General features: G+C 38.1%; 8 protein-coding genes across 8 annotated transcripts; 3 read left to right on the top strand and 5 right to left on the bottom strand.

Annotated features, from left to right (window-relative positions):
- Positions 1 to 17,010: 17,010 nt before the first annotated feature.
- Positions 17,011 to 17,961, bottom strand: LOC100719290 (olfactory receptor 51H1-like). Its single transcript, XM_013145273.1, has one exon. It carries the CDS (start codon positions 17,959 to 17,961, stop codon positions 17,011 to 17,013), a length of 951 nt encoding a protein of 316 aa, XP_013000727.1.
- A 16,242-nt stretch (positions 17,962 to 34,203) lies between these two features.
- Positions 34,204 to 35,157, bottom strand: LOC100719011 (olfactory receptor 52M1). The gene has a single exon (XM_003463422.2). The coding sequence runs from the start codon at positions 35,155 to 35,157 to the stop codon at positions 34,204 to 34,206; it is 954 nt and encodes a 317-aa protein (XP_003463470.2).
- A 16,146-nt stretch (positions 35,158 to 51,303) lies between these two features.
- Positions 51,304 to 52,257, top strand: LOC100718735 (olfactory receptor 52M1-like). The gene has a single exon (XM_003463421.1). It carries the CDS (start codon positions 51,304 to 51,306, stop codon positions 52,255 to 52,257), a length of 954 nt encoding a protein of 317 aa, XP_003463469.1.
- A 17,803-nt stretch (positions 52,258 to 70,060) lies between these two features.
- Positions 70,061 to 71,005, bottom strand: LOC100729872 (olfactory receptor 52K1-like). The gene is given in 1 exon segment (XM_013145280.1): positions 70,061 to 71,005. A coding segment is annotated over 1 exon segment (945 nt).
- An 8,769-nt stretch (positions 71,006 to 79,774) lies between these two features.
- On the bottom strand, positions 79,775 to 80,728 carry LOC100729601 (olfactory receptor 52K1-like). The gene has a single exon (XM_003463386.1). The coding sequence runs from the start codon at positions 80,726 to 80,728 to the stop codon at positions 79,775 to 79,777; it is 954 nt and encodes a 317-aa protein (XP_003463434.1).
- Positions 80,729 to 97,610: 16,882 nt separating this feature from the next.
- Positions 97,611 to 98,558, top strand: LOC100718455 (olfactory receptor 52P1-like). Its single transcript, XM_003463420.2, has one exon. The coding sequence runs from the start codon at positions 97,611 to 97,613 to the stop codon at positions 98,556 to 98,558; it is 948 nt and encodes a 315-aa protein (XP_003463468.2).
- A 12,092-nt stretch (positions 98,559 to 110,650) lies between these two features.
- On the bottom strand, positions 110,651 to 129,789 carry LOC100718175 (olfactory receptor 51G2-like). Its single transcript, XM_063255611.1, has 4 exons — positions 129,450 to 129,789; positions 129,182 to 129,367; positions 112,945 to 113,006; positions 110,651 to 111,631 (listed from the first exon to the last, which is right to left on the bottom strand). The coding sequence occupies exons 1-4, from the start codon at positions 129,787 to 129,789 to the stop codon at positions 110,651 to 110,653; spliced, it is 1,569 nt and encodes a 522-aa protein (XP_063111681.1).
- Trim21 (tripartite motif containing 21) lies at positions 129,342 to 137,684 on the top strand. Its single transcript, XM_003463385.5, has 7 exons — positions 129,342 to 129,466; positions 130,632 to 131,089; positions 131,557 to 131,652; positions 133,450 to 133,680; positions 135,523 to 135,545; positions 136,201 to 136,301; positions 136,615 to 137,684. The coding sequence occupies exons 2-7, from the start codon at positions 130,682 to 130,684 to the stop codon at positions 137,157 to 137,159; spliced, it is 1,404 nt and encodes a 467-aa protein (XP_003463433.1). The 5' UTR covers positions 129,342 to 129,466; positions 130,632 to 130,681; the 3' UTR covers positions 137,160 to 137,684.
- Positions 137,685 to 141,711: the final 4,027 nt, after the last annotated feature.

The raw sequence follows: 141,711 nt of genomic DNA, 5'->3' as shown, positions 1-141,711 counted from the left end.
TATGTGGTAATCATGATTCCCCATTATGTGGCCTTGAAGCCTTATAAAGTTTTCACTTATTAATTGGAATGGCTTTATTCTGGGCTGCTTGATATTATTGCCTGTGATGAAATGAACAGCTATTTTGAAGAAAAAAGTCATCATGATAGCTAGTGCTGATTTAGTATCATCTTGTTTTGAAGCCCCACCAAAATATGGCTCTTCTGTCTCCATTGGTTTTATCATGATGTATCTTGCTGGATTTTATTATATGTGATAGTATAAACAAAAATGTTATAGGCAAAGAGATAATATAGAAATCATTGTTCGTTTTCTGTTAGCTGGTTCTAAATACCCTACCATGCTTTCATCCACTTGAATGATTTTACACTGACTTGATATATTTGAAGCTATAGTATATGAAGTTATATTCAAATATTTCAAGGAAAAAGACACTATGGTAACTACTATTAAGTTGGGTTATTTGGTGGTGAAGCACTAGGTTACTGAAACTGTCATGCTTTGACCTGTTTTGTTATATGTCCTCTTTTATCTCAATCTCTCCCTTATTCATTAAAAAAATTATTTAGTTATTTTTTATGATTTTTAATTAAGGGGAAAAATAAAAAATTAGCATGATATATTATAGTAACTTTTTTTATTTCCTAATAACTTGATTTGAAGTCCTGTAATACTCCCACTATCTTGTTTTGACTGATTAGACTGTGTTCCATTCTGTATGATAGTATCAAGTTTGAGGGTGTAGGCAACTATTTTGAAGGCAATAAGATTCACTAAGATGCCCATTCTGGTTTGACTATTATCTTATTTGGAAGTCCTGCTATGTTTACAATGCTTAGGTTTTATTGGTCTTGTTCTCTACTGTTTTGTTCAACTTTATAATACCTAATGAGATAGACAATTCTTTTTAAGGAATCAAGAGGCATTATGGTAACCATTATTGGTAACCTTGTACTCTGTTTTTACATCATGTGCTATGTCTATCCTTGGTTTTGACTGACAGCTTTGTTTTGCCATATTTGACTTTATTCTCTTCCAAAAAAAAGTAATAAGAACTAAGGAGTAATAAAACCCAAAATGTGTAAATTGTGTTCCAAAAAAGAGAGGGGAAAAGAAGTGCTCTAAAGGATACAACTACAAGTGTGTTTATGGGTGTTAAATAGATGACCATATTAATGTTTTTGGTTGGATCACTGAACACAACTGTTTACAGTCTCACTGTTTGAATGTCCACTCTGTATGCTTTGATACTGTGACTTTAGCAACTATCTATAAGATGATAATGTATAATCTATTAACTGGTGATTTCTTACTGTTTTTTTTTTTTGTAGTTCTGTATTACTTGTACCCTTACACTGCTTTGTTTTGTTTTGTTTTTTCTCTTTTTCCTTTTAATAAAATTTTTAAAAGTGATCCATAGAAAGAAAGAAGGTCACTGCACACTAGTTAGGGGAAATCTTCAAGAAGAAGAGATAACAAGCTTAAATATATATGCACCAAATTCAGGATCACCAGCTATCCAAATCAAATATTAATAGAAATGAAAAATCAAATAAGCAATAACACAATTAGAATGGGAGACCTTAACATGCCATTGACCCAAAGAGACAGATTAACTAGTCAAAAAATCAACAAAGAACAGAACTGAATGACACCTGTGTACAAATGGACTTGTGGACATATACAGAGTGTTCCATCCAACAAATCAGAATATACATTCTTCTCAGCAGCACATGCGGCATTCCCTAAAATAGGCCATATACTAGCCCACAGAACATGCTTAAGTAAATGCAAAAGAAGTGAAATTATCCCATGCATGTTATCAGATCAGAATGCCATGAAACTGAAAATTAATAACAAAAGAAACTGCAAAACCCCATAAACACATGGAAAGTAAACAATACACTCTTGAGCAATCAGTGGATCACAGAAGAAATTAAACAATATCTACAAGCAAACTAAAATACAAATACAACTTATCAGAACCTGTGAGATGCAATGAAAGTGGTCCTCAGAGGAAAATTTATTGTGGTGAATTACCACATCAGGAAAACCAAACCAACACAAGTAAACACCTGATGCTATACCTCAAACATCTAGAAAAAGAAGAGCAAGTCAAGCCCAAAGACAAAAGAAGGGAGGAAATTATAAAAATCAGAGCAGAAATCAATGCAATAGAGACTAAGAAAACAATCCAAAGAATCAACGAATCAAAGAGTTGGTTCTTTCAAAGAATAAATAAAATCGATAAGCCCCTAGCCAACCTTATTAAAAAAGGGAAGAAAAAGCTCAAATTTATGCATAAGAAATGAGTTGGTTCTTTGAAAGAGTAAATAAAAGTGATAAACACATAGCTAACCTTATTTTAAAAGAAGGAAAAAAACTCCAATTCATGGAATAAGGAATCAAAAGGGTGAAATCACTTCAGGCCCCGTGGAAATACAGAAAATCATCAATACCTATTTCTAAAACCTATACTCTCATAGGCTTGATAACACAAAGGTGGACAATCCTAGAAATATATGAACCAACAAACCTCGGTCAAGAATATGTAAAACTGCTGAATAACCCAATTTCAACTAACAAAATTGAAAAAGAAATCAAATCCTTACCAAAAAAGAAAAGCCCAGTTCTGGACACATTCACTGTGGGATTCTATCAGAAATTCAAAGACCTAATGCTGACACTCCTCTTCAGTGAATTTGAAAGGGAAGCAATTCTCCCTATCTCATTCCTGGAAGCAAGTATTGCTCTAATACCAAAACCTGAGAAACACCCAACCATAAAAGAGAACTACAGGCCAATCTCCCTAATGCACATAGATGCAAAAATTCTCAATAAATTTTTGGTAAACAGAATGCAGCAAATCATCGAGAAGATTACACACAACTACCAAGTGGGATTCATCCTAGGAATGCAGGGATGGTTCAACATATACAAATCAATAAATGTAATCCACCATATCAATAGAGCCAAAACTAAGAATCACATGATCATTTCTATAGATGCAGAAAAAGCATTTGATAAGCTCCAACACTTATTCATGATAAAAAAAAACCTTAGAGAAAATTAGAATATATGGTCTTTGCCTCAATATGATAAAAGCCATCTACGACGAACCAACAGTCAGCATCATATTAAACAGACAAAAATGGAAAGCCTTTACCATAAAAGCAGCAACAAGACAAGGATGTCCATTATCACTATTCCTATTCAATATAGTGTTGGAAGTACTAGAAAGAGCAATTAGACAAGAGAGAGAGAAATAAAAGGAGTAAGGATAGGAAAAAAAGAAGCTAAATTAGCATTATTTGCAGATGGCATGGTACTCTACATAGAAGAACTCCAAAACTCCATTGAAAGACTCCTAGTTATATAAACAAACTCAGTAATATAGCTAGATACAAAGTCAGCACTCAAAAATCAACAGCATTCCTGTATAGTAATAACAAAATCACTGAGAGAGAAATAAGAGAAGCCACACCCTTTACAATAGCATCCAAAAAATGAAATACTTAGGAATCAATCTATTGAAAGAAGTAAAAGATCTATTCAAGGAAAATTATAATGCCCTGAAAAAGAAATCAAAGAGGATCTCTGAAAATGGAAAGACATCACTTGTTCAAGGATAGGAAGAAAAAATGTTGTGCAAATGGCCATTCTCCCAAAATTGTTACACAGATTTAATGCAATGCCAATCAAAATACCATTAGCATACATCACAGATCTAGAGAAATCACTCCTAAAATTCATCTGCAAGCAGAAGAGTCCTAAAATAGCAAAGGCAATTCTGAGCAATAAAAACAAGACAGGAGAAATCACAATCCTGACTGGAAGTTATACTACAAAGCTACTGTAATAAAATCAGCATGGTGCTGGAATAAAAACAGACCTGAAGATCAATGGAATAGATTAGAAGATACAACTACAACTACAAATACATTCACCCATCTTTGACAAATGGGCCAAAAACGTTCACTAGAAGAAAGATAGTGTCCTTAACAAGTGACGCTGGAAAAATTGGCTCTCCATATGCTGAAAACTAAAACTTGACCCATATCTATCACCATGTACTAAACTAAAGTCTAAATGGATTAAAGATCTAAATATTAAAATAGAAATGCTAAATCTGTTGGAAGACAAAGTAGGTACAAATCTTGAAGACATAGGGGTAGATACAGAATTCATGAACAAGAATCAATCCACACATGAAATACGTCACAGAATCAGTAACTGAGGTCACATCTTATTAAAGTTTTTGCGTGTAGAAATAAATCTCTAGCATGAAAAGTGAAATCACAAATTGGGGAAAGAAAAACCACAAATTGTTAAAAGTCTTAATGAACTGCCCCTCAGACAAAGGACTTCTGTCTAGAACATATAAAGAATTTTTTAAAAAATCAGACCCCAAAATTCAGAGACCCAATGCAAAAATGGTTATCTGAGATGAATACACAGTTCAGATGAAGAAATACAAATGACAAATAAATACATGAAAAAATATTCAGCATCATTTGTCATTAGAGAAATGCAAATTAAAATCACACTGAGATTTCATCTCACTTCAGAAAAAATAGTCAGAACAAAGAAAACTACCAACAACAAATGCTGGAGAGGCTGTGGGGTAAAAGGAACTCTTCTGCACTGTTGGTGGGGCTACAGATTGGTACAATCACTATAGAGGTCAGTCTAGAGGTTCCTCAAAAAGCTAAGATTGGAAGTCCCATTTGACTCTGCTATTCCACTTCTGGGGATATTCCCAGAAGACCTGAAAACATCATATCACAGTGACATATGTGCATCCATGTTTATAGCAACACAATTTGTAATAGCCAGATCTTGGAAACAATTTAAATACTCATCAACTGAGGAATGGATAAAAAAGATGTGGTATGCTTACACAATGTTTACTCAGCTATAAATAATAATCATATGGAGATATTTATAAGTAAGTGGATACAACTTGAGACCATACTCATAAATGAAATAAATCAAACTTACATGTATAAATACCATATAGTCTCCCTAATGTAAGAAGTGATAAGAGTGCATAAGATACAAAAACCTCAATAAATACAATAACAAGATAAGAATTTGCTCAAAGGGGAAATACAATATCTCGGGGAAATGCAGGAAAAAGAAAAAAGAAGGGAAAATGAAAAATATCTAAAATCATATAAACACACAGGATAGCTAAGATGATTACACTACAAATTCTATAAGGTCTTAGAAGAAAACAGTTAACATTCATAGGTTTGGAACAATTGTACATGTTAGTGTCTGGTGACCTGAGGAATTCTTGAAGATCATTATGTAAAATAACAACACTAGTTATGCTCCTACCACCTTTTTTTGAAGGCCTATAATGTCAGTGTTTTGGGCTCTTTGCTACTGTTATTTGTCTTTTTTGTTTCATGTTTTCCTAGTAATTTGTTTTGCTTTGTTCTGTCTTTCCCTCTAATACATGTAGAGACTTATACATGTATAGAACTTCTCCTAAAGAATTGATTATATAATGCATGATAAAATGAACAGCTACTTCAAAGAAAAAGAGACATTGTGTTATCCATTGCTGATTCCATATCATCATGCTGTGAAATCCAGTAATGCCATTATTCTTTGTCAGAGGGATTTTAGTCTGTTTTGTATTATTTAATTTCAACATATATGAAGGTACAGACAGCTATTTTGAAGAGAAAGAGAGACATTATGGCAGCCATTGTTGATTTCCCTATTGTCTGGTTTTGAAGGCCTGTGGTACGTTCAACAGTCTGTTCTGATCAGTTTAATACTATTTTTTTGTATGAATTCATTGTGTGTGAAGATATGGACAACTATTATTTAGAAGAAAACAAGAAACATTATGGTAGCCAGTGATGATGTCCTGTTGTCTTGCTTTGAAATCTGTTATCATTTATACTGTTTTCTTCTGATCGACTTTATTGTTTGTTATGTTTATTTTTATGCTCTTCAAAATAAATTTTTTTAAAAAGACCAAAAAAAGTGCATTAACAATCTCAGAGGAAGAATTCAATCAGTGATGAATGGAGTATCTAGTTAATACCCTGGCAACCTTCCCCAGTTTGGACAGGGTCTAGCCAAAGATTTGTCTTCCCTTCAAAACCCCTCCAGGACGAATCCCCTGCAACATTAACATGATCTAGTCTTCCATAGTGCTGATAAGCCTATCTCTAACCACAACACTGTCTTGACCTTCCAGAAGTTGGCCTCTATAGATATAAAGTTTCCCCGTCAAAGGCACAAGAATCTTTACAGAAATTTTAATTTTCAATTTTTTAGGACTTTTACTGACCACAAGCTTTCTCTAACTATCACAGAGGTCTTATTTTAAATATGGTGGGGGGGAAACCACAGAACACTAGCTCAGCATTTTTTAAATTTTTGTTTAAAGAGAAAAAATCAAAACAGAAAAAAGGGTAGAAATAATACAGAATTTCAAAAACAAAGAAATTACTCTTTGATAAATTACATATTGTCCTCTTAGAAATAGTTCCTTAAGTTACAAAATTAAAGCATACAAAGTTGACATTCAAGCAGTGAGACTGCAAACAGTTCTGTTCAATGATCCAAAAAAGTAATATGATTATCAATCCTACACATGTAGTTATATCTGTTAGAGCACTTTCTTTTCCTCTCTTTTTTATGATAGTACTTACACATTTTGAGTTTCACTACTCCTACAGTTCTTATTGCTTTTTACACTAGAGACACAATGTGATACTTATAAATATGATTCTTATTTATTTCATTTATGAGATTATGAGGATAATCTCAAGTTTGTCTCCATTTACCTATAAAGGCCTCAAGACCATCCTTTTTATAGCTAAGTAATATTGTATAAAAATACCATAATTATTTCATCACTCTGTTGATGGGCATTTTGTTTGTTTTCAAGATTTAGCTATTACAAATTGTGCTGTTATGAACATTGGTGCACATATTGCTGTGACATGACCTTTTCAGTTCTTCTAGGAAAATACCCAGGAGGATAGCTGGATTGAATGGAGCCTTCAATTCTAGTCTTCTGAGAATTCTCCATGCTGATTTCCATAATGACTGCACCAGTCTACCCACCAACAGTAGAGCAGTGTTCCTTTTCCCCACAGCCTCACCAACATTTGTCAACAGTTAATTTCTTGATGGCAGCTATTCTTTCAGGAATTAGATGAAATCTCAATGCTGTTTTAATTTGCATTTCTTGAATGATCAGTGATGGTGAACATTTCTTCATCTATTTATTTGCCATTAGAATATCTTCATCTGTGAACTGTGTGTTCCTTTCCGATGCCCATTTTTGAAGAGAGTCTTTGAATTGGGGGGGGGGGCTTGATGTTTTTCATTTCTCTATATGTTCTGGATATAAATCCTTTGTCTGAGTGATTGCTGGCTAAAATACTTTCCCATTCTGTGGGTTTTCTTTTCACTCTGTTGGTGATTTCTTTTGAAGCACAAAAATTTTTCAATAATATGAGAGCCCAGATGTTGATTCTTGGAAGTGTTGCCCATGCAATTTGCATTTTGTTCATGAACTCTCTGCTTGCCCCTGTGTCTCCAAGACTTCTACCTACCTTGTCTTTCAGTAGATTTAGTGTTTATGTTTTAATACTCAGATCTTTATTCATTTAGACTTTAGTTTTGTGCAGTGACAGGCATGGGTCTAGTTTCAGTCTTTGGCATGTGGAATGCCAGTTTTTCCAACACCATTTCTTAAAGAGGCTATCCTTTCAGTGAGCATATTTAGCCCCTTTGTCAAATATCAGGTGACTGAGTCTCTTTGTAGTGGGGTTTGCATCTTCTAATCTGTTCCATTAATCATCAGGTCTATTTCTTTACCAGTACCATGCTTATTTTATCACAGTAGCTTTGTAGTATAGTTTCAAGTCAAAAATTAAGATGCCTCCTGCCTTGCCTTAGTTGCCCAGAATTGCTTTATACTATTCTAGGCTTCTTCTGTTTCCAAGTGAATTTTAGGTGTGTTTTCTCTAGATCTCTAAGGGATATTAATGATATTTTGATTGGGGTTACATTAAATCTGTGTAACAGTTTTGGGAGTATGGCCATTTTCACAATGTTGGCTCTTTCTAGCCAAGATCAAGGAATATCCTTCCATTTTCTAATGTCTTCTTCAATTTCCTTTTTTAGGGTAGCATAATTTTCAGCATATAGGTCTTTCACATTCTTGGTTAGGTTGATTCCTAAGTATTTCATTTTTTTAGATGCTATTGTGAAGAGCTATACTTCCATAATTTCTTTCTCAGGGAGTTTTTTTGGTTTATGTACAAGAATGTTAATGATTTTTGAGCATTGACTTTGTATCAATATACACTGCTAAATTTGTTTATTACCTCTAGTAGACTTTTTTTTATTTAAGAGGAAAAAGAGAAAAACACAAAACAAAACAAAGCGGTGTAAGGGTACACATAATACAGAACTACAAAAAAAAATAACAGTAAGAAATCACCTGTTAACAGATTACATATTATCATCTTGAAAATAGTTGCTCAAATCACAGTATCAAAGAATACAAAGTGGACATTCAAACGACTGCAAACAGCTATGTTTAATGATCCAAAAACATTGATATAGTCAGCTATTTAACACCCCTAAACACACTTGCTGTTATATCCATTAGAGCTCTTTTTTTTCCCCTCTCTTTTTTGCAACAAAATTTACACATTTTGGATTTTATTACTCCTTAGTTCTTATTACTTTTTTTGGAAGAGAATAAAGTCAAATATGGCAAAACAAAGCTGTCAGTCAAAACCAAGCATAGACATAGTGCATGATGTAAAAACAGAGTACAAGGTTATCAACAATGGTTACCATAATGCCTCTTGCTTCCTTAAGAAGAATTGTCTATCTCATTAGGTATTATAAAGTTGAACAAAACGGTAGAGAACAAGACCAATAAAACCTAAACCTTGTAAACATTACAGGATTTCAAAAGAGGATAATAGTCAAATGAGAATGGGCATCATAGTGAATCTTATTGCCTTCAAAGTAGTTGCCTATACCCTCAAACTTGATACTATCATACAGAATGGAACAGAGTCTAATCAGTCAAAATAAGATAGTGCAAATATTACAGGACTTCAAATCAAGTTAATAGGAAATTAAAAAGTTACTATAATATATCCTGCGAATTCTTTTGATTTTTCCCCTTAATTAAAAAAGTAATAAAAAATAATTAAATAAATTTTTTAATGAATAAGGGAAAGATTGAGATAAAAGAGGACATAACAACATAACAATACAGGTCAAAGCATGACTGTTTCAGCAGCCTAGTGCTTTACCACCAAATAACTCAACTTAATAGTAGTTACCATAGTGTCTGTCTTTTTCATTGAAATATTTGAATATAACTTCATATACTATAGCTTCAAATATTTCCATATCAAGAAGCCCAGAATAAAGCCTTAACCCTTGACTTTTAATCCATGAGTTTCTTCATGGGTCAAATGTGTTTCTTGTATACATCATACTGTGTGATCATGTTTGTTGATCCATTCTGTCAACCTATTTCTTTTGATAGGTGAATTGAGGCCATTTACATTTATGGATAGCACTGATACGTACTGGCTTGACTTTGCCATGTTATGTTCCAGTTATTTGCTTTCTGCTTTTCCCTCTTGTTTAATTGCTTCTACAGCCTGGTGGTTTTTTTCTGTTGTTGTTCTGGAAATTGTGGCCATTTTTCGCTGTCAAATACGTCTTTCAATATTCTTTCTAGGGTTGGTTTAGTGGAAGTGAATTTCTTCAGTTGTTCTTTGTAATGGAAGTATATTGTTTCTCCATTAAATATGAATGAAAGTTTTTCTGGGTACATCAGTCTGGGTTGAAACTTGTTTTCTTTCAGGGCTTGAAATGCCTTACTCCAAGCTCATCTTGACTTGAGGGTTTGTGCTGAAAATCTGCTGTGATTCTAATGGACTTTCCTTGATAACTGAGTTGTGTCTTTTCTCTAACAGCTTTTTGTATTCTGTTTTTATATTGCATGTCTGGGATTTTAATTATTACATGTGTAGGTATAGATTTATGTTGGTTGTGCTTGCTTGGAGTTCTATATGCCTCACATATCTGCATATCAGATATTTTCCCCATGTTTGGGAAATTTACTGCTATTACTCTTGTGAATAGTTTAGTTACATCATTTGCATTGACTCTTGCATCTTCACTGATGTCTATTAGTCTTATATTTTTTCCATTGGCACCATCTTGAAGCTGCTGGATTGTCATTTCATGCTGCTTTATTGTATTTAAAAGTTCTATCCTTTCATGATTGCTAATTGCAGTCCTGTCCTCAAGGTCCAAAAGTCCATCCTCAGCTTCATTTAAACAGTTTTGCCAAATTTCAATAGAATTTTTTGTTTCTTGGATGTCTCTTTGAGTTTGTTTCATGAATTCTGCTGGTTTTCTATATTGTTCATTCAAGGTTTCAATCCATATCCCATGTTCCTGTACTTTTCTATTTCTTCCCTAGGTGCCCCGAACAACTCCTTTACTAAGGTTGTTATTTGTGTTTTTACACGAGAGATTATTTCTAATTTTATTTCCTCTATAGCCTCATGGATTTGTTTTTTTTTTCACTTGCTATCTTTTCAGAGATTTCCAGTGTGTTACTTTTGAAGTCCTCTATTTCAGTGTCTTCTGTACTTGCTCCTGATGGACTAGAGCTTTGAGACTGCATTTTGATTTTTCATTTTGCCGTTTTCCCCCTTCAAGTTAATATTTGGTCCTTCAATCCCACTAGTGTCAATTGTTGGTAGTGTGTATCTTAGGGTCCTACTATAAAGTTGATGTTTGACCAATTGCTGGGTTCCACAATGAAGAGGTAGGCCATTCACCTGAATTCTCCCTGCAGGGCTTGTTGGGTGAGTCTTATATTCTTGCTAGGCTGACAAGCCTAGGAGTATTGATGGAAATCAACCAAGTTGTTCAGGGTATCAGATCTCCCTTGTTTATAGTGTTTGTCTTGAGTGGGACCCTACTGCGTCTCTGGGTGTCTCATAGGCCCTTTTAATTTTCTCCAGGTTGGGGGAGGCCTTATTTGCACCCTCTTCAACCTGCCTGATAGTCTCTGTGTGAAGGAAGGACTCACTCACTGTCATGGTTTATGTCTGTGTCTCCCAGGCCTCATGAGTTTGAATTGTGCATTTGTGATTGTTTCATTGTATAGTGCTTGGATTGATGGTGTTAGTGCTACACCCACTTAGGGGTGGAGCCCGGATGTGATATAATGGCAGGAAGAAGGTGTGTCTTGCTCATTGCTGGTTCCTGTTTGCTGTTTACAGCTGCCATGAACTGTGGCCCAGCCATGACCACCTGCCTTGGAGCCAACTGAGTGTGGACTGAAACCTCCAAAACCTGCAAGAAATAAACCTTTCCTTTCCCAACTTTGGGCTTCAGGTATTTTGTCTCAGCAATGAGTGAAAAGTAACTAAGACACTCACCCTCCTGCCAAGCTCACCGATGGCCTGCTTCTGAAGGGGGCTTTGCTATTGCTCCTGTTTACCCACTTAAGGTGGTAAACTCTATTCCTATTTTAAGGACAAACTTACCTCACTGATGGAAGCCTGTTGAGTTCTTCTGTTTGGATGAGGGGTTACTGAGTCTCCCCTCAATACACCATGATTAATCCACTGCAGCCCAAGGTTCTGAAGGGAAGTGTGGGAGCCAAAGATCAACAGCAATAGTAGGTACAGGATGTGGGGGTAGTCTCCAATCCAATGGCAGCGGTGGGACTGTGGGGCTGCATGCCACTGGCTGGAGTTCCTGGATCCCATGAGGTGGTCTGCTGGGACAGTGGGGGTGGTGGAAAGGACCAGGTCTGGCCCAGCCACACTCACACCACTGGCTGGAGTTCCTGGGTCCCAAGAGGTAGTCTGCTGGGAGGTCAGGGGTCACAGGAAGGGCCTGGGTCTGGCCTGGCCCCACATGCCACTGGATGGAGTTTCTGGGTCTCATGAGGTGCTCTGACAGGATGCCAGGGGTCGCAGGAGGGGCCTGGGTCTGGCTCAGACCACACACACCACTGGTTGGAGTTCCTAGGTCCCTGGAATTTTCTTGATAATGACAGGATTTGATGAATTTGGATTCCGCAGTTCAGTCTAATAACCAGAACTATGAGCCCTTAAAGGAGCTAGAAACACTAAGAGTTAATGCCTAAAACGTAACAGATCTCTCAAAACATGCATTTGCTTCAGTCCCTGCCTTGTATTTCTTAGATTATAACCAAAACCCTTCTCATTATATGTACATGAAAGCAAAGGTATAGACCTGGAAATCTTAACCCAGAGCCTCAGCCCTCCCATTGTCTAGCAGCTTATTTTCAGTCACTGAACCTGGTGGCATGGGGCTAATCCCCTTGTTTTGGGACATTGGCAGCAGTGGTCTACTACTCAAAGAAGTCTCCCGATCAACCTTAAATGAAGGATGATAGCTTACATTGATCATAGGACCATTGACATGTTCAGTTCAATGACCTTTCATTGGATTTTCAAAAGCAGAATTAATAAGTAGCAGACTTTTCCTTCTCCCAGAACTTACTGTAACAATGTCACACTCTTGACCCAGCCACTTTGTTACCACACTCACTTACAACACTTGTATATAGAGGTAATTTACCCTACTTTGGCCAAACCTACAAGACACTCCCTTCCTGATCCTACTGTTGACCTAAATGAAATCCACCTTTCATCACTGACCTAGATGAACTCCACCTTAAAAAATCTTGCACTCTGAGGAGCAGTCAAGATTCTTCATCTCATATTTTGAAGTTTTATAATACAACCCTATAAGTTCATAAGTTCTTCCTTTCTATTCCCTTAATGCCCTACAGGACCCAACTTAATGCAAGACATTTGTCCTAAACTTATTTCTCAAAAGGATTCTTTCAGACTATTTGTGGACTGAGGTTGTCTCTAACCTTGAATTATAATACCTGTCTTTACTCCACTACAGCATACCATTAGTCCTGCACTGTGCTTAGTATTTCTTCTCATTTTAAAGACCTCTTTTGTACTCTTTACCTGTCTTTCCAAATTTACCCTGTGGTGTCACTCTGTAAATGATCTGAATTACTTTGATTAAGATAACATACAAGTAATAGAGTATTTTCTCTATGGCTGATTTCCCTTCTGATAAAACTGGTATTTAACTAAATTGCTATCCCTGTCCTTATTCCTCTACCTTAACATTCTTAGATAAGTCTCCTCTAAGGTAGACAATATGGTGCTTGTAGTATGCAGGGACCTGTGTCTTGTTATTCAATTTATATTCCTTTACCACTGTAAACCAACTTTTTAGCCTTGATGAGTCTAAACTGCCCTAAACAAGCTGTTTCAGCTCCAAGAAGGCAAGGGTCCCAGGCCAGCCAGGCAAACAAGTTGCTATGCAACAGGGTTGAAATCTGCATCATCTTTCTCAGTGTATAAATAAACATGCTACAGTGGTTGAGCAGTTCTTTTCCTCCCATCAGGAGAACAAGGGTTCCACCTGACCCCAGGTTTGTCTCTTCTTTATTTTCTCACCCTCTTGAAGTCCTTCACCCCAGGAACCTCAACAGCCACATAGGTCACTACACTTGTTTTATAGTCATTGCTTTAGTCGTGGCTTTTACTTCTTTTCTTCATCACCCTGCTCATGAGTTTCACACATGGCCAACAGAATGGAAATTCTCCAGTTAGCTTTTCTTAGATTATTACTATAGGAAACAATGTCTTCTAATGCTGGATTTGTCACTCTTTCTCCTAATTAACTAGACCTAATGAGATGTTCTTGTTGCTCTTACCAATAAAACAATTTAAACTTTTCCCTAAGCCAGGGCTCAAAATAGTCTGAACTCTCCTTTCTGCTCTCTCCCATAAAGTCCTTCACTCCCTTGTTTAGATCTTACACTCCACTTCAACCACTCAGCACATAGGAAGTATTCCCTCTCTTGTATTTCACATCAAATCAATCTACTGCCCTTGCCTTTACCCTCACCATGCCACTTCAAAGTCAGCAGCACTCCCACTAGGTCCAATACCTCCTGCTAACTCTTATATTTGACACTTCCACATGTCTCTAACCTTACACATTGTACCTCAGTGAAATATATAATATGCCAGATACTCAAAATATGTGTATGTATTATTGGTCACAAAAGACATGTGTTAAGTAGTTACTGTTAATTACAAGTTGTCTTCTGTTGTAATTAAGCAACTTAATTACAAGTTGCTTACATTGTTCTGTTCTGATCTGCTTTGTTATGTTATGTTTTGTCTTAATCTCTTTAAAATAAAAAAATTTTTAAAAGACATGTGTTATCTAGAAAGTAGTTTGTAAGTCTCCAAGGCTTGAGAAAAGGCCACAATTCCTCAACCTCCAGTCTACCCATGGCATCAAGGTGGTGCCTAATGCAACCTTTTGCTGAGCCCCCTTGAGGTCTTTCATTAATTTCCTGGTTTAACTCCACTGCATCTCATAAATCTCGTGCTCCATAGCGAACCTGTTTCTTTGATACCTCAAATCACATTCATTACCGTATAAACAGCCCTAATACCTTTTGTCATATTGAGATATTGCCTACCTTTGTGTAGACAAATACTCAATTCAAGGGCCACTGGACAGACTAAGGCCTCAAGGAATAACAGTATCATTTGTGTGCACTCAGAAGGTCATTGGACTAATTCTAATTGAAATTGGAGCAACTATCAGGAGAAACACAGATTGAATTTACTTACCATGAAACCACCTTTAAAAACCTGTAACTTTCACCACTGAAGGCCTGCCTATCACTAATGGAGAAGCCCTTCAAAACCTCTGAGAGTCATTAGATTATTGGACAGATGTTGTCTTATCCAGCTGGTTGATTGTAGACTACCTCCCAACAGATCAAAGAGGAGTTCTATAAACATCAGTAAAATATACAACACGTATGTAAACAACATATGTAAATAAATATCCAAAAGGTTTACAAACAGGCACTAACTAAACAGGACACTGACCTCAACACCATCTGGTCAATGATAAAATTAGCCATACCTAACCTTACATGGTTGCTTCCCTTTATAAAATCTCTCATAGCTATCTTGCTACTTCTTCTTGGCTCTATCTCTTAAATAACAAGGTAAAATTTATGCCTTCTGGGCTCCATAAAATTTACCTTCAAATGTTGATCAGACAAGGATTCCATTATCTTTCCGAGAAATGCATTGTTCTTTCACCCCTCAAGCAAGTCATCCAGTGGTTCCACATTCAAACTCTATATATCTGTGGTTCACAATCCTGGATATATCAGTGAACATATTTGGAGTCCCTTTTTCTCATTTCCCATTCCCATCAGAAGCAGATACTGAAGAGGTCTCCACCCAAATATCAAAGTACAGGTTTTGTTAATCTGTCAGGGGGTAAATGCACAGTGCTAGATAGAAGAAATTATTTTGGCCTCCATTTGGCTACCCCATTTGACTTTACACAAGAATCACTTACTTTGCTGCAGAAATGAGTTGATTTAGAAAAATATCCATTAACAATTTTTCTGTAGTAAGTATGACTCTTACCCCAAACCCCAGGCCCATATCTTATCAAAAGGCTGATGTATGTTGCCTACTCTATTGAATGACATACATTACCAGCTTGAAGGACACAAAGAATACATGGCCCTATTTTATCTGCACTAACATTATCTTCCCATGCTTGGTTGGTTTGTCTGTAATTTTTAGGCTTAAAAATTTCTTATAAAAGCTCTCTGTCTTCCACAGTCAGTACAATAGTCCTTGGGAACTCACCCACTGTTCCCTGTTATACTGTATAAATTTCCTTCTTTGCTCTGCTTTGGTCTTGGTAATTTTATTATCATCTACATCACTGTCCATACACTGTCTCACATGGCAATGAATAAATAAATAGCCCCTCCAGAAACTGGCTGTGTGTGATATTTAGCACAATTCTTAAATCAGATATTATCATCAATGCAAAACTCACACGGCACTTGATATACTCACCTCACATGTAAGTTTCTTCTTTAAGGGGCCAGGGATTTAGCTCAGCATCACAAGCACTTGCATGGCAGACACAGGAATTTGATTCCCAATACCTCTGTGCTAAGAATTTTCACTTGTTTTTCTGAGTCCAGAAATAATTTTATTCTATAAAATTTCATTTGCTTACATAGTACAAAGCAAAATTGTGTCATTTATATTTGATCAAATAGTACGGGTAGAATCCATATTAGTGCACTAAGTATATCATAGAAAAGTAGAATCATGTTAAATATATAAACAAATGATAGCTAAAATAAAATGTATGTGTTAGGAATGATACATACATCTGATTTAATTTCATTATAAGTACCTTTTATGCCATAAATACATAGACATAGAGATATTAGGTCCTGTCAATTTTCTACTCTTATTTAAAGTAAGATTATACTTCATATATTAATTCTTGAATAGAACTTACTGAATCTTGTTAATGTAATTATTAATTGATGAAGAGACATACTACGTGACATTATAAAAATATTCACAGGCTATCACAATTGTCTCATAATGGCCTACCCTGCTTTCTCCAGGTGTTTTTTTATCTTGCTTTTTCCTCTTTTATTCAACCCAAGCTTGCTCTGCAGAGCCAGCTTCTCCCTCATTCTTTACTTTTATTTTTTCAAATAAGCTTTGCCATTTTTAAAAAAGAATATTCATAAATGTTATCCATATAAACAAATAATTTGTCATCACTGATGTTCATCTCCATTTTCAAAGAATAAAAAGTATAGTATTAGTTAATCACATTGGATTTTGTGACATCAGATAGTGAAATGCATAAATGACAAAGATAAATGGGGCTAAATACAGAACTAGAGTGGCTTTCATTATACCCTCACTTATAAACCTTATCGGCCTCTGCAATTCATAAAATGCACATTTGATTGTACCATAACTTCTGAAAGTCTAAATTTAATTGTTCTACTGTCTAATAATTCTGCACCTTATGTGTTTTTCCATTTCCCTAAGCGTTGTCTTTTCTCAGCCAAAACAGTTGAATGATCCGTTTTCGTATCTGCTTAGTCTTCAGGCTGTACACAATGGGGTTTAGGACAGGAGGGAGCAGGAGGTAGATATTGGCCATGAGCATGTGTACTACAGGGGATAAATGTTTCCCAAACCTGTGGATCATGGTGACACCAATTAGAGGAACATAGAAGAGGAACACTGCACAAATGTGAGAGAGGCAAGTGTTGAGAGTTTTGAGCCTTTCAGCTCTGGAGGCAATGCCCAGCACTGTCTTCAGGATGAGTACATAAGAAAAGAGAATCATCACGGCATCAAGTCCCAAAGTCAAGATGACAACAATGAGTCCATAGAGGCTGTTGACACGGGTGCTGGCACAGGCTAGCCGCATCGCATCTTGGTGAAGACAATAGGAGTGAGATAAGACATTGGAGTGACAGAAGGGCAGTCGCTTTATGAGGAAGGGCACAGGGAAGACCACACAAAATGCTCGAGTGAGGACAACTATTCCAATCTTTGCAATAACACCATGGGTGAGGATGGATGCATAGTGCAGTGGGTCTCGAATAGCCACAAATCTATCAAAGGCCATAGACACTAGAATTCCAGATTCCACTACTCCAAATCCATGGATGAAGAACATCTGTGTGATGCATGCATCAAAAGCAATTTCAGAGACACTGAACCAGAATATGCTGAGCATTGAAGGCAAAGTGGACATGGAGAGACTAACATCAGTCAGAGCCAACAGAGAAAGAAAGTAATACATCGGCTGGTGGAGACTCTGATCTACCTTGACAACTGCCAGGATGGTACCATTTCCCAGGAGCGTTAGTGTGTAGAGAAATCCCAGAGAAAAGGCCATCCATGGATTCTTGTCTGGCATCCCTGGGATACCTGTCAGAATGAAACTTTGGTGACTGGCATATGATGCAGTCAAGTTCTTCATAGTGTTTGCACCTTTAGTTAAAGCTGGGCTCCAACTTAGCTTGCAGTTTCTAAACTAAAATATATTCTCATATAAGTAAATGACTTTATGATGCAATGCAGAATAAAGAATTAAGTGAAAAACCAGTATTTGGTTGGTGGCTGTATCACTTTCTCCTTTTGCTTCCCACAAAGCTAGATATGATGACTTTTTTTCTCTTGGATTTAATTTGCTCATCTGAGAATAAAGAAAAGCCTAAACACCCAGTGTCTATACAGTAGAGAATTTCCAACTGTTCTCCTTTTACAGCTCTCCAAATCTGGCAGGAAAAAACCATTTATACCCATGGACTTAATAACATAGTGCAGTTAGCAAATTTTAAAACATACTAAACTCACAATTTTAACATCACATATACACCTACTCACAAATTTCCTATGTTGTCACAAACTAAACCAACATCCATACAAATCAGTATGTGTGTTAAAAATATTTTCTATCTTCCTCAGCATTTATACCACTATATTTATAATGAGCTACATGTACAATTAGATACATTAGTAGTTAAAGTTGTGCAAATTAACATCTCACGTTCAAAAATTTCAAAAATGTGTGATTTTTCTTTACCTCATTTTAAGATAGTCAAGAGTAACAAACAAAATTTACTGACCTGTACACAATCACATATATGAAATATAATAATATATCACTCACACCAATTTTATTTTGAGAGAAAACTCTTACTGCATCTAATCAACACTTAACTAACTTCCAAACTTGCCTCTAAAATACATGAAAAATTTACTCTCTTATTTTAATAGTTAATAAATAATGTGTACCATTTATTTCAGACTCATTAGCTGATGTTTCTGCATCCTCTTGTGCCCTCTTACAATGCATTCTTTTTCTATATCATAATAAATCTCTTTCGACTAGAAATCTGATTTATTTACCACAAGCAAAATTGTTTTAAAGACTTTCAGTGTACTTAGAACAGTCTTAAATCCAAATCTTGGCCCTGAAGGTACACCATGATTTAACCCCTACTTAGCTCTCTCCTTCCAACTTAGGCCCTTTACTTTCCTCTTTGGTCTCATTAATTCAACCAAATTTGCTGCCTTTAACTTCCTGGGTCTTACTAAGCTATTTCTCGATACAGGGTATCTACATTCTCCAGTTTCAGGCTTTTCCCTAATTCTTCTGTCTATCCTTCCCAAGTAAGCCTTTCCCAAATCCTTATACTGGTTTAAGTCTCCTTGGAATGCTGTATTCGCATTCTGGGTTTTTTCTTGTTATAAAAGAATGTAGTTAATTAAAGACTGCCTAAGTACTTATTAAATGCTTATCTCTCCTACTAGAAGTTAAAGTCCATGACAGAAAAATATATTTTCTTGTTCATCACCTCACAGAGCATATTGCACTGCACAAATGAGTATTTCCGTATTTGCTGAATCAAGGAGGAAAACAATGAATAAGTATGCATAACTGAATGTCAGACTTAATTTTAAGAAGTGCTAAAAACCCTCAAATACTTCCCTGATCTTCAACATTGAAAATCACTAGTGAAGGGAAAGGCGCTCTTCCTCTGAGGAGCCTTTACAGTAATATAAATGGAGAATTTTTGAGAAAAACTGTATTTTTTCTCGTGTATCTGCTTGAGAAAAGAAAACTTCCCTGAGCTGATCTGGAAGCTCTTAAATCCAGGACGGGATCAGGCCATAAAACCAGGTGGCTTTGCTGCTTATTCTATCCCTTCTTTCTCTGCTATAGGAGGATTAGCTTTTTGGGAAACTTGTTTTTCTGATTCTAATCTCCCAGAATCCTTGAATGATACTCTAGTCCTCTTATGGAGAGCCTTATAACAGACACCTGGCTTCTCTCCAAATAAATTACAGTGGTCAGATGTGAAAGCTGGTTGGATGCCTGACTAGTCCTCTGGCTGTACTCTGAGAAGAAGCTTTGTTATACTCTACATGTTGTGTGAGAGCCTTTCACTTCTTCTTATTGATCCCTCATCTCAAATAATTCTGATGTCTTTCTGTTGATAATAATCATTCCATTAGTATCTTCTGGATATTTTTCTTGGGAGGTCCTTGAAAAATCCTTAATAATATTATTACTAAAGTCTGAGTCCCCAATGTCAGCTAACACACTGCACAGAAATATTTAATTCTTGCTTTGCCCTTCCTTTTCACTGCTTTTGATTGATTTTCTTGACAAGAACATATCTTATCCAATCTTTTTTCTCAATCTTATTACATTCTCTCTTTTCTCCTTTCTATTTTTCTTGAATATTCAGCATCCTCTTTTCTCTGCTTGCCAATTACTCTTTCATTTTATCTTTATTTCATATTTTCCATGCACTACACCCTATTCCAACAGTATGTCTTCTTTTATTCCTAACAACACTTGCATTTCTCTTCTTTCTACCACAGTGTGGTGCTCTACAGGAGTCTCATCTGTTTTAAACATCTTCCTTACTAATTTCTGTGAGAATTTATTGAAATAATGCAGATAAACTATCCTACACAGAACTGTCTAAGACTGCCTTTTTACCTGTAGATTCCAGCTTTGAATTACTTTGGCTTCTGACCTTCCCTGAAACTGCATTCAGAGCATTTATGAAAATGGCTCAAACCTCTGGTGGTGTCAGGAGCCAATATGATTCTACAGCATTTCACAACTACTCCAGAAAGTGTCCCCTGAGGGATGTTAAGTAGTGCTGCCTGCATGCCTGGGCTATTCCATCCTGGATTTCCAGAGAAGCCTAGAACTAAGTCTGTCCTTCATCTGTCAAGCTATCCTCTCTTCAGCCAACACATCTCAAGTTTTTCTTCATTTTTACCTTTGTATATTTTCTCTCTTCCTCTTCTTTGTCTTCTCTCTCTTATAAACACATTCATACATGCATTTATCCAATAGGTATAAAAGAGCTCCCATTTCTAAAGATAGCCAGGTTGCTTAAGTAATTGATTCCTAAAGTTTGAGGAAATAGATGTTTGAGGAGATAGATTTAAACATTACACAATGGATACATGTATTGAAACATTATATGGTACCCCATTAGTCTGTATAATTTTTATGTTTTTATCTATGAGATAAAAATAAAATTTGAAAGAATTAATTTCCAGATAAAGAATTTGAACTATTAGGCACTTGGCAAGCATAGTATGTTAGTATATCTACTCTGAGTTTTTGGATAGTAAAACCTAACAATCCATCACTTAAATTAGAGAATTTATTGCTTTCTAACCAAGTCATGGAATTTCTTACTATTTGTAAATTCATGATCATGTGTAGCGCATTATTTATTGCATAATTTTTTAAAAGAGTTACTACTACATATGCAGAGTTTATCATACTGCCTAACACAGTGTTAATTGCACAATAAACATTTACCATGATGGTCAAAATAACACTTGTTATAAATGGAACACTCTGTGTTGGTGTTCAAGATAAAATTTTAGCTGATCTTAGAAAATTACCAGAGTCTTCCAAACCCCTATTACTCAAAATATGCTCTTTGGACAAGCGGTGTAAGTGTTCCAGGAAATTAATATGTAAAATTTATCTTTTACCCTAAACACAGTGCATTTTAACAAGACCTCCCAAGTGATGTGCATACATATTAACATTTGAGAAGCAGAGTTACAAACCACTTCTGCAAATATCAGGACTATTGCATTAGTCCCAAAGAAAACCAAGCATTCAGACACTGATTCTAGCTAATAAGATGACATACAGATCTATATTCAGTTCTACTAATGTCTTCAACTTGTTTGAATTAGGGTTTTTTTAGATTTTTTTTATTTTAAAGAAGATAAAACCAAGGAGAATAAAACCAATCAAAACAAACCAGTGAAAGTGATACAGGACTTCAAAACAATATGAAATCAACAATAGTTACCATAATGCCCTTTGTTGTCTTCAAAATAGCTGCAGACACCTTCAGACATAGTAAAAATCAAACAGAACAGAACAGAATATAACCCATAAAAACAAGGCAATAAATGCAATAAAAGACTTCAAAACAAGACAATAGTTAATACAAATGGCTACCATAACACATCTTGCTACCTTTGAAATAGCTGCCCATGCTATTGGATATAACAAGATAAAACAAAACAAAACAAAACAGAACAGAACCAAACCCAACCCATCAACCCAATGAATATGATACAGGATTTCAAACAACATAATAGGGAATTAACAATGGCTACCACCTTCAGAAGGAGATCTCCCATAGATGCCATACTGTGTACCATCATCCTCTGAATAGATGATCAGACTACTGGCCCTAGACCTGCAAATTCAGTGAAACACCAAACACCCCAAAGATCAAATTGAATTTCACCTGAATAGCTATCATTGCAGCCTGTGTTTCTCTGGATCAGCCGGTCGCTTATGGGGTGGGAGAGAGGGATTGGTTCTTCTTGTTTGCCAGCCTGCGTACCAGAGGGTCTGGGATCTGACTGTCCCCACACTGGCAGCGGCCCATGCATGGCACTGGTTCATAGAGAAGGTTTGTTTCCTGGTAAATTCTCTGAATTAGTTTTATAGTCTTTTGAAAAATGGAATTCTGCCTCTTAAAATGGCATCAGCATGCATTGAACAGCTCAAGACCGTATAGCATGAAAGGAAGAGATAGTTTAGTCAACAAATAGATGAACTTTAGTCAGTAGTGAAAATCTTGTATTGCCTGAGGTCTTGCAATCTTAGCAATAGCGCTGGTGGAAACTATGGACTGACTAAGCCAGCTCTGACTGGACATACTACCCTAGCACAAAGGAAAGCATCGGGCTTGCTTGTGTAGATGTGTTTATGTGTTAACATAGATACACAGGTAAATACTGATGACAAGTAAATACTGATGACAAGCCCCATTTCAGTCAGACAGCCCTTTCATTTGAACTAATTTTCACTACAACCCTGTAATACTTTCCAGGAGAAGAATTTCATTTGTGCCATCAGGAGCCAGCCATAATATCATCTAATGAAAAACAGCTACAAGGTTCCCATTATTTCTTCCAAAAATATATATTTATTATAGAAAATGGGGCAGAATTTTCCAGACACCAAAATAAATCTCCCTAGAATTGAATCAGTCTAGTAAATATCTTAATGTCCCATATAGAGATGCATCATTTACTCAAGGTCTTTAGCATGTTCACAGAAGAATATGTTACAGTATTTCTACCTATCTACATCATTTTTTTCAGCTTCCATTGCTAGAAAGTTGGTCAATAACCATAAACACTTTATTAGTGAGGATTTAATTTTATTTTTCAAATTTATTTGATTTTCACATTTTAGTTCTAATAGTTTCCTGCCTGAATTAAAAAATAATCAAAATTGAGGATAACATATATTGGGATACCTGTTTACACTATATTTCATTGATTTTTTTTTACCTTGGTGTACTTTAAAATTTGATCTTATTCAATTACATTCAATTTTATTATATATGCTTCATGATTTCTCAAAAAAGAGGAATTGTGATCATAACTAGAAGAGGGGCTGGGGACTTAGCTCAGCGGCATAAGCGCCTGCCTTACAAGCAGGCAGTCGTGAGTTGGATCCCCGATACTGATAAAAAGGAAAAAGACAAAAAAAAAAAAGATCATAAGTAGACGGAACAGCAAAAGAATAACTCATTCATTAGCCAGAAAAATTTGAAATATTATTTCCGCATAGTACGGTTTAGATCTAAAATGCTCCTCAAGGCCTCATGTGTTCAGTAGGTGATTGGATTATGGAGGCATTGTATTCTCAAATTCTGATAAGATCATTTTTGAGAGGAAGAGATTTCCCCACCCTCAGCAGTAGAGGCATCCCTACCCCAGCTCACTGTGGTGTTGCCTTCTTCTCCTGTGCCTGAAGAAATTAACCTTGTGTGACCAGTGGAAATAATAACAACCTTCCGTGAAGCAAGTAAGTCAATGCTGACCTTCTTCAGGACCCACCTTCACCACCCACTTTTGCCTCTAGTCTTATAACCAGTTTCAAATTATTCAAATTCGATTCTACTCCAAAAGGAATTCAAAGTATCTACTTTCTAGAAATACATGGCTACCATAAGTAATATGGGGGCAACAGTTGACATTCTAAGGCCCTATTATTTTTATTTTCCTACAATAAACTGAATTTACAAGTTGAAAGTGAGATATTTAATCACATATACATAATGAGCTTGCTTCAAATATCAAAATAAAAGTGCTACAGTAAAGAATGTAGTAAGTCTGTTGAAATCAGGAAGTCATAGGCTTATATTTTTCTCAAAAAAGAACACATCACAAACTTTCTAGAATTACAAAATTTACTACAACTACAAAGACACTCAATCACCTTATCTTCAACAAAGGGGCCAAACACATTCACTGGAAGAAAAATAAGTGGTGCTGGAAAAACTGGCTCTCCATTTACTGAAAATTAAGACTAGATGACAGCTTGCTGTCTGGGTGCTGAGGGGATCGGCAGCCAGGGAGGAGAAAGATTTGTCTCGAGGTGAAGACTCATGCAGTGATTGTGGCTGTTGTAATGAACTCATATTCATTTTGAAATTTTATACCAAAAGAAAAAGCCCTTTTCTTAGAAGTTTTGCAAGCAAGTCAACTTTTATTTTAGGAATGAGTCACAGACTACCAAGACTGTATTTTAGCTGAATGCAGGGTCTCTGAAGTAAGGGGATTCACAACACAGTTCTTGGAGGAGGCCCTTGAACCATCTGGATGACAGGCAGTCTAGCACGCTAATATGCTTGAGATTACAGGTGTGGACATGTTTCCCTGAAGGCATCATTGAGGCTTGCCAAGCCATATGTCTGTGAATTTGAATGTTACAGGACTTTGTAAATGAGCATTGTGCATTCCACAAATACATATGGTAAATAACATCAAGTATAATAATGAAGATGATGAAGTTTTGGTGAAACTCATGATTTTCTATGAGCTGTAAGAGAATATCCACGATTAAATTGAAGAAAATAAAGCACTTAAAATTCAGATAAACAGAAAGGCAGATGCAGATGTGCAAGTGTGTTTAGAAGAGCTGATTAGGGCCAGGCCCGGTGAGTGGAGCAGCAGTGCAGAATCCCGTCCCAGCCTGAGGGAACTCTCTTCCTTGCCTGGGGGCCAGGCCACAGTTCACTGCCAGGTCCAGTGAGTGGGACTGCCACAGGGAACCCCATCCCAGGCTGGCAGAACTCTCTCCCACACTTGGAACAACACTTGAAGCTCGAAAATATAGGAAAATGACAAAACAAAAGACCAAAATGCAACCCCAAACTTCCAGCCCATCCCAAGAAAGCCTAGGAGCCATGTGCATAGAAGAAAACACATGCCACATAACTGAAATACCTGAAATAATAGTAACTGAAATAAAGAAGCGACTCTGGGAAGCCTTAAAGGAATTCAAACTAGAAATAATCTCTCAGGTAAAAAAAGAAATGATAAAAGAAATGAAGCAGATGCTAAACATAGCTAAAGAAGATGCACTTAAAAAATTGAAGGAACTAAACCAAAAGATAGAATCCCTGGATGAACAATATAAGAAACTAACAGAATATATTAAACAGATGCAAAGAGATATACAGGAAATCAAAAACTCCATGAAAGTTGTAAAAACCACCTCAATGAATGTGAAGATAGAATCTCAGACCTCAAAGACAAGATTGCAGCCAGTGAACAGGAAAGGAAAGATCTTTTGAAAATAACAAGAAATCAAGAAATAACAATTCAACACCTGCAAGATGATGCAAAGAGGAACAGCATAAGGTTGATAGGGATAAATGAAAAAGAAAGGGACAACATAAAGGATGTCAAGAGGATATTTAGAGAAGTAATAGCTGAAAATTTCCCAAACACGAGATTGGAAACTGATATGAAGATCAATGAAGCATATAGAACTCCAAAGCCATAACCAAAATAAATCTACACCCAGACATATAATAATGACCATCTGGAAATCGAACAAAAGAATAGAACATTAAAAGCTGTCAGAGAGAAAAGACAGATCACCTACAAAGGAAAACCTATCAGAATCACAGCAGACTTCTCAGCACAAACAATAAAGTCAACAAGAGCATGGAGTGAAGTATTCCAGATCCTAAAACAAAATGATTTCCAACCTAGGCTGATAATACCCTACAAAACTCTCCTTCAAAATCGATGGAGAAATAAGATACTTCCATGATAAAGATCAGCTGAAAAACTTCATGATCACCAAGCCAACCCTGCAAAGAATACTAAAAGCCTAGATAGATTTAGGAAAAACCACTAAACAAAGCAGACAATTAAACAGAGCAGAAAGATTAAGACACAACAAAGATAACATGTCAACAACAAACCAATATATAACAGTTCTAACCATTAATGTAAATGGTCTCAATACACCAATTAAAAGAAACGGACTGGAAGAATGGATCAAGAAACAAAATCCAACCATATGCTGTCTACAAGAAACCCATCTAACCCAAAAGGATACTCACAGACTGAAAGTCAAAGGATGGAAAACAATACTTTATGCAACAAGAACCCCAAAAAAGTGGGGGTAGCTATTCTGTTTGCAGACAATGTGAACTTTAAACCAACAATGATCATAAGGACAAAGAAGGTCACTACATACTCATTAGGGGAAAACTCCGAGAGGAAGAGATAACTATCTTAAATATATATGCACCAAACTCCAGAGCACCCAGTTATATAAAACAAGTACTAACAGAAATAAAAAACCAAATTAGCAGTAACACAATTCTAACAGGAGATCTTAACACACCATTGACACCAATGGACAGATCAACCAGACAGAAAATAAGCAAAGAAATAAAAGAACTGAATCACACCTGTGAACAAATGGACTTAATAGACATACAGAGTATTCCACCCAACAGCAACAGAATACACATTCTTCTCATCAGTACATGGGACATTCTCTAAAATAGACCATATAATAACTCACAGAACATATTTAAATAAATGCAAAAGAGTTGAAATTATGCCTTGCATACTATTGGACCATAGCGCTATGAAATTAGAAATTAATGATAAAAGATACTGCAAAATTCCCACAAACACATGGAAACTGAATAACACACTCTTGAGTAATCAGCAGCTCACAGAGGAAATTAAAGAAGAAATTAAACAATACCTACAAGCAAATGAAAATCCAGATACAACTTACCAGAATCTGTGGGATGCAATGAAAGCCAACCTCAGAGGAAAATTTATTGCACTGAGTTCCCACAACAGGAAAACAGAACGAATACAAATAAATAACCTGATGCTACACCTCAAACAGCTAGAAAAAGAGAGAAAGTCAAGCCCAAAGCCAAAAGAAGAGAGGAAATTATAAAAATCAGAGCAGAAATCAATGCAATAGAGACTAAGAAAACAATCCAAAGAATCAATGAATCAAAGAGTTGGTTCTTCGAAAGAATAAATAAAATTGATAAGCCTCTAGCCAATCTTATTTTAAAAAGGGAAGAAAAAGCTCAAATTCATGCAATAAGAAATGGAAACGGTGAAATCACTACAGACTCTATAGAAATACAGAAGATCATCAACACCTATTTCAAAAACCTCTACTCTCAAAGGTTTGATAACACAGAAGAAATAGACAGATTCTTAGAAACATATGAAGTACCAAAGCTAGATCAAGAGGATGTAAAACTGCTGAATAACCCAATCTCTGTTAATGAAATTGAAAATGTAATTAAGTTGGGATTGAAAGTCCCATTTGTTCCAGCTATTCCACTTCTAGGCATATTCCCAGAAGAACTGAAAGCATCATATCACAGTGATATATGTGCACCTATGTTTATAGCAGCACAATTTGTAATCACCAGATCTTGGAAACAACCCAACCTCAGTCCATCAACTGAGGAATGGATAAAAAAGTTGTGGTATTTCTATACAATGGAGTATTACTCAGCTATAAAGAAAGATCACATTGAGATATTTATCAGTAAATGGGTGCAGCTTGAGACCATATTCATAAGTGAAATAAATCAATCTCCACATGTGTGAATACCAAATAGTTTCCCTAATGTAAGTAATGTTTCAAATATATAAAAGTATGTGGTAATCATGATTCCCCATTATGTGGCCTTGAAGCCTTATAAAGTTTTCACTTATCAATTGGAATGGCTTTATTCTGGGCTGCTTGATATTATTGCCTGTGATGAAATGAACAGCTATTTTGAAGAAAATAAATCATCATAATAGCTAGTGCTGATTTACTATCATCTTGTTTTGAAGCCCCACCAAAATATGGCTCTTCTGTCTCCACTGGTTTTATCATGATGTATCTTGCTGGATTTTATTATATGTGATAGTATAAATAAAAAATGTTATAGGCAAAGAGATAATATAGAAACCATTGTTCATTTTCTGTTAGCTGGTTCTAAATACCCTTCAATGCTTTCATGCACTTGAATAGTTTTACAATGTCTTGATATGTTTGATGCTATAGTATATGAAGTTATATTCAAATATTTCAAGGAAAAAGACAGACACTATGGTAACTACTATTAAGTCGGGTTATTTGGTGGTGAAGCACTAGGTTGCTGAAACTGTCATGCTTTGACATGTATTGTTATGTTGTTATGTCCTCTTTTATCTCAATCTCTCCCTTATTCATTAAAAAAATTATTTAATTATTTTTATTACTTTTTTTAATTAAGGGGGAAAAATTAGCAGGATATATTATAGTAACTTTTTGATTTCCTATTAACTTGATCTGAAGTCTTGTAATACTCTCACTATCTTGTTTTGACTGATTAGACTCTGTTCCATTCTGTATGATAGTATCAAGTTTGAGGGTATAGGCAATTACTTTGAAGGCAATAAGATTCACTATGATGCCCATTCTGGCTTGACTATTATCCTCTTTTGAAGTCCTGTAATGTTTACAATGTTTAGGTTTTATTGGTCTTGTTCTCTGCTGTTTTGTTCAACTTTATAATACCTAATGAGATAGACAATTCTTCTTAAGGAAACAAGAGGCATTATGGTAACCATTGTTGATAACCTTGTACTCTGTTTTTACATCATGTGCTATGTCTATTATTGGTTTTGACTGACACTTTGTTTTGTCATATTTTATTTTATTCTCTTTCAAAACAAAAGTAATAAGAACTATGGGAGTAATAAAACCCAAAATGTGTAAATTTTGTTGTAATAGAGCAAAAAAAAGTGCTCTAAAGGGTACAACAGCAAGTGTGTTTAGGTGTGTTAAACAGATGACCATATTAATGTTTTTGGTTGGATCACTGAACACAACTGTTTGCAGACTTACTCTTTGAATGTCCACTTTGTATGCTTTGATTCTGTGACTTGAACCACTGTCTCTGGGATGATAGTGTGTAATCTGTTAACTGGTGATTTCTTGCTGTTTTTTATTTTATAGTTCTGTATTACTTGTACCCTTACACTGTTTTGTTTTGTTCTGTTTTTTCTCTTTTTCCTTTTAAATAAAATTTTTTAAAAAAGAAAACTAAGACTAGACCCATGCCTATCACCATATACTAATCTAACGTCAAAATGGATCAAAGATCTAAATATTAAGACAGAAATACTAAATCTTCTGGAAAACAAGGTAGGTAGAAATCATGAAGACATAGGGGTAGGTAGAAAATTCATGTACAATAATCAAACCACACGGGAAATACTTCCCTGAATCAATAACTGGGATCTCATTTTATTAAAAAGTTTTTGCATGTCAAAAGACATCTCCAACAGAGTAAAAAATAAACCCATGAATTTTGAAAAAAATCTTAGTCAGCTGTCTCTCAGACAAAGGACTTATGTCTAGAACATATAAAGAATGTTTAAAAATCAGACCCCCAAAATTCAAAGACCCAATCCAAAAATTGGCATCTGAGATGAATACACAGTTCTCAGATGAAGAAATACAAATGACAAACAAATACATGAAAAAATGTTCATCATCATTGGTCATTAGAGAAATGCAAATTAAAGCCACCACTGCAATTCCATCTCACTCCAGAAAGAATGACCAAAATAAAGAAAACTACCAACAACAAGTGCTGGAGAGGCAGTGGGGAAAAAGGAACTCCTCTGCATTGTTGGTAGCAGTGTAGACTAGTATGACCACTGGAGGTCAGTCTGGAGGTTCCTCAAAATCTGGGATTGGAAGTCTCATTTGATCCAGCTATTCCACTTCTAGGCATATTCTCAGAAGAATTGAAAACATCATACCACAGTGATATATGTGCACCCATGTATATAGCAGCAAAATTTGTAATAACCAGATATTGGAAACAACCTAAGTGTCCATCAACTGAGAAGAAATGGATAAAAAAGATGTGGTACTTTTATACAATGGAGTACTACTCAGCTGTAAGAATGATCACATTGAGATTTTTATAAGTAAATGAATGCAACTTGAGACCATACTCGTAAGTGAAATAAGTCAAACTCACATGTGTAAATACCATATAGTCTCCCTAGTGTAAGAAATGGTAAGAGTACATAAAATACAAAATCTTGAATAAATACTGTGAAAGAGCAAACTTCTGCTAAAGGGGAAAAAAATAACATCTCAGGGAAAAGCAGAAAAGAAAGAAAGGGAAAAGAAAAAATATCTAAATTAGGATTAGAACAGTTTTGCATGTTTCTGTCTGGTGATCTGAGGAACTCTTCTAAAGATCACTATGTAAAATAACCTAGTTATGTTCCTACCACCTTGTTTTGAAAGTCTATATCGTCATTGTTTTAGGTTTCTTGCTATTGTGATTTTTTTTTTTGTTTCTTGCTTTTCTAGTAATTTATTTTCTTTTGTTTAGTTTTTTCTTTGAATGCAGAAAGTACAGATATATATGTAGAGGCTTATACATGCCTGGAACACCTAAATAGTTTACAAGAATCGATTTTATTATGCATGATGAAATGAACAGCTACTTTGAAGAAAAAGAAACATGATATCCATTGTTGATTTCCAATCGTCATGCTGTGAAGTCCAGTAATATCTTTATTGTTTGTATAGAGTGGTTTTAGTCTGTTTTGTATTATTTAATTTCAACATACATGAAGGATGGGCAGCTATTTTGAAGAGAACAAGAGACATTATGGTAACCACTGTTGGTTTTCCTATTGTCTGGTTTTGAAGGCCTTTAATGCCTTCATTATTCTGTTTTGATCAGTTTTATACTATTTTGTTTTGCATGAATTTATTGTGTGTGCAGATATGGACAACTATTTACAATAAAACAAGAGACATTATGGTAGCCAATGTTGTTATCCTGTTGTCTTGCTTTGAAATCTGGGTCACTTACATTGCTTTCTTCTGATCTGCTTTGTTCCGTTTTGTTATGTTTTTTTTTTTACCCTCTTTAAAAAAATAAATAATTAAAAATTTTAAAATAATAAAAATCAAGGCAGGAGATCCTGCAGCTTATTGTAGAGCCCTCTGGAATCAATTTAGTGAACCTCAGTATTTATGAGGCACTGGCTACAGGACCATTGAGGACACTGAAATCTTTGCATTTCCATTTTAAACAAAATAGCAGGAGATCTTCTGAGAGCTGCAGCCATTGTTGATTCCCTGTGGTCTTGTTTTGTAAGTCCTATATTATTCCCATTGTTTTGTTGGGTTGGGTTTTATTTTCTTTTGTTTTGTTTGATTATGTCATCCGATGGCAGGAGCAGCTATTTCAAAGGTAGCAAGATACATCATGGTAGCAATTTTGGGTTTACTATTGGCTTGTTTTGAAGTACTTTATTGCATTCATTGTTTTGTTTTTATGGTTTCTATTCTACTCCGTTCTGCTTGATTTTTACTAAACCTTCTTTCTTCTTTGATTGCTCCTGGGTACTCTAAAAAGTAAACCCCATCATCCAGTATACATGTGTGATAAAGAATGGAGGACATTCTTTAGAGGGAGCCTGAAGAGGCTTAGAGTTATTGGACATGAAAAGAAAGTCTTCACATTTTCTAATTTTTAGCAAGACCAGTGTGAGTCCCTGAGCCACAGTTCCCTGTCACAAGTGTCCTGCCTCACAGGAATTGACCTACTTACATCCTTATAACCGTGGGCCATATCTTCTGTAAAGTGTGACCTCGGTAGATACTAGATGGCATTAGCTAAGGCTCTCAGTTAAGTACATACTCTGCTGTAGTGATCTATTAGGTGCCTTTAAAGTTTCTATTATAATGTCTTGTATATTTTTGCTCATTCTTCACCTTTTCTGTTTAGGTGGTCTACTTAATGCCTGTTGGCCATATGCCAATTTCACAATTTTTACATTGTATATGCTCTAGGCCTCTCCCTAGTGTATACTAAGAATATCTAAAGGCTTATTCTATACAACACTAGCAAGATTTCTACATTTTAAGATTCTTGCCTAATTAGATATTGTAAAATCATTTCAGGAAATTCTGGGCCCATGGGCCTTGCTTTCTCCTATTCCAAAGAAATTCCCTAACATCCATTAAGCATCTTGAGCAGAGACTAAATACCTTCCTCAGGCTCCCAAACAGGATAGAGATGGATTAAACAGAAAAATTCGCTTAAGATTGCTAGTCATAAGGAGAACACTTGGTCAAAGCTTAGAAAGAAAAGGTAAGGGAGGATCATCACAATAGTGATACAATAAAATTGGTGAAGGTGTGAAGAAATTTGCATATCATTAGGACCTTGCTTGCTGAGAAGTAGGATAATTTCCATTAATTAGACTAACAAAGACAAAACTAAAAGCCAGATTTTCTAGTTGTCACATTGTGCTCTTTGCTATACACTTGACCAGTGACTATGTGTACCTGAAACCTGGTATATTTAATGTTTTCCTGTTAAATTTGTGGAGTTGTGGGGTGATCTAACCTAAGTTGATATTTTGTTATCCCTCTCTGAAAGGAGCAACGAAAAGAAAACTGTTAATCTGTACAACCCCAGTCTCGAGAACAATGGGTGCACATAATGACTGTATGGGGCATGTTAAATGCTCAACAATTCAGACCTTAACAGAGAGACTGTTCATCTGTTTGACAGTTAAGGAAAATGAGCATTGGAGAGATTGGGAAATTTAGAGGGTTTTTTTTTTTTTTTAACTGAGATTGATTCCCAGATTACCTGAGTAAATTTGGCAATTCTATTGCCTTTTTTTTGTGGGGGGGAGGGGTGTCCCTGGGTGGACGTGAACCAGCCTTTTTTTTAAAGTAGGAATCAAACTCATGACCTTGCACTTACTAGGCAAGCATTTGAGCCACTGAGTCAAATCCTCAGCCACTTCTATTGCTTTTTAGAACTTCAATTTCTTCATCTGTACAATGGAGATAGGAATTACTACTGTACTAATTATGTCAGTAATTTTCAGTGGTAGTTGAGTGCTTAATGCATATTACTAGTATTGATCTAACGTATAATCTGGAGGATGAAGTCAATGTCTGTACAAATTATATAAACTTGTATCTTTGTTTTATGCTGATCCATTTTCATGAAGAGAGGACATTATGAGCAAAAGTCATACAGGTATATCAGAAATCAAGAAGAGTTTTTGTGGGAAGGGAAAGATTTCCCTTTCCTTGGAGTCTTCAAATATTTCAATCCTGGAGAGAAAAATATAAGAAGGCAATACTAAGTAAGGCATAATCATTTTCTCTTTTCCTTTCTTTGAGCCCGTAGCTCTTATCAGGTCACATTCTATCATGGGTGACATCTCCATCTCCACATGTGCTTGTCGGTCTTCTAGAACACACATTTTACTAGTATGAGCAGTTTTAGCAGCATTTTAACGGCTAATGGTTAGGAAATTTCTTATCGTTAAGGTGATTTTGAAAAGACATCACTTATAGAAGGTAAACTGGGTAAAAAGTATTGGTACATAATACTACAATGTGTTGTAAACTTCAACCTAAGCACTGAGGTAGGGGCCTTAAATAGCTCCATGAAGTCCATAAACAAGAATGTCTTGTCCTTTTCCCTCCAATATAAAATGTGAGCAATGTCTCATAAACTCCAGAATATTTATATGAATTACATGAAAAGCACTAAATAAACACTTGCTGATATTTGTTACTGATGTCATTGTTGGTTTAGTTTCTTTGAAACTCAAATATCCTCCAATCAGAGGACAGTAGCCTTCTGTCTTTAGAACTTAGTTCCATACTCAATTTTATCATTCCTTGGGAACTATAAAGATTGGCGCTAATATCTCAGACTTCCTGACAGGTTCCCAGTTGAGCATAAAGCTTCTGTATTCAAAAACTTCTTATTCATGAGCGTATTTCCAAGAAAAGAGGGAACAGTAGTCATCTGCTCTTTGCTCTTGTCTTCAGGATTTGGAGAAGCCTCTCTCGGATCTGCTTGGTACGTACAGCATAGACAATGGGATTAAGGATGGGAGGGATGAGGAGATAGAAGTTGGCCAGCAGAGTGTGGATTGGAGGTGACACATGGTGACCAAATCGATGAATGAGAGAAGAAACAGCAATGGGAATATAGAAGATCAGGATGGCACAAACATGAGAACTGCATGTCCCCAAAGTTTTAAACCTAGCCTCAGGGGTGGCCAGCCCCATTACAGTCCTGAAAATCATCACATAGGAGGCAGTAATAGCCATGGAGTCCAGGACCAATACCACAAACCCAATGCTCAATCCATAGACATTGTTGACTCTGCTGTCACCACACGTCAAGGTGATGACAGCCATGTGTTCACAGTAAGAGTGGGAGATGATGTGGCTTTTGTAAAGGGGCAGCCTCAAGCGGATCATCAGAGGCAAGGGTCCAATGTAGAGAACTCCTCGGAGGAGGGCAGCCAATCCCAAACGACCCACCAATGCATGGGTGAGCACTGTGGTATGATGCAGTGGGTTGCAGATAGCTACATAGCGATCAAAAGCCATGGCAAGAAATATGCCTGACTCAACAGTGGCAAAGCAATGGATAAGAAACATTTGGGCCAAGCAAGCATCTAGGCCAATATCACCAGCACCAAACCAAAAAATGCCTAAAAGTTTGGGCATAGTGGAAGTGGACAAAACCAAGTCAATGATAGCCAGCATACACAGGAAGAAGTACATGGGCTGGTGCAGGCTACGCTCTACCCTTATAACAGCAAGGATGGTGGCATTTCCCACCACAGCTACCAAATACATGGAGCCAAAGGGGATAGAGAGCCAGATGTGCAGGGACTCCAGTCCTGGGATGCCCGTGAGGTGGAAGGAGCTGGGTACTGAGCAAACATTATGAAATGTGAGCATGGCTGTTTTCAAATAAACCTTCTCATATGTGCTCCAAATGCAACAGAACTTTTGTTCCCTGGAAAGAAAGGACAATACTGCATCCTGAAGGCATGTAATACAAAATAAAGTCATTGACTAGATGCTATAAATTTTTAGAAAATAAATCACAGAATTTTATACTATGAAAGTCACATTACACTACAATGTCCATGAAATTTTAACAAACACAATCAAAAATACATATTTGAATAAATGATTGTCTTCTTGCAACATGACTCACAACTAGTATGTTCTTGCATCAATGAATGAACTGACCTAGGTAGTTCTACATCCTTTTTGTATTTTCGCTTAGGCATGGTATGAGGTAGCTATTGGGTCTGTATTCTAATGCTTTACAGTTTCTGGAAGAAGTTAATATACCAGATCAGACTCTGGAGACAGTCTAGTCTCTACAGTAAATAAAAGCTTAAACTTGGGACCCTTGTTAACCTTGGATGAGCTGGAATTTCTGATCTTCAGAGCAAAATCACCAGGCAGACATGTAGAATACTGAAGATGGGCCTTACGAAGAGTGCAAATAAGGTTCTTCCTGAAAGGTGAATCCTACGAAGCTCAGTTTGTGTACCTAATAACCCAGTGGCAGAACTCAGCAAGGGGCCTCCTCCTCCTTCCTCTACTGAGACTGAAGACAAAATTCCAGAAGCAAAGGTCATCACCAGGAAGGAAGAAGTTACACTCACCATTCAGTGCAGAGTGGCAGAAAGCCCTAGGAGATGACTATTTAACAACAACAAAAAAAAATGTCTAAAAAGTGTTTATTCAGAGTCCAGAGCAACCAGCTAAAAAGACGTCTACAGAGAAAAGACAAGGAAACAGTTTGTGCTGTGGTGTCATTTTGTCCTCACCCCTCCCCACTAAGGATGAAGCCAGAATCTGTTTTTATATATTTTAAAGAAATTGGAGGACAGATAAGGAGCATTTAAGAAGCTTTGACTACTGCATCTTGCATCTGGTTATATCTGAATAATCAGTAATCTGGTTTAGGAATATTCCAGATTTTGACTTCAGATACTGGCAACCAGAGCTTAAAGGAACTAATTTAGTATGGCAGTGAAAACAATGACCCTTGTTTCACAACAAACTGTTTAAAAAACTGTTTCCTGAAGTTATCATGAGATTACATGAAGTGTGTCAGTCACTTAATAATGTGAACAGCATTAACCCTTTTTTATGCAATTGACACTGATGTACAAAACCTATAATATGCTCAATAAACTTCACAGAACTTTGATCTATCTCCAGGGAGTTGTGTTTCTGGAAAAATGACCACCATGTAAGCCCACTTCAATGACTTGATCTGTCTTGCAGCGCTCTCTCTCTCTTTCTCTCTCTCTTTCTCTCTCTCTCTCTCTCTCTCTCTGCCTCTGTCTCTCTCTTCTCTCTCTCTCTCTCTCTCTCTCTCTCTCTCTCTCTCTCTCTCTCTCTCTCTCTCTCTGTTTTCTGAGACAAGTCTCACTAAGTATTTGAGACTGTCCTTGAACTCACTAGGTAGCTCAGCCCAGTCTGGTGTTGAACTTGCTGTGATCCCTGTCTCAGCCTTCCAAGTGATGGAGTTATAGGCATGTGTCAACAATTTCTCTTTGTAAGATAGATTCATGTTAAGATTTTTGAAAACTATTAAGTGGGTATAGCTCTAGCAGTATCTATTGAAAGGGAAGACAAATGTCACTGGGGCTGGGAAGAAGCAGGATTGCACAGGAACTGGCCTGTAAAGTCACAACAAGAAGCAGGACGGGGTCACCGCTGTAGGAGTCTGTGTTGGCTTCCTTATCCTGTATTTACCATGTGTCCCTTTACCTCCTGGAATGATGCCTCCAGAATCTAACAGTTATGGACCATGTCATCCATTCAGCCTTCTCCTCTGGTTTCCAAGTGAGCCCAGCCAATGTGAGGCACTCCTAGGAGTTAAGACGATAACTTAACTGATAAGAATCAAAATCTTGTTCCCAATTCCTTTCCCACTAAGCATGTTTGGCAGTATCTTGTCTTCTACAGAGGGCCCTAAGTCCTGAAAAATGACCCTTGTGTTCTGGTAACTACACCTTCCCTTCCCTCGTAAGGCCTGCTCACCAGTCCTGACACTTCACCATCCTGTCATCTTCCTCAAGTCTCCTTGAGCCTCTGCACAGAGTCCCTTAGTTGTTCCCATGGCCATATTATGTGATCTCTTGTGGATATTAGACCAAACCTGGCAGTGCACAGCCTTTCCTAGTAGCATCTCCTGACATGCAAATGGCTTCCTTAACAGGACAAAGAATCTGAGACAGCACAAGTCATACAAGTGGTTTCCAAAGCCAAAGATCTATAATCTCAAAGGCTAAAGAGCTAGTCTTCTGTAATATGAGTATGTTATACTAAGCAAATCTATCATGTGGAAAATAAGAGTTTTGCTTTACTCCAGAAAATGGAGAGGATTTGAAACATTAGCAAGTTACCAGCTAAATTTTTCTGCACCCTGTTTCTTCTGCATAGCTCCACTTTTGTGATGGAGGAGGTCACTTCAGGATCTATCTTCCCTTCCAATGCCATTTGAGTTCCTTCACTACTGCCCTTTAGGGGCGGCTCCCTCGTAGGTTTGGGTGGAGAAGTTGTGTTGTAGGAGAATCTCAGAGGCCCGAGTGACAGATAAAGCTAAATGTAAAGCTCGTGAACAATGGACATGAAAGATGACTTCTTGTCAAAGCTGGCAGTCATCCGTCCCACCACAAACCACTGTAGAGCCAAGCCAAGTATTCTCAATCCTTGTAGACTGACTTAAGGGCCTGAAACAAGAGACTTGACTTCTCTTTCCTTCACCATTCCTGACAACACACAGGGCTGTCTCCCTGTTGGATATTCCAAAGCCATTCATCTTCTTCTCTTCCTATCTGTCTTGAACACATCATGAAACTGAAAACAATTTCCATGATTGGAGAGCTATGTCTTGGCTACTAATGAGAGTGGGCTGTGCTGATTTTTCTCCCAAAGACCTAATATTAGTACTTCCTAAAGCCTTCCTAATCAGAAGTGGCCCTTAAACCTTAAATACATCCAGGAGATCATAGTAATTCCTCCTACCAAGCTCCCCGTCCAGTCACATTCTCCATAACCAACTGCAGCTCTTACTACTCCACACCCTGCTTCCTATGAATATTTGTTTCTTGGATGTATCACGTTCTTTTTTCTCTAAGAATAAACCATGTTATTTTCTGGTAGAAATTGGCCTATTTCCCTCACCTGGCAAATCCTTGCACATCCACCTGCCACAGCTTAAACATTACCTTTTCAGGGAATCCTGCTTTAACCTCAGCACCTTACTTCTGAGCTGCACAGTTCTGGGAAGTGCCTGTTGATATGAAAGTTTTCTCTGGAAGAGTGCAAGTTGTAAAAAGGGAGGTATCGTGTGTGTCTCCTCTACTATAGATTCTATGATAGCACAATTCCTAGCTCTCTTCAAGCCCCTTAAAGTACGTTAAAGTCTTATACTGACATTAAGGAACAAAAAGCTTCTTCATTCTTATGTGTAGTTCTCTGCAGACTCTCACCATTAAAACCACTTCCAAAAGAATTCCTCCCGCTGAGTCTTTTCCTACATAGAAGCCTGACTAAAGCTGGCTGCCCAGGAGTCCAGGTCTGCTCCTTTTCCAGATTTCACTTCAAAAGTCGCTCTTACCTGAGCTGAATCATATCAAAAGAGCCTGAGGCTCTGCAAATGCCTCAGAGACCTTGTAGTTAAATGTTCTGCTCAGGAGCCTAGGGAATTCCATCTGAGAGAAGTGGGAAGTTCAGGACCGACTGAAGAAGGGTAGTAACTGGCCTTATCCCAGAGGGGTGAGCACAGCATTTAAATGTAAGCACAGTTTACATCCTTAGCATGTCCAGGATGGGTCAGAGGGGAGTAAAGAAAAAGACAAACCCCATGAGTTATAATCTCTTGGGTCCAAGTCCTGCTCTTGCTCCTTATGTCTGGCCTTCCTGAAATCTGCAACTATTTTGCTGATACAGAAATCAGAAAGCCTTTCCTGAGGTACAACTGAAGTTTCCTTGGATTTAAAAATAGGGATTAGAGGTCAACCTGGCTATAAGTCTTTAATGGTGGTTTATCTATATATATTTGGGGATGATGATTAGATCCTGAGTTGACTGAGAAATCTCAGTGATAATACCTTAAAGGCTAATTTACATCATGGAAAGATTTGTTCCCCATTTTGATTTGCATCATAAGAGGATTTTTAAGGGATATGCACAAATTCTCTACACTTTTAGAAACCCAAAATTCACAGATATCTCTTTCCTCACAAAGGAAAGAGGCCACATAGAGAAAGCAGTCTCTCTCTTGGGATATCCTAATGGAGTACCCATGAATTGGTGGGGCATCTACTCTAGGAAATGTGGAAAAGCATAGTCTTAAAACCATCAAAGACTTCAGTCTGAAAATCTAGTTACACATTCATTGTGACCTCAAACTATTCTACCCGTGCTTCCATCAAATGTAAAATGGGAATGAAACCTATTTGTTTGAATAGCTGCAATTTAGGTACTATATATAGTGAATATTACTATTGCTTCTGCATTTCAGGAGCTCTTGTAGGCCTCGGAGACAAAAAGTTTTCTGCTTCAGACCAAGAGGCAGTATGGCCAGAGAAGAGGCTAACACGGTTGGAATCATTACAGCAAGAGTTCATTTTCTCCTTTCCTCTTAAAGATTCCTGCTTCCACAGAAGCTCAGGAAAAAGGTTTGGGGAAGATTCCATGCTTCTCCACAACCATAAACTTAATATTCTGTGTAAAGTCAGTGCTAATTACCAAAACAGTTTCCTTGCCTCTGTGCTTGTCCATGTCCTGGACTCACAGCCTAGCAAAGAAAAAATAGTCAGTCCATACAGATTCACATCCAGCTTCTGAAACCTGGTTCAGTATTCATCCAGTAGATGAGCTTTCTTTGATAAATTTAAGAGGGTGAGGGTTTGCATGATGTTTAAAAATCATTGATAATCAAGTCAATGCGTTTGTGAAACTGTTTAAGGTTATAGTAAAGAGTCATCCCTTAATCTTGATTTAATTCAGTCTTTTCATTTCTTCAACTGATGGAGACGTACGCATCCGATGTGCATAACAATATTTTTTGTATTACCTTTCCCCCATAGAATAACCCAAAATCATATTAAGTGTCCCAGATGTATCTATTGAGCTGTGGAGTCAGAAGCAAATATTGGTGTCCATTCTAACACTGTCCAGTAGAGGGCGCTCAGCCCGAACCATGAAATGCCAGCGGTAGACTGGGCCTTGTAAACATCAAATTTGTTTGTAATTAAATATCTTAATCTTCATTTGATCCCTTTTTACTTAGGGCCTGTTGAAGTTTATGGAAAAATATTATGCGTAGAGGATTTTTCAACCTCAGTAAGTCTCCTACTTCACCCTACAATCTGGTATCAGTGGAAAAGATGTTACAACCATGGGGACACATCATTCAACTCCCTAAACATCTGACTTCTAGACCTTCTAATATATACTGCTTGATAACTATCCCTGTTATCTTTTTGCTCTGGTTTAATTCTTTTTATCATGAGAGAATGTCTTATATGATTTTTATTCTTACAAACCTGGGATATATTTCATGGCCCAGACTATGGCCTATTATGGTTAATATTAATTATGATCTTGCATCTGACTTCTAGACCTTCTAATATATACTGCTTGATAACTATCCCTGTTATCTTTTTGCTCTGGTTTAATTCTTTTTATCATGAGAGAATGTCTTATATGATTTTTATTCTTACAAACCTGGGATATATTTCATGGCCCAGACTATGGCCTATTATGGTTAATATTAATTATGATCTTGAAGAATGTGTATTGTACTGGTAGGTGGCCCATAAATGCCCACTAGATGCAGTCTTAATTTTTAGGTCAATAGAATTGTTTCTGTGAGGAGATAGAACATTTGTCTCTTTGGAGTGAAAAGTTCTCAGCCAGCAGAGGCTAAGTTTAAAGAAACAGGAAGTAAACACTTTGCTAGTGCATCACTAGCACTTAAAGTGGTTCTATTGCCAGTATTTTGATTCTTAGACTCGTTAATACTGTCTATGGAAGAAACAGTACTATAAAGTGACTCTGATTCAGAGTATGTAGGCTTCTGGGGAATGCATCCCTGTCTTGCAAAGTATTGCCACCCACACAGTACTTAACAGTGTCCAAAACCTTATTTTGTTGTTCTGTCAACCCGGATACTTCAGGATGGGGAGGAAAATGTTAAAATCACTGAATTTCATGAATCATTACTTTTATTTTTTGAAGTGTCTTCTCGTCCTCCTCCTCCTCCTCCTCCTCCTCCTCCTCCTCCTCCTCCTCCTCCTCCTCCTCCTCCTCCTCCTCCTCCTCCTCATTCTCCTTCTTCTCCTCATTTTCCTTCTTCTCCTTCAGGCTTGCCTGAACCTCACTTTGTAACCCAGGTTGATCTTGAGCTAAAACCAACCCTCTTGCCTCAGCTTCCTGAGTGCTGGGATTATAGACATGCAACACCATGCCCAGTGGAAAGTGTATTCTTAACGCTTAAATGTGGGATGCCACAGCACTGGATCAGGTATGCAATAAGTTCAAATAGTTCCGAAGCATAATTGGACTTGATGGATTGTATGGACAAAGTAGCAAAGCAACTTGCATAAGAGCTGGAACCTGGAGCATAACAGTCTCTTCTTGGCCACTTAAAACCAGCACATTTTGAACCACTTGATGAACAGATACCCAAGTCAGGGGCTTTTCCCTTAAATCTAAACAGACCCACCAGGTGTTGTACTTCTGTATACACCACTTTCCTGTCCCTGGGACAAAATATCCAACACCTGCAATTTAACAGAAAACAGGTTTGTTTAACTCAGTTTCAAGTGGATTTAGTCCAAAGTTAGTTAGCTAGAAATAGAACAGCATGGCCAAAGGATATAGTGGAGATGGAGTGTTAGTTTAACCTTTTAATCCATTTTGAGTTCTGTGTAAAGTAAAAATCTAAGTCTATAATTTCACATGTGGATATCCAATTTTTCCAACACTATTTATTGACAAGATTGTCCATCTCCACTGTGTGTTGTTGGCAATTATTTTTTAATTTTTTATTTTGAATATAATAAAATACAACCAAACAAGACAGACCAGAGCCAATCAGAGCAATGCAGTGAAATTGGTACAGACCTTCAGAGCGGGATACTGAAATAACAGTAATAGCTACCATAGCATATCTTGTTATCACAATAGTTGTCCATTCAATCAGGAATGGCAAAATCAAACCAAAAACAGAACACTATAAAACCAATCAAAATGGAATATTGAAAAGATCAAAACAATCAGAACAAAGCAAAACACTGAAAGCAATATTGACCTTCAAAGACAAGACAGAAGGAAATCTCCCATATTTGCTGTATTGCATATGGTCATCCTCCCAAGAGATGCTCAAACCTCTGCATCAACCCAACAATACAAGCATTTAGTTGCTTTGTGTACCTTAGTTGCTATCAACTCCAGCTGACCTAGAAACCATCCAGTTGACAACTTATTTTTAAAACCTGTAAATTGTAAATCTGTAGATATATTTCTGGGCTATCTTTCTGTTTATTGATCTACACTGTTTTTATGCCAGTATCATGCTATTTTGGTTTCTATGCCTTTGTAACCAATTTTTGAAATTAGATAGTAGGTCTCTAGCTCTTTTTTCTTGCTCAAAATTCCTATTCAGGATGTTTTGTGGTCCTGTGAGGATTTTTTTTTTAATTTCAGTGAAAACATTCCTTGGAATTCTGGGGGAAAAAACAACACTTAATTCATAGATCACTTTGAGTAACATGGAGATTCTAGTAATTCTTTTTATTCCTTAAAAGATCTTCCGCTGTTTTCAGGGATTTTTAGTATCATTTTATAGTCTTAAGAGGACCGTGTATCTTTTTTAAGAGCAGAAAATGTTTATTGAGAAAAAATAGCAATATATATTTCGGAAAGAAAGCTTCTCTGTAAGAAATACAGAATGGGTCTCAAGTGGGTTACTGAGGACCCCACTTCTCCAAGGAATTTTATAGAGCAAAACCATGAGGTGAGGTGGGTCTAAGGTGGAAAAAACCATATTTATTTTCTGTGTATTTTTTATCTCCTTGGTTAAATATCTCTAAGTACTTCCTTATACTATCTATCATAAATGAGACTCTGAGTTCTTTCTTAGATAGTTGATTTGTAAAAATGCTACTGGGTTTTATGGCTTTGTTACTCAGAATATTACTAATTTTTTATTCCAACAGCTTTTTGATGGAGCCTTAAGGTTTTCTATATGTGATGTCATTTGAAAACAGACAAATTTACTTTCTTTCCTATTGAAATGGTTCTTATTTCTTGTTCTGGCCCAGTTACACTCGCTGGTACTTTCAATAACACAATAAATAATAGTGGTGAGGGCCACAGTGTTTTCTCTCAAGCATTCAGCTATTCAACACTGAGTGTGATATTAGCAGTGAGTTTCTCATGTATACCCTTTATTATGTTTTAAATATTTAAAACAATGTGTTTTATCTGAGTTTTATTAGGAAAGAACACTGAATTTTGTCAAATGACTTCCCTGTTTCTATTCAGATTATGACTTTTGTCTCATTCTGTTATCACAGGCACTGCTTTTCAGATGTTAGATCTCTTCAAATTTTTTAGACTACTTTGAGAAAGACTAGTGTTACTTAAATTTGTAGTATAATTCAGCAATTAAGCCATCAAGTCCTGGAAGTTATTTATTAGGAACATTTTATTACCGATTCAATCTCCTTACTTATTATTTCCATATTCAGACTTTCTACTTTTGAGTGTGTCTTAGATTTTATGATCCCACGAATTTATCCATTTCTTCTAGCTTATCCAATTTGGTGTATATTGTTCTTCATAGTCTTTTATTCAGTGCTAGAGATAAAACCCAGAACTTCATTGATGTTTGAACAGCTTTGTATCTCTGAGCTATATCTCCAGTCTTTTTATGATCCTTTGTTATTTGTGTAGTATTAGTTGCATTTCCTCGGCTTCCATTTATAGTCTTATTTATTTGAATCTTCTTTCCTTACTCTAAAATGTATCAATCTTTTCATACTTTCCAAAAAACAACTTAGTTTTCTTGATTCTTTTTACCTCTGTTTTGGCTTTCTCTATTTGATCTCTCCTCTAACCTTATCTTTTGGCTGACTGGGCTTACTTTTTTCTACTTTCTTGAAGTGTAAAATGAGGTTATTTGAGATCTTCTTTTCCTTAGTGTACAGGCATTTATCCCTTTTCCTTAGCATGTAGGCATTTATTAGTACTAATCCTTTTAGTGCGGTGTTAGGTGCATCTCTATTTTTAATAGGCTTTATTACATTTGTTTTTGGATACTCATGTGATTTTATAAGGAAGAAAGTCAACCATCACACCATGAAGGGAACATGATTTTCTAGTAACTTAATTCTCCAAGTAGGGATATAAAAGTGCTTTACAAAGAATTCAAAATAAATGTTTTTAAAAGACTGCAAGTTATGAGCAACATCAAGAGAGAATTTAGTCGAGAAACATTCATCTCCATAGTGTTTATACTAGTTTACATTCCCACCAACATTGTAAAAGCTCTCCTAGTCTCTCTTAGGCATTTAATTAAAAAGAAAAATTTGTGTTATTATCTGTTTGTTTCATCTTGGTGAGAATATTTTTGGTTTATGTCTTGTACTCTAAGTAATTACTTTGAAGATAATGATACACAGTGTATTAACTATTGTTATTATTTTGTCGTAAAATAAAATTTTATTTTTCATAAAATGAAAAAGAGACAACTCGGTTACATCAGGAAAATAATGTATGAATAAAATGAGAAAATCAATAAAGAGACCAGTCCCTACAGACACACATTCCAGTGGGCTCAGGCTGAAGAGTGACTCAGAATTATCTGACCCATCTAGGCCAAGACTTTGTATCCAACCCCCCACAATGAGCACCTGAGCCAGGCCATGCCAAGTACTTTTTGTCATCATATAACATAAAACTATAAGTCAATACCAGAAATGAAATTAGGGAATTCACAAATAGTAGGAATTTAACATTCCAGAACAACTGACACACAAAAACATCAAACCCTACATACAGAATTTTATAAACAAAGTCACCAGATGAAAGCACTTTCATCAACAGAATAGAACATCTGAGTAGAAGGAAAAAAACTAAGTAGAAGGAAAGTAGATTGTGCAATAAAGAAAGTGTGGTTGAAATAAAACAGCAGGATCTGACACAAGAAGAGAAAATATTGTATGAATGAGGAAATCTACTTACAAGGACTTAAAGATGAAGTATTGAATTATTTAAAAAGACTGTAAGGCTGAGGTTTTACCTCAGTGAGTGAGAGCACGCTTAGAAAGTGCAAGGCTCAGTCCCCACCACCAGAAAAATTATGCAAGTATTTCTTCATATATATGTGAACTTGCTATAAATAATAACCTTTGCTATATTTTATGAAATCATCTTCCCTTCCTTCATTTAAGAATATTAGGAATCAGAAAGAAAGAATAAACACAAATCCTGTTCAAATGTAGAAATATTCACACTCCCTAGATATTAAGAAAAAAGCACTTTTTTCCTATTGACAAAATCTATAATTTTAATTATTCCAGGGCAACCATGCAGATGCAACCACTAGATGCTGAGTTAAACACACTAAGAAAGTTTTGGGGATGAAAGTTGGAAACAGAATTCCTGCGCCTGCACAGTCATGTCCATGCCTCTTCGGTAAAACTAATCTTTCTGCAATTCTTGCAAGTTTAAGTAAACACACAATTATTTCAAGTCATAATTGTAACTACTCATTTCAAACAAAACTACAAAGAGTAGAAGCAGAAATTTTAAACTATATTGTCAACATCTGTGTTCTTTTTATAGCATAGGTTTTATGAGTTTTTTCCAGTAGAAGCAGTGATAACCCACATCGATTCTACAACTCTTCAACAGTGTTTCCCCACCCTTCTCTGGTGAACTCTAATGCCTCTTGAGGTCTGTATTTTGGACACATGAGAGCATGATTGGGAACCTTAGAACAGCTAAAAGCCTACAAGAGGGATAGAAATAAAAGTCTGCATCTATTCCCTGAAAACAGGGTAGGGTGAGGGATGAGGATTTCTCTATGGATGGTAGTTAAAAATCCAGAGGGAAGTGTACAAATTTCTGTGCAACCCTTGGGAACTAACAGGCTATTTTCAGAACCTAGATAAGAGACAGAAGAAAGATCAGGGGAATAGCTATGGATCTCCTTGGCTGTCAACTAAACTTTTCCAACCATACAGACAAGAGGCAACCACTGTAAAGAACAGAACCCAGAGCTCTGCAGAATGGGTAAGCACATATCACAGAGAGAATCTAAAATCATTGAAAGTCATTCTTTGTGTTCCAGAAAATTTTCTTTGGATCGATCCAAGTCTTCTTCACAGATCTTCCCATAAATATAAGAGATGAGTGAAATAGAGCATAGTTTAGGTTGAGTCAAAAAAAAAAAAAAAAAAGAGAAAAACCCCAAGGTGGAAGGCTTTGTTGCCTAGTATTCTCCTTAGAACAGCAGAGAAAAGACTGGAATTATCTATTCTGACTGGACTTCTTGCCTTCTGTGCCATGGTTAGTCGATCTTCTTCCCTGACCTGATCCTAATAAGATCTTCATGTTTCTCTGACTGATCAAACTTATATTAAAAATGCAAGTCCTACAACTGAGAAGGAAGGATACGGAATCACTACAATCATACAGACATAGGACTGTGTCTGTGTTCTGTGGAAGAGGAGAGACCAGAGGGAGAATGGGTAAAGCAAATCCACTGCCTATTCAGACACCATCCATCCTAACATTTAGCTTTCCATGAGTACATGTAGAGTCCATATACTACATAAAGCAACTTTCAGGTAGCTACTGTTCCTCCCATTTAACAGATAAGGAAACAACATCAAAATCTAAAGTAGACATCACATAGCCTAAAGTTATGGAACCAGAAAGAGTAGAGTTAGTATTTGAACCCAAGGCTGTCTTGCTTCAAAAACATGCTTATATCATCACAATAAAATGTCTTTCAGAAGCCTCAGACTCATGGTCAGAAAGCCTCCAACAAATGCCTTCAGTGTCCGGGTAAGGATGCCCTCACATAGACTGATGGAAAATACTTTGCAATGCTCAGGTCAAGTGATACAGTGTAGGCACCACAACCTAATTCAAACTACCGTAGACAAGAACTGATGACTTGATAGAGTTGACAAATATTTCTATACCTGGTTGAACCTTTGTCCCAGCCTAAAACCCAGTTATAACTTTATTGGTTGAACAACTGGTTCTGAAGCAAATCAAAGGTATAAATCCAGCTCAAAGACCACCCTAGACATTGATGCTTATGTAAAGAACACCCACTTCCAGGTCCTACCCTGACACCAAGTAAGCCAGGCCCCTTTCCAGTTTAGGATAATAGTGCATCACAACTCTTTTAGAGAATACTTCAGACAGACATTCTCCACTACATTATAAAATTGTATGTTGTCTACAATTACATACTATTGTATGTAGTATTTTTTAAGTTCCTCTATCATCTAATCAGTTCTTATACATTTGAGGCATCCTCAAAGAAGTATTACATATCCAAAACACAAATAAAGTATTCCAATTTGTGGGATGTATATTTTTGGTCCACCACTACATTAAACAGTAGGAATTTTAGGAGAAAGACACCTGCTGTCAAATACCAAGAGTTTATACTGCTGTTATTTTTTGTGTATACTTACCCAAATGTTCAGTAAATGTTCTCTCCATTTTACATATAGAAAAGGAGGCTTCCAAAGGTTAAGCAACTTGCTCAGCCACAGAAAAGATGCAGGTCTGGAATGAGAACTCTGGCTTGTTAAATGACCAGGTGGTACTACAAGCAGTTGGGGTGCTGCCTCCCAGGCCTCCTTGCTCCTCTGTCTTACTATTGGATCTAGAGCAAACTTATATTTGAAACCATAAGAAAGAACTATACATGTGTAAGTAACCAAATCGGAATTATCAGAGAATCATGGAGAACTGATGTAAACTACAAATCATGTGAAGTGCTTATAAGTTCACAAAATTTGCATGTTTCTTTTCAGCACTCAGTCAATGCTTAACCAAGGCATGAACATATAAAAACTTAAGGTAAACTATATGCTGCAAACTGAATCAGGGACCCATGATGCTACACATGGACTTTTCTTATTCTTAGTTGCTAGGGAAATGTAATTACTGCATTTATTTTAGAAAAAATCTGAAATGTGAGTGGGAAAGTTGGAAATAATTTAGAATTTAGTGATTGTCTTTCCTCCACCTACCTACTCTGGTACTGACTAAAGGTACCACAACAAGTTTTAAAGAAGAGGGATGATCTGGAATGGGCCTTGAAAAATAGAGACATTTTCTTAGGTAAAAAACCCAGGAAGTGATTAAACTTCTCAGGCAAAATATAACTGTTTAAGGAAAACCCTCATGCGCATGTGGGGTCATGAGACATTTAGACCCTGCTGGAAATCTGATGAGAAAGAGCAGCAGAGAAATCCTCAGAGAAGGAAAGACATGGATGGATCCTCTGCTCTCGGGTCCTGCGTCCTGAGGATATTAAGTGCAATTTTTAGCAGAGACATCTAAAGGGCAAAAAGTAGGCAAGAAATTTTTATTCAGTGCTCAGTGTTTTTGTGATGTCCCTGTCTCCAAATAGAAACCAGGAAAGATGCTGCTGGTAAAAAGGGTCTGTTCAACACTTTATTTCAGTCAATTCTTCCTTATCTCTGCTATGGGTTGATTGTAAAGTCTAGTAAAAATTGCTCATAAAAAGACATATATGTCTTATGTCATATCACAAGTAATTCCCATTTTCTTGACAGGAAATTATAGTAGCCTGGCTTAGAGTAAACCTTTCTTGAGAAATTTTATGTTTATCACTGTCAACTATGAAATTTGGACAACCTTTAATGATAAATCATTTCCCTTGAAAAATTATGTCAAATCTTTGCCCTTCAAATCCACTATCACATTTTCCTAGTAAAACTGACCCCCAAAGCTTAGCAGGCATTGATCATTTATAGGATTATTTTGAAAGAGAATATTCATATATACCAAAAAAAAGAGAATTACAAAAATACCGAAGTCTGACAATCCAAGGGTTAAAATATCTCTAGATAGTTCTCTATTTAAAGATATACTTTTATATCACATAAATATTTAGTGAAATTAAATCATGATTTAATCTGCCTCCTGTCATTCTCTCATATATTGTAACATGATGTAACTATTATGCCAGGAAATCTAGCTCATCAAATAGATATAGTAGAATTTTTTTTTCTTCTTTTCTCTATTTTATTAAATGCTCCACTTGTTGGGTAAAATCTAAGCACAACATTGCTGTCATCTGTCATTTTCCTGTAGATAACTTTTAATTAATAGAAGCCATCAATTCACTGACTTTAATATTTTCTATCTTAGACTACTAAGAAAAATGTCGTAAGTCCACTTTCACATTAATCAATATGAAGTAATCTGTCCCAGAGCCAAGACATGGAGACCACTGAAAAGTGATTGTTGACAAGCCACTCAATGACTATTTGCTTCAAAAATAAAGCCAATTATACATTCTAAGATATAATAGAACTTAATGTCTTTTAACACAGCTCCAATTTTTTATTACTATAAATTGTAAGCAACCGATTAGTGTATATTATTGGTTTATATTCTTAATATTATAGTTCTATTGATCAGTAATAAGGAAAAAATACTCACCCAATAGTATAAATACACTATACACATTTACTTCTAATGATTACACAGTGTTTTTCTGTATTGTACGTTACCTTTAAAGAAAAGTTCATCAATAAAATTGCTAGGTCAAAGGAATGTATATTTTTATCTTTAAAAATTATATAGTAACTTTATTAGCTATAACTGATATTTTAAAAATTGCATATGCATTTGGTAAATTTGATCACATACAAACACTCACATTATCAGCACCAAAATTAAAGTAACATCCAAAAACTCCCAAGGTTTCTTTTTTGTCTCTTTTCTTGTTTTGAATAAGAACACAACATGCAATCTATTATTTTTAGATTTTGAAGTCCATAATACCATATTGCTAACTATAGTCAGAATGCTCAATTACCTTATATAAATAGAATTGTGTAATATTTGTCTTTCTGTAACTTTTTCTCACTTAACAAAATACCTTCTAGCTTTATATATGTTGTTGTAAAAAAAACTGCATTTATTTCTTTTTTAATGCTAGATAATTTTCTAACATGCATTTTCCATAGTTTCTTGACCCTTCTACCTGTTGTTGGACATGGTTGTTCCATATATCTTGGATACTGTCAATATTGCTGCTATGAGCATAAGAGTGCTCTTCAAGATCCTGACGTCAATTCTTTTGAACATATACCCAGAAGGAGAATTGCTATACCTAGTTTTTGAAGAAACTGCATAGACTTTTCCATAAAAGCTATAGTACTTCATACCCACCAAGAGTGACCAAAGATCCTAAGTTCTTTGTACATTCCTACCAAAACATCTTTTCTTTTTTTATTTTAAAATGAAAAAAAAATGATACAGAATTTCAAAACAACATAATAGATTAACAATATATTATGCATTGTTATATTCAAAATGGTTGCTCAGATTACAAGATATAGGCATGAAAAATGATCAAACAATGAAAGTAGAAATCATTCTTTTTGAAGAACAGATGAATAGTATAATTATATATATATGTATATATATATGTGTGTGTGTGTATATATATATATATATATAACCCTTTCCCTTCTAAAGAGAAATGCATAAGTTTGAGGATTTCTACTGCATAGTGGGGCAATTTAGCTGTAGAAATCATGAATGTGTTTATTTCTACATTTAACAATAAGTATCATCATGGATAATTATAGTAAAATATATAACAATTCTTCAAGTTAACATTCAGAATTTTTCTTTATCGTAGGTAACATCAGATGCCAGAATAAAAATAAGGTTCTAGTCTGCCATTGTCAAAGCTGTTATCTTTCACAAGAGTAGTAATCTAAAAACAAAGAGCTCCTGTCTCCGTGGTGTGCCATCCTCCTAAGCATGTTCATCGCCAATAATGCCTGCTCTGTGCCCAGCTCTTTCTGGCTCAGAGGTATTCCAGGCCTGGAGTCCCTGCATATCTGGCTTTCCATCCCCTTTGGCTCCATGTACCTGGTGGCTCTGGTGGGGAATGTCATCATCCTGGCAGTGGTAAAGATGGAGCACAGCCTGCACCAGCCCATGTACTTCTTTCTGTGCATGTTGGCTGTCATTGACTTGGTCCTGTCAACTTCTACTATGCCCAAACTGCTGGCCATCTTCTGGTTTGGTGCCCAAAACATAAGTCTGGATGCCTGCTTGGCCCAGATGTTCTTCATCCACTGCTTTGCTACTGTTGAGTCAGGCATCTTCCTTGCCATGGCTTTTGACCGCTATGTGGCCATTTGTGACCCATTACACCATACCTCTGTGCTCACCCATGCAGTGGTGGGTCATCTAGGGCTGGCTGCCCTTCTCAGAGGTGTACTCTACATAGGACCTCTGCCTCTGCTGATTCGCCTAAGGCTGCCCCTTTACCGAACCCGAGTTATTACTCACTCCTACTGTGAGCACATGGCCGTGGTCAGCTTGGCATGTGGTGACACAAGGGTCAATAACTTATATGGAATGGGAATTGGCTTCCTGGTTTTAATCCTAGATTCACTAGCCATCGCTGCTTCCTATGTGATGATTTTCAGGGCGGTATTGAGTTTGGCTACACATGATGCCAGGTTTAAAACCTTAGGTACATGTGGTTCTCATATCTGCGCCATTCTCGTTTTCTATATCCCTATTGCTGTTTCATCTCTTACCCATCGCTTTGGCCACCGTGTGCCTCCTCATATCCATATTCTTTTGGCCAATTTGTACCTCCTCATCCCACCCATCCTTAACCCAGTTGTCTATGCTGTTCGTACCAAGCAGATCCGAGAGAGACTTCTCCATATTCTTAAGGCAGGGACACAACCGAGGTGATTGTCCCATATCTATGGGACATATAATATTTAATGATGATAGGAAGAAGCCCTGGAAAAAATTTCTGAGCCACACCTGAACTGCAGGGACAAGGGCTTCACGATAAGCCTAAAAGTCATGTAGCACATAGTTAAGATCTGAAAGTGGACAGGAAGACAGGCCATAAGTTCTTGCACTATTATTCTCTTTTCTTACCCATTTAATCTCATAAAGTTTAGACATCCTTTTGACATACTAGTTCTCATTTTTCTTTGAAGAATGTTACAAAACACAACTTCTCAAAGGTTTAGAATTCTACTGTAACACTTCCTTAAAGATGGTTTGCAAATTCTATTCATTGAAATACTCTAGACTTTCACTTGTTGGCGAATTTTTGGATTCCTTTGACTTGCTCAGAAAGTACCATTTGTTGAGAATGGAACATCATGAACATCAGAAATCTTAAAATAACAAGAATATGGAATGAAACTTCAGTCCCTGTGGAAGTTAAAGATCTTGAACAAGGTCATTTTTCCACTAAACACATTTCCTAATAATACAACTAATTGGAAACAAGGAGAAAGAAACAAACATCAGAAGAGTCCATTTCAGAAGCTCTGCAATGGCATATGTAACAGACAGAAGCTATACTAAAATAATGAACTGACAGAACAAAGAAGATAGCAGTAGAACTGATAGAACACAGGTGAGTCAAAGGAGATGTAAATAAGTGACCATTACCCCTATGGTGGCCATAAACATTGAAATTATTCCAGCTGTTTTTTGAGAAATCTTACTGTTATTCTTTATTATGCTATTTGGACATTCTTATCATATTGTTTATTGATCATAAAGATTTCATAATGAAAAGACTATTTCAGGTCCAAAACCTACAGAAATAGGTAGAATGAGAAATCATTTCCAAATCTATCGCTCTAGAATAATAGTTATTCTCATTTTATTAAAGTTTCATGTTACCATTTGACTTCTTCAGCCTAAAAACCATAACAATACCTTAAAAGACTTAAAAGTGGCTAATGTTGAGCTTCAAATTTAGTCTCTCTGGTATTCTGGAGCATATAATCTAAGAAACCAGAACTAAAATACAGGACTCATATCATCCAAAAAAAGTGAAAAACTTTTTTTTTTTTTTTTTTTATTTAAGAGGAAAAAGAGAAAAACACAAAACAAACCAAAGGGCGTAAGGGTACACGCAATACAGAACTACAAAACAAAACAAAACAAAACAAAACAAAAAACCATAACAGTAAGAAATTACCTGCTAGTAGATTACACACTATTTTCTTGAAAATAGTTCCTCAAATCACAGTATCAAAGAACACAAGGTGGACATTCAAACAGGGAGACTGCAAACAGCTGTGTTCAATGTTCCAAAAACATTGATAAAGTCAGCTATTTAACACCCCCAAACACACTTGCTGTTATATCCGTTAGAGCTCCTTTTCTTTTTTTTTTTCCCCTCTCTTTTTTACAACAAAATTTACACATCTTGGATTTTATTACTCCTTAGTGCTTATTACTTTCTTTGGGGGGGGGGGGAGAATACAGTCAAATATGGCAAAACAAAGCTGTCAGTCAATACCAAGGATAGACGTAGCACATGGTGTAGAACAGAGTACAAGTTTATCAACAATGGTTATCAACGTTGTCCCTTGTTTCCTTAAAAAGAATTGTCTATCTTATTAGATATTATAAAGTTGGACAAAACAGTAGAGAACAAGACCAATAAAACTTAGGCATTGTAAACATTACAGGACTTCCAAAGAAGACAATAGTCAAACCAGAATGGGTATCTTAGTGAATCTTATTGTCTTCAAAGTAGTTGCCTATGTCTTCAAACTTGATACTATCATATAGAATGGAACAGAGTCTAATCAGTCAAAACAAGATCGTGGGAGTACTACAGGACTTCAAAACAAGTTAATAGGAAATCGAAAAGAGTTACTATTTATATATCCTAATTTTTTTGAATTTTTTCTTTAATTAAGACAAACATAAGAAATGACTAAATATTTTTTTTTGAAACAATAAGGGGGAGATTGAGATAAAACAGGACATAACAATATAACAATAGAGGTCACAGCATGACTGTTTCAATAACCTAGTACTTCACCACCTTATAACCTGACTTAATAGTAGTTACCATAGTGTCTTTTTCCTTGAAATATTTGGGTAAAACTTCATATACTCTAGCTTCAAATATTTTCATATCAAGAAGCCCAGAATAAAGCCTTTCTAATTAATGAGTGAAAACTTTATAAGGCTTCAAGGCCACCTAATGGGGAATCATGATTACCACATATTTTTATATATTTGAATCATTACTTACATTAGGGAAACTATTCGGTATTCACACATGCGAGATTGATTTATTTCACTTATGAGTATGGTCTCAAGCTGTGCCCATTTATTGATAAATATCTCAATGTGATCCTTCTTTATAGCTGAATAATACTCCATTGTATAGAAATACCACAACTTTTTTATCCATTCCTCAGTTGATGGGCACTTGGGTTGTTTCCAAGATCTGGCGATTACAAATTGTGCTGCTATAAACATAGGTGCACATATATCACTGTGGTATGATGCTTTCAGTTCTTCTGGGAATATGCCTAGAAGTGGAATAGCTGGAATAAATGGGATTTCCAGTCCCAACTTTTTGAGAAATCTCCAGACAGATCTCCACAAAGGCTGTACCAGTCTACACTCCCACCAGCAGTGCAGGAGAGTTCCTTTTTCCCCACAGCCTCTCCAGCATTTGTTGTCGGTTTTCTTGATCCTGGCCATTCTTTCAGGAGTGAGATGGTATCTCAGTGTGGTTTTAATTTGCATTTCTCTAATGACCAATGATGATGAGCATTTTTTCATGTATTTATTTGCCATTTGCATTTCTTCATCTGAGAATTGCATATTCATCTCAGATGCCCATTTTTGGATTGGATCTTTGAATTTCGGAGGTCTGAGTTTCTTTAATTGTTTATATGTTTTAGACAAGAGGCCCTTGTCTGAGAGAGAGTTCACTAAAATCTTTTCCCAGTTTGTGGGTTTTCTTTTCACTATGCTGGAGATTTCTTTTGACATGCAGAAACTTTTTAATAAGAAGTGGTCCCAGTTATTGATTCTGGGAAGTATTTCCCGTGCGGTTTGAGTCCTGTTCATGAATTCTTTACCTACTCCTATGTCTCCAAGGTTTCTACCTATTTTGTCTTCCAATAGATTTAGTGTTTCTGTTTTAATATTCAGATCTTTGACCCATTTAGATTTTAATTTAGTACATGGTGATAGACATGGGTCTAGCTTTAGTTTTCGGCAAATGGAGAGCCAGTTTTTCCAGCACCATTTATTAAATAGACTGTCGTTCTTCCAGTGAACCTGCTTGGCTCCTTTATCAAAAATAAGGTGGTTGAGTGTGTTCGTAGTTGTGGTTGTATCTTCTAATCTATTCCACTGATCTTCAGCTCTGTTTTGATTCCAATACCATGTTGATTTTACTACTGTTGCTTTGTAGTATAACTTCAAGTCAGGGATTGTGATGCCTCCTGCTTTGTCTTTGCTGCTTAGGATTGCCTTTGCGATTCTAGGTCTCTTCTGGTTCCAGATGAAATTTAGGAGTGATTTCTCTAGATCTATAAGGTATGTTGATGGTATTTCTATTGGGATTGCATTGAATCTGTATAACAGTTTTGGGAGAATGGCCATTTTCACAATGTTTGTTCTTCCTATCCATGAGCAAGGGATGTCTTTCCATTTTCTGAGATCATCTTCAATTTCCTTTTTCAGTGTATTATAATTTTCACTGTATAAGTCTTTCACTTCTTTCGTAAGAGTAATTCCTAAATATTTCATTTTTTTGCTTGCTAATGTGAATAGTCCAGTTTCTCTTATTTCCCTCTCTGTAATTTTGTTGTTCGTGTATAGGAATGCTATTGATTTCTGAGTATTGATTTTGTATCCAGCCACATTACTGAATTTATTTATTGTATCTAAGAGTATTTCAATGGAGTTTAGGGGGTCTTCTATGTAGAGTATCATGTCATCTGCAAACAATGATAATTTAACTTCTTCTTTTCCTATCTTTACCCCTTTTATTTCTCTTTCTTGCCTAATTGCTCTGGCTAGTACTTCCAGTACTATATTAAATAGGAGTGGTGATAAAGGACATCCTTGTCTTGTACCCGATTTTAAAGTAAAGGCTTTCAATTTTTGGCCATTTAGTATGATGCTGGCTGTTGGTTTGTCATAAATGGCCTTTATTATATTGAGGTAAAGACCATTTATTCCAATTTTCTGTAAAGTTCTTATCATGAATAAGTGTTGGACCTTATCGAAGGCTTTTTCTGCATCTATAGAGATGATCATGTGATTCTTATTTTTGGCTTTATTGATATGGTGGATTACATTTATTGATTTGCGTATGTTGAACCATCCTTGCATTCCTGGGATGAATCCCACCTGGTCATGGTGTATAATCTTCTTGATGATTTGCTGGATCCTATTTGCCAATATTTTATTGAGGATTTTTGCATCTGTGTTCATTAGGGAGATCGGTCTGTAGTTCTCTTTTATAGTTGGGTCTTTCTCAGGTTTTGGTACTAGAGTAATATTTGCTTCCAGGAATGACTTAGGAAGGATTGCTTCCCTTTCAATTTCATTGAATAGTTTGAGGAGTGTCGGCATTAGGTCTTCTTTATATTTCTTGTAGAATTCTGCAGTGAATCCATCTGGGCCTGGGCTCTTCTTGGTGGGCAAGGACCCAATTACATTCTCAATTTCATTAGCAGAGATTGGGTTATTCAACAGTTTTATATCCTCTTGATCTAGCTTTGGTACTTCATATGCTTCTAAGAATCTCTCTATTTCTTCTGTGTTATCAAACTTTTGAGAGTAGAGGTTTTCGAAATAGGTGTTGATGATCCTCTGTATTTCTATTGGGTCTGTAGTGATTTCTCCTTTTTCATTTCTTATTGCATGAATTTGAGCTTTTTCTTTCCTTTTTTTAATAAGGTTGGCTAGGGGCTTATCGATTTTATTTATTCTTTCAAAGAACCAACTCTTTGATTTGTTGATTCTTTGGATTGTTTTCTTAGTCTCTATTGCATTGATTTCTGCTCTGATTCTTATAATTTCCTCTCTTCTTTTGGCTTTGGGCTTGACTTGCTCTTCTTTTTCTAGCTGTTTGAGGTGTAGCATCAAGTTATTTACTTGTATTCGTTCTGTTTTCCTGATGTGGGAACTCAGTGCAATAAATTTTCCTCTCAGAACGGCTTTCATTGCATCCCACAGATTCCGGTAAGTTGTATCTGCATTTTCATTTTCTTTTAGGTATTGTTTAATTTCTTCTTTAATTTCTTCTGTGACCCACTGATTACTCAAGAGTGTGTTATTTAGTTTCCATGTGTTTGCGGAATTTTTGCAGTATCCTTTGTCATTAATTTCTAATTTCAGAGCGCTATGATCCGATAATATGCAAGGGATGATTTCAACTCTTTTGCATTTGCTTAAATATGTTCTGTGAGCTAATATATGGTCTATTTTAGAAAATGATCCATGTACTGCTGAGAAGAATGTGTATTCTGATGTTGTTGGGTGGAACATTCTGTATATGTCTATCAAACTCATTTGTTCACAGGTGTGATTCAGTTCTGTTATTTCTTTGCTCATTTTCTGTCTGGTTGATCTGTCCCTTGGTGTCAGTGGTGTATTAAGGTCTCCTGTTACAATTGTGTTACTGATAATTTGAGTTTTCATTTCTGTTAATAATTGTTTTATATAACTGGGTGCTCTGGAGTTTGGTGCGTATATATTTAAGATAGTTATCTCTTCCTCTTGGAGTTTTCCCCTTACGAGTATGTAGTGACCTTCTTTGTCCTTTATGGTCATTGTTGGTTTAAAGTTCACATTGTCTGCAAACAGAATGGCTACTCCTGCCTTTTTTTGGATTCCTGCTGCATGAAGAATTGTTTTCCATCCTTTGACTTTCAGTCTGTGAGTATCTTTCTGGGTTAGATGGGTTTCCTGTAAACAGCATATGGTTGGATTTTGTTTCTTGATCCATTCTGCTAGTCTGTTTCTTTTGATTGGTGCATTGAGACCATTTACATTAATGGTTATTACTGTTAAATGCTGGTTAATTGTAGGAATGTTATCTCTCTGCTGTTGCATCTTTATCTTTAGGTTCTGTTTAATTATTTGCTTTGCTTAGTGGTTTTTTCCTTTGTGTATCTAAACTGTCTTTCAATATTTTTTGCAGGGTTGGTTTGGTGTTCATGAAGTTCTTCAGCTGTTCTTTGTCATAGAAGTATCGTATTGCACCATCTATTTTGAATGATAGTTTTGCAGGATATATCAGTCTTGGTTGGAAATCATTTTGCTTTAGGATCTGGAATACTTCACTCCATGCTCTTCTTGACTTTATCGTTTGTGCTGAGAAGTCTGCTGTGATTCTGATAGGTTTTCCTTTATAAGTGATTTGTCTTTTCTCTCTGACAGCTTTTAATAATGTATTCTTGTGTTGGATTTCTGGGATGGTGACTATTATATGTCTGGGTGTAGTTTTATTTTGGTTATGACTGTTTGGAGTTCTATATGCTTCACTGATCCTGATGTCAGTTTCTGATCTCATGCTTGGGAAATTTTCAGCTATTACTTCTCTAAATATCCTCCTGACATCCTTCATGTTGTCTCCCTCTCTTTCATTAATCCCTATCATTCTTATGTTATTCTTCTTTGCATCGTCTTGCAGTTGTTGAATTGTTGTTTCCTGGTTCCTTGTTATTTTCAAAAGATCTTTCCTTTCCTGTTCACTAGCTGCAATCCTGTCTTCCAGGTCTGAAATTCTATCTTCACTTTCATTAAGGCGGTTTTTACAACTTTCAGTGGAGTTTTTTATTTCCTGTATATCTCTGTGCATCTGCATTATGTATTCTGTTTGTTTCTTATATTGCTCGTCTAGGGATTCTATCTTTTTGTTTAGTTCCTCCAATTTTTTATCTGTGTTTTCTTTAGATATATTTAGAATCTCTTTCATTTCTTTTATCATTTCTTCTTTTATCTGGGAGATTATTTCGAGTTTGAATTTCTTTAAAGCTTCCTGGAGTTGCTTGTCAATTTCAGTGGCTACTGTGTCCGATATATGAGGTGGATGGGATATATTTTCTTCTATATACATCGCTCCTAGGGTTTCTTGAGATGGGCTGGAGGTTTGAGGTTGTAATTTGGTCTTTCGTTTTGTCATTTTCCTATATTTCTGTGTTTCAAGTGTTAGTTGAAAGCTTCCTCAGGATCTGTTGAAAATCCCCTTCTATGTTTGGAGCTACTGGGAGTCTGGCGCCGTGCTACTCCAAGCCATTAGGCCTACAGAACCAGTGGCCCTCCTCTGCCTGCTCAGAACTCCGCAGTTCCAGACAAGCTGGGCCTCAGGGACACTGTGCGCCCACCTGCCCCTTGGAAGCTCCACAGTTCTTCAATCGCAGCCGGGTTAGGGTACTCACCACAGGCCGCAGTGCTTCAGGAACCTGTGGACCCTCCCTGGTTGCAGAGATATCCACAGTCCTCCAGACACGCAGAGAGGCCAGTGAGGGCACCCCAGATCTGCCCAGCTCCTCCTCTGCAGACCTGTTGCCAGGCGCGGCAGCTAAACAGGTTTGGGCTAGGCTGGTAGTGTGGGCCAGCCCACCTATTGGGAGCTCAGCAGGTCTCCAAATGAAGCCGGGAATGGGGAGGCTGATGTGGAAGCCTTAAACCCACCTCTCTCCTTCACTGCACCTGGAAGCCTGAGGGAACTCCAGCAGTCTGGGCGCAGAAATCCAGAGTCCTCCAGACACGCAGAGAGGCCAGTGAGGGCACCCCAGATCTGTCCAGCTCCTCCTCTGCAGACCTGTGGCCAGGCGCGGCAGCTAAACAGGCTGGGCTAGGCTGGTAGTGTGGGCCAGCCCACCTATCGGGAGCTCAGCGGGTCTCCAAATGAAGCCGGGAATGGGGAGGCTGATGTGGAAGCCTTAAACCCACCTCTCTCCTTCACTGCACCTGGAAGCCTGAGGGAACTCCAGCAGTCTGGGCGCAGAAATCCAGAGTCCTCCAGACACGCAGAGAGGCCAGTGAGGGCACCCCAGATCTGCCCAGCTCCTCCTCTGCCAAAAGTGAAAAACTTGAAATTGCATAAGTTCTTTTCTTAAGTTTGACTTAAACCCCTAACTAGTCCAAAGTTATCTTTCTTCAATACACACACACACACACACACACACACACACACACACACACACTAGGATTGGTTGGGTCATACTTTATTATTTCTCCATTATTTGAGAGTAAGGGGTGATCTCCCTGTCTTGTTAAGGTGTCACGTCCAGTGCCAAAGTAGAGTATAAAGGGAAGGTCTCTATGAACACAATTTTAGTGCCAAATGGAAGCTACTAACTTCCACTTGGAGTTGAAGAAAATATACTACAGAAGCCCCAGAGGTAGAAATTTACTCTAGTGAGATCTGATCATAAACCTGCATATGGGAAAAGAAGAAAGGAAATGACCAGGAAATTTTGATACAGTTTTTTGCCCTAATGCCCAGTTTCCATTTACAGCATGTAAAGCAGAGTACATATAAAGATTTTAAAATATCACCTTAATTAAACCCAGTATGATAATTAAGAATCCCTGGCAGAATAACATCATAAAACCCATAGAAGACATTTCCCCCTAGGTGACCTGCTGAGCCCTCCATAAACCAAAACCAAAGACCAATCAGTGTCTTTAACTTTCATGTGGCAGTTAATGGGATAAATGGGAAAAATTACTACCCTTCAGTATGCTTCTACGCCCTCTGGAGGCAAAAAGAAGCTCGTGACAAAATCTAGTCCTGTGAGATTCAGGGTATAAGCTTAACCATATTACAGCATGAAGTCCTATTGCCTGTAGTCGTGGCTGGACACTCTCATAATGAACGGTTTATCTCACAACAGATTAGAAGGGAATATTGCTGAGTTAAGGCCACGCTGAACTATATAATGAAACTCACTCCAGTAAATAAACAAACAACCAAACCAAGGAAACTGCTCTGGAACCATGAAAGGCAGAGAAGGAAGTTGAAGAAAATCTTTCAGATCTTGGACAGGATTTGATCTAAACAAAACTTCCTTACCTTGAAAAGGATATTCATTATGGGTTTGTCACAAGGATGCAATGAGATAAATCTGAAATTTTTGTATAGTGCCACACAGAAAAAAAAAATCGTTGTATCTTATAAGTCTATACCATATAATGCAGCACACTGGGAAGGGAAAGAAAGACAAAAATAGAAGAAAAACTAGAACATCTTCATGGAAAACTATAGAGAATGTTCAATTTAAGACTTATGAATTACTGGCCGCAGCTCTGGAAAGCTCCAACTGTTTGTTTCTCTGGGGAACCCCAAACCTAACCCTATAACTCTATAACCCTATAACCCTAACCCTAACCCCATAACCCCATAACCCTATAACCCTATAACCCTAATCTTAAGCCTAAAACACAACCAACTTTTTCTGCTGCCACTGGCTGCCCACAAATGTGCATCTGATGATTTTCAACTGCAATAACACTCACATAATTAGAGTCATGTAAATGTAGAAAACTAAATACTTGTAATCATTTCCTTGTGTTACAAGTAAACACAAACCTGATTGCACAAACATGTAATTTACTTTAGGTTTTTTCCCCTGAAGGAACCAGGATGGGATATCAAATAAAAAATAAAATCAAGTTATAGATTAATTCTTTCAACAAAATTTAATCAAATTTAATGATCTTAGTCTGAATTATAACTACTCAAATTCCCCTTGGTTGTGAAGGATGGAGTGGACTCTTATAAAATGGCCATGATGGCAATCACATAGAGGGACACCCTTTGTCTCTTTGTTCCTTAATTGGCACAGATGTGTCTTGTACTGTCATTTATGGTTCCCCTCATATTGGAACTGGTGGTCACTGACAACACCTAGTAGGTTCTCTACTACTGTTTATTTACTGAGGTTTCTATCATGCCTTCCATAGGTTCCCCTGAGAGACTCTAAATCTTTCTGAAATCATCCTTTCATACTGATAGCAGGAGTCCGTGCAATCTAGCCAGCATTTATTCTCTTGCTCTCTTAGGCATCCTTTTATCTTTTGTGCCCAGGACAGGAGTGCTCAAGATGCACATCCACATGCCTGAGAACCTTGGGAGCCTTAGCTTGAGAGAATGGAGTCATGGTATCAAAAAAGGAAGGAAGGAAGGAAGGAAGGAAGGAAGGAAGGAAGGAAGGAAGGGGGGAGGAAGGAAGGAAGGAAGGAAGGAAGGAAGGAAGGAAGGAAGGAAGGAAGGAAGGAAGGAAGGAAGGAAAGAAGGAAGGAAAGAAGGATAGAAAGAAGGAAGGAAAGAGACAAAGAAAGAGAAAGAAAGAAAGGCAAAGAGGGAGGGAAGGAGAGAGAGAAAAGAGAGAAGAAAAAGTCCCTCCTGCCAGATGCAGAGAATGTTCTTGCCTAACCTAAGCCTGATGCCAGGAAAAAAGCCCTATTTGCTACCTCAGATCTTCTTGTAACTCTCTTTTGTATTTCTTGAGCAAGACTTTTACTTAAAAGCCAAGAACTTGGTATCTTTGTTCTCTGGCCTGATTCAACAACTTCTTGTGTTTAATGAGTTGCCCAGAATTTGCACCAAAGTGGGAGTGGCCACGGGAAAAGAAAAGAACACACTAAGGAATACCTGATTCTCTCACAGCTACACAAGCCACCATGCTTTGAGATTCACCATAAAAGATTAAGAACACTCTAAGAGGAAAATTATATCTGGCTGAGTATTTTGATACTGAATAAACATGTTTAACAGACTCTGAAGTGTAATGTTTTCTTATATTCTGAGACTGAAGGGAAACTCACTTGAATAATATTGTGTCCATTGGTCTCCCTGAAAACCTTAGAGCCAGAGGTGTCCTCTCCTGAAGTAATGGTTCCCTATTCATGAGTGCAGAAGTATAACTGGCCTTTGAGCCCCACTTCCCAGTTTCAAGCTAGGCTCAATAGGTCAATAGGTCCCTAGCAGACTCTGTTCTTCTTTGTACTGTAAGAAACAAGTCTTTCTCATTTGAGATGTTTTGTTCTCTGCATAATTTAGTGTTGCCATCCTTTGTAAATTGTGCACTGCTTACATTTCTGATTTCTTGATCAGTTCAATGGTTTAATGCTCAGTTAAAATGGAGGGTTTTTTTTAAAGAACCATGGCCTCTCTTCTGCCTTCACTTGGCAATCTCCCAAAGTTGTACCCATGGCCTAACACTTCTGCTAGGGAGGCATAATAAATAAGAGGTCCTGCGTGTTGTGACATCCTTCACTGGATATATTCTACAAAAACATTATTGTTCTTAAGAAATGCATTTCCAGAAGCTTTGGAAATGTACCTATAAGTTCCAAGGAACCTAGGCTTCCAGAAACATTACCCGACCAAAGCAAAAACAGTAGTGTGACTTCAGTGTCTTAAAAGAATTAATCTTCTCATTAAGAAGTAATGTTGCTGGTTGATTACTTTTGTCTGTAATCTCTAGGGAAACTAGAATACTAGGGGTTTTGGTTTTGTTTCTGTTTCTGTTTTTTGAGACAGGATCTTGCTTTGTAGTTCAGGCTGGCCTCACACTCATAGGAATCCTCCTGCCTCAGCCTCCTAAGTGCTGAGATTACAGGCATATGCCACCATGCCCTGAAGATCACTAGTTTTATACAAATGAAATCATTACCATATCAGGTATCAGAACAATTATATTATCTAATGATGGGTTTGGGGTGAGAATTTTTCTGCAGAGACCATTCTTGTGGCCATTTCTCCTGCCACATTACCTTCACTGGATTAAGAAACACCTAGCAGATTACTAGAGCATCCTCCTGGGTGTCTATGAGTGAGACATAGAGGTGTGAACCTGGGTATTATATACGTTGCCTCTTCCTGTCTGGTGCTGCTCCTCTCCTCTACTTCCTAGTCTAAGCTGCTTTGCTCTTCCACCCTCTTCCACCATGTTTCTGCCTTAGGGCCAGTTGACTATGGACTGAATATTCCCAACCTGTAAAGTAAACTAAACCTTGCTTCTTTTAAATTTTGAATGTTAGGTATTGTGTCCAATAAAGGGAAAATTGACCACTATACTCTACACTTACTTTCCAATAATATTTTCTAGTTCAGTCCTGTTTGGTAAAGAACAGCGAATAGAGATGGTGAAGATGAGTGGTCAATAGAAAAAAGATCAATTTCACATCTTGACAGAGGTTAGAAAGAAATATGCACAATAGAGTAAATAGGTGGCCAATGAGAGGTAAATGGCAGACAGATAGGTAGATGGGCAAGTACATTTTTGTTCAGAGGAGCCACTTTTATCCCAATTTTATTTATCCAAATTTTTGCAGAGAGATTTTTCTGACATTGGAAGGCAAAAGTGAAGCAGAGATGATTATTCTCTGAAGGTTGATATAGAGCAGCAATTGCTGCTGTAGCTCATTCTGTGAGTCACTGATCTCTAGGTTCACATTGCTGGCTTCAAGTGCAACCTCCCACTGGATCTCTTCCTTCCTTTTCTTCATGTCCTGTAGTCGTGAAGCTCTATGCTGGAGGGCACTAGCTCTTTTTTAAAGCATTTTTATTAAGGTGTGGGATAGAAATAAATTCTAGGCTGCTGTTGTGGATTCCAAGCAAATTCTAGGCTGCTCTTGTGGATCCTTGGTTATTGCTCTTCATTCTTATACTCCATTGGTCCATGCCCAGGTTTTCTCCCTATTGCCTCTGATAAGCTGTAATCTAATATCTGTAGTAAAACCTTCATTTCATGTTATTCAGTGTCTCTTCCTCTCTGATCAAACCTGACCTGTCAGGCTTCTCTTCATAGCCACCCTTACCCAATCAAAGGTAGAAACAAAATCTGTAGTCTGCACTACTCTGCACACCCTTTCAGTAAGAATATAATTTCAACTCTAATCATCCATTATCTTCTTGTCCTATGCTTTTGTCAGTAAAAGTGGCATCTATAGTGCTAGAATATCTCACTTTTAAACGGTACTTTATCCTCTCAGATTGGTGCCTAGAAATGAGATCACTCATGAATCTTTGGTAATTATTCCCTTGAAGAACCTAAGTACTTCATTGTTGGTCTATCAGTCTGAGAATCGATCACCTTTTGAACACTCCCAATATCGGTTCTCCATCCTTCTAGACAGCAGCTTCTACTGCATGTAAGCAAGTTCACTCCTTATTCCATGTGTAACCTGAACCTTACATGTGCTTAAGCATGGCAACTTCCACAGTTCCTGAAATGTAATTGAGTGTGTAGATGTTGTGGAACAAGGCTGCTGACACCTTGTTCTACCCAAGAATTTTCTACACGGATATGGAAAAGTGTTTCACTTTAAAATCTAAATATATGTGCTATCAACCAAACTGCTTGAAACTGCCTTTTAGTTAAGTGTCATTAGACTTGACCAATTGCGAGGGATGAAAAAATAAAGTTGTGTCAAGCCAACAACTTCCCTTGACAAGACAAACAATTCAAAAGTATGGTCCAGGGAACAATAACCAAGGATGCTCGTACTTGGCATTGTTTCATATTCAGAGAATTGGAAAGGAAGATAAGAGGGCCCAAAGCAAAGACGACCTCATCTGCTTCTTTTTTATTTATTTATTATTTTTCTTTTGTACCAGGGATTGAACTCAAGACTTGTACTTGCCAAGTAGGCGCTTGTGTCACTGAGCTGCATCCTCAGCTCATCTGCTTTAAAAATATCAACATTTCTACAGGACTCATTAGACTGTACTGTAATGCCAAGAATTCTATCCCACTTAAAAGAAAGGAGGAGACAATTTCTAAAGTGAATGTTTGTTTAAATAAAACCTATTTTTACTTGTAATACCACCCTCCCTATTTTTTAAACTTTGTTCAGGCTTGAACCCATATCTTGTGCTGAGTAATAGTTGGAAAATCTTATTTCCACTAGAAAATACTTCAGCCAAGTCATATGATATCTAGCATCTCAAGGTTGGTATAGTAAAGAACACAGCATAGAGAAATGTTTCCTGCAATTCAGAAAAGTTACAAGCTTAAATAAAACAGAAGTTAATACACAAGACATAAATTTGTTGCAACACAAGCCTCTACAGGTGAAGCAGAGATTCACCGTGCACCATTACCAAGCTATCTGAGTCTGGTGTGAACACAACATCCATACAATAAGCAGATTTATTACAGGCGGATAGAAAGGGAAAACAGAAGCCTAAAACTCCTAACCTGCAGTTCCTGCCAGGGCTCAGTGGAACTATCTGGGACAGAGGGAGTTTCATCAGTGTGTGACTCACATGTACCACAGTTAACAGACTCCAGAAAGCAGCCCACCCTGGACTTTGAACCTTGGAGCAACATGGGCTAAAACATTGAAGAACATTCTTTTCACCAGGGGACTAAAATAGAGCCCATGCTGTTCTGATCAATCCTTTCCTTCCAAGATACTGCATTCTTAGCACATTCTGAAGTTTTTGAGAACTGCAAGTAAGCAAATGTGAAAACTAAGTCAATACAAGCACCACTGACAAACTATCCATCCCTGGAAAGAGGGCCCTATGCATTAGGAAATTTCTGCTTCCTGAGATCTCAAGTGTAGAACTATAGGTAAGCAGTGATATGTCATTTACAAAGTGAAGGGTTAGTGTCAACTGCTCTGAATATTGAATATCTAAATTTTTGCTAGCTACTAAACTGGGCACTTTCTTATCATAACAAAGGACCTATACATCTTTCTGATTTTTATATCTACATATCTCCTTCTTTGTGGGTAATATTGTTGGCAATTATAAAATCTTAGAAGATAGAAAGTCAGCTAGTGTCTGGACAGTGAAAGATTCAAGTCATCATTCATTAATAGCCTACATTCTTCCCATAGATCTCAGCAAAACTCTGAGTCACACACAAAAGTAAAGCTATGGCCAAGTATGTGATAGAACAGGAAATTGGGGTTGAGATGAGCTGTTGAGAGTTAGATTTTGAGAAAAAAGATGAAAGAAAGCTGCAGCATCTAAATACTTTTATGCTAGTCTCTTTGATTTGGTCTTCTACCATACTATCTTATTGCTCTGATCCTATAATTCTTAGTATATTTAAGACCTTATAAATTAAGGCTGAATAGTCAAATGGATAGTCAGATGAATGTATTATTATGTAAATTCAGATAGATAAAACAGTTGTATATCATCCATGGAGTTTATGACTTAATACAAATAGGATGCTATGGTCTTGATGCTTCAGAGAAAAAAAAGTCTTGGATGCATAGAAAGCTATTGGTTCCAACAGCCCAAAGCCAATGTTGACAATGGGGTTAGCAATCATTAAGAATCAAGTATTTTGGTACTTACTCACTCTTAAACTAGCACTATTACCTGACTATTAGTTCCTTAAGCTTCATGAGAGTTCTGGATGGATGAAAATACTCAAGTGGGCATGAAGATGCTTAATCTACATTTCTTTGAAACATCTGAATCCTATCCATTCTGGAAGTTTCAGACCAGACATAGAAACTGAATATGTGCTTTAGAGTTGAGATCATTCAAAGTTTGTTAATGAACTTCTTAAAGCATGAACATGTGTAATTTTCTAAATTAAATTTAGATCTAGGGTTTTAAGCATAAATAATACCTAGATATATTACATTTTGAAATGTTAATATAAAGCAGAATGTCTCGATGGCAAAGCAGAATACATCGGGCTTTAATCTTCCATAAAAATACAGACAGCTATCTACAAACCAAAACAGCACTAAGAAGCTTGACCATTTAAGAATCTCTAGCAAGCCAGTAAAATCAAAAGCTGGAAAATATTTGAAAGGAGGAAACAGGAAGGAGGAAAATAAGAAGTCAAGATATATCACGTACAGGTACAAATTCTCTACAACGAATGTGATGACTATATATACTTTAATTGTAATAATACTTTTAAATAAACTACATTGTAATTGGAAAACAAAAGATAATATATACAAAAATAGGACTCTAGTAAGATCAGCATACCTGAGGTGCCAGGAGATGGTTAGGATTTGTTATCAGCCACATAACAGAAGCCACTATCATCCTCAGCAGCCTGGCATGCAGAGGACACTAGTCAACAGCTATTCTTGCTGGAAAACCAAACAAGAGCCCTGAAGGTTTCAGGGAATCCAAAGCTCTTAGTTCACACACTTCCTTTCTTGCTATACAATGTCTGGAGGACTGAGGCATTGGAGATCCATTGGCGAGGAAGTGTGAAAGAGACTGAACCAAACTATACAACCACATTTTAAAGTTTTTTATTCTTGAGACACATTTTAAGATCACTCCAAATACCACTGACCAAAGCAAGGGTAATATTAGCAGTGTGAGAAAATGTACCTCTCATAATAAAACAAGGCAATAAACATCTGAGCAAGAACACAGTGTATCACAACTAATTGTTTTATAACCACTTCTCTTCAGAAGGCTCGACTTTAAGGTAGAAAGATGTTGCTGCTGTTTCTACAGTCCATACTTCAGAGATGCTATTCACTACTCTCTTATTCAATAAATATCACAAAGTTTTCTGGAAACAAAAGGGAAACATGTGAAAAGCCATAATATTAATTGGTACATTTAATATACATGTATACATGAGTATAAGTCAAAAAGAATGTAAAGATTGATTTAACAGAAGGCATAAATCTCTCAGTAAGTAGGTCTAACTGTAGAGAAATAACTCTGAAATATAAGCCAAAAAGTGGCAGAGGCTGGAGATCATTTATCAGTAGAGATAATGAGGACAATTTCAGTATTAGATAAGATATAGGTTTTTGAGTCACCAAAAATGTGATTCAGTTCCTCATTCATATTCTAGATGAAGTAGTCACCAAAATCCCAGCTTCCAGGGCTGATGTATTTTCTTTCACGTGCATGACAATATCACTTTGGAAGGCTGTCTTCCTTAATTATGCAGTCAGTCAGTGAAAATGGAATGAGCAACTCCACATACCCAAACAATTACAGGTGCTTAACTTGTGTGATATGGCTGGTATACCTGTGAGGAATGAGAACTCATCCTCCTGTCATAGAATTGTCAAAGAAACTCAAGTTTTATTGGTCTTGTTCTCCACTGTTTTGTCCAACTTTATAATATCTAATGAGATAGACAATTCCTTTTAAGGAAACAAGAGACAATGTTGATAACCATTGTTGATGACCTTGTACTCTGTTCTACATCATGTGCTATGTCTATCCTTGGTTTGGACTTACAGCTTTGTTTTGCCATATTTGACTTTATTATCTCCCCCCCAAGAGAGTAATGAGAACTGAGGAGTAATAAAATCCAAAATGTGTAAATTTTGTTATAAAAAAGAGAGGGAGGGAAAAAAAAAAGAGCTCTAACGGATATAACAACAAGTGTGTTTAGGGATGTTAAATAGCTGACTATATTAATGTTTTTGGATCATTGAACACAGCTGTTTGCAGTCTCTCCGTTTGAATGTCTACTTTGTATTCTTTGATACTGTGATTTGAGCAACTATTTCCAAGATGATATTATGTAATCTATTAACAGGTGATTTCTTACTGTTATGTTTATTTTTTTTTTGTAGTTCTGTATTATGTGTAACCTTACACTGCTTTGTCTTGTTTTGTGTTTTTCTCTTTTTCCTCTTAAATAAAAAAAAAAAAAAAAAAAAAAAAAAAAAAAAAAAGGAACTGCGCAGTTAACCTGAGATTTCTTTTCATCTCCAATTCAATATACCATCCTCTAGTACCGAGCTGGTGGGTAGGAAATAAATTTACCATCTACACATCCTTTCTCTGGAATAGACTGAGCACATGATCACGAATCTGCTTAGTCTTGACACCATAGATAATGGGATTAATCATGGGGGGGAACAAAAGGTAAAAGACAGCAAGGAGTATATGGACATGAGGGGCAGCCCGGCGAGCCACACGATGCATGACTGATGAGATGACCACTGGTGTATAGGTTGACAGAATGGCACTGATGTGAGACACACACGTCCCAAATGCCTTGTAGCAGGCTTCCTGAGAGGCAAGCTGGAGAACTGCCTGAAGGATGAAAATATAAGACAAGATAACAAACAGCAGGTCCAGTACCACAATAAACATGGCCACAGCAATGCCATAGATATTGTTGAAGCGGGTGTCCCCACACGCCAGTCTTACCACAGCCATGTGTTCACAGTAGCAGTGGGCGATCACTGGACCCCGGCAGTAATGGAAGCGTCTGAGCAGAAAAGGGAGTGGAGTCATCAGTGTCACAGCTCAGGCCACAGAAGCCATACCAATCTTGATAATAAGGGGCTTTGTCAGGATTGTGGTGTAGTGTAGTGGTTTACAGATGGCCACGTAGCGGTCAAAGGCCATGGCTAGCAGCACTGCTGATTCCATGATGGAGAAAGAATGGAGAAAGAACATTTGGACCAGACAGCCATAGAAATTGATCTCTTGGTCTTTGAACCAAAAAATAGCGAGCATTTTGGGCAGTGTTGTAGAAGACAGGACCAGGTCAATAGTTGCCAGCATGGCCAGAAAGAGGTACATGGGTTCATGGAGGGCTGCATCAGCCTGGATAATGAAGAGAAGGGTACCGTTTCCCAGCAGGGCCAGAGTGTAGGCAAAGCAGAAGGGAATTGACATCCAGATGTGCAAGTGCTCCAAACCAGGGATTCCTATCAACAAGAAGGCTCCTGGGTGGGTTGAGGTAATATTGGAGACCGACATGACTCCTAGAAACTCTACTTGCTAATTTCTAAAGGCTCTTTCAATTTCTATAGTATGCATAAAAGAGTTCAACCTCTAAGGTCTCACCTTGGGTGTATTAGGTCTTATTCCTATAAGATAGTAACCTGAGACACATGGGGAAATATAATCCATATTTTCTAGGTCTCACTGAATATATAGAACACTAAAGATCCATAGAACTGGTGCCATAAGACAGCACTCATAAAGGAATGAAGAATAATGTATGTTCCATCTTTTAGATATCAGGAAACCTTGGGAATGAAAAAGAAATTTAATATGTTTAAACCAATTCTTTACGACATACCATTCAACCTTCTAGTCAAGTAAACTCCCAACCATAAAAGTTCATTTTCTGTCCTAAAATCTCAACCTTAAATACATGCATGAATCAAATAACTCTTCAACTTCTAATACCACAATTAGTCATCAATGTATATTTGCTTACATTTGGTTACATTATTTGATATGGTTACTTATAGTCAGATGTGACTATTTAAATATGTACTTAGTAAAATAAAAATTCAATTCCTCAAAAAATACAAAACAACTTTCAGGTGCTTAAAAGGCATAGGTGACTAGTGGCTGCCAAAAAGGGTCCTTCAGATAAGGTTATTTCCATCATCAAAGAACATTTGATTGGGAACATTTGATTGCTCTAGAATACATCTTCCATATCCTTTCAACACTCACGAATCTCAGTAAAGATGCCTCTGACCCCAGCTTATTAAAAAGAACTTTCTTGGGAGTTTGCTACTAAAATTCATGTTAACTACCTACTTGTGTTTGCAGAGAAACAGTTAATAATATCTATATTCAGACTCTCATATTATTAGAATTTGAAATATTCTTATCTAGAATCATTCCCATTGTTTCCCCTTCAGTTGTTTTCATTGGGAGGACAAAGGACTTCCCTGATGAGGTATCACTGTCCCTTACTTGCCTTTAAAAACTCTACCTCTCAGCAGCTTTTGTCTAAATTGAACATTCTATCCTTAAAATCTATTTCGACTGTTTTGCACCTCCCTAGTTTATTGCTTGAGCATTGTGCTTCTATCATACATCTGAAAGTAGAATTTCTCCAAATCTCAAGCTTGAACTCTGTTCAATTTTCTTTTATTGTATAGCCACACAAAATTTAGTGAATATATTTGGTAAATTTAGTGGAAAATATGTACTTTTGCTTAGTGGGTTAAGGAAAAATCTATGAACAAAACTGATCTGGTTAGAAATTTTTATAAAGGTTTTAGAATAATAGAAGCGTAAATTTCATAATATGTATGATAGATAATGTTAACTGTTACTTTAAAAAGGAAAATGGATCATCGAATAGGTAGAAAAGGGAGATAGTGATATATTAAAGCGTAGACAAAAGGAAATTGAGCAAAAAATAAGAGGTGGAGAAATACCTTAGTTCCTTAAAAGTTTAGTTCCTTGAAAGATAGAACTAGACTCCATGAGGATTCCACGCAGATGGTTAATATGAGACAATGATACTGGTGAAAAAGAAGAAGATAAAAGAGGAAAAACCAGGAAAGGAAGAAAAATGTATCTAAAGTCACGCTTCTAAGCTGGGCGGTGCTCTCAACTGTGTCCAGTACCACAAGAAGAACCATATAGAAGGAACCACAGGATTGTCCACACCACCCTGTTATGTTTATTCATTGACCTCCACTCACTGCTCCCCAATCCCTATTCAAGGATTGACCCAAAATGTCGATTTCCTCATACTTCTAAGTCCACTTTTGCTCCAGAATATCTGAGGAATCCCCTGAGGAGCAAGGTGCAGTGGGTAAGGCCACACGAGTAATCCAGTGGTTGTCACAGCAATGGCTGGGGAAAATAAGAGGAGGGGAGGGGAGGGGAGGGGAGGGGAGAGGAGGGGAGAGGAGAGGAGAGGCAAGGAGAGGAGAGGAGAGGAGAGGAGAGGAGAGGAGAGGAGAGGAGAGGAGAGGCAAGGAGAGGAGAGGAGAGGAGAGGAGAGGAGAGGAGAGGAGAGGAGAGGAGAGGAGAGGAGAGGATGTCAGATTGGAATGAAAGACAGAAGATACAAGTTACACCTCGAGAAAGAACACTGTACAAAGGAACAGCCAGACCTAGTACCTTAGGATATAAATATGTCTAATGTTGATAGATCATCTGGGAGGCCCATGTAGCTAGAATAAGTAGATCTGTAGCTATCAGAAAGGGCCAGAGAAGGTGACAAAAGGATTTATAGGCTTTTGTATAACTTTGCAAAACATGTTTCTCTTAGACTTTCTTCATCAGAAAAGAGACATGCTTGACTTAAGTTTGTTCTGGCATCTGTAAAAGCCAAGAGTTAAGGGTAAAAGCCTCTGTACTCTCTCTTCTGCCATTTCAGTGATGCAGAAATGGAAATTATTTGGCTTAGGATATGGTGAGAAATAATTGGATTTTTTGGTATGACTGAAAACCATAGTGCTTGTTTATATTATTTATTAGTATGTTTGTGATACATATTAAATGCACTCATCATGGGAAAGTGGTATCTATACACACAGCATCTTGATCCCTTTTACTTCCCCTGCTTCTCCCCTCCTTCAATCCCACCCCACCCCCACTTCCAGGTCCCCTTTCCATTTCCACAAAATCTATCACCCAATTTCTTCTATCTTTCTTATATCTTATTTTTCTCTTTAAAGTATTTGTATAATTCACTACAGTAAGAGGCAGTGACAATAATCTTCCAAATACCCTCCCTTTCTTTCTTATTCCATTGTTCTTGTCACTTTCTGAAGCTGTCCTGCCAGTCCTCTTTCTTGAAGGTCTTTAGCTGTACTGCTGTGGCTTTCTATAGGTCCTGAATCAAGTCAAAACATTTACCTTTCATGGTCGTTCTGTCTTCATGGAAGAGCCAGCAGACACAGGTATAAAATTCAGTAAATAAAGCATATGAGAACACACCATAATGTTTTCATGAGACTGACTTTCATTTGGATGGCACTCAGCAGCACCATGCACGTTATATTGGATCATACCTTGTAAAGACACTTCAGAAAGTGGTAAGCATGATGGGGTGTTTAAAGTTAGAAGTATTTTGAGGGTGATTAGTGGCAGTGTGTCATTTACTGTAAATTTTTATCTAAACATTCAGGCCATATTTTGATCACATCTCATATGTAAAAAATGCAATGGAATTTTTTTCACAAAACATAGGTTGTGCCTGAAAATGGACTCTAAGATATCAAAATTTTTAGCCTGAGCAACCAAAAGGAAGAAGTTGCTCTTGAACGAAATGAGAAAATTTTTGAAAGGGACATCAAGATGATTTTTAGCCAGTTTGAAATGTCTGTTAAAAACTGAAGTGAAGATATGATATTTGGATATGAGTCTCAAGTCTGAGGGTGAGATTTTGGTTGCTGATAGAAATTTAAAAACATTGGAAAACAGCATTTTAAGTCATGAAGGTGATTGAGATCAAAGACAGAGTCTTCATAAGGAGAACAGGAACTCAGAAATGAAATAGCATTTAGAGCTGGGATGTGGGAGGAGTTGGAGCACATTGAGAAGTCAGTGAAAGACATCTAAAGGTCAACTCTTAAGATAGAAAATACCTAGAATAATGTGCTATCATGATAAATTACTGAACATAGTATACAAGGAGGAAAGAATTGTTACTAGATAACAATGCTATTGATGAATCACCTAATATGAAAAAGAGTTGTGTAGAAATGCAGATGACTGAATAACCTGATGAGACAATTTTGGTAGAACAGCAGGAGGCAGTCTGATTTCATTGGATTAAGACTAGAAAAAAGAGAATTTAAAGTCTAACAAAGGTTGTACCTTCAAGGAATCTTGCTACCAATGACAGCAAATAACCAGGGCACTAACTATAGCAAAAAATGGAACCAAGAAGTGTCTTTATTCCCTTGTTTTTAAGAAGAGAGAATTTACAGTATATTTCAAAGCTAGAGAAAAATGAAGAAAAATCAGGACACATTGTTTCAAAAACATCCTGGATCATTGCCATGTTTGCTGTTTATTTACCAGAGATTTTGTTATCACATCTTGAATGCTCAAATATAAATGTTCATGACTCACCTTCCTCTAAGATCCAGAATAGAATATTCAACTAACTCTACCTGTCCATCTCACATGTATCTCAAACCTAATGTGTTGATGCAAAAATTTGACTTCTTCCTTCAAGTGCCTCTTATGCCAAGATAAAATCTTGTCCAACCAGTTAGTCAGCCTAGAATCAAGTCATTATTGGTTTTTCCTTCTAGTGCTATATTCAATTCATCATAGGAGTGTTTTCTAGTTTTGGGTTTTTTTTTTTTTTAAAAAAAAAAAGCTTTTACTCTTTTCTAAATTGGTCATAAGGTCAGTGTATTCATATGATCCAAACCCAGAATGGTTATTTATTTTCTAATTTAAATAGATTGGGGTTTACATTTCTGAGAATCTTCTATTTGCTTTGCTTACATACAGCAGGAAAAAATTTTCCCACTGAATAAAAGGCTTTTTCAGAGCCTTAATGACATTTGTGGATCTTAGACTCTTAGCTTTGTAGCAAACAGTCTCTGACAACAGGAACATTTGTTTTTAACAGATATTTCAGTGCCAAGAACAGTGCTTGGCATGTAACAGGCACTCTGCAAATGATTATAGAATGATCTTACATATCAATTGCAATATTGCCCCCCATAAATCTATTTTTCATAAATCAAAACATGTTTCCTTTTATGTCTGAGTATCCACATAACCTTGAATGGTTATGTACTTTCCGAACATCCTTCGACCTGCCTAGCAACCCTAACAAATAGAAAATGATATCTCACCTAATTTCTTCTCTGAAACTCAGGGTATCTAACAATTTAAAAAATTCATTTCTCTGAAAGCTCATCTATAATCTATCCCAGCCAGAATGAAAATCTCAGTAGGAGAGGGAATGGCACCAGTTTTCCTTATGTAATACCCAAAATACAATTCGTTGTGCATGGTTTGTCCAGCACATACTATTTCAGGAGCTAAACTGGCTATCCTGGGCCATAGACTCTGTCCTATGTCGTGATCTCTCCCAAAAGTGCTTAAAGAGGGCCTCTGCAAACAGAAAATACTCAACAAATATAACAAATTGATGCTCTCCACTACTAACAGAATATGAACATAGTGGATTTAAAAGATGAAAACTCATACTCATTTAGAGCCCTCAAGAAGGTAGCTGGTGATAGAAGAACCTCAAAGAAATATATTTCTTAATAACCCCTGTTGTCTTTCCAGTTTGGGCCTCATAAATGGCAGAAGGATGCTGAGAGGGATAGGGAAGCAATGACAGGTCAGAAGTAACAGAATCCAAAATGGAACAGTCCACTGAGACTTCCTGGACATGGCCCACAGTCTCTAGCACCAAAAGCAGAAGGAATCCCCTGTGGCGGGAAGAATGTTGAGAGTGTGTGGACAAAGCACTTGAGTGAGATTGTTTGGACCTGCCCTCCTTTTTTTAAAGTTAAAATACAGGAAATAACAGGGGAGGAAAGAGAGCACTGAAGTGAGGTCTAAGAAGCATCTGAACTGGCTGTAGGAAGTTACTGAGGGAGCCCCATCCTTTCTCACATCCCACAGCTGTGTCACCTCTTTCCTGCTCCCCAACTCCAACGCTGCCCACAAACCTCTGTCTGAAGTGCACCTCTGGGCCCATTCCATTGGCTTCATGCACCTCCAGGGCAGAGTTTTTCTTCCAGTCAGGAGCTGGGTAAGAAAGACCAGAAAGGGGAAAGCTGGCTTTATCCTCACAAATCTCTGCCCTTCTCTCAAAAGGATAAGGCCGAAACTATTGCCCTTGAGGAAAGACCTGGGCGATTCACAAAAGGCTAGAGCTGCTACTCTGTGGGGTTGCTACAAAGGGATTCCTCTGACACTGGGCTCACACCCCAGGGATCTCCTGGAGCCCATGACCCCTCCCAATTTAGTGATCTAACTCCTGCCTCCTTATTTGCTAGAGGCTGTGAGTACATTAGGGGAAGCCTTGTCTTTGCTGTCCCTCTCCTTACATTTACTGCCTTACTTACAATATCTCCTAAGAAAGATGGCCTCATGGAAATGCACATGCAGCAATCAGTTCCTGTTTGTGACTTGGAAGATTAGGGACGTCAGGCTAACTGGGCCCAAAATCATCCATCAGGTGTTTTATTTTGTATTTATAATACAGATTGACCTTAGCTGTGCTTGAATAACCAGCTTGTAATCTTGGATGGCATATTCTGATCCTTGACTGGTTTCCTATTTCCAAGGTAGAGAAAATGCTCAGAACTTTTCACTCCTAACTCCCAGTGTGGTTAGGAGAATCTAAGTGTACAAAGAAGCCGCTATGAATATCGTTACTTGTTCATAATTACCAACCACCTATATGTAATAAAGGTTGTTCTTTCTATCTACAAAAAACATTTTTTCTTTTGATATGGAGGCCTGGCCTTTTTTTATTAAAGAACAAAAGAAAGAAAAACAAGACAAAACAGAAAAAAGGGTAAAAGTAACACAGAATTTCAAACAAAAATATTAACATTAACATTAATGTTAATGTTAATATAACATATTAACATTAAGAAATTACTAGTTGATAAGTTAACATTTCTTATTTTGCAAAGACTAAGAAAGAAGCTACTAGTTATCAGAATTCCCCATGGACTTTGCCTGCCCTAACTCCTCTTAATAGGATCTCATCTTAATAGACTCCTCTTCATAGAATCCTCTTAATAGAATCTCACTTTTATTCCATTTCCACAGAGATATCCTGAGTTTAACTTAATTTCTCCTATGGGTCCTCCACCAGAAGTCTTATCTTCTAAGATGCTGAGTTAAAGTGGAATTCTTATACTGTACAATTAAAAATGCAGGCTAAATTAACCATGCACAATTACACTAAGGAATTATGAAAAAAAAATTACCTCACCAAAGCCTTGAGAGGCAAAAATTGGTGTTGGGGACAAAAGGAAAACACAAAAGTCAACCTTGGGTCAGGGAGAAGTACAAGATGGAACACAGTATCCTGGTTAACTTAGAAGTGTTCTACTTACAGAGCCCTGGTCAGCAGAGACTAGCAGACAAAGGTTTAACTGAGTGCGTATAGCTTTGAGTGAGGCCCATTTAGAGAAAAACTAAACAAAGCAGGCAGCATTTTAGGAACAAAGTGCCTGGTATTACCAGGAAAGACCATTCAGGGCAGAGCATGACCCTGGTTCAGATGAAAGCACTGGAGAAACCGCTAGGACTTCAGAACAGTTCAGCACTGATGAAATCAGCGGAAGGCAACAAGCATTTATACTCACTGCATATTTGTCTCCTCTGATGTTCCTCATTCCCCACAGCCTTTTCATTTTTTATTTGAACCATTTTCCTTCTTTCTGAAGAATTACTTTTACTTTTACTTTTACTTTTATTTTTACTTTTATGGCAGGCCACGTCCTAGCACTACTTGTTAGTGAGACTCTGTCATCTTTATTCATGAAGGATAATCTTCGCTAGGAATAGAATTTTATTTCACTCATTTAAGTATTTCCCTCGTTCTTGTCAAAGTCAATTGTCAGTCTGAAGTATATCTCCTTATGGAATGTGCCTTTGCCTCCCAACCTGGACTGCTGCTGAGACTTTAATTTCTGCACTTCTATGTGACTAAATGTAGTTCTCATTATATTTTTATACTGTCTTGAGTTAAATGAGTCTTGATCTTTTAGGCACCTTTTAGATCATTATATGAACTCTATATAGTTCTTCCAGGAAAAAAAAAACAAATTTTAAGTAAAGAAATAATATAATAATATTTTTAAGCTTTCTCTGGGTTTTTTAAAGATAAGAGCACAAAGAGGTAACAATAAAAGAAGGGGAATGAAAAAAATAAAAGGAAGGTGATGTAATAGTCTAATTCATTAATCCAGAGATGACAGAATGGGGTCTTTGATGCACAGTGGCAGCAGATAATGTAGTAAGAAATTACCAGATTTTGTATATATTTTAAAAAAGTGCTAATAGTCCTATCAAAAGAGTAGATGTAGGATGTGAGAGAAAAGGAATTTCAGAGTATTACTACAACAGGCAATTTATATTCTTACTGAAAAATAAGCAAATGTCCAAAGAGAAGTACATAGTATATAAAGAAAAGCCAGCACATGACCATTCAAAGTGTTTAATGAGAGGGATTGGATTGGCTAAGAGAATGGAAAGGTAATTTTTAAAAAAGTCAAAGAATGCAGACTGGCTATGTTAAAGAAATAGGTGTCTAACACACAGGGAGGTTTCCCTTGGAACCGGCATCCCCAGAATGCTACAAACTTTGTAACACTGGGAGAGTTTAGCTAGAAACTGAAAACCACCTATCAGTGACTCAGGAGTCCTATATTATATGTACTTGCGCTCGGCCAGGTCTTGAGTGGATGGGTCTCCAAATTCCCAAAGACTCCACATATTCTCAGGCTTCTCATAAGCAGATAAACTTGGAGATGTCGTTGTGTTTTTAATTGAAGTCACCAGGAGGCCAATGGATCACAAGTCACCAAGTCACAGAAGGGGAAGAATAAGAACTCTGTGAAGAATCAGCAGTTTGAGTACAGAGGGTACCAGGAGACGCAGACCTGTGAGTCCTACACAAACTGGAGTCTTGGATCATTCATACATTTTTTTTTTACCATTGTTTTAGGGAAAAAAATAACATGAAGAATCTGATACCCTCTCACTTCTTATTGAACTCTGCATGCATAGCAGCATACCACCATCCCACTCTTCAGTGGTCCTTCACTCTCCTTTTGCATCCTTTCTCAAGAATAGTCCCAAGAATCGATCACGAATCTGCTTAGTCTTGACACCATAGATGATGGGATTGACCATGGGTGGGAAAAGCAGATAGAAATTGGCAAGAAGAATGTGAACATGGGGGGCAGCCTGGCGAGCTACACGGTGCATGACTGATGAGATGACCACCGGTGTATAGAAGGCTAAGATGGCACTAATGTGAGACACACATGTCCCAAATGCCTTGTAGCGGGCTTCCTGAGAGGCAAGCTGGAGAACTGCCTGAAGGATGAAAATATAAGACAAGATAACAAACAGCAGGTCCAGTACCACAATAAACATGGCCACAGCAATGCCATAGATATTATTGAAGCGGGTGTCCCCACACGCCAGCCTTACCACAGCCATGTGTTCACAGTAGCAGTGGGCGATCACTGGGCCCCGGCAGTAATGGAAGCGTCTGAGCAGAAAAGGGAGTGGAGTCATCAGTGTCACAGCTCGGGCCACAGCAGTCATGCCGATCTTGATAATAAGGGGCTTTGTCAGGATTGTGGTGTAGTGTAGTGGTTTACAGATGGCCACGTAGCGGTCAAAGGCCATGGCTAGCAGCACTGCTGATTCCATGATGGAGAAAGAATGGAGAAAGAACATTTGGACCAGACAGCCATAGAAGCTGATCTCTTGGTCTCTGAACCAGAATATGGCAAGCATTTTGGGCAGTGTTGAAGAAGACAGGACTAAATCAATAGCTGCCAACATGGCTAAAAAGAGGTACATGGGTTCATGGAGAGCTGCGTCAGCCCGAATGATAAAAAGGAGGGTGCTGTTGCCAAGTAGGGCCAGTGTATAGGCTGAGCAGAAGGGGATAGAGATCCAAATGTGTAGATGCTGCAGACCTGGGATTCCCATCAACAAGAAGACCGCTGGATGGGTTGAAGTCATATTATAGGCTGACATAGCCAGTGGGAATTCTCTTCTTTATCTGCATCCACAGAACCTTCCAGTTACTGTTCTCAAGTTCAGATCCTTATCATGTATTCTCATTTTTGAACCTTAAAAGAAATTAGAAAATAGTCATAATAATCATCATGAAGGATTATGTATGATCCTTGTCTTCAACATGTTTATAAAATCATTAGTTTGGTAGGCTGTTATATACCAGTAGGACCAGTATCAAAACTCAGCCTCATACAGTAACCAAATAGAAAAAGCTTTTCTGTACCATCTGTGGCCAAAAGCATGTTCATAAAGGATGCAGACTTCTGCTTAAATCTTACACAGAAACATTCATTGTCTTTTGCTGTCTCCCTGTTGCCTCCCAGCTCAAACTCTTCTCCTAATATGAAAAAAAAAATTCTTTCTGCAATGACACACTTGGCTGTGTGAGAAATTATTCAGCCTAGCACCTTCAAAGTCACTTCTCTACAAGTTTTGTAGATGTTTGTTTCTAGTGAAAGTTTCTTAGGTCGCTGTTTCATGCTCAGAAACCTCTCTAACTAAAGCCCTAACTCCAGCTGGTAAGCACGCAGGAAGCCCTTGTGTTCTCCATCACCTAACTTTAGCTCAACCTCCTTCTCTCCATGATCTCCTCTCACCTTATTCCCCTCCTAGCTTTCATGAAAATCAGAAGAGATGCCCCATTCCTACTTTTTACAGGACTGACATCTGATCTTGACAGCGCTATTTTTCTATCTGGTATTCTCTCTCTTTGTTCTCCCTTTTTATCATTTCCTTTTAAAATATTTAAACAATTTTTCCAAAAATTTTGACCTGCCCATTCATCTGATCTTTCCCAGTTCCTGAATAAAAGTCTTTGTTTGAGGATTTTAAAATAATCTCACAAAACACTTGATATAAACCTGAATCATAGAAAGCAGTGAATAAATCTGGGTACAATTTTCAATTAAAATTCAAGATTACTGACAATCATATGGCTGGAAAACATCAAAGATAAATTTGATCCTTGGGCACTCTTGTTTCCTTCCTTTGAATTCAGTATCTTAAATCATTGCACTCTTCTGCCTCTACCTTGTCCCACAGGCAGTTCAAATCCAGCATATTCAAGCTACAAAAATGTAACTCAAATCAGCGCCATGGTGTGGGGAAAAGTTTTAGAATTATATTAAGTAAAAATTATTATCAGGACATTGATAGAAAGTAATATTAATGATAGACACCTTTAAAGTTTTCTCTTCCTCACCTATCTTACTTCCCATGACCATTTTACTGAATGTTATTGTGAGGAAAGATGAAAACATGAAAATAATCCTTGTAAATTATAAAACTGTTTTAAATGCTATTTGTCATTAGTAATCCTCCTATAACAAACCTGCCTTCCTTTTTAAAATGTACATTTTGAATAACACCAGCACTGACCTACATTCCTCAGGCTGTATCTTCCTCCATCCAACACCCTGAACTATGTTCCCCTTCACAGCAAAACCTGCTCAAAAATTTGCTGTTGGATTAGTTGGTACCTGCTTATAATTCCAGCTACTAAGGAGACTCGGGCAGAAGGATGGCAAGTTCAGGACCAGACTAGCAATTTAGCAAGACTACGTTCTAAAACTTAAAAACAAAAAATTAAAGGGCTGAAGATGGAGCTCAGTTGTAAGGCATTTACCCCTGGGCTCATTCTTTAACACCCCAAAAATTGCTACCTCATTGTTGGATAGGATTTAAAAGCTCTGGGCTGCTATTTGACAGCAAGGTGCCATAGATGATCATAATGTACTGCATATTTCAAAAACACTAAAGAGGATTTTTAATTATTTTATATTAAATGGTAAATATATGATACAGATGTGTTCACTCTGATTTGAGCATTATACAATATATACATGGCCCCCCATGAATACGTACAATTTTATTTTTGTGTATCAGTTAAAATGTTTTAAATTTGACTCCGTACTTTTTTCTCTTGTCCAGTTTTCAGTCCCCTCTGATCTACCATCTACCTCTGCTACTCCCCTTGTGGTAACATCTTGTTGTTGCTTCTTCCATCCCCCCTCTCTCTTTCTCTTTTTGTTCTTTTGTTACCCTCTCAGTCTCACATTTGGCTCCACAGTCCTTGATTTCTCAGTTGTTACCATCTATGTTCAGAAAAGTCTCAAACGTGTGCTTTCTAAGTTGCAGACTATCATATCCTACCTCCTATTCTGTGAAATACCTCAAATAAAATAAACCAAAAAATCTTATCTGTCTGCCAACAACTTCTCTGTGCATATGCCATCAGAAACCAGGCTTAACGCTTGATTCAACCCCAACCCTCTTCCTTGATATCTAATTCACTAGTAAGTGTGGTCAACCTACAAAACACATTTCAGTCACGGACTTTTCTTTTCCTCTCTCAGAACTTTGGGGTTTGCCTTTGTCTGAGCCAGGGTCTTACTAAGTAGCCCAGACCGGCACTGATAATCTTCCCTCCTCAGTCACCCAAGTGCTGGAATTTGTCATCATTAAATTGTCATTTAAATTGTCGTCTTTCATCTGGACAATAAAGACCTCCTAACTAGTCTCTGTGAGATATGAATATTAGGTCCTCTATAATAACCATTATCTGTATCACAACTAAAAATGCTATTTTAAAGGGAAAATTATACCACACTAGGTTTTGGCTGAAACCTTTGTGGGTTAATTGTACTTAGAAGAGAATCCACATCCTAACCCATCCTTCAGCCTTGTTCCCTTCCACGTCTCCCTCCGTTACACTGCAGCTACATAGCCTCCCACCAGATGCTAGAGCTCAGGAAGCTCTTTCCTAGTCTATGATGATGGCCCCCAGTCATGGCCCTGCACTGTCTCTCACACTGCCTCCCCCTCTCTATCCCCTCATGTCTTCCCTAATTTAGATCTCTCTCTCACCTGTGTCACTATGAAGACCTCTGTAGCTTTCTGACCACATTCAACCTGTCTATACAATGTAACAGACCGTATATTTTACTTCTATGCTGAAAACTACTGGAAATAGAATTAGATTGCATTTTTACAAGAAAAAAACACTAAGCATATTTTAAAATGTCTTCTTGGCTGAATATGTTGCCTCAGTCCTTCCATTTCTCTGTCCTTTCTAATGGCAACCACACTATCTTATCTGACATTTCCTCAAAGAGCCATGCTTATAGATTGTATTATTTATATAGAATGCTTTCTGGCCCTTCTCATGTGTGTCCAAGATCCTGTCTCTTTCTTGGCTTTAATCCTAGTAGACTCAGTCCAGAAGAGGTTCTCAATCGTTTCAATAATTCACAAATCCAATAACACAGAAAGTTCCTAATTCACAAATCCAACAACACAGAAAGAGGACCGTTTGTGTTACCTTTTATGTGTCTATCCATTCACTGGGCTGCGAATATATTCAGTCTGAAAGCTCTAATTCCATATTCAGGCTCTAATGAACATGATTGGTCCTGTTCACTTTTTAAAATAAATGCATTAATTACTCCCTTCTTTTAGAAACTTGATCTTCCTCCCCACTGTATAATATACCATCATTTATTCAAACAGACTTTCTTTCACAGACAGAAATCCTATGAAATCTTTTATTCTTGTTCCTATGTCAGAATAAAAGTCATCTTCCTAGTAGAAATTGCATATCCAAGGGTAATGTACATCTGTGCATCTTCTCCAGTACTTAGCTTTGGGGTAGACAGCACAGAAGCATCATGATGACAGGCTTATAATTTTTGTATTTATTGCCACTATATTTATAACACTTGATAAACAGGTCTTGAATGAATGAATGAACAAATGTCTGCTTATCCAACTTGTGCTTATCTCCTGTTACAAGCAAGTCTCCCTCTTGTGGCTTTGCCTTCCTTCTCATGTCACACTCTGCCTGACCACCGCTGCCCTCCAGTGTTCTTGCCTCAATCTCACACCATACTTGTTCAGTTTATAATGCCTAGAAATCCATCGATCTTTCTCTTTCTGACTGCAACTAAAACATACCGCCACTTCCATCCACTCTGTCCACTTTCCTGCTTAATACATTTGAATGAGGGCTTTGTCCTGTCCTTACGTGTCATTGCTCTCTGTTTATTTCCTGCCTTCACAGTGAGGATGCCAGAAAATATCAAAAATGCATTAGGGGTCTATACCTAGAGAGTATTCAGTATCCGATTTGGTAGGATATACCTTTATCTTGAGAAAACCTTAAAGTGATGAACTTGCGGAAATGAGTTACCGTGTTATGATGCAGGAAGTAAGCCGCTGATTTTAGGACTAAATTCCTATTTTTACTCCTACTCCAGGAGTCTGTCTATAGGGCCACAATGAGAAGATGTGGCCAGCCTTTATTAACCTTTATTAAGAAGGTGTACCTGGCACGCCCTTTCCATCTCCTTTTTTCAGCTTTTTTTCCCTGTGTTGCTAGGGCAGCTGTGTCGGAGGTGTGGCCAGCATGTGAGGTAGAAGAGCAGTGAGTAGCAGTGGGAAAGGATGTGATTAATATGGTCTGGGTTATTTAGCCAGGATTTTCTCACAGTGGTCTCTGTGATACAGCACAAAATGGAACACAGTTTCCATTTTTTTTCAAATGGTAAGACGGCAGGCTCTGCAGCTTGTACAAAAAGTGAGAAAGATTTTTTTAAATGCTGCTAGAGATGTACAAAGATGAGGATGACAGAGAACTGAGAAGTGATGTGACAGCTGAGACAAAGACAAGTGGTCTGGGCATGAGAGGCACAGAGAACTAGACCTGCCCTGTCATCCTATGACACATTCCCTAGCCGAGCCTGTTCCCCACAAACCTTGAACGCATTTCTCTATTCAGGCTTTAAGTTTCACCTCTACTTGGTTACTATTTTAAATATTATTTCTGTCAATGTTCTAATTATTCCTGTTCCACTGGTATCTCTCATTCGCTGGCTTCTTCTCCTTGACTATGCCCACTAGTGATCGGGTTCCAGTCCCCAGGGAGCCAGGAGATGCCAACATGATGCCAACTTAATGCCACTTGCTGGTCTGCTTGCCTCTCATCACATCTGCATTCACCATCTTACCGTGCCCTTGATCCCTGGTCTTCCTTTGTCACTGTGGCCCAGTGTGCTCTCACGCTTCAGCATGAGACTTAATTCATTTTTTGTAGGCTGGTGCAGTTCTCCTTTCCTGGTGAAAGGATAGAAAAGATGGGGTGAGAAAGGGAGAGCGTGGCTATATCTTCAGCCAGCTACTCTTTCCCAAAAGAAAAACAGCAGGCTCCGTCCCTGAGGAACATCCTAAGAGGCCCCAGGACTGGCCTGGTCTCTTCTCTGAGGGTAACTCTCAGGGCCTTCTTTGCCCCAATCTTCTGTCTTTGGGGACTCCTACTTCTGGTTTTCTACAGACTCTACTCCCTCAGCATTCTATGGGGCTCAGTTGTGCCCCCTTGAGGTAGCATTTTGCCTCTCCACCTTTATATTCCTTCCCTGCAGGGACTGCTGAGAACTGCAGCCTCCTTAGAGACACATAAATAACCAGCTGCCTACCTGTGTTGTTATGGACTGTGGCTTGGAAAGGTTGCTGGTTGGAACCCTTAGAAAGCCATAATGAAGTCAAAGTTATCCACGTTTTGCTTGATTTGAAGTTTATATTTTTGTTTTGTTTTCTGGACTGAGCTGTAAATTAAGGATGTGGGTAAGAGATACGGATTTGAGTCTCAGGTTAAGTACTTGCTGAAGTACTTAAATTCTGTTCTTTAGCTGTTTCTTTATTATGAGAACAATAAACTCAGCCCCTCCCAAATCACAGGATTTGGAGAAGGTTCAATGAAATAATTGTGGAGTCATCAGCAATGTAATTATTACACAACAATCATTAACATTTAATATACAATAATCACCACCATCACATACTATTTAATATACAATAATCACCACCATCACAAGTATTGTTAACTCCTACTATGACTGGTAGATCTTGCTATTTTGACTAGATAGGAGAAGTTGGCTTTTCAGAGAAGCCTTCATGTCCTTTAACATGAGAATAATTTACCATGAGACATCCCAACAGCTCCTCCTAAAATTCATATTTGGTATTTTGAATTCTGCTCAATCTACTGCCTTCCTACATTAAGACTCCCATTAGATGGCCTAACTGTAGTCAAAGATAAAGACTCATCTCTTATCTGTAGTATCCAGAACACAATTGGTTGAGGCAGGAATTTTGCACAAGGCTTGCCTTGTTAATGTCTGAGTTAGGGTTGGTAGACACATATTAAGGTGGTCATCCTGACTTGAAATTTACAAGTTCATATTAGAGGTAGTCAATGTGGAAGATATTCAATCTGAATTAGGTAATTGTAGTCATTTTATTGATTTTTTAGGAACTTCCGTGTATTCCCACCAGCGAGTGACAGGGTTCCAGTTTTTCCATATCCTCATTAACACTTATTTTCTGAGCTTCCCTAATGGATGTGAAACTGTATCTATGTGTCACAACCTGCATTTCCTTAATGGTTAAAGATGCTGGGCATCATTTCATGTAGCCATTGCTCATTTGTACTCCTCTTTTGATAAATAAATATTTACTCAAGTACTTTGTCTAGTTTTAAATTGGATTTTTTGGGGATTTCTGTTGTCATAGGATTTCTTTATATATTTCTTTATATATTCTGGATAGTAACACCTCTATAGATGTATGATTTTTAAATCCTTTTCCACAATGCTGTTATTTGAACAAGCATCTTTAATTTTGAAGCCAAATTATTTTTATTTTGTTGTCTTATTTTCTGTCAAATTATAGGAACTGAGGATAATTTAAAGTTTACAGAAGGATTACATGGTTTATATGCAAATAGCACATCATTTCAAACAAGGAACTTGAAGATCTGTGAATCTGGGTGTCTGAGGGAATGAGGTTACAGGAACCAGTCTCCCATGAATACCCAGGAATAACTATAAAGCTTTCTTACATGACATCTTGAGTGCCTCATATACATTTCCTGGCTTACTCACTCAAAACATAATACTAACTCCTCTATTCCTCCTATCTTGTAAAATGTTTTGTCACTGTTTCCCACTCTCTGAGCCTTTCCACTGACATACTTTCTCATGTTGAAGCTTTGCTCAAAGCCTGTCATAGTCTCATAATCCCACATTCAATCCGTGCCATTGAATCCTATCTACTACACCTTCAAAGTGTAACATAGTACAGTCAGGATGTATGTATAATCATTTCTTATTGCCTCCAGTTGCTATTGCTCTGGTCCAAGCCACCATTGGTTCACACCTTTGCTTTAACATCAGCTTAGAACAAGCTTCCCTTTCTCAATCTTCTCCCCACCTACGTAGAAGCCAAAGTAGATCTTCCAAAGTAAAGTCACATTATGGAAGAATCATGTTTAAAGTTTTCCAATGGCTTCCCATCACAATTCGAATAAATCTAGTCTTTATCATCATTTTCAATATCTTTTGTCAACCAGATTTTGGTTACTTCTCCAAATTCACCTTCTACCATCTCCTCGTCTACTTTAGCAATCAGTCTGAAGCTGTCTTTCAAACTTGTCAAATATATTCTAGATATCAAATCCTGTAAACTAGCTGTCCTCTCCCCCACCTAGAACACTGTTCTCGCACAGCAGCTAGCATCATTGTTCACTCACCTTCTCATGATCCCTGTTCAAAGGCCTTATCCTAACAACCTAGTTTAAAGTTGTACTTTCAATCATTTTCTCCAATAGTCCTGTTCCATTCCACAGCACTTCTATTTGTATTTTTTATTAAACACAATTATATATACTTACAAAGTATAACATATTGCCCTGAAATATGTATACTTTGTGGAAGAACTAAATAAAGCTACTTAACATATGTACTACCTCACATTTTCTTTTTTTATTTTAAAACAAAAAAGAATAAAAATGATACAGGATTTCAAAATAACATAATAAGACATTAACCATGGTTAATATATTGTGTATTGTTGTCTTCAAAATAGTTAGTCAGATTAAGAGATACAGACATGAAAAAATGATCAAGCAATGGAAGCACAAGCTATAATTTTTGATGACCTAACAGAGACTAGTAATATAATTACCTATCATATATAACATACATATATTATATATAATCTTTTCCCTTCTTTACTTTCTCCTTTCCTTCATCCCGGTTATTCTTTGCTTTTGAGCAGTTTCTTTTTCTTTTACTTTCACAATATCTACTGTACATTTTGAATCCTATTGGCTCTTTCAGTTTTTTACACTATTAAGGCAATATGATATTTACATATATGACTTTGATTTATTTTACTTATGAGTACAGTCTCAAGTTGCATCCATTTTCCTATAAAAGCCTCAGGTTTATCCTTCTTTATAGCTGGGTAATAGTCCATTGTATAAAAACACTACATCTTTTTTATCCATTCCACAGCTAATGGGCATTTGGGTTGTTTCCAAGATTCAGCTATTACAAATTGTTCTACTGTAAACATGGGTGAACATATTGCTGTGGTATGCTGATTTCAATTATCCTGGGAAAATATCCAGAATGGGAAGAGCTGGGTCAAATGGGACCTCGAACCCTAGTTTTTTTGAGGAATCTCCACACTGATTTCCACAGTGGTTATGCCAGTCTACACTCGCAAAAACAGTGGAGAAGCTTTGATTTTTTTTCCCACAGTCCTGATGACATTTGTTAATGGTTGACTTCTTGATGGCAGCCATTCTTTCTGGAGGGAGATGGAGTCTCAGTGTTGTTTTTTTTTATTATTTTTTTTATTTAAAAGCAAAAAGAGAAAAAACAAAACAAAGCAGTGTAAGGGTACAATTAATACAGAACTACAAAAAAAACAAACAGTAAGAAATCACCAGTTAATAGATTACAATTATCATCCTAGAGACAGTTGCTCAAGTCACACTATACACATTTTGGGTTTTATTACTCCTTAGTTCTTATTACTTTTTTTGTTTTTTGGAAGAGAATAAAGTCAAATATGGCAAAACAAAGCTGTCAGTCAAAACCAAGGATAGACATAGCACATGATGTAAAAACAGAGTACAAGGTTATTGACAATGGTTACCATAATGCCTCTTGCTTCCTTAAGAAGAATTGTCTATCTCATTAGGTATTATAAAGTTGAACAAAACAGTAGAGAACAAGACCAATAAAACCTAAACCTTGTAAACACTACAGGACTTCCAAAGAAGATAATAGTCAAACCAGAATGGGCATCATAGTGAATCTTATTGCCTTCAAAGTAGTTGCCTACACCTTCAAAATTGATACTATCATACAGAACGGAACAGAGTGTAATCAGTCAAAACAAGTCAGTGGGAGAATTACAGGACTTCAGATAAAGTGAATAGGAAATCAAATGTTACTATAATATATCCTGCTAATTTTTTTTATTTTTCCCCTTAATTAAAAAAATCATAAAAAATAACTAAATAATTTTTAATGAATAAGGAAGAGATTGAGATAAAAGAGGACATAACATTATAACAGTACATGCTTTGATCTCAGTGTTGTTTTAATTTGCATTTCTCCAGTGACCAGTGATGTTGAACATTTCTTCATGTATTTATTTTGCGTTTTAATTTCTTTATCTGAAAAGTGTGTTTTCAATCTCAGATGCTCATTTTTGAATGGGTCATTGAATTTGGGAGGTCTAATTTTTTTCAGTTCTTTGTATGTTCAAGATAGAAGTCCTTTGTCTAAGGAATAGTTAACTAACATGCTTTACCATTCTGTGGGTTTTCTTTTCACTATGCTGGAGATTTCTTTTGATGTACAAAACCCTTTTAATAAGATGAGATCCCAGTTGTTGAGTCTTTGAAGTACTTCCTGTGCAGTTCATGTTATTTCTCATTTTCTTATGGTAAGATTTCCTCCTAGCAATTTTTAAGAATACTGTACATAATTAACTGTAGTGTCTGTGTTGTACAGTAGTTTCTTGAATATTTTTCTGGTTTTTTTCTTGTTTATTTTTTTTTTTGAAACAGAGTCTCACTATGTAGTCCAAGCTGATCTTGAACTCATTATATAATCCATTCAGAGCTTGAACTCCCAACAATCCTTCTGCCTCAGCCTTGCAGCTGCTGGGACTACAGGCATGCACCACCATGCATAGCCCAAATACTTTTTTTAAAGAATACAAATATTTACTGAAGAAAAGGAATGGGGAATAAGAATAGCTCCTGAGAGAAAGAAAGAGTCCTTCCCGAATGCGTTGCCCTTGAACTTACCTCTCACAACTGAAATTTTGAATCTTTTCACCAACATCTGTCCAACTCCCACTCTCTCATACACTGGTAATCACCTCTTTCTGCTAAATTCAACATTCTCAGTTTCTACGTATAAGTAGGAGCAGGTGATATTTGTCTGATTTTCTTTGATTTTTATTTTTACTGATACATGTATGCAAAATATAATGATTACATTCATCGTAGAGGGTCAATACAGGTACATAACACATTTTAATTCTTTTTTCAGTCCCTCCTTCTCCCCTCCCTTCCTCTGCCTCCTGGCCCCCTTCTCTTTTATAAATGGTCTATCTCCCTTTTTCCTATTCTCTTTTATTTCACATTTATTTATATTTTATATTTGTCATATAAGAGAACTCATGCCATATTTAATTCTATGCATCTGATTTATTTCACTTAACATTATGGCCGCAAAGTGAATCCATTTCCTTACCAATGACATTGTGTAGATACCACATTTTCTTTGTCCATTCATCTGTTGAGGGACATATTCCTGGCTTATTTCACTTAATGCATCTCTTCTAGGTTCACCTATGTTGGACAAATGATGAGATTTTCTTTTTATGGCTTAGTAGTATTTACTTTTGTATATATTCTACATTTTCCTGTCCACTCACCTACTAATGCAAGCACTGGTTGATCTCACATTTTCCCTATTGTGAATGACGCTTCAGTGAACATCTGAGTACAAATTCTTCTTCAGATAACTAACTTCATTTCCTCTGGATATGTAATGAGATTGCTGAATCATATGATAGATCTATTTTTATACTGTAGAACAAATACCATTGGCCAAATAAAATTTTATCAATGATATCTCAAGCTAAAACTTATCATTCATGACTGATCCCAATGCCCATGAAAATAGTGGCAATCTGAGGCTTCATTCTGAGCACTGTGGCCCTGTCAGAAAGTTTAACTCATTTGTTTTTCCATATTAGAATCCGTTCTGAATTCCAAACATCAGGATCCTCAAAACACTTTATTCTTGAAATGTCAACCCAATAGGAGGTACCAAGGGAAGCCCTATGCACAAATAACAAAACTTACACTTTTGCTGTCCTCTGGGCTATGTCATCTGCCATCTGAGCTTCCCTTCACCAACAGCACATATTTTTTAAAAAGGAATATTTTCAGGATTCCTCTAACTCAAGGAGAATATCAGATCCATATTGAATCATCAATGCATATTGACTTAGTGATTATCTGAAATCAAGTTTCATATTTGCCTGCCCTATATTTGATAAGATTCTACCCACTCATTTGACAGCCTTCCCCTAATACCTAGCATCATCATAATCTTTAAAATGTTACCAAGAGGAAGAATTCCCACCATCCCCTGCCTTCACAAAATCTCTTCTATTGAAAGCCGTGGAGATAAAGTAATGATCATAGCAAAATATTTTCAACCTACCATGTGTCTGGCTCTGTGATAAACATCTGGTATATAACAGATTGTGACACCTTCACCATTTTTGAGGATGTGGAATAAGTGACTAAACACTGTTATTTAGTTTATCTAGGCCACACCAACAAAATTTAGAGTAGATTGTATCACTGTGGGGAACCATTAAAGCTGGAGGTTGTTCACATGTGTGGGGTTAAAGAAAGACCAGCCCAGAAGAAACACAGAGACCAAAACAAGCTAGGTAAACAAGTTGTTCCAGCGCCAAGAAAGAAAGGAGCCCAGGCCTGCCAGGCAAACAAGTTGCTGGCAGTGGGGTTGAAACTGACATTCTTCTTGGAAGGGTATAAATAAAGGTGCCATAGTGGTTGAGCAGCTCCTTTCTTCCATCAGGAGGATAAGAGCTCCACCAACCCAGCTTTGTCTCTTCTTTGCTTTGTCATCCTCTCACAGTCCTTCACTCCAAGAACCTCAGGAGCTACATGGATCACAACATATCACATACACAGCATTTGATAAACCTAAGCCCTAAATAACTCTTCCAGAGTGAACTCTCCCTGCTGAATGAGCCTCTCTTGCCTTGTTTTATATCTATATGTGTCTCACTAAATTCTAAATAATTAGGATGTCTGCCAACCTCTAAACCAAGCTGTGAGCTCCCTGAAATCAGGGGTATGATACATTAATTCTATATCTTAAAATCTATCACTTCTTCACATACAATATGTGCTTGATAAGTAATTATGTTAGACAAAATAATTTTTATTCATTGCTTAGCATAGACCAGACAAAATCATAAATATCATGTATACATCAACTCACTGACTCTTCACTAGCTCCTTCATTTACAGATGAAGAACTAATATTTGGGAAAGCAAATATTTGGGGTGAAAAAAGGGACCAGAATAAAAATCAAAATTAATGAAACATTCTAAACATTTGGTTTTATACCAAAAAAATAAAGATTAGATTGTGTTTAAGAGCTTTCTGCCTATTTGCTTCACAACTGCATGATCTTAATGTCCACTTCAATTGTGACCTTGAAATTTAATATTCATTATAACAATGTTGAGAGGCTGCATCTTACTCACATTAAAAAGTGATTAATAGGTTAATATCATTATCACAAGGGTAGATTCCTAATTTTAAAAAATTAGTTCAGTTCAAATTTTTCTTCTGCCCCACTTGTGATTATTTGTTCTCCTTCTCCACACAACACAGCAAGAATCTGGGGTATGGTGCCTATAATCACAGTACTCTGGGAAGCTGAAAAAGTTGAATGTCTAATTCAAGCCCAGCTTGAGCAACTCAGCAAGACTCCGTCTCAAAATTTTAAAAAATACTAAAATTATTTATTGGCTGAGCAGATAGCTCAGTGTGAAGGTTCTGTGTTCAATACCAAATACCAAAAATAAAATAAAGCACTATACACACGGTAAGTTATGCCCAGCCTTCAGAGCCATGAAACAAATGAACTTCTGTTATTTCTAGTCTACCAAGTCTACGGTACTCTGTTACAGCAGAAGACAGGTTAGACTCATCTACACTGGACCATCACATGATCTTCCCTGCTGCCCCATTCGCATTCTTCCCTCCCCCAGCCAGGCTTAAATTTCTTAGCTACAATTTTCTGTCTCTGTCTCACATCCCTGAGGCCTCTTTAGTGTCCTCATCCCAAGGGAATCTCTCTTCTCAACTAGGGTCTTAATAGCAAAATAAATACTCAAGCTCTTTTGCCACCATCTCTCTGAGCCCTACAGGACCTGAGACCATACTGCCACTTCCGGCCCAGACCTGGTAAGTTTGTCTGACTGTGTGTTCAACCCTGCAATAGACACACTGTGAGCAGACCACAGACTGGACTGTCACTAATGTAATTTCTCACCAAGGTAGTTTCCACCTCAAACTAAAAAGACTCACAAATGATCTACACTTTTTGGCTCAGGCAGTGTGTCATGTAGCCTGATTGGCTCTTTAGACAGCTATCTCCCTCAGTAACCTTCACAAAGTACTACAAAGTAGGAATCAGCTTCTCTAGGTCACAAGTAAGTAAACAAGTTGACAGATTTTAAGTGACTTGAGAGTTGCACAGCAAGTAAACTGTAGAGTCAGGATTTGGACTGAGCTGCCCTTGGTCTTCTATTGATGAGTGATGCATTCTTGGCTGGTAGCTTTCAGACGCTTAAAATACCTCCAGGGATTAAAATTTACCCCTCTCCTCATGGCACAACCTTGTCCCTGATACTTGAGTTCTTGCTCATATATATTTAAGGAAAATCTTTCTTTACCTAGTGCAAAACATCAGAGGGCTGGGAGGTATGAACTGCATTAGCCTGGGAGAGTTATCTGAAAGAGGATATCACTGCTGATCACAGGAGGCAAATGAACCACAAGAAAGTACCACTGGAGTAGAGAAGAAGGTAGAAGAAACTGTAAAAGTCTCTAGAATCATCTAGCCCACAGAGAGGGCTGTGAGGCCATATCACTCAACTCCAGCCTAGAGATCACTGAACGATGCAGAAGTGGGAAGGACTGTTTTGAGGGTTAGTGATGGTAACCCCTCTTCTGCCTCGTGTTATTTCCCAGTGCCCTGTAATGTCTCCCCCCACCCCCCTGCATGTTTTCCAGGAGCTGTAACTCCTGAAAATTGGTGACAGTCAGGAAGAGGGGATTCCAAGACCTCAGTCTCAATCTCTTTCTTAGAATATAAGCATATTGTACACAACACACATTTTTCCAGGTTCTCCTCCCAATCTGTACAAATAAGGCTGACGCAGGGAGCGCTGTGGTCATACATTGTGTAGCTCCCAGATCAAGGATGGAGTAAGTTATTTCAGTAGTATCCCAGGGCTAACTGAATCTGATACAACTATTTAAAGGCTGAGCTGAGGGAGAAAAGAAGACATACACAGAAAGCAGGGCTGCCCCATTTGTAACTGGATTATTCAACTCTCAATCCTGTCCATTTAGAGAAAGGGTACTTAAGTATGATCTATGTAAAAGCAATTTTATACATTTTATAATTTTACAATTTTATACATTTTATAAAAATAAAACAAATTTCTATAACCAAATAATGAGAATAACAATAATTATTACACTTTTATTTTCAAAGTCATTACTCAGTACAAGATACAAACCAAACAGATTTTTACAAAAAAAGGAACAGATAATAACACAAACTTTCTTTTCAGTGAGCTAAGATAAACTATTAGTATGAATGAAACAAATAAGCATATATTGAAATATTTTTAAAATAATGGAATATGTAATTTGGGAAAGTATGTGACCTTTGTACTTCATTTTTATCTATTCTCTATTTTTGCTCTTTTGTTGTTTATTTGAATATATGTATTCAAACACAGATATATATTATTCCTCATATAAGAGAAACCACGTGATATTTGAGCTTCTATATCTGACTTACTTCAATTAATATTATGTCAAATTGCATTCAGTTACCTACACATAAGTGTGTGAACATCTGTCCTCTGAGTATATCCTTGCTCATTGATACAGCTCCTTCTATACAGCATCGTATATGCACACACAACTGTATACTTAACTAAACACAAGGTACTTATTTATCAAATGAAATCATTTTACATATACTGTACTGTTCTGCAGTCTCCAACACTGACTTCTCTCTGATCTTTCCGTCAACATAGAGGCTGAAATCCCCTCGGGAGTGCTTGGGCACCTGATAGGTGGTGGAAATACAAGGAAGGAAATATTACAGAAGACAAAATAGGAAACACATAGGGGAAGGGATAAAAAAGAAGGGAAAAGATAATTTGTTCAATATCAGGTGACAGCCAGATTTGGCACTGGAATAGAAAAGAGGCACTTTTATTTTCCAAAACTTACATTTAAAGACCTTTTGTCCTCCTGCCTCTTTTCACAAGATGGTTACTTAGGTCACTAGGTACCAATAGATGATGTTAAGAATTTCGACTAATAAAACTTAGGTTAGGAATGCCAAGTGGGGCATCTCCAGAGGGTCTAATCATTTCCAATATCTGTTTCAATCAGCAAACCGAGCACAATCACGTCCCATCATATCACAAGATTTTATGAAAAACAAAAGCACTCTATTCTTTCCTATTGTTTCTTATGTCTATTCTGATCCTTATTTTCATCTTCCATTTTCATTTTCATCTCTTCCTCTATTGCCCCTTTCCTGTGTCTCCTGTTTAACCTTCCCACTCTATCAAATTCTTAATTACTAGTCATCTAGTATGTAAGAAAAAATAGAAAGACATATATAGGTGAGGGAAAATGAGGAAAGGGTGTGTGTGATAGAAGACGTGGGGTGAAGATATGTAATAGTTCAACACTACTATCATTAGAGCAAATGTACTCTCCGCATTTGTTTATGAGAAATGATTGTGTGTTCTCAATGAGAAATTCATTCCTCAGCCTATCGCAAACCTTCCCATTTTTAATGAAAGAATATACTTTGCATGCAATAATTTGTCAAAGTCCTTAGCAGATCATATCGTGGCCAAATCAGCCTGACACCTACTACTATCAATTTGCATAATCTCACCTGATCTATTAATATCTATATAGAGCATCTGAGGGAACACCGGATCCTAGTAGTAAACATGAGCCATGCAATCTTAGGTCTGCCGCAGGGATGAGAGACGCAGCCCTCACCTGTGTTTTGATGTTCCTGGGTAGTACCTAGGTTTTCAGCCTAGGTGCTCATTTATGAGTTGTTATGGGCTCAATGGCTTAAAAACGTAAGTATCTCTTTCCTTCCCTCACATTGCTTCAGTCTTAATTTCCCATTGTAAAAAGTATCCACATTTGAGTCTTCCAGTCTATCTGACCTTTTTATTATTAATGTTACCTTCATACTGCCATGCAGCAGATGAATTAAAAGAAAAATTCTCAGGCAAGAGACCACAGAGGATTCACAGGCAAAAAGCAGAAAGGCATAAATCTCTGATCGCTCACCATTACCATGGAGTTTTCTACAGCCAGGCCTCTCGGCCTCCATTCCAAACCTGGACATCCCTGAATCCTCCAGAAGTGAAAAGGTTGTTTTGAAGTTTGGTGATGTCACTTTTTGCGTCATTTCCCAGGGCCCTGCAACCTTCTCATTCTGGATGCTTTTCATGAAGTCTAACTCCAAAATCTCCTGCTGCCATCTAGCAACAGCAGGATGAATCCAAGCTGCTTCATCTCTCAAAGCTTCTTAAAGGCATAGACCAAGTCAGTGAGATCTTCTCTATACACCACTCCTTGCGATGCAACACACAAACCACAGCCATCAGAACCCAGGCTCTTTCTTGCTCATGGGAATTCCTGGCCTCGAGGCATCCCACTTCTGGCTTGCATTTCCCTTCTGCTCAATGTACGCCCTGGCAGTGCTTGGCAACGTGGCAGTGCTGCTGGTGGTGCGTTCAGAACCCACGCTGCACCAGCCTATGTACTTACTCCTGTGCATGCTCTCCACCATTGACTTGGTGATCTGCACCTCCACTGTGCCCAAGCTCCTTGCCCTCTTTTGGACAAATGCTGCTGAGATTGCCTTTGGGGCATGTGCTGCCCAGATGTTCTTTATCCATGGTTTCTCAGCTGTAGAATCGGGCATCCTGCTAGTAATGGCTTTTGATCGCTACTTGGCTATCTGCAGACCACTGCGCTATGGGTCTCTGCTGCCTCCGGAGTCCGTGGGCAAGTTGGGGGCTGCTGCTGCACTCCGAGGCTTGGGGCTTATGACCCCACTCACCTGCTTACTGGCCAGGCTGACTTACTGTAGCCGAGTGGTGGCCCACTCCTATTGTGAACACATGGCCGTGGTAAAGCTGGCTTGTGGGAATACACGGCCAAACAACATATACGGCATCACTGCTGCCACGCTGGTAGTGGGCACTGACTCCATCTGCATTGCCGTCTCCTACGCACTCATCCTCCGGGCTGTGTTAGGCCTCTCCTCCAAGGAAGCAAGGGCTAAGACTTTTGGCACTTGCGGCTCCCACCTCGGTGTCATCCTTCTCTTCTACACACCAGGACTCTTTTCATTCTACACTCAGCGCTTTGGCCAGCAGGTACCCAGGCACATCCACATCCTCCTGGCTGACCTCTACCTCATTGTGCCTCCCATGCTCAACCCCATCATCTATGGGGTGAAGACCAAGCAGATCCGGGATGGAGCCCTCCGACTGCTGAAGAGGGGCTCTGCTCAGTCATAATGGCTTCAGTACTACCCCTGCCCTAGCAAACCAGGTCCTTTACCCCCTCAGCCCTTGGACAATAATTATGAGGCGCGTGGCTCCCATCATGATGGGGACCACACTAAGTGGTACCTTTACTTTGCTCAGGATGTATATCAAGTCAAATGGTGGAAGAACCATCACCTGATGTTTCCCACATATGATGTAGATAAGGCTACAGAGCTCAGGGAGTCCTGGTCTCAAAGGAAATATGGCCATCAAACTGATACTGGCTTCCTGGAAATGCCACTCTGCTATCTGAAACCACACCAAGGGACACTGATAAAATAAGGGAGATACAGCTTTCCTTTACCTGACACACAGAAATGACCCTCATTCATAGGGTTGTTGTTTATATCTGCTGTTGGTTCATGGCTTAATAATATTCCATTGTATGCTTACCTCCCAGCTGAACTATCTTCTTTTGGATACCTGGGTTATTTCTCACTTTGGACTATTATAAATAAAGCTGCTATGAGTATTTCTTAACCTAGAATTAGAATTTCTAGGTCAGAGGATAAGATATATGTGTAACACTAAAAGAACACAATAAGTGATTTTCCAAAGTAGCTGTACCATTTTATAACCTCATCAATGATGTATAGTCCCACATCTTTATCAACTTTTGATATTGTCATTTTTTTTGCATTTAAGCCATCCCTAGGAGTATAAAAGCTAATAATTCATTATAGTCTCACTTTATATTTTTTTCTAATAAGTGCTGACGTTCAGTATATTTTCTGTTTATTACTTTTGGGTAATTTTTAAGTCTTTCCCATTTTTAAAGAGATTTTGGTTTTGTTGACACGTATTCGCTGTTTACTGAGTCTAGACACCAATCAGATGCACATTTGTACTTTGCTTTATAAATTTAGGTTTTAATTTTAGGTCTATGATTCAATGCAAATAATAGTGTATGGTATGACATAGAACTCAAGATTTATTGTTCACATATGGATATCTTATTACAGAATTACATTTTATAGATCTTCTTTGCCAAATTGAATTGCACTGGCAACTTTATCAAATCAGAAAACTTTATGTGTGGATACATTTCTGGGCTTTTCTCTTTCATTAATGTCTATCCATTTGTTGATACCACACTATTATAGTTATATAATTAACCTCAAAATGAAGTAATGTAAGTCATCCTTCACTGTATTTCCAGAGACACTGGCTAGTCTAATTTTCATTCTCATAGAAACATTTTCATTAGAATTAACCTGCTGATGCCTATAAAAATTATTTCTGTTTTTGATTGTGTGCTATTTATTTCCTATTTTATTGTACTAGAGTTTTCAACAAATGTTGAATATAATTAGTTAGGTAGACAACTTTGCCTTGTTTTTGATGCTTGACTTTCTTTTAGTATCACTATTGAGATTATAATTCAAATATGCAATTTACCCATTTAAATTGTATACTTTGATAGTTTTACTGTATCAGGAAGCATGCAACCAATACCAGTAAATTTTCATCACCTGAAAACTATTTTCCCAACCCTTTAGTTTTCATCCCTTTTCTGCTCATACACCAGCACCTCAAAGCAATAATTTACTTACTGCCTTTATAGATTTCCCTATTCCAGACTTTCATATGACTGGAAACATATGTGATTTTTTTTACTAAGTTTTAGTTAGCATAATGTTTGCTTGGTTTATCCACATTGTAGCATGTATCATTGTGTCATTTTTCTGACTCAATAATATTCCATTATATAAACTACATTTTGTTTGTCCATTCATCAGTGGGTGGTATTTGACTTGTTTCCACCTTTTGAATATTATGAATAATGTACTTATAGCATTTTGTGTTCAAGTCCTTGTGTGGCTACATTACTTTAAAGAATAATTGGCCATATTGTAACTCTTTGTTTAGCCATTTGAGGAACTTTCAGAATTTCCTTAGAGCAGCTAGACAATTTTAAGTCTCTACTGGCAGTGTATGGAGGTTTCATTATGTGTACATGATAACGTGAACTTTAGTTTCTCCTAACAGCTTTATTGAGATATAGCTAATATGCATAAAATTTTGTACAATTTGAGTTTTGTTAAATTCATACACTTGTTCCATCAATTTTTATGTTATAAATTACTCATAAATTTCCCCTTTTAATCTCCTTATTAGGTTTCTATATCAGAATTTTTGCCTCATAAACTATATTGGAAAGTAATTACTCATGCTCTATTTTCTGAAAATGCTTCTGTAATATTTTTGTTTACCCCTAAAATATTCAGTAGAAATATTGGAAAGAAATGGGAGTCTTAAGTTTTACTTTGTTTTATTTTACATTTAGCTTTTATTTTCCATTTTACAAAATGAAGAAAAACCTGAGATACAGAATTTCAAAACAAAATAATAGGTTAACACCCTATAATATATTGTGCATTGTTATCTTCAAAGTAACTGTTCAGAGTGCAAGATATCGGCATTAAAAATTGATCAAACCATCAAACAGTGAAAGCACAAACCATTCCTTTAGATGAACTAGCAGAGATTAGTAGTATAATTATCTATCGTGGGTACATATATACACATTTTTCCTTTTTCTTTTCTTTTTTTCCCTTACACCAGATCTTCTTTCCTTTTGAGCGGTTTCTTTCCCCTTCACAATATCTATTGTACATTTTGGATCTTATACACTCCAGTTTTTTATAATAGGGAGACAACACAATATTCACACATACTGGTCTGCCTTATTTAACCTGTGAGCATGGTCTCAATTTTCATCCATTTATTTATCAAAGTCTCTTGTTTATCTGTCTTTATAGTTGAATAGTACTTATTGTATAAAAATATCACATTGTATTTTATCCATTCCACAGTTGATAGGCATTTAAGTTGTTTCCAAAATTTAACTATTATGAATTGTCCTGCTATAAACATGGCTGCTACATATATCGCTTGCTTATGATGTGTTCAATTCTTCTGGGAAGATGCCCAGCAGGGAACTAGCTGGGTCGAATGAGACCTCTAATCCTAGTTTTTTGAAGAGTCTTCACACTGATTTTTACAGTGCTTGTACCAGTCTACATTCCCATCAACAGGAGAGAAGTGTTCCTTTTGCCCCACAGCCCTGCCAACATGTGTTATTGATTGATTTCTTGATGGCAGTAATTCTTTCTAGAGAGAGATGGAATCTCAATGTTGTTTTAATTTATATTTCTCTAATTACTAGTGTTGTTGAACATTTATTCATGTATTTATTTTACATTTGAATTTCTTCATCTCAGAAAAGTGCCATTTTGGGGTTGAGTCTTTGAATTTGGGGGGCCTGATTTTTTTTAATTCTTTATATGTTATAAATAGAAGTCCTTCGTATGAGGGACAGTTGGCTAAAATGTTTTCCTACTCTGTAAGTTGTCTTTTCACTCTATTGTTGATATCCTTGATATGCAAACACTTTTTAATAAGATGAGATCCCAGTTGTTGATTCCTTGAAGTATTTCCCTTGCAATTTGTGTTTTGTTCATGAACTTTCTGCCTACCCCTATGTGTTCGACATTTCTGCCTATCTTGTCTTTCAATAGATTTAGTGTTTCTATTTTAATATTTAGATCTTTGATCCTTTTCAAATTTGTTTAGAGCATGTTGATAGACATGGATCTAACTCCAGTGTTCAGCATGTAGAAAGCCAGTATTTCCAGTGAACATTTGACCCCTTCGTCAAAGATAAGGTGGGCATGTGTCTTTGTAGTTGTGTCTACAACTTCTAATGGGTTCCACTGATTTTCTGGTGTGAATTTTTTTTGCCAGTATCATGCTGATTTTATCACAGTAGCTTTGTGTATAATTTCAAGTCAGGAATTGTGATGCCTCTAGCCTTGCCTTTGTTGTCCAGGATTGCTTTTGCTGTTCTAGGTCTCTTCTGGTTCCAGGTGAATTTTAGGAATGTTTTCTCTAGTTCTCTGAAGTATACTAATGGTGTTTTGATCAGAATAGCATTAAATCTGTACAACAGTTTTGTGAGTAGGGCCATTTTTATTATGTTGGTTCTTCCTATTCATGAGCAAGTGTTATGTTTCGATTTTCTCATATTCACTTCAATCTCCTTTTTCAATATTTAGACATCCTTTGTTAGATCAGTTACTAAATAGTTGGTTTCTGAATAATATTTGTGAAAGGTGTTATTTTCATAATTTATCTTTCAGTGAGTTTGTTGTTTGGAGTGCTAATGATTTTTGAGTTAGATTTGAGTTAGATTTATATCCACCTATGCTGCTGAATTTCTTATTAACTCTAGTTGTCTTTTGGTGGAATTTTGAGACATTCTATGTAGAATACCATGTCATCTGCAAATGATGATAGTTTCACTTCTTCCTTTCATATTCTTATTCTGTTTATTTTTCTTCTCTAATTGCTCTGGTAATGTTTCCAGAATTGTATTGAACAGGACTTGTTGTAAATGGACACCCTTGTCTTGTTCCTGGTTGCAGAGTGAGAGCTTTCAGTTTTTGTCCATTTAGTATGATGTTGTCTATTGGTTTGTTATAGATGGCTTTTATCAGATTGAGGTGGAGACCATTTATTCCAATTTTATCAAAAGTTTTATTATGAATGATTGTTAGACTTTATCAAAGTTTTTCTGAATCTATTGAGATGATCATGTGATTTTTGTCTTTTTCTCTGTTGATGTGGTATATTACATTCAGTGATTTGCATATGTTGAACCATCCCTGCATTACTGGAATAAATCCCAGTAATGGTCATGGTGTATAATCTTCTTGAAGATTTGCTGCATTCTGTTTGCTAGTATTTTATTGAGGATTTTGGCATTCATATTCATTAGGGAGATTGGCCTGTAGTTTTCCTTTTTGGTTGGGTCTTTCTCTAGTTTGCTTTTAGAGTAAGACTTGCCTCCAGGAATGAAAGAGAAATGCTTCCCTTTCAATGGTATTAAAAATGTTGAGGAGTGTTGGTGTTAAGTCTTCTCTAAATATCTTGTAGAATTCAGCTGTAACTCCATCAGGACTCAAGCTTTTCTTTGTTAGTAAACTTTTAATTATATTTTCAATTTCAGTAACTGATGTTGAGTTACTCAAAATTTTATATCTTCTTGATTTAGCTTTGGTAATTGAAACATTTCTAGGAATCTCTCAATTTCTTCTGTTTTTTCTATTTATGCAAGTAAAGTGCTTCAAAGTAAATACTGATGGTCTTCTGAACTCCCACAGCATCTCTTGTGATTTCACCCTTTTCATTCCTCAGTGCATGAATTTGTGTTTTTTCTTTCCTTTTCTTGATAGATTGACTAGGGGTTTATCAAATTTTTTATTCCTTCAAAGAAAGAAGTGAGCTCTTTGATTCATTAATTTTTTGTATTGCTTTCTTATATATTTCCCTCTTAGGAACTGTTCTCATTGTATCATCCTGCAGGTTCCAGTAAAAAAAAAAAAATGTGGCTTTCTTGATTTTCTTGCCTACTGCTTTTTTCCCATTGATTTCTACTGTTATCTTTTTCAATTTTCTTTTATCTCTTTGATTTATATTTAACCTGCTTTCCTATTTCTAACTTGTTACAGTGGACATAGATCATCAGTCTAGAAGAATAAAGAGTGACAAAGCAGATCGTAAAGAAAACAGGAAATTTCTTGCAAGGGTCCTGCTTCAGATGAGGTCATCTTATGATTCCCAAAGAAAAAGTTTATATCTTGACATGAGTAAAATTGTGTTTCTATAAGCCCAAAACTTCATAAAACGTAAGTTAGTGGTTGTAAGCTCATATACCAAAACATCTCACCTGCAACTTTTAAAGTCATATACATTCACTGTCAGAAAATTTGGCATAAATGACATTGAATCTACATATTCAGTCATCTTCATATTGTAACATCCTTAAAATCATATTCAACAAGTCAGATGTGAGGCACACATCTGTAATCCCAACTACTCAGGAGACTGAGGTAGACAGATCATAAGTTCAGGGCCAATCTGTGGAACACAAGAACACTGTCAAAATGCAATCTGTGCTCTGGCTGTAGGAAATTAGTCTCCTTAGAGGGTACAGTTGGAGATTTCTACCTTTTGAATCATGTTTTAAATGAGTTTAAACAATTGAATAGCATGAATAGCAATTGAATAGCATGAATATTGCTTTCTTTTTTGAAAGACTCCAAAAGCTATCAAAATCAGCTGACCACCATAATCCTTAAAGTTACCTTGTCTGCAGGCGTAGCAAGCCTCACTTCTCCTTGTATTTGTACCTTGCAAAGGAGGGAAAGAAGATTTTGTGAGTGCTATACTCACCCTAAATTGGGGTGCCTGTGCACAGTATTAGCCAGGAAAAGAGGTTTTTGGTTTCTCACTTTTGCTCTTGCTGGTCTTTTTCTCTGGCTGCTGTCTTGAAGTGTTGCCCCAGTACCATGCCACCCTGCCTTGGAGCAGGTGATTATGGACTGAAAACTCTACAAACAGTGAGCTAAATAAACCTTTCCTTCCTTCATTTTGGGTGTCAGGTGTTTTGTTCCAGCAATAAAAGGAAAGTAACCAAGACAATGCTATAGATAATAGGGAAAAGCAAAAGACTATGACACTTGTAAGTGAAAGTGAAGAAAGTCTTACATGACAAAAGGAGTGATCAACCTTGTCAAATACTGGGGTCAAAACAATGAATGGAATGACAGATGGAACTGGCAACATGGTTAGTATTCATGGGAATTTTGATACAACTCATTTCAGTGGTATTAAAGAACCAACAACCACAGGAAAAAGGCAAGAACAAGTGGCAGTGAATATTCCCCCAACTTCATTGAGGAATTTGTTTTAAGTTTTGTCTTTAGGCTAGCAGCAATATGGGGCATTAGCAGGAGAAAGATCAAAGCCGAAAGATTAATGGAGGCGCTGAGTTACTGCATGTCCCAAATCTTCTCTTGAGTGACGAAAATTATGCTGGTGCCAATAAGAGTATAGTTTTGTCTAAGGACAAGGGAATAAATGAGATCTTGTTTGTTCCTTGTTACATTTGGTCTCTGGGGTCTGTTAAAATCCTTGCATTTACAAGGATGGTTGTATAATCCAACTCATAAGGTAAGGTACAGAAATAAGCTATGTTCTAATCCAAGACACAATAAATTAAAGCACTTGGACATACAGTTTTGCATGTGTGTGAATTTGTTCCATTATCGGTGAGCAAAAATAACTGAAGCCATGCCCTCTATCTAAAGGCAAAGTCAAAATGGGCCTTACCAACCTACCCAGACTCTTGATATAATTGTTCAGTCAGATTCATATGGGTCACATTTTCACCAATGGTCCAAGATGAAGATTATCAATTAAAGTAAATCAATTAAAACTACAGTACACCCAGAACTAAAAGACCTGAGAAATGGAGGATGTTAAAGCTGGAAGAATTCCTTTCATTGTCTCATGCATAGGAAAAGATCAACCATTAAGCTGTTGCTAAATATTAACTAATTTGTAACTGGATTTCAGAGTTCAGAAGTGAAAATCAAACTTCTTATCTGCACTAATCTCACCTGCTGAGTTGGACGTTTGGGGAATACAGGAATTTAATCTAGATTAAATGTTTTCTTAAAAGACAAAATCTTGGAATCTGGCATTGGCTGTGAAATTTTCCATCATATGGGTTCTAATGTAGGCTTAGAACAGGAATCTAACCATTGTCAGAGTCTTCATTTCAAATATCTGATCATAAGAAAAACTTAAAATTGTCAGTTCTCTGTTATGAAACATTATTCATTCATTCAACATCCTTTAAGTCTTAGCACGACAATAGTATCTAAAATTGGAAAACTAAGGTGTTCCTCAACACATCCTAGCCTGTGAAGAAAATACACAATACATTATAAAAGCTCTATAAATACCTGCACAAGGAAATATAAAAATACAGGAGACAGAGTACAAACAGGGCCTTAAGTGGAAATCCTCTATAAACCTTGAAAACTAAGAGCCTATTATTAAGAAATCCTTGCAAAGAATACTGCAGTGGAAACAAACCCACCTACTTCTAATTTGAGTTTCTCCCACCATAAAAAGGCAATAGCAGTGTTGCCTACTACAGTATGCAATAATTAAATGATTTATAAAGTGTGTATGAAATGTACATTTGAATTCAATTCAATTCAATTCATTAAATTCAATTGTGAAGTTGTTTAGAATTAGGACACATAGGAATTAGATGATTCTGAAACCTGTACTTGAAACTAAGAAAGGTTCTTGGGGATTCGTAGTGCTTTGATGAAAGATGATTGAACTAAGTTGGCTGACCTAGAAGAAGGAGGAAGATGTTGGCAGAGAAGTAGACATGATTACTGTCTCTGCTTTTGGGACCCGGACATCTTATACTAAAAACCATACCATTATTACATATTATATTTCTTGGTGTTCTTTCATAGAGTCTTAACTAATCCATGAAACAACTTTATGGTGTTAAAAAATGGGAAATTATACTTGCAAGAAATCAACAAATTACTCAAGATTAAAGACATAGTTAGAAGTAAAGCTGAAATCTGGGCTACATTTCAGATGCCCATAGAGTATAGGTATCTCTTTCTTAGCACTGTTTCAAAAACAAACAAGCATTTCTTAATACCAATCTAAGAGTGGGACAACTTTTGAAAAAAGCCTGCCATGCAATGATAATTCTAGGTGTTCAGCCAATGCTTTATCCATTCCCTCCTATGTTCTTCCCTATATCTGGTATGCAATTGGCTTATTCTCTATCTCTCATAGGAGGAAACATTAAAGGGGAGAGGATGAATTTTGCATTCACCGTAACTACACATAAGTGTAAATTCACAGCATTTTTTCACTAGCTTAATTTCTGTAGACTTCTTTTTTTCTTTTACATAAAGAAGGAAAAATAGCCCTTTGCCTTATAGGGGACCATTAGAAAATCACATGCCCCAAAGCCAGTGAGCATTGCAGATTAATCTACTTGAAGAGTCTTGGCTTTAACAAATTTGGAACATGTATCCTTCCCTCCACAAACTTTCTCCTCTTCCTCTGCCCCATCTCCTACCCCATTCTTAACCACTAGTATCCATCACCACCACCACAAAGTTTTCTAAAATTTTATTTGATCTAAAAATATATATGGTGAGTGTATCACTCATCTTCCAGGTACTAAGGTTCCCACCCAGCATTGTAGTATTGAAGATTCAGTATTCTGTTTCCTAAAATCAGAGTATGCCTTGGTAACTGGAATTATAGGTCTCTCTTAGACCATGTTTAGATCACTCTTTCCAAAGCTGAAATCCCTGAGAGGTTTAGTTGTGAATAATAAACCCAGAATTTTTGTGAAACACTGTAACTGAACAAAATTTTTTCACTTGCAGCCAACCAACCAAAATTTGGCTTTTCCCTTCCCAAATCAAAGCTACCAAATAAAAATTCAGTATGTTAATGGTATGAATTATAATTAGTGCTCACATCTGTTCTGAGTTTAATAAAAATTATATAATCAGTTGCACTTACCATTTGCCAGGAGTTCTTTCACTCATTTAACACATAAAGGGTTTATAGTGTTCCAAACCATGTTAAACTCTGGAATTGGACAAGTCCAGAAAAGTCTTCACGTTGTTCATAGTGAATTGGGGAAAGAGGTATTAGTCAAATAGATACACACACATACAAACACATAAAATAGGTTCTCTGAAGCTGAAATTAGTGCTTTGTGTAAATTATATAGATAATGTTTCCACTTAGGAGAAAATGGATACTCAGAGAGGTGAAGTTATTAAAAGGTCATCCAGCTAGTAAGGGTCAGAGATTTTTAAACTAAAAGTTTATAATGGTGGGTGGCAGTCTGACTATCACAAAGATTAAGAGCAAGAGTGTTAGATCGATATAAACAGATCTTTTATTCTACCAAAATTTTAAAGCCTCTATACATCATATCCTAATCTTTACTTGAATAAACTAGCAGCAAAGCTTTTACAGACTACCTCCAAGACTCATCCTTGTGTCAGGCTCAGATACTTCAGTAACTGTTGTCCCATGAAACATAAGGAACCTGCTAAGATGTCTGCATACTGAAGGTGAATTTATACAAATGTGGATCCCTGGATCCCTTCCAGCTGTTAATGTCAGCACACCCACGGAATGTGCAACACAAGCACAGCCATGCTGCAGTGAAGGGCCTGAGAGTGAGAGAAGTCTGAGAACTCACAGCTACAATCTAGAAAACGCTGAAAAAGGTAAACATGCCAAAGCCCAGCATCCCTGCAATCCTAAATTGGATCTCTAAAAGCCAAACTATTGGGCAGATCCTCTAAATAGGAATGTTATATAACATAAGGCTCTAGATACAAAGATTATTTATGTGCTTATTTGTTTATTTGTTTGTTTGTTTAAATACCCAAGGATGTTTATGATCATGAATTTCAGACATCCTAAGCCAACAGGATAGTAGAAATGGCTGGGTGCAGTCCTCAGTGATGGACATGTTGGTTCCCCTTCAGAATCCTCTTGGTAATGGGGTCATAGGTGGAGCAGACAGAAGAGCCTGAATAACAATTCATCATCCCAAAATTTATGGCTTTGATGAGGAACCTTGTAATATAGCACTCACTATCTTCCCAAATGGCTTCCTTTTCCAAAATGCTAAGCACAGTCAGTTTACTGAAGCTTTCCATTGGTCATTACTACACATATTTCAAAATGGTAACTCCAAACTCATGGCTTTTTCCTGTTTCCTCTTGAGCAGGCTCTGTGACCTTCAGATACACAGGACTCACTATGGCTTCCTCCTTGTTACTGGTAGGCTCTGGGACCTGAGTTTCTTGGAGTCCATACTGCAGTGACCACAGAGAAAGCAGCTTTTCCAGATAGAGCTGTTTATGCAGAGTTCACAGCCTCCCCTTCCTGCCTTCTTGCCTCCAAACTCTTCATCCTTATTCTCTCATTTCAGTTCATGAAAAGGACAGAGAAATGACCAATATCACTAAATTTTCTACTGTCCAAACAGCAAGTACTTTTCAGCAGTTCTATTATGGATGCTTCTCCTTGAGTGGTTGCTTTCTACCAGCATTATCCTTATTTCAATACATAAATGCATACCAGGGTAATAATAATGATGGAAGATGATATCCTTCAGTCTCCTAGAAATCTGGACAGAGCACTGACAAAAGCTCCACAATAAGCATGGTTCCTTTATAAATTTTCACCCTTACTGACCATGTGGTATATTAGAACTTCACCTTGGCTCCAAGGTTTCTGATTCTCTTCTTTACTTGATTTCATTTCAGTTTATTTTCTTAACTCCTGTTTATGAACTGCTTGTTATCTTCAGAGGTCTCAGGCATTTGAATATCCCAGTCCTCTCCCTGCGGATCAGCTGTTAATCTTGCCTATTCATCTTCCTTGTTCACTTGCTCAACAATGTGCATTGAGCTCCTGCAGAGTAGACATGCTTTTTGAAGCTAGGGCTATGTCAGTGAATGAAACAGCCCTGAAATTCTGGCCTCACAGAGCTTTCATCTTAGCAAGTCAGTTGCCTTGCAAGTGAGTAGCTGTTCCAGTCTTACTATTAGTACCCAAGAAACCAGTACTATCCAGAAGCTGTACCAACCAGCCTTCTTAGACTTAGCAATATCAAATTTTCTCCCTAGCTCAAAGTAGAGATCTATATGATAGAATCAAGAAAAACTATCCCCTCCTAGTTACAGACATTGTGGATAAATTCAACACGTACAGTGATAATGTGTTTCCCCATTATCCATCTCCCTTTTCTAGTTCTTGGTAGAGAAGCTGGTTAATATAAAATTTGGGGAAAAGTGACTGGTAGTAAAATGAATATCGGTAACTATAGTTCTTTAGGCTTATAAATCAAATGAGAAGGAAAAATCCAGAGGAAAAAAGCAGAGAGATGCCTGTACAGATATTCACTCTTATCAGTGTGATTAAGTTCTACAGTATGTATGAGTATGCAACATTTCTTCTGTAATGAGATAGAACAATGAGAGGTTTATTAAGGTGCTACTTTGATGTGTTCAGTCCCAAAAACTCTGTATTATTATAGAGGTTGATGGGATCCCACAAAGTGCTCATTTTCACCCAGTCCCAGAGTTTGGATAGCCCATTGGGGTCATGTACAACTGGGTCCATCTGTTCTAGGAAGCATCAATTCTCTTCTGCTGGAAGTGCTTTAGGAAGCCCTGACGAATCTGCTTAGATTTGATGCAGTACACGATGGGGTTCATGAGGGGCGGGACCAAGAAGTGCAGGTTGGCCATGAGCACTGCCAGAGCAGGGTAGCTGCGCTTCTCCACTCGATGCAACACTGACAGCCCAAGTTTGGGCAAATAAAAGATAAGCACAATACAGAGGTGTGAGGCACACGTGCTGAGTGCCTTGAGCCGTTTGCCAGGTGATGCAGTACCCAGTACGGTCCGTAGGATCAGAGCATAAGAGAGTACGATGAGGGAAGAGTCAAGACCCAGGGAGAAGAGGATGGACACCAGGCCAACCAAGCTGTTGATCTGGATGTCTGAGCAGGCCAGTCCCACAAGGTCACAGTGCAGGCAGTAGCAATGAGAGAGCTCACTGATTTGGGGAAAGAGCAGATTCCGCAGGAGGATGGGGCCTGGCAGGTTGAGCAGTACAGCCCTAACCAGAATGGCAGCCCCCATTTTTGCCACAGATGAGTTGGGAAGGATTGTGGCATAATGTAAGGGGTCCTGGATGGCAATAAAACGATCGAAGGCCATAGCCAGCAGCACACCAGATTCCACATAGGTGAATGCATGGATGAAAAACATTTGTGCTGCACAGAGATCGAAGGGCAGCTCCCGAACTCCCAACCAGAAGAGCTTCACCATGGTGGGGAAGGTGGAGACAGACAGCCCCAAATCAGAAGCAGCCAACATGGACAGGAAGATATACATGGGTTGGTGTAAGACTGGCTCTGTACGAATCACGAAGAGGATGATGCTGTTACCCACGATGGAAACAACACAGATGAGGTTGATGGGGATGGAGACCCAATGCTGAGACACTTCTAGCCCTGGAAAGCCAGTGAGGAGGAAGATGGAGTGGCCAGAAGTGCTGGTGTTGCAGGAAAACACAGTGATTCCAGAAGGGAGTTGTCCACCCTAGGAATAAGAGGCATTCATTCGTTTTGTGAACCCCCTTATAAAGTCCCTACCAAGGGTAGGATAAAGAAGAAGAACTGGATCATAACCCATTCTGAGACCACGAAAGAAATTCCACTATCTCTAGGCACTCCTGGCTAATTTGATTTTCTTTCTCTGAAAATCTTTACCCATAAAGTAGCATTTGATACATTTTCTGAATTGATAACTGCTTAAGGCCTATGGTTATTTTGTTAGACGCTTAAAAGTGTGGGCCCAAACAACTTTGTTTTTCACTTAAGTAAACTTTAAATGCCTTCTCTCCAGACTGTCTTCTCCAACTAAACACTGAAGAAAATGAGTAATTGTCCATAAAAATTTAAGACAGTGTTTGGGATAAAACCTTTAGGCTCATATTCTATTCTTAAAAGTGGATTTTTCCACCTGATATCTGTTAACAAGAGTATCTGAAAGGCCACATTCAAATGTGTAATGTATTTTCAGAAATATCCTGTTAGGAGATTGGTCACTGGTTTTCTGTTTTTTGGTTTTTTTTGTTTTTTTTTTCTTGTCCCTTTCAAACAGGTTCTCACTATGCAGTTCAGGCTAGCCTTGAGCTCACTTTGTAACCCAGGCTGGTCTCAAATGGTTACTTGATTTTCTGGAGTTGTTATGAAACCAAAATTTTCTATATTCCCTTTCTAAAATTGCCTTTGGGAACCAAAATAAGTCATTTCTATTATTTCAATTTTAATTGTATAAAGTGATTATATACTGTGGGATAATTTATTATGTATATATAATATGTCATGATCTAATGATCAGATCAGAGTAATTAACGTTTCTATTCCTTTCATCATTTTTTGTTTTGAGACAGAATCTGGAATTCACTATGTAGCCAATGCTGGATTCAAACTCGAAATCCTCCTGCCTTAGCCTTTTAAGTACTGAGATTACAGGTGGACACCACTAAACTCAGATTTAAAGTTTTGGTTGATATGTAACAATTGCTTATATCTGTAAGGTACAGTGTGATATTTTAATGCAATATATACTCATCAAAATAACTTCTTTGAGTGTGATGACAAATTTCTCTCCTGCAAAGATAAGTTAGCTTGAAGGAAGTATTCGAGGTTTCTTCAAAGCTAAGTCTGGATCAAGGTGATAATTTACCAGATACATTAAGTTTTGATAACCTTCCTTTCCCAGCCCTACCTTCACCTCAATGGCTGCTTCAAGCCCATGAATTTGATTTTGACCCTGCCTTCAAGACAGACCTGTGCCAACGACTCAATTAGAAGGAAATTCCTCTTAAACATTCTCAGCCCCCTTACTATTAAATTTGATGTGAGAAGTCCAACTGCCTTAACTGAAGGTAGAAGGATGAGGCTGAATACTGAAGGACATCATATCAAGAGTCAGACATCATGAGCTTCCAGGACCTCAGGATTAATACTACATCAAAGAGCCCAGATTGTACATATGAGCTTCTCTATTCTCATAACCTTACAAAGCACTTTTAGATAATACATTCTCTTCAACTTCTCTCCTCAGAACAAGAATGTATTTCTGTTTTTCTACTAAGCACCTCACATTGCTTTGCATCATAGATCAAATGTCTTACAGATCCACAAAATCTAATTCTTGCCCTCTTTCCCTAATACTTATTTCCAACACCTGATGGCTAAGGCCTCTCTTCCTTTTCTGCTATTCATGAAATGCAACCCAAAAAAACTTTATATGTCCTATCACTCTGCAACATATCCTGCAAATCATCAGCTTTTAAACTATCTCCTCATTTCAAATACCAATGAAACTAATTTTCACTGCAAGATCATCATTTTCCAGGATATTAAAAACCTAACTCTCCCACTTTCTTCAGGCTGTGTTATGATTCAAATCACAAACTTCCATTAGAATTATTCTCAAATGTTTATGAAAATACAAGTATGAACACTTAAATTATTATGTGTACACAGAGAAAATATGATTACCAATGATCTTTTGCTACGTGTAGGATCAAATCTAAGCAAAAATTTTGTACTGAATTCAAAAGAGGAAAGAGCTTGTCCATCCTGTATCTCTGATCTTTTCAATATCCTTTTCTTTAAGTGTTATAAATTCTCCTAGGATATCTTTCACCTTATAAAGTTTACCATATTTTATTATTTCAAAAATATTTTATTGGAATACAGCATACACATAGAAGTCTATATTTCATAACTATAAATCTTAATAAATTTCCATAAAATAAATATACTCATGTAATAAACATCTAGATCAATAAACAAAATTATCAGCTTCCAAAGCCTCTTTTGGCCTCTTCCAGTCAGGAAACCAATATCCTATCTTTTAGTATGATTAATTTTCCTATTTTTGAACTTTGTATAATTATAATCATGACACATCCATAGTGCTACATACTTTGTTCATCCCAATTGCTACATAATTTTTTCACTATGAGAACCTACTAGAATATATTTGTTAATTCTACTGCTGATAGAAATTTGAACAGTTAAGTTTGGAGCTAGTATAAAAAATGCTGACATAAATGCTCTAGAATGTCTTTTGTGAACACATGTATGCATTTCTACTGAGTATACAAATAGGAACAGAATTACCCTGTCATAGATTATACATATTTACCTCCAGTAGGCTCTTCCAGTTTTCAAAAGTGATTACACCAATTTACACCCACACCAATGCTGTAGGAAAGTTTGTCCACATCCTCATCAGTACCTTGTGTTGTTGATCTCTTTAACTGTAGCTATTCTGCAGTGTCTAGTCTTATTGCAATGTGATGTCCCCTTCTCTAAAGACCCATATACCCCTGTGGCAGAGGTAAGCCCGCTCTGGTCCTTCCTCTTTTTTTATTCTTTTTCTTCATGTTCCTGATACGTCTTCTGGATAAAATTTCTTAAATAATAGTAAAAATGGGATCATTACATCCACTTCACACATATAACTTTACTTATCCCCTAACTTTGTGGCATATTTTTTCCAATTTCTGATGTGAAATCAGGACTAAAGGAGTCTAAATACCTCTCAGGTGCTATCCCATGAAGCTAAGTGGTAGAACCAGGATTTAAATCCCAGTCAGCCTAAGGACAAATGCTACTCACTTAGTGACTTTGTGGTAGGAAAGAAGTCTATGACTCTTAGCATCTCATAGTTAATTGATCCTTGATCCAAGGATCAACCGACCCAAGGCTGGTTTTTCTGTCCTCCCCCTCCCACTTCATTTCCTTTAAATCAAGTGCAGAGGTTTTAGAGGAAGGTAAATTGATCCACTACAAGGCACAGTCTCCAGACCAATCCACCCAGGCCATTCTGTTTCCCATCATCCCGGTGTCCCCAACATTTGTGCATGGCGAAATCCTAAGGCCTTAATTAATATTACCTGTGGTCATTTGTTACACAGCTATTGCCTTCTCAGTCCAGGTTAGATAAGATGAAAAAGAAACCCCTACTACCCCTACCCAATTTAGTGAGAATATGCCATCAAAGAGGGTGTTTAGTCAGGAAGCTAGACCCAAGCCTGAGGCAGAGTCATACTCTAGCTTGTCATTGATGCATCCCGAAAGTGGGATGCCTATCAAATTCTGCCTGTGTCAGATATAGCCACTGTTCACCGGAGAAAAATCCACAGATTGTTGTTCCCAGATTTGACCAATTGGTTGAGAATTAAAGAGGGACAGTGTTTCCTTTCATCATAGGGTGACTGTGTTCCTTGGCCCAGATCATCAAGGAATAGTTGAGCAGGGGAAAGGGCTGTAATGTAATAAAAGCTCCTCTCAAGCTTGTTGTAAGAGAAGGATCAGTTAATTATAAGTGGAAGGCCTTAAGGCTACTCTTGCCTCCCAAAAAGACAGGAAAGGGAAGTTGCCTAAACAAATGCCCTTCAGTTTTACACACAGACAGAAATGCTGAAGCCAGCTCTTTCTGCATGGCCTTGGTGACCACTGCCCGAAGACCAGATCCAGCTTTGACACCCTTATCCCTATACTCACCACAGCTCCAGAGCCTATGATTCCTCTCATCTCTTCTTCTGTTTGTGAAAAGCATTTCTTGTGGTGTCAGCAAAGGTCAGTACTTTATAATCCTCCTGATGAAGGAAGGGAAATAACAGGTCTGCTGGGATCCAAGTGCAAATCCATGAGATTTACATAACTAAACTTCCTGAGCCCCCTGAGTTCTGGGCCAGGTAGCTCTGGGACTCAGGAGGAAGCATCAAGCAGTGTATCCTGGAGATTCAGGAGCAGCAGAGGGATAAGAATACACCCTACCCTGGGTACCTACTCCTTCCAAAGAGAGAGCTCTATGAATTGGACAGTGACCAAACTAAGGCAGGTAGAGAACAAGAGAATAATTAGAAACTGGGACATACAGAAGGACATGACCTTCAGGAGAAATAGAGACCACAAGGAATTTCTGTCTTTAGAAAGAATGATTAGAGACTCTTATCAAATTTTGCCAAAGAAATATCAGGCAGACCTATCAGGCAAAGAGATGTGCATGAGTGTTTTAGATATGGGAAGCATGTTAGGAAAAAAGAGGTTCTCTACCTGACTTTATAGCTGTATGTAGGGTCAAGGATGATTGAAAATAAACATACTGATGAAATAACCTCTCTCCCAGTAGTACCCTGGGAAATCATCTCTAAAGCATGATGTAGTGGAAAAGCTGTGTTTCTGAATCTGTCACTTATTAACTATGTGACAGTGAGCAAGTGACTTCCTTGAGCCTCTTTCAATAGGAAATTAAAAACAGATTTTGCTAACCTGTCCAAGATGTCATACTAATTTACCCTGGCGAACCATGGTCAGAGTTTACTGGGGAGTTTTACCATTTTACTTATGCTTATTATTGTTTTAAAGAGAAAAATGAAAACAGACTTGCAAAAGAGGGGAGTTTTAATGTTTTATTTTGAAAATAATTTTAGATTCACAGAAAAGTTATAAAGATGTAGAGTTTCTATATATCCTTTACCCAGTTTTCCTTAATGTTAACATATCATAATAACCATGGTATCTTGGTCAAAACTGAGAGGTCAAAATTGGCACATTGTTGTTAAGCTCAGACTTTATTTGCTCTTCATCAGTTGTTCCACTAATCTTTTTCCTGTTCCAGGATCCAGTCCATTGTATCACATGACATTTGGTTATGTCTCCTTAGTCTCGTCTGATCTATGACAGTTTCTCAGTCCTGTTCAACTTGAACACACGCATTATCTAATAATCTGCAAAAAAATAATAATCTGAGAAACGATTCACAAACATTAAATTTTCTTTATTTATTGTGATTTATCTAGAGATTAGCCAGGAAAGGCTGTGTATTTTTGAAATGCATTATGAATCCTTATTCAGTTTAATAATGCATTGCATTATTTTGTATCTTTTTATTGCCTCACTTCCTGTTTCCCCAACTGATAACCTCAGTTACTTTTTTCTTGCTATGACTGGCTTCTGAACAAATAATCATTGGTTTTATCCTCCCTCGGCTCCATTTGGAGGCCCTGTTGGATTTCTGTCTAACAGGCACAGTGCCAGAGTGAGCTCATCCCTCAGCCAGTAGGCTTGCTCACCAGAACTTCAAGGAGAAACTCCCTGCAGTATTCCACAGAATACAGAGGGGAGGCAGTGTCACATTTCTCACTGATCAATGTTCGTTCCAGGGAGAGCTAACTCTCGATACTAAGACAGGCTTTTCCAGAGTAACTGATTAATAGTATATATAATTATAACAGAGCATTTATTAAATTGGCTCACACAGTCACAAAGCTGAAAAGTCTCATCATGGCCAACCACAGGCTGGGAGCCAGGGAAACAAGTACCTGCTTAGTCCATGATTCCCAAGGCCTCAGAACAAGACAGAGTCCATTGATACAGCCCTGGTCCGAGACTAGAAGCCTCCTGTAGAGACTTTGGTGCAAGTCCATATTCAAAGGCTGAAAAACACGAAGTCCAATGTCCATGGGTTGTGACAACAGAGAAACACACTGCTAGGAAAGGGCAGTCACAGGCAAGAGGTAGTTTCTTACTTCTGCATTTTCAGTCCATCCAAGCCCCCAGCCTTTTGGATGGTACCACCCACACACAGGACATGTCTTTCCCACTTGGGTCACTGGCCCACACAGCAATTTCCCTAGAAAAAAACCTCACAGACACAACCAGAGATATTCTTCCCCAGCTGTCTAAGCAGCTTCAATCTAGTTAACACCCAAAATTAAGCATTTACTCTCTGTGCTTTTTTATTATATCATCTGACCAATAATGACTGCTTAAAAATCCAGAACCTATGTCCTACAGCATGTTTCATCCAAATTCAAACTTGTATGATTGAAAATAAACCTGTACTGATGAAATAATCTCTCCCTTCCAATATTACCCTGAGAAATCATTAGTAAAGCATGATGAAGTGGAAAAGCTGTGATCTGTTTATAGACAGACAGACAGACAGACAAAGAGAAAGAGAAAGAGAGAGGTGACCTAATGCTTTCATGTGTTAAGATAATAAACGATGGGCTCAAGGGAATCTAAGATGGTGCGCAAAACTGGTGTTTATACAGATCACCCTGAAAGACAACGATGAAGAAAAATATCTCCAGTGGACATAGCTTTAAGTAAGTGATTATCCACTTGGCTTGGAAGAAAAGATGAGTTAACATAGAACTATATGAGTTTATATAAATTGCTACTTTGACTATCGCAAACAAGTTGCCTTATGGGTGAGGTGCTAAAAAAATAAACTTGAGAGTTCCAGAAGAACATGGCAGATAGATAGCAGCAGCTTCAGAGGCACTCTGAGAAACTGCACTTGAAATCCAGGAATGGTGTCAGGCAGGAAGTTCTAGGCAAGGGGGGATATTATTTGCTGACCCAGGAACGAAAAAAATTAAGAGAAACCACTGGAAACACAATCCCAGTGATACAGCAGGAACACATAAGGTTTCAGCGTGGAAGCTGGACCCAGCGCCACTGGAAACTGCAAATTGAATTTCTTGCAGTCGCTGCTGTTTCCTTGTCCACATAGAGGGAAAGAGGCACGAAGGCTCTGAGAGTGGGAAGCGTTGAATGGAGTTAGGAGCGGGACTGGCCAGGTGCCCTGCATCGATCTACAGTGAATGAATGCATCGGGGACCCTTCCATAGAGAGGGAGGCTTCAGTGGAGGACATACTTGGACCGGGCAGACTTCCCAGAGATGCTGCACTGACTTCAGTCACATATCCCCCTCTTAAGCAGGATTGGTGTGGAGTGCCTGGCCTGCATGACGCCACTGGCTGAGACCCAGTAGGTGAGCCCAACCCAGGTCCCAGTGTCTGGAGGTGCACCCTAGCGGTGAAGCCTTTGGTAGGTTAACCTGGAGAGGTGGGCCCGTCATAGACTGCCCAGTCTGTATCTCCCTGGTGCACTGCAGTGGGTGGGAACACCTAGCCGGTGCTATTCAGTCTGTGGCCCACAGGAAAGGAAGCTGGGCCTCCTATATACACTTATATATAAGGAACAAAGAATATGGGAAGAGGGAGTAACAAGAAAGGCCCCCAATCCTGAGAAACATGCAATAGCAGACACGGCACCAATAGACATAAAGTGCTATCTCCAGAGCCTCATAGACGAGTTCAGGAATGAAGTTATTAATGACCTGAAGCAAGATATAAGCAGAATAGTTAGAGAAATGCTAAGCACCGCCCAAGAAAAAACAGATGGTGGAATGGAAAAACAGAAAAAAAGGGGAGAATTGTTTGATGGAGAACATAGAGAAAACATAGAATACGTGAAGCAGGTTCAAAGAGATTACCAGGAAACTGAAAACTCTATCAAAAACTGGCATAACAGCTTGAAAGAAACTAAGGATAGATTATCTGAACTGGAGGGAAGATTTGTAATATGGGAGCATGAAATGAAAAACTTCTTAAAAATAACAAAAAAACAAACAGCAACAATACAAAAGCTAGAAAATGATAAGAGGATTTATAACTTAAGAATTAAGAACATAAGAGAAGAAGTGGGGACACAAACAAATGGACTACAAAAGCTATTCACAGAAATAATCCAAGAGAATTTTCCTAATTTAGCAAATGGTAAAGATACTCAGATATGTGAGGCATACAGGACCCCAGCCACCTAAAACCCAAACAGAACAACACCCAGGCATATAATAATCAAAATTCCAGAAATCCAATATAAGAGCAGAATATTAAAAGCCATCAGAGACAAGAAACAGATCACTTACAAGGGAACACCCATCAGAATTACAGCAGACTTCTCAGCACAATCCATCAAATCATGAAGAGCGTGGGGTGAAATAATTCAAGCTTTGAAAAATAATAACCTCCAGCCAAGATTGATATATCCTGCACAACTGTCCCTAGAAATTGATGGAAAAACAAGGTGCTTCCAGGATAAAGAGGAACTAGGGGAATTTGCAACCACCAATTCAACTCTACAGAGAATACTGCAGGATAGTCTAAAAAAGGGAAATACCAAGATTCCAGAAATAGTGGCAGAGAAGCCACAATGAATGGAGCAGAAAACAAAATTAAGAAGACAAACTGACAACAAACTACAGAAAAACAGCTCAACAGAAATGAGGCAGAGAAGATCGGAAGGAAAGAACAGCTATTTTGAAGAAAACAAGACATCATAATAGCTAGTGCTGATTTAGTATCATCTTGTTTTGAAGCCCCATCAAACTTGTATTCTTCTGTCTCCATTGGTCTTAAAAGGTTGTATCTTATTGGATTTTATTATATATTATAATATAAGCAAAAACCTTTATAGACAAGGAGTTTATATAGAAACCATTGTTCATTTTCTGTTAATTGGTTCTAAATACCCTGTAATAATGTCATTCTCTTGAATGGTTTTATAGTGTCTTGATATGTTTGGTGCTACAGTATACAAAGTTATACTCAAAGATTTCAAGGAAAGAGACACTATGGTAACTATTTTTATGTCAGGATATCTTGTGGTGAAACACTGTTTTGCTTAAATGGTTATGTTTTGACCTGCGCTGTTCTATTGTTATGCCCTCTTTTATCTCAATCCCCTTTTTTAATTATTTACTTTTTTCTTTTTTTAATTAAGGGAAAAATAAATAAAAAGTAGCAGGATACATTATAATAACCTACTTTGATTTCCTGTTAACTTGATTTGAAATCCTGTATTGCCCTCACCATCTTGTTTTGACTGATTTTCCTCTATTCTGCTTTGCTTGATAGTACCAAGTTCGAAAGTATAGGCATAACTGTGAAAACAATAACAATCATTATGACACCCATTCCGGTTGACTATTATTTTCTTTTTAAGTCCTGTAACGTCTCCAATGTTTTGGTTTTATTCTTTACTGTTTAGTTCAATTTTATTATAACTGCCAATTCTTCTTAAAATAGCAAGAGGCAGTATGGTAACCACTGTTGATCACCTTATATTTTGTTTTTACATTATCTATTATCTCCATCCTTTTGATTTGACTGACTCTGTTCTGATATGTCGCATTTGGTTTTACTCTCTTCAAAACAAGTAATAACACACTACCAGCCTAGCCCAGCCTGTTTAGCTGCCGCGCCTGGCCATAGGTCTGCAGAGGAGGAGCTGGGCAGATCTGGGGTGCCCTCACTGGCATCTCTGCGTGTCTGGAGGACTCTGGACATCTGCGCCCAGACTGCTGGAGTTCCCTCAGGCTTCCAGGTGCAGTGAAGGAGAGAGGAGGGTTTGAGGCTTCCACATCAGCCTCCCCATTCCCGGCTTCACTTGGAGACCTGCTGAGCTCCCCATAGGTGGGCTGGCCCACACTACCAGCCTAGCCCAGCCTGTTTAGCTGCCGCGCCTGGCCATAGGCCTGCAGAGAAGGAGCTGGGCAGATCTGGGGTGCCCTCACCGGCCTCTCTGCATGTCTGGAGGACTCTGGATATCTGCACCCAGACTGCTGGAGTTCCCTCAGGCTTCCAGGTGCAGTGAAGGGGAGAGGTGGGTTTGAGGCTTCCACATCAGCCTCCCCATTCCCGGCTCCACTTGGAGACCTGCTGAGCTCCCGATAGGTGGGCTGGCCCAAACTACCAGCCTAGCCCAGCCTGTTTAGCTGCCGCGCCTGGCCATTGGTCTGCAGAGGAGGAGCTGGGCAGATTTGGGGTGCTTGCATCAGCCTCTCCATGTGTCTGGAGGACTGTGGATATCTCTGCAACCAGGGAGGGTCCACAGGTTCCTGAAGCACTGCGGCCTGTGGTAAGTACCCTAACCCGGCTGCGATTGAAGAACTGTGGAGCTTCCAAGGGGCAGGTGGGCGCACAGTGTCTCTGAGGCCCAGCTTGTCTGGAACTGCGGAGTTCTGAGCAGGCAGAGGAGGACCACTGGTTCTGTGGGCCTAATGGCTTGGGGTAGGGCGGCGCCAGAGTCTCAGTAGCTCCAAACATAGAAGGGGATTTTCAACAGATCCTGAGGAAGATTTCAACTAACACTTGAAACACAGAAATATAGGAAAATGACAAAACGAAAGACCAAATTACAACCTCCAACCTTCAGCCCATCTCAAGAAACCCTAGGAGCGATGTATATAGAAGAAAATATATCCCATCCACCTCATATATCGGACACAATAGCCACTGAAATTGACAAGCAACTCCAGGAAGCTTTAAAGAAATTCAAACTCCAAATAATCTCCCAGATAAAAGAAGAAATGATAAAAGAAATGAAAGAGATTCTAAATATATCTAAAGAAAACACAGATAAAAAATTGGAGGAACTAAACAAAAAGATAGAATCCCTAGACGAGCAATATAAGAAACAAACAGAATACATAATGCAGATGCACAGAGATATACAGGAAATAAAAAACTCCACTGAAAGTTGTAAAAACCGCCTTAATGAAAGTGAAGATAGAATTTCAGACCTTGAAGACAGGATTGCAGCTAGTGAACAGGAAAGGAAAGATCTTTTGAAAATAACAAGGAATCAGGAAACAACAATTCAACAACTGCAAGACGATGCAAAGAAGAATAACATAAGAATGATAGGGATTAATGAAAGAGAGGGAGACAACATGAAGGATGTCAGGAGGATATTTAGAGAAGTTATAGCTGAAAATTTCCCAAGCATGAGATCAGAAACTGACATCAGGATCAGTGAAGCATATAGAACTCCAAACAGTCATAACCAAAATAAAAATACACCCAGACATACAATAATCACCATCCCAGAAATCCAACACAAGAATAGATTATTAAAAGCTGTCAGAGAGAAAAGACAAATCACTTATAAAGGAAAACCTATCAGAATCACAGCAGACTTCTCAACACAAAGGATAAAGTCAAGAAGAGCATGGAGTGAAGTATTCCAGATCCTAAAGCAAAATGATTTCCAACCAAGACTGATATATCCTGCAAAACTATCATTCAAAATAGATGGTGCAATACGATACTTCTATGACAAAGAACAGCTGAAGAACTTCATGAACACCAAACCAACCCTGCAAAAAATATTGAAAGACAGTTTAGATACACAAAGGAAAAAACCACTAAGCAAAGCAAACAATTAAACAGAACAGAAAGATAAAGATGCAACAGCAGAGAGATAACATTCCTACAATTAACCAGCATTTAACAGTAATAACCATTAATGTAAATGGTCTCAATGCACCAATCAAAAGAAACAGACTAGCAGAATGGATCAAGAAACAAAATCCAACCATATGCTGTTTACAGGAAACCCATCTAACCCAGAAAGATACTCACAGACTGAAAGTCAAAGGATGGAAAACAATTCTTCATGCAGCAGGAATCCAAAAAAAGGCAGGAGTAGCCATTCTGTTTGCAGACAACGTGAACTTTAAACCAACAATGACCATAAAGGACAAAGAAGGTCACTACATACTCGTAAGGGGAAAACTCCAAGAGGAAGAGATAACTATCTTAAATATATACGCACCAAACTCCAGAGCACCCAGTTATATAAAACAACTATTAACAGAAATGAAAACTCAAATTATCAGTAACACAATTGTAACAGGAGACCTTAATACACCACTGACACCAAGGGACAGATCAACCAGACAGAAAATGAGCAAAGAAATAACAGAACTGAATCACACCTGTGAACAAATGGGTTTGATAGACATATACAGAATGTTCCACCCAACAACATCAGAATACACATTCTTCTCAGCAGTCCATGGATAATTCTCTAAAATAGACCATATATTAGCTCACAGAACATATTTAAGCAAATGCAAAAGAGTTGAAATCATCCCTTGCATATTATCGGATCATAGCGCTCTGAAATTAGAAATTAATGACAAAGGATACTGCAAAAATTCCGCAAACACATGGAAACTAAATAACACACTCTTGAGTAATCAGTGGTTCACAGAAGAAATTAAAGAAGAAATTAAACAATACCTAAAAGAAAATGAAAATGCAGATACAACTTACCGGAATCTGTGGGATGCAATGAAAGCCGTTCTGAGAGGAAAATTTATTGCACTGAGTTCCCACATCAGGAAAACAGAACGAATACAAATAAATAACTTGATGCTACACCTCAAACAGCTAGAAAAAGAAGAGCAAGTCAAGCCCAAAGCCAAAAGAAGAGAGGAAATTATAAAAATCAGAGCAGAAATCAATGCAATAGAGACTAAGAAAACAATCCAAAGAATCAACGAATCAAAGAGTTGGTTCTTTGAAAGAATAAATAAAATAGATAAGCCCCTAGCCAACCTTATTAAAAAAAGGGAAGAAAAAGCTCAAATTCATGCAATAAGAAATGAAAAAGGAGAAATCACTACAGACCCAATAGAAATACAGAGGATCATCAACACCTATTTCAAAAACCTCTACTCTCAAAAGTTTGATAACACAGAAGAAATAGACAGATTCTTAGAAGCATATGAAGTACCAAAGCTAGATCAAGAGGATATAAAACTGTTGAATAACCCAATCTCTGCTAATGAAATTGAGAATGTAATTGGGTCCTTGCCCACCAAGAAGAGCCCAGGCCCAGATGGATTCACTGCAGAATTCTACAAGAAATATAAAGAAGACCTAATGCCGACACTCCTCAAACTATTCAATGAAATTGAAAGGGAAGCAATCCTTCCTAAGTCATTCCTGGAAGCAAATATTACTCTAGTACCAAAACCTGAGAAAGACCCAACTATAAAAGAGAACTACAGACCGATCTCCCTAATGAACACAGATGCAAAAATCCTCAATAAAATATTGGCAAATAGGATGCAGCAAATCATCAAGAAGATTATACACCATGACCAGGTGGGATTTATCCCAGGAATGCAAGGATGGTTCAACATACGCAAATCAATAAATGTAATCCACCATATCAATAAAGCCAAAAATAAGAATCACATGATTATCTCTATAGATGCAGAAAAAGCCTTCGATAAGGTCCAACACTTATTCATGATAAGAACTTTACAGAAAATTGGAATAAATGGTCTTTACCTCAATATAATAAAGGCCATTTATGACAAACCAACAGCCAGCATCATACTAAATGGCCAAAAATTGAAAGCCTTTACTTTAAAATCGGGTACAAGACAAGGATGTCCTTTATCACCACTCCTATTTAATATAGTACTGGAAGTACTAGCCAGAGCAATTAGGCATGAAAGAGAAATAAAAGGGGTAAAGATAGGAAAAGAAGAAGTTAAATTATCATTGTTTGCAGAGGACATGATACTCTACATAGAAGACCCCCTAAACTCCATTGAAATACTCTTAGATACAATAAATAAATTCAGTAATGTGGCTGGATACAAAATCAATACTCAGAAATCAATAGCATTCCTATACACAAACAACAAAATTACAGAGAGGGAAATAAGAGAAACTGGACTATTCACATTAGCAAGCAAAAAAATGAAATATTTAGGAATTACTCTTACGAAAGAAGTGAAAGACTTATACAGTGAAAATTATAATACACTGAAAAAGGAAATTGAAGATGATCTCAGAAAATGGAAAGACATCCCTTGCTCATGGATAGGAAGAACAAACATTGTGAAAATGGCCATTCTCCCAAAACTGTTATACAGATTCAATGCAATCCCAATAGAAATACCATCAACATACCTTATAGATCTAGAGAAATCACTCCTGAATTTCATCTGGAACCAGAAGAGACCTAGAATCGCAAAGGCAATTCTAAGCAGCAAAGACAAAGCAGGAGGCATCACAATCCCTGACTTGAAGTTATACTACAAAGCAACAGTAGTAAAATCAACATGGTATTGGAATCAAAACAGAGCTGAAGATCAGTGGAATAGAATAGAAGATACAACCACAACTACGAACACACTCAACCACCTTATTTTTGATAAAGGAGCCAAGCAGGTTCACTGGAAGAACGACAGTCTCTTTAATAAATGGTGCTGGAAAAACTGGCTCTCCATTTGCCGAAAACTAAAGCTAGACCCATGTCTATCACCATGTACTAAATTAAAATCTAAATGGGTCAAAGATCTGAATATTAAAACAGAAACACTAAATCTATTGGAAGACAAATTGGGTAGAAACCTTGAAGACATAGGAGTAGTTAGAGAATTCATGAACAGGACTCAAACCACACGGGAAATACTTCCCAGAATCAATAACTGGGACCACTTCTTATTAAAAAGTTTCTGCATGTCAAAACAAATCTCCAGCATGGTAAAAAGAAAACCCACAAACTGGGAAAAGATTTTAGTGAACTCTCTCTCAGACAAGGGACTCTTGTCTAAAACATATAAAGAATTAAAAAAAACTCAGACCCCCAAAATTCAAAGATCCAATCCAAAAATGGGCATCTGAGATGAATACGCACTTCTCGGATGAAGAAATGCAAATGGCAAATAAATACATGAAAAAATGTTCATCATCATTGGTCATTAGAGAAATGCAAATTAAAACCACACTGAGATACCATCTCACTCCTGAAAGAATGGCCAGGATCAAGAAAACCAACAACAACAAATGCTGGAGAGGCTGTGGGGAAAAAGGAACTCTCCTGCACTGTTGGTGGGAGTGTAGACTGGTACAGCCTTTGTGGAGGTCTTTCTGGAGATTTCTCAAAAAGTTGGGATTGGAAATCCCATTTATTCCAGCTATTCTACTTCTAGGCATATTCCCAGAAGAACTGAAAGCATCATACCACAGTGATATATGCGCACCTATGCTTATAGCAGCACAATTTGTAATCGCCAGATCTTGGAAACAACCCAAGTGTCCATCAACTGAGGAATGGATAAAAAAGTTGTGGTATTTCTATACAATGGAGTATTATTCAGCTATAAAAAAGGATCACATTGAGATATTTATCAATAAATGGGTGCAGCTTGAGACCATACTCATAAGTGAAATAAATCAATCTCGCATGAATACTGAATAGTTTCCCTAATGTAAGTAATGATTCAAATATATAAAAATATGTGGTAATCATGATTCCCCATTATGTGGCCTTGAAGCCTTATAAAGTTTTCACTTATTAATTGGAAAGGCTTTATTCTGGGCTTCTTGATATGGAAATACTTGAAACTATAGTATATGAAGTTTTATTCAAATATTTCAAGGAAAAAGACAGACACTATGGTAACTACTATTAAGTCGGGTTATTTGGTGATGAACCACTAGGTTGCTGAGGCAGTCATGCTTTGACCTGTATTGTTATTTTGTTATGTCTTGTTTTATCTCAATCTCTCCCTTATTCTTTAAAAAATTATTTAGTTATTTTTTTAATTAAGGGGGAAAATTTTTAAAATTAGCAGGATATATAATAGTAACTTTTTTGATTTCCTATTGACTTGTTTTGAAGTCCTGTAATACTCCCACTGTCTTGTTTTGACTGATTGGACTCTGTTCCATTCTGTGTGATGGTATCAAGTTTGAGGGTATAGGCAACTACTTTGAAGGCAGTAAGATTCACTAAGATGCCCATTCTGGTTTGACTATTGTCACCTTTGGAAGTCCTGTAATGTTTGCAATGCTTAAGTTTTGTTGGTCTTGTTCTCTACTGTTTTGTTCAACTTTATAATATATAATGAGATAGACAATTCTTTTTAAGGAAACAAGAGACATTGTTGATAACCATTGTTGATAACCATTGTTGATAACCTTGTACTCTGTTTTGCATCATGTGCTATGTCTATCCTTGGTTTGACTGCCAGCTTTGTTTTGCCATATTTGACTTTATTCTCTCCCCCCCCAAAAAAAACTAATAAGGACTAAGGAGTAATAAAACCCAAAATGTGTAAATTTTGTTGTAAAAAAGAGAGGGGAAAAAAAGAGTTCTAAATGATGCAACAGCGAGAGTGTTTGGGGGTGTTAAATAGCTGACCATATTGATGTTTTTGGTTGGATCATTGAACACGGCTGTTTGCAGTCTCACTGTTTGAGTGTCCACTTTGTATGCTTTGATACTGTGATTTGAGCAGCTATCTCTAAGATGATAATATGTAATCTATTAACCGGTGATTTCTTGCTGTTTTTTGTGGGGGGTTTTTTTGTTGTTTTGTTTTGTTTTGTAGTTCTGTATTGCTTGTGCCCTTACACTGCTTTGTTTTGTTTTGTTTTTTCTCTTTTTCCTTTTAAATAAAATTTGAAAAAAAAAAAAAGAGGGCAAGACCTTGAGATTAAAATCACTATGGCCAGGTTTACACATCTCCCTGAGAGAGAAGTGGAAACTCAAGATTACTATTCTATAGGTGATATCACTCTTTTGAAATTTCCCATGGAAATAAACATTATCGTACTAGGAGTGAAGCATACTTTCCCACCCACTAAGACTTAGACTACTATGACTAAAAACAAGACTGAAACCATAGATTATGGACCAAAGTTAATGTTACCCACATATCCTTGCTACATGCCCTGCTTCACTATTGGATCAATATTAGCAAAGCAGCTATACTTGTAAACCTATTGATTGACTACAGTTGACTCACACTGTGCCCACCTCTGTAACTTTGCCCTGTAAAATATTCTCCAAGAGATGACCTGCAACCCACTCCAGTCCCCTCTTGTCTATCAGGGGCTTCCCCCATTTCCCAACTTTATTCTCTAGTTGGATGTGCCTCGTTCCTTTGAGCACCTAGATCTCCTCTTGAGTCTCTCTCTCTGTCTCTCTGTCTCTCTCTGTCTCTGTCTCTCTGTCTCTCTCTCTGTCTCTCTCTCTCTCTCTCTCTCTCTCTCTCTCTCTCTCTCTCTCTCTGTGTGTGTGTGTGTGTGTGTGTGTGTGTGTCCCTATCTCTTACCTCCCTCCCTATCTCTTTGACTGTATCTCTATTTCTATCTCTGTCTCTGTCTCTATCTCTATCTCTATCTCTGTATCTCTCATACTCTTAACCTCACCCTTCCTTGGAATCCACTCTTCCACTTTAAAGAACGTGGACTCCACACCCAAGTGTAGTTAGTTATATGCCCATCAGTCAGAAGTGGATGGTGGCACGGAAGCAGGCGCTTTGGACAGCAGCGCCTAGACGCAGGGTAACCAACAGTGTCAGGGAAAGCAGCATCGTCTCTTCCATCTTGTAAATTACCTTGAAGCATTTTTATTACATTAGATAGCAAGCATTGGCAGAGCGCGCACCCGGAGGACGCGTGCCGAGCTGCGGCTCGGTGGCAGCAGCGCAGCGCCGGAGGCTGGGGCTCCGCGGGCCCCCCGCCCTATCCTCTCTCTCCCCCGCCCGGCCCTGCAATGGCCGCAGCTCCGCCTCTCCCTTGCGCTCCTCCTCCCTTCCTCCCCTTCTCGCTCCTCCCAGTGCCCTGCCCCTGTCTTAGGGGAAACCGAAAGTGAAATAGGGACCTGGTGGCCACAGCGAGTTCCCAGAAAGTGAAGCAGGGGCCAGGCAACCTACACCGAGACCCCAAAAAGGTGAGTGGAGCCGGCTCCCCCAGGTACCCTGGCCTGTGTTGGGGACCGCGCTCCCGGGCCAGATTTGAATTGCTTCTTCCCGCCAGTCTCCGGCTGGAGCCTGGGGTCCCGCGGGCGCCTTCTCCACTGCGGGTTCGCGCACCCCGATCCACAGTCCCTCCTGGCCGCCGGGCCTCTCTGCCCCAGCGGAGGCGGCTCTGAAAGTGACTCGCGGTCACCTGGAGGGAGCTGGGGCTGCTCTGAGGCTGGCACCTGACATGGGAGGACAGGACCTTAATAACCCAGACCCCACCCAGTGAGACTCTTGCCCTGTCAGCCTCCATTGGAGATGAGAGGGGCAGGCTAGTTAGGATGTTTCGCTAGAAATTTCTGTGGGTTCAAAGACTTTATGGCCTCAAGGAAATTTGGAGCAGCTCAGAGCCCAGGCAGTGTTCAGCACACGTATACATACGTACCTATGTACATACATATGTAATATGCATTTTGTATAAGAATATATCAAAATAAAGATTTCCTTAAGATGGGAATAGGATCTGGGTTTTTTTTTTTTTTTTTAATGTGCTTTTAGGTGATTTCATGGCTATGCAAACATCGTAGAGTTTACTTACACAAACTCAGGTGACAGAGCCCATAGTATATCTGGGCTATATAGTATGGCCTACTGCTCCACTCCTGCACGTCCAGCCCTTCATCATATGTGGCACTTGACTGTGTACACCTGATTCTTGCCACTGTTGTAAAGATTAATGCGGATCTGTGCAAAACAGGTAGCACCTTTAGAACATGGACATTGCATGGTAAACGATCACTATGATGATTCACTTCTTAGTAACTTGGAGGCTTGTTGGCATGAGATGGGAGAAAATGTGTAGGGAGAAACTGGATACTGAGGATTTAAGCCCAGATAGGTACGGTGAAAACAGAATTGCCAACAGCTTTATTTCTGAAGTTCCACAGGTTTTCTCTGCTCGGCTAGAGACTCAGCCTCCCTTCTGCCTAACTAGGTCAATGGGCAGACTGCAGAGGAGAGGGTCCTGATATGCAGGTTGATATTGTTGCCTTTCTTGTTGTCACCCCTCCAGTTCATTCTGATTTATGTTTTCCTCTGCATTGTTTTTCTCATGTAAACCTTCTAATTTCTCTTTTCTCTTTCCTCTCTGCCAAGGTCTTTCCCTTCAAGGTCTCCATAGCGCTGCATACCAGGCACACCATCCCATGGCCTCATCAGAGCCCTTGGCAAAGATGTGGGAGGAGGTAACATGCTGTATCTGCCTGGATGCCATGGTGGAACCTGTGAGCATTGACTGTGGTCACAGCTTCTGCCAGGAGTGTATCTCTCAAGTCGGGAAAAACGGAGGTGGTGTCTGTCCGACATGCCGGCGGTGCTTTCTGCTTAAGAATGTCAGGCCCAATTGGCACATAGCCAATGTGATGGACACACTCAAACAAATGAACCAGGATGCCGAGGAGAAAGCACCAGGGGAACGGTGTGTGGTGCATAGAGAGAGGCTTCTCCTGTTCTGTGAGAAAGATGGACAGGCCCTCTGCTGGGTGTGTGACCAGTCCATGAAACACCGAACACACAACAAGATCCCTATTGAGGATGCAGTTCAGGAATACCAGGTGAGGCCTTAGTACAAGACCCAAACGAGTAGCCTGTTGAACACTGGTGAATTCTTTGCTCCCCAGACTGGATAGTGGGAGAAAGTCACAGCTGGAATTGAAAAGGTAAGAAAAGGAGAGATACTTCCTTCCCTCTATTAGAGAAAATTGCAAATTAAACATAACCTTATTCCTCCGGAGCAGGAAATACACTATGGGAAAATACTAAACAGATCATGATGTTTCCTTGTGGCCTCCTGATTAATTACTCATGAGTAGCGCTCCCATTCTACCACCCTCAAGAGCTTAGCTGTTTTGTAAACACATAAGCCGGTTCCGAAGTCTTTCCATCCAGAAACTTCCTACTCCAATCAGTGTCTAGGCCTCACTCCTCTGCATTTAGGCTTTATCTAAGAACAGTATGAACTAACCCAACGCATATCCCTACTTAATCTGATTGAGGATTCACCTGCTGTCATTCTCTGCAGAGGAGGATCCAAGTAGCATTACAGAAACTGAGACAACAGCAGGAACTGGCCGAGAAGTTGGGAGTAAATATTGCAGCGAAGAGAATAGACTGGAAGGTAAGCATCAGAGGCTGGGCAGGGTCCAAGGCTGGGCGAAGATCCCTTCCCCTTAACCATAGCTATGCCTATCAGAATTACGGAGTTGGTACAACTTACTTTTGAAGAGCGACCTAAATTCTAGGTCTCCAGATAGAAAGGGAGAAAAAGGGTGAAGGCTCAAAGAAGAGTTGTCAATCAGGCGCAAAGATGCAGAGTCACTGAAGAATGTGCTAAGAGGGTCAGGCTACACTTTAAAGCTCTTCACTATCTCAGCCCAGTCTCCAGAACAATAGAGATAACCCACGAGAGAAGCTCAACTAGTCACACTGTAGGAAATGGCAAGGGCTGTGAAGAACAGACTGAAGGAATCCATCAAAATATGCAGTAGGAAAACCAGTCTGACTAGGTAATTGCTTAACCGTTTCCAGATCACTGATCCAAAGTATAATGGAGAGTTAAAGCCTGTTCCATACACCCCAGCAAAGGAAAATTTGGGATTAAGGAAGGCTGAGTCAGGCTGCAGTCACAAAAAAAGGTCATTCTGTATCATCAGGGAGACACTCCAGTTACTAGCCAGAGATCACAAGAAAAGAATGTCTCAGGGCTCTCCTTTCCTCTGTTGGAGACCGCTACAAAGTGGCTCTGAGCAGGATTTAAAATTAACTAATTGGCTTTCTATGTTTATCTCTGAGTCTGTCCTAGGCCTCGACCCCTTACCTGGCCACGGGAGCTGATTCATAATAAGTGAACCTCTATGAGTCACTGGTCCTGGCTGAAGCCTGTAGTGGCCTGTGATGACAGAGATACCTCAGAGGGTATAAGACCACAGCTGAGGACACCTTGGCTCCAACACTAATTAAGCAAATAGAGACTACAGCTGAAGAAATCTCACTTGTACCGTTGCACTCCTACCGTAAATGTCATCCTGGAGATAAGACCCTTCTCCCAAATTGGCATAATTTACTACTTGGAGAAGTCTTTGAAGTAACTCCTACTCATTTCCCATGCTTTCCTCAGTTTCCTCACCCTTTATTTTGGACCTAATAAACATGGGTGATCCAGAGAAGTCTTTGTCTTAGCCCTCAGAGTCTCCATCTCAGCTAAAGGGTTTTGGTCCTCCTGGAGCCTTATAATCATACCACTTCTCTCATTTTGTTTAATCCTTTACTGTATACTCATTTGGGAGATTGGGGATCTAGGTAGGGACCCAGTATTCCCCAAGACTTAAGAATTGTATAGCGAGCCTTTCTTTATGTGCAGTCTTTGGGTATAGGGACGGTTTTACTCTGCCTGTAACTTACTAAGATACAAAGATAGAGGGACTCATTTGGGCAGTGACTATGTTTTTAGAAGAGGTTGAAAAGGGCTGGGGATTTAGCTCAGTGGCATAAGCATCTGCCTGGCAAGTGTGAGGCCGTGAGTTCAAACCCCAGTACTGCAAAAAAAAAAAAAAAAAAAAAAAAAAGGCAACATTGAAGAGGTTGAAAAACTATCTGCTGATGCCATAGATTGATGTAGCTGTAGTTGTAGATTAGTTACGATGGACCCCAAACTGTTCTCCCTTAGTCCAAGAGACTTCATATAGTCACCTGCCTCCTAGCAAAATTGTGTGTGCGTGTGTGCGTGTGTGCGTGTGTGCGTGTGTGCGTGTGTGTGTGTGTGTGTGTGTGTGTGTGTGTGTGTGTGTGTAGTAACAGGCATAACCAGAATGACAAGTCTCTAGGATTAGTTTAGGTACCAACATCTCCCTCCATCCTCAAAGCTTAGGAAATTTTGATTAGTCCACCTCTCCCTCTCTCTTCTTTGATACCGAAGGAGAAAGTTGAGACACACAAATCGAGGATTCATGCAGAGTTTGTGCAGCAGAGAAACTTCCTGGTTGAAGAGGAACAGAGACAGATACAGAAGCTGGAAAAAGATGAACGTGAACAGCTGAGAATTCTGGGGGAAATGGAGGAAAAACTCAGCCAACAGAGCCAGGCCCTGCAGGCACTAATCTCAGAACTGGAATGGAGGAGTCAGGGCTCCAGGACGGAACTGCTGCAGGTAAGACCAGAAGAGAATGTCAGGGAGAAACCGAAAAAGCCAGATCTCTGGCAAGCCACTCTTAGAGCAAACTGAATCCTAATCCTAGAATGTTGTTAAATGACCTGGAATTCAGACCCTTAAATGATTTCCAGTCAAGAGACCAAAGGATACAAATGTAGGAGGAAATACACTGCCCAGCGATCAACAGAAATAAACTTTGCTGATATCTGCTTCACCACCACATGTGGGAGCTTGAGAAAGCTCTGTAATTTTTCTGAGCATCATGTTTCGTGTTTGTTAAATGTTTCGTTGTTTGTTTGTTAACTGAAGAGTATTTGGCATCTCAAGAGTATTTGGCATCATTAAATGAGAAAATCCAGTACAGGTCTTAGATAAATCAATGTCTGGCCATAAGAATGTTTTAATAAATATAATTTCAAAACCTGAATTGAAAGTTAAGGAAAAATAGCTCAACTCCAGCCTGCTACCAGTTCTCTCCAAAACTATAAACTATTTTCCCTTTCAAGACCCAATTTCTCCAATTGTGAAATGAAAGAGTGCTCTAAGTAACAAGAATATCCCTTATGCTAGTCAGAAATGTGTCATACACTTCCTGTTATTTCGCTGAACTAACACATTGACCTTAGCATGTCATTTTTCTTCAAATTGTCTCTTTTCCCTGAATAAAGTTAGTTTTAAAAGATGTTTTCCAAAACAATATTAGCCAAAAAATCATATACTAATATTACTAACATTTTTTCTAACTTATTGCATAAGAGTACCTGCAAATTCTTAAATAGCACATATGACATGTCAGGCTTCAGGAGGGTGCTGCTTTTATCCCATCTCTGAGATGAACAGATGAGATCGGGGGGGACAGTTCAGTGGCGGAGTCCTTGCCTACCATATATGAGGTTCTGGATTCAGTCCCCAGCACTATTAAAAGAAAGAAAACAAAGGAACAGAAAAAAGATAGACAGAAATGATAGCTAAATACTTGACCACTTTCACCTAAGTAGGATGAAGTAAAGTTAAGATTAGATTAAGTGCATGACTTTTTTGAAAAGTATCAATGTGTATTCTACTTAAAACCATCTTGGGCTGGGGATACAGTTCAGCTGCATAAGCACCTGCCTGACAAGCATTAAATCATGAGTTCGATCCCCAGTACCAAAAACAAAAACCATCTTGCATCCATCAATGATATGTTCACCTCACTTTGGAAAACTGTAAACTAGATGGTCTCAGAAGTCTCTCCTGCTTTAACAACATACTGCTCTTTTCCCGTACCTTTCGCTGTCTCTCGGATTCATTATTCCTTTCTGGTTTATACTGGCTGGACTTGGAAGGCTCTCTACACCTTCTGGTACCCTTTTGACTGGTCCCAGGAGTCTGCCAGTACCCCCAGAAGAGATCCCAGCCCTTTCAACCTGAGTGTCACAGAAAGGAGGAGACAACATTAACCACAACACAAAGCAGAGCTTTAGCTAGCCAAACCTTCCTGTCCAAGCAGTAGAAGCCCCCAGATGAAAGGGAGAAATCTCTGGCATCCTGTCCTGGCCACTGTCTCCCTGTGACTGTCTCTGGGCTTCAGCCAAGCTGGACACTTTGCTCTCTTCAGCCCACTTCTTTCAGTCCCCATCCCAATAAACTGGGCTTTCTAGTTTATTTTCTGAATCAAAGTCCTTAAACTAGTGATCCCTTCCTAGCTGTGCTTTGCAACTGTACTGGGTTTCAGGTTACCCCACAAAAAAAAAAAGGATAGAACAAAACCCTAGGGGTCACTCACCACAGGACTAAAGTCTCAGTTGCAAACCAGAAACCCCAGAATTTACTGTGTCTCTCTTTTTTTCTTCTTAGGAAGTGACAATTGTCCTGGAAAGGTAAGAAGTTTTCTCTGCTAGAGGAAGGGGTAGCAGAAAGCATATATGCCTATTAAAAAGTTACAGAGTTAGACATACATGCACTGAAGTTTTCCTTACCTGCCTCCCTATTCTCAAAGACCTGATCGCTAGAAAATCCTTATTGTCTGGTCTCAGAAAGCTAAATGCATATTTCAATTGGGGAATTGTCCATAGTAATTGGACAATAACATCTTCACAGAGTAAAGCCCAACAAAGTGGAATATTCTGGGAATTGTCAAGTCCACACCCTGCTAAGACTCCTTTTTGCAATAGATCCCTGCTCAGTTACAGAACTCTCAGAATGAGGGAGCCCCACAGCATGAGCAAGACTCCTCAAGGTTCCCTCACAGAAGTGCCTCGGTCTATATCAGACGCCTTACCTGCAAAATAAATTAAAAGGTAGCTCCATGGTAACCTATGCTGGGAGAGATGATACAGGCTGTCTACATGCTGCAGGCATGAAACAGGAAGTCCTAGATAGAAACTCAGTCCCACATTTTTTGCCTCTTACCTGGATGCTTGGAACTCAAGAGATGTTTATAAATTCTTATACCAGTCCTCAGCCATGGAGATTATTAGGATCTGGAATCAAAGGTAGAAATGGGTGACATGGGTTTCAAATTCTCCCCCCCAGGAGTGAGTCCTGGAACCTTGCAAACCTGGACATTGCCCTCCCATCCCTGAATAGTGTGTGCTGTGTGCCAGGGCTGAAGAGGATGCTGAGGACGCATGGAGGTGAGGTGACCTCTGGGAGTAACAGGGCTGGAGCAGAGGATGGGGAAAGTGTGGAGAGGATGCCAGGGTTGGGAGAAGAGACAGCAGCATAGAGAAGAGAGGGCAGGTAGGTGGAAGGGTACAGACTGAGGCAAGCAGTGTTCCCTCAGAGATGAGGGCAAGAGCTGCAGTTGGCTGGGGGACGTTTCCTCACGTGGTGAGGTGTCAGGGTTACCCTCTCAATCTTGGAGTTCACGTGAATCCCTCCATACTTAAGCACAGGGTCACTGAGCCCCCCACACACACCAGGCCTGAATGTGATCTCCTTCTGCAGTATACATCACTCTGGATGGAGACACAGCCAACGAGTGGCTTGTCCTTTCAGAAGATCGGAGGCAAGTGAGGTTTGGACATGTCCGACAGAACGTGGCTGGAAATGAGGAGAGGTTCGATAATTACCCTGTAGTCCTGGGTACCCAGAGTTTCAATTCTGGAAAATTTTACTGGGAGGTAGATGTAACAGGAAAAGAGGCATGGGACCTAGGAATTTGTAGAAACTCTGTGCAGAGAAAAGGGATTTTCTTGTTCAGCCCTGAGAATGGCTTCTGGACAATTTGGTTGTGGAAGAAAGAACAGTATCACTCTGGCGCCTGCCCCGACACACCCCTCCACCTTCAGGTGTCTCCACGCCAAATCGGGGTTTTCCTGGACTACGAGGCTGGTGTCGTCTCCTTCTACAATATCACTGACCATGGTTCCCTTATCTACACCTTCTCTGACTGTGCCTTTGCCGGACCTGTACGGCCCTTCTTCAATCCTGGTTTCAATGATGATGGAAGAAATGCAGCCCCTCTGACCCTCTGTCCACTGAAAATGTGATGATCAGGATCCACTGTGGCTGGCTTTCTCAGGATGCTGCTATCCGCTCCCATTGGTGCCTCTTCTCACCACAGACCCTGCCTCTCTTTCCCAAGAAAGAGCCACATTGTCTCTGCAGAGCTGTCGGGATCCCAGCCAGCAGGCTTTAGGAGGGAGGTCGCTGAAAGTCTTCTTACGCCGGGAGGATCGCTGCAAATTCAGAGGTAGCCTGGGCTACAATAGTGAGTTGAAGGCCAGACTAAATTATATAGGGGGACCTTGTATCAAAAAACTAGAAAATAAACAAGTACACATCAAAAGACCTTCAACATCAATATGCCTGCTCTAGGTTGTTTCATGATTCCCTCTAGTGAAACATACTGTGTATTTGGCCCAACCTCATCTGGGTCAGCTAAAGACGTTTCTGCCTCCTTCCTCAACTTGTTTGTTCTCTGTATCTCTTCAGTTGCTTACCTATGGTCAGATCTGTGTTACAGCTTTCATGGTTTACAAAAGGGCTTTCAGAATAAAAATTCTGCCTCTCTATCCCAGTCAGTCCTTCCTTAAACCCAAAATACTTGACAACTCTATAAACATGATTAATGTGGATGTGTCTAAAATATTTCACATTTTTCTTCTTTTCTGTCTGGAATACCCTCCCTCTCTTACATTAGAAGACCTAGGTAAAGAGTATCTTCTGTAATTCCCCAAGCAGTCTCTGGGGACAGAAGATCATCTAAGCTTTGATGGTTGCCCAAAGGGATGTTACTTCACACTGAGGGACCTCCTGGTTTTAAAGGAAAAAATCTCCCTTGGGGCAGTTGTAGCTCTGGACCTCTGCCATCCATGCCCCTCAGACCTGAGATACAATCTGTCCATGCTCTCAGATTAACAGGGATAGTATCAAAGGTCTTAGAGCTCCGTCTGTGGAAGCCCAAGGCTGAGATGCCCCCTAATTTCAGTGTTCTCATAAAATGGCAAACTCCTATTCCTCCTGGAACATCCAATTATAACCTCACTGCACTCTGAAATGTCCCTTAAGGAAACGTCTATGGATTTTTTTGTTTTGTTTTTTTTTCCTGGAATAAATGTTGTCTATTAAAGCATAGTAGAGAATGGACATATGTGCACTGGGTGTGGCCACATCCTCACTTAAGGAAGAGGCTTTGGTCCTGAAGAAATGTATGACAGCATGAATTCCAAATCAGCAGGTAAAGCCTAGAGATGGAGGAAGAAAAGGCCCAGTCCTTATTCCAGAAGCTGCTTCAGAAAATGAAATACCCTGTCAGTCAAGGTAAGGGGAGACTGAAGGTGAAAGCATGCCAGAAGGAGTGATGTGTGATTCATTTCCTTGTTTGACCAGGCTACCTCCTCTCAAACTCCTGTCCCCATCTTTACGTCTACTGAATGTCTTGTGGTGTGTGGGGAACCACAGAGGCTATTCTCTTTGAAAAGAGGAGCAACTATCTCCATTTTGGAAAACTTGGCCCTATCTCCATGTATTGTTATGTACAGAACTGGCTAGGTTATTTCTTTGTCCCTTCAGTTAGCTTTAAGCAATGTAAACTGTTAGCTGAGGAGCTGATATGTAATCTCTGAAGCAAAGCAACAGGTCAGTGTCACCCTACCCAGTGACTCCAAAAACATGGTTGAGCCAGATAGGATAGAAAGCTTGGATAGAAAGTCCACCATCTTGGCTGGACTTAAGACCCCTTGTACCCCCAAAACTGTATATATGTCACAGTGTCTTTATTCTTGCCTTGGATTGCACTGGAAGTGGTAGATTGGAATTAACTGATTAGAATTGCAGTAACCTCTGCTCGAGATATAAATCTTCCAGGACGAGGACAGGAAAGGGTCCTCTATAGTGGTGCAAAAAAAAAAAAAAAAAAAGTGAAAGGACATGAAAAAGAAGTGCAAAAAAACCATCAAAGTCCCTGGCCTCAATCACTAGAAAGGCTTATCAAGCACTAAGCATCAGCCACTAGAAAGATTTATCAAGCACCAAGCATCAGCCACTAGAAAGGCTTATCAAGCATCAGGTATGACCTGTACCTGTGGGCCAATGGTCTCAGGATGAGAGGGCAGAGAGGAAAGCAGTGGGAATTTAAGCAGGGTCAAATGCTGCATCTCTGGGAAGAGAAGGGCCTTGCATCTGACCACCTCTGCAGCCAGAGACCTAGGAGGGTGGGGCTGGTCTCTGAGGTCAGAAATAAGGGGTGGAACTTAGACTTCCCTTAGAGCAGTGATGGGGAAACCTTTTAGAGACTGCCCAAACGGCAACCCAAAACCAACTTAGTTTTCATAAAATGCCAACTGCGATTAAACCTGAATGCTGGGCAGCGGGGATGATGCTTCCTTCAGATCACTTGACTCAGATGCCAACAGCAGGGGGCTGCGTGTGTCCACTGTGACATGCATGCCAGAGGTTCACCACTGCTGTTCTAGAGTATCGCATAAGTGTTGTGGAAACATCCTACTCTTCTTGACTTCTCTGAAACCCAGAATGTCCTCTTTGTATCTGTTTTTTTTTTCCTCGGTTTTCTGGTAAAAGAAACTTCTTTCTGCCCTCACCCTTCCTTTTCACCCAGATTTAGGCTTCTCAGTCTTGACAAGTTCTGCCTTATCTCACTTGCCCTATCCCACCTTTCGTTGAACTGCTGTCCTACCACTGAGTCCTGTGATCACCAACACACCCACAGGCAGGCACACACACTGTTCCTGGCCACACGTTCTTGGCCTCTCCTTTAACCTAGATCCCTCACGGCTGCTGGTAGGTCCTATCAAGTTCCCACACACATATACTGAGGGTATAAGATAGTTATGTTACTAATTTCTCAGTTCATTGAAAAGAAAGGTTTGTGCTGATATTTGGACAATTAAATGCTGGTATCTTGTACTCTGAATAATTTAAAGATAACAATACAGAGTATATTAACCATTGTTAACTATTGTTTTTGAAATTTGGGGTTTTTTACTCGCTGTTTAAAAGGGGAGGATGGGACAGCATTTAGCTCAGCAGCACACACTGCCTGCTTGTCAAGAGCAAGCTCCTGATTTTGATTCCTGGTATCACAAAAATAAGTGTCATTTCCTGTTGTTTTAGATGGTGTATTGATTCTCCCCTTCCTCCTTTGTTCTCTGCAAACCTTCAAGGTTCTTTGGAAATTCAAGAAGTAGAAGCTCCAAGAGGGAGCCCAAATAATGTCACGCTAATTTTCTTGAGGATCCAACATGTTCGGTTTTTTACATTTCTATCAGTATTCCAAAAATACACACCATGTGCAGACCAGTGTTTCCTGTTGTAACAAACTGAATACACACCTGTATCATCTAAGAAAAAGTAAGGCATTTAGGACTGTGTCCTTGAAATGCTTTTTGTGTTTCCCTGGCTTCTGCCAAGACAGGGAATCCTAAGTGTGCCGGCCCTGGACTAAGTGTGTCTCAAAGACATCCGAGAATTCAGCAAATTAGTATTTATTTTCTGCAAAGAGGAATTACCTTCCTGCGCCTTATATGAAATTAGCTGTTTCTTGTAACATTGCTCATACAGTAGAACAAAGGAAACCAATGATATCACTGCTGTGTATGGTAATTTAATCTGTGAAATCCCCCTCCTGCAATGACTCAGTGGGGAACAAAGCACTGAGGAGTTCTGTGCCAGTTCATCTAACTGTCACTCTGACTCAAGTGACACCTGGAGACCCTTGCACTGCAGTTAATCTTAGCTGTCTGCATCACTGAACTGGATCCTGGAGAGGTGAGAGGATCATGGAGGCACTGTACTCATGAGGGGATTAATCCATGGATGCTCATTGCCAGATACACTTTTACAGGTAGGACCCAGATAGAAGAGGAGGGTCCTTGAAGGTGTGCATTTGAAAGGTGTGCCTCTCTCCGATCCTCTGCTTCTCAGCTGCCAGAAATTGAGCAGCTTTTCTCTGTTATACCCTTCCACCATATTCTGTCTTGGAGCCAGCCAAGGAAAAATCTTTTAAAATCATGAGCCAACAGTGAACTTTTTCCTTAATTGTGGAGGTGAGGTGTTTTGTCTGAGTAACAGGAAAGCTGACAGATACAAATGCTATAATCCACCCAGCCATCACCGGATATTGTGAATTGCTATTGGTTTCCTGTCCAGACTGCCACCACTAGATCTAATGGCTTCTTGTCCAGGCACCATGACTGGACATCATAGGCAAGTTCACCACAAAGCCCTATCCTATATTAAAAAGTCTCAATCTGTCCTGTTCTCTTCTGTTTGTGCCTATTAATAAGTCTTAATAAACCCTATTTTTCACTGTCTCTGGCATTTTCTTGGGTCTCTTAGCAACCAACTCAGCTACTGTCATACAGCTGGGCTTTGGAAAGGTAACCTGTAATAGAAACCAAACCCAGAACCAGACCACTGCCAGCACCGCAGCAGGCCCAGATGGGCTCCCTTCATGCCACCACCCAAGAATAATCACTAGCCTCACATGGAAAGCATAGGGCTACTTTGATTTTTGAACTCTGTGAATAGAATTTTACAGATCCTGTTCTCCTATTGTGACTAATTTCATTTTGGCTTCGT

The sequence above is a fragment of the Cavia porcellus genome, unplaced genomic scaffold (genome assembly GCF_034190915.1).
Source record: "Cavia porcellus strain 051 isolate PalLab524CR breed Dunkin Hartley unplaced genomic scaffold, mCavPor4.1 scaffold_9, whole genome shotgun sequence".
Lineage (NCBI taxonomy): Eukaryota > Metazoa > Chordata > Mammalia > Rodentia > Caviidae > Cavia > Cavia porcellus.
Note: the sequence above shows the minus strand (reverse complement) of the source record. Positions and strands in the feature narration are given on the sequence as shown.

Coding starts and splice junctions, on each gene's coding strand:
- LOC100718175 (XM_063255611.1), bottom strand. CDS start 129,789: ATGGAGGCTGACAGGGCAAGAGTCTCACTGGGTGGGGTCTGGGTTATT. Junction 129,368..129,449: donor CACCTTTTTGGGGTCTCGGT/GTAGGTTGCCTG, acceptor GTTTCCCCTAAG/ACAGGGGCAGGGCACTGGGA. Junction 113,007..129,181: donor GCTCGGCACGCGTCCTCCGG/GTGCGCGCTCTG, acceptor GATGTCCTTCAG/TATTCAGCCTCATCCTTCTA.
- LOC100718455 (XM_003463420.2), top strand. CDS start 97,611: ATGCAACACACAAACCACAGCCATCAGAACCCAGGCTCTTTCTTGCTC.
- LOC100718735 (XM_003463421.1), top strand. CDS start 51,304: ATGTTCATCGCCAATAATGCCTGCTCTGTGCCCAGCTCTTTCTGGCTC.
- LOC100729601 (XM_003463386.1), bottom strand. CDS start 80,728: ATGTCAGCCTATAATATGACTTCAACCCATCCAGCGGTCTTCTTGTTG.
- LOC100719290 (XM_013145273.1), bottom strand. CDS start 17,961: ATGAAGAACTTGACTGCATCATATGCCAGTCACCAAAGTTTCATTCTG.
- Trim21 (XM_003463385.5), top strand. CDS start 130,682: ATGGCCTCATCAGAGCCCTTGGCAAAGATGTGGGAGGAGGTAACATGC. Junction 131,090..131,556: donor ATGCAGTTCAGGAATACCAG/GTGAGGCCTTAG, acceptor CATTCTCTGCAG/AGGAGGATCCAAGTAGCATT. Junction 131,653..133,449: donor CGAAGAGAATAGACTGGAAG/GTAAGCATCAGA, acceptor TTGATACCGAAG/GAGAAAGTTGAGACACACAA.
- LOC100719011 (XM_003463422.2), bottom strand. CDS start 35,157: ATGCTCACATTTCATAATGTTTGCTCAGTACCCAGCTCCTTCCACCTC.